Here is a 144,179-nt window from a genome sequence, read left to right as displayed (position 1 = left end):
TTACTATTTATTTATTGATCAGAAATCGATAAAAGCCTTCAATACATAAGTTATAAGTAAACAAGAGTTTCTAAATTCTAAATTAAGATTTTTTTTTTTTTGAAAAAAAAATCAAAATGTTGACACTACAAAGAAATGATTTTAAGGAACGCATATAATTGCTTCTTTTTTTTTCTTTTCTTTTTTTTTTATGTGTCTGTGAGGAAATCCAATATCACTAAATTCGAAAGTCAAAAACTTTCAACAACTTAGGATGAAACATAGAAGCCAAAGAATACATGACATATCCTATATATTTATAAGGGACAAAAATTTGAAGTATTCCATAAAAAGTCGTTAAATATTGGATATGGACCATATGGTATTGATTGGAAATAAATTTAGTCTAATAATGACTTTGCGAACTAAATCTTGCACATACAGGATACAGCATCTATAAGCATCTAACAGCGACATATTTTATCTATTATTGCCACATCAGAATAGAGAATATTGCCCAAGTGGCACATCAAAATCAAAAAATCAAACAAAATACAATATTAGGGAGCACCCTCTTTACACATATAAAATCTATATAAAAAAAGTGACAAAATTTGGTTACAAACTTAATTATAGCCAGTGACTACAAACTTAATTATTAGACATAAATTTAATAAAATTACAATTGAATTACATTTTCTTCTTATATCCTTTATGATTCAAAATTTTCCAAAAGATCAAAGATCAATCAAATATTAAAATTTCAAGTTTTTATAGTCTAAAATTATGCGTAAAAAAAAAAGTTTATAAATTGAATAGTAAATATAATATTCGATTAGCATGAAATTTGACTTGTGTATTAAAAATATAAAAAACATACAATTTAACAGTTAGATTTTCAAAATTAACATAATTATGTTAATTTTTTTAGTAGAAATTGCAACCAAATTTTGTCCTGGGAAATTTTTTTTGAATAAATGGTGTAACAATTAACTTTCTCATTGTTCTTATTGCATGTACAAGTAGAAATCAATTTTAGATTGGTTACTTAAAAAATATAAAACACTCTGATACCAAGCCACCGATAGATGATCCCTCAAATCCTTACTACCTCCAATTACCGATACAACTTTTTGGAAAATGTGCAAATTAACAAGAAGAATGAGAAAACCTTAAATGACTAAGTTGTACATAAGTTATCAAGCCTAAGTTATCTTTGTGATCATTGATTCAAGAGAAATCATATAATTAAGTGATTTTTGCGTAAATGGATCATATTTTAGTATATTAATTTGAATTAAGCCTAACTGAGCTAAATTGGTTCAAAATGCATCATCTATCTCGATTCTCGAAGCAAACCATATCAAAGCAATTCAAAGAGAGTGAACTTAGTAGAAGTGTCGAAATTGGTATTAAGCCAAAATTCAGCCAAATTAATGCAACCGCTAAGTGTATTTTAATTTGGAGTTTGACACAAGTAAAAACTCTTAAATATTGATCCAAACTGCGATTGGCAACTTCAATTTGTTCATTAGTTTGAGGGTGATCATAGGCTGTAGACATAGCTAACTCAATGTCTTGCAAGTGTTGCAACTTAAACAGCTCTTAACAAAATGCTATTCAAAGACCAAAGTATACAAGAAAGATCTTTGACAAATTTCAGTAACAAGCCAATATAGTGTATGATTTTATTAATAAGGCTGGGCCTTACCCAAAAAAACAAAAGAAATAAAATAAAATAGGCCTAAATACGTGATGGTGCATGGCACCGCCCAGTGCACCCCAAACATATATATATACATAATAGTAACATGTAATAACACCAAATTGCATAATGGCGGCTCTTATGACAAAGACCATTGGGAGAGCCTGTATGGATTTTATGTTTATTGATTATATTATATTTTCAGATTAGGGTTTTATTTATCTCTTTCTTTCTTGTTTGTTTTCATCATATAAATACTTCTAGTCTAAGTATAAATAAAAATTTTGTTTTTTTTTTCTTCTTCCCCTGACCTTAAACCTAATTCTGATTTTCATGCTGTTTTGTAGTGCGTCTTTTTGTTATGGGTTATGGTGCTGTGTATACAGTGCAATTAGCGGAATCAACCTATAGGGATTACCAGGAGAAATGGCAAGTGCTAGTGCGTTTTTCACTTTTTAAATTTTTTTGTTTTTACTGATTTTTTTAGGGAAAATTATTAGGTACTCCTAGAGTATGGATAAATTATGCTCCCTCCTCTCACCCACTATAAATTTAATAAATGGACCTCGCTATGAATGTGAGAGGAGGGAGGATCATTCTCTATGTTCCTGAAGTAACTAAGAATCACTCCTTTTTTAGATGTTAATTGATTAATTAAAAAAAAAAAAAAAAAAAAAAAAGCATTGAAGATTCATTAGCAACAAGCACATTAGATTAAAACAATGTAATTCAATTGGTTGATGAATCCTCATATTTTTAGGGTTCAAATATTCCCTCTTCATTGTAACTAGCTAGCATTTTTTTTTAAATCAATTTTTCTATATATATAGATAACTGAAACATTCCCCCTCCCAATATGTTTGTTATGCATGTACTGACTTAAAATTATTTATTAATGTAAAAAAAAAAAAAAAAAAATTGGAATGATTTATTATTAGGTCATCAAATCATGGACACTTATTTTAATTGGACTGCCAATTTAAGGTCAAGGTAGTAAAAGTTAGTACATAATATTGGCCACCTTCTCTCTTCCCTCTATCTCTTTGCATCCAAACATAGGGTAAGCCCAACTTTTTCTTCTTCTTCTTCTTCCTTTTTTTTTTTTTTGAAGTAGCAACATGAAGGTGATTATCCCCAATTAAACATGTATTTGAATTTGACATGTGGAATTGCATGTTTCATAATTATCAATATGATATGATATAATGCTAATTAATATTGTTGCATCTTGTTTATTCAGGTATTTTCCATTAATGAATGCTCCTCCAGAAGATAAGTATGTCTTGTTCTTCAGTTAAACTAGTTGCACCTGTCTCTGTCTTGATTTCTCATTCCTCTTCTTTTTTTTAATCAGTTTGATTTTTTCATATATAAAAAATTGGTTTGAAATTCCTTAAGCGGCACAACACATTGAAATAGAATGTTGCATGATATTATTAATATGAATTACGATGCTAAATTCCTAATGTTCCCTTTGGCATTATTACTATAGAAAGTGTTTATAATTTATAAATCTATTGTAGTAGGGGTTTTGCGATATAGAGCTTTAAAATGAAAAGCTATTTTTAGTTTCTTAAAAGTGCAAAGCCCAACAGGGCTAATATTGTTCAATAATGGCTATTCAAGTCTTCTGAAAGAACTTTCTCAAAAAAAAAAAAGTCTTCTGAAAGAAGGGATACTCCTCTAGAAATCAAGTATGTCTGCCAACATTAGAACAACATTACCAAACGAACCCGAAATATTTTGGTTTTTGAAAGCATGAAATAAGCCAGCATTTCGCCATTAGAACAATAAATTCAAGCACTTAATGAGCAAAAACTCTTTTGAAATACAAATGAAAATCACAATATATTTAGAGAGAAGTTAACTTAACAATCAATTCTTAAGCTTAAGATGTTTTTATTTTATTCTTTGTTTGATTGGACTATAGCTCTGCCAACATTTTCTTTTTCTCTTTTAGATATGTTTATCATTTTAACTTGAGAGGTTGATTATTGTATACCCCTGGTATACTGTTTAGTTTTTTTTTTTTTTTTTTTTTTTTTTTTTGCATATCAATAAATTTAATTACTTATAAAAGAAAAAAAAAAGTTTTCAGCTTATAGAGAGATCTACTAACTTCATTATAAATTACAAAGTATCTTTGAATCCACATTTTTTTTTTCAAATTAAGCTCTATTTTAGAGGCCTTCCACCCCTTCTAATCACATCATGCTCAATTTGAGATATCCTTGTTATGAAATATTCTTTTATATAATGTGGTGTATGAATTGCATTCAGCTTTTCCCTTGAGGATACATATAACCTCTGCAAGCAGATTAATTATGTTATGATTATAATTTTTTTAATAAACAAAAGGCTCACCCTTTTATGCTCACTACTTTTATTTGCATTCTAAGATCTATTTGGTTGCAAGAATAGAAATGGTAATTTGTATAAATTTACTCTTATATACTTATTACATAAGAAATAATTTTTTATTAGTATATAAAAATCAATTGTTCTGGACTTTGTTTCTAACAATCCTGGATGAAGGAAATATTGACTACAATTTAGAAGATTGAGGATTAAATTAATCTAGTAAAATGCTAATGAGCTCTAGTTAAAATGGTAAATGTTCCTCTTGTAAAAGCAACGTAAAAAGTGAAGTCATAGATTCAAGACATATTAGGTGTGTGTATATATATAATTTTTTTTTTTTTTTTTAATAATGGATGTGTATGTAACTTACAAATGAAAAAATATAATAGATAAAATATATACCAAGACTAAATTAAAACGGCACATGCAAATTTCGGGTGAATTATTTGTATGTATATATATATATATTTTTCAAAATGTGGCTGTTTTATTTGTACATGCCTATGCTATATGCATGTTGAAATTCTCAAGTTCTATAGTTAGGTTCATGTTAATCATTTAAATGCTAATCAATACAATCATGCCCAAGTATGTTATTCTAACAATAGTTGCACACTTTGTTGAGTTCACGTTGGAAAGATATGTGATCATGGAATTTGCATTTGTTCATGCCTTTTGGGTTATTGATATTCTAGCATCCTGCTATTTATTTGTAATCAATTTGAGCAAAAATAGTTGTTTCTATTATTCTCATTATAATTGAAACAATTTTGGAATAGGTTAGCTAGAATCCACGAAATCGTTCGCATGAAAGGAAAGGCAATGGCATCTATGACTTTGGGGGAGTTGGCTCAAGACCTTAAGTAAGTCTTATAACTATCCATTTCTCAATATATGCATAGTGCAGGACACCATAGTAACACTAGGATCTGCTCACAAGAATCTCCAAATTATAGAAAAAAAATTTTCCTTAAATAAAGGGTAAAATCAAAACCCTTTTAATTAGGTGTGATGGTTCGTGAAATTTAATCATGTTTTTTTAGATGTGCTACGGTCGAAGCTTTTATTTATTTGTTTGTTTTCATAGCTGATGATTGTTGAACAACAAAGGCTTAAAAACACAATTGTGACTCATGTTTAGTTCGTTATGGGTTTCACAAATTGGTGACGACATGGTCAAAATTTTTGGGCTAGAAGGTGGAAATTTGTATCCATTTTTTTCTCTCGTGTAAACAAATTCTTAATGAGTTGTCAATTTTCTTCTGGCCTAGGGCTTTGGGAGGTGTATGGAGAACATTGGCTGAAGCTTGAAAGAAGCAATGGTGTGAAAAGAAGTTGATGTGGAATTAGGATAGTCATTTTTCTGATTATCAACTTTTTGCCTATGATAGCTATCTCAAGACAAAACCCAATCTTACATTACAATGTTGTTACCCATCTCTTCTAGATTTTGTAAATAAAGTAACATCTGCACACTGGTGCATCGTTAGTATGGGGTTTTTCTTGACAATGTCATGATAGGTTTGGGACATGAGAGATATTGTTCTTCAACTTTGATGCTGTAGATGGCTTGTTTGTTAGTTACGATTGACATTTTGCCTTTCCCTTGGTGCATTTTTAATGTTTATGATCACAGACTTCTATTATCAAAGGTTTGACGAATCAATAAAGCTACGGACATAATATTTTCATAATAAAACTTAAGTGATAAGTTATTAATCATAGTTAAATAAGTAATGCTAGTAGTGGAGCCAAATGAAAAGGTTGTATTCTTTTTCTTTTTTTTTTGAGAAATAATGAAAAGGTTGTATTCAGCATAACTGGGAAGTCAATTAGCGTGTATCAGTACGAGTGATGAAGGTTGTATTCAGCCTATGCATAACTATCATGTGTTTTCTACTTTTTTTTTTTTTTTCTATTGAAAAAAATAATAATAAAAACACCTTCTAAAATTTGAGTAAACACTAAAAAATCAAACTGACCTCTGTACTTTTAATCTTAATGGAGAAAATAGTTTATAATTAGAAAAGAATTATCTATAAAATCTGGCAAATTTGACATTTCTGGGAGAAAAAACAATGACATTATTACATCATTTGATTGAATAAAAAAATTAATAGCCATTTGATTGGATAAAAAAATTTGCACCACAAACACTCGTTTTTAAGATGAAAGAAAACCATTGTTTATATTTCTTTAAAAGCTAAAAAATTAACAGCCAGACACCAATACATAAAGTCTCAAATAAGCAAATCTAAAGCAGAGCAGTTGGTTGAAGTTTTATGAACCAATTAGTAACTTTTTTGGAGGAGGACTAAGATTAATTTTGTTTGGGCTCAAACGTTAAAATAATTTATATATGTATATACTAATATTATATTTTATATTCCAGGGGCCATGGCCCCCCTTAGCCAAAGAGTAGTTCTCTATCCCTGGGGTTGGAGATGGGGTGAGATTTCTTTCCTGCCTGCCCCGCATATATTTATAAAATATCCCTCATATCATTAATATTTTACAAAAATTTTATAGGGTTTCATTTCTAATTTATTTCCTATTTTCATTTCAGTTTTTGGATTATGTTGATATGGTACGAGACTAGTGTTAAAAAATTGGTTTGTATTACTAAATATTTTTTCTAAATAAATGATTAGAAATTGTATTAGTAAGTTTTTAAATACTTGCATATTAAAGCTGAGTTTGGATTGCACTGAAAACAACCCACATCTGCGTTTGGTGTTTTTTCTCTGGGTCCCATGCACTGTTCACAGGACCCGCAAGTACAGAAAAACATAAATTTTGCTTTAAAATTGGGTTCCACTACACTATTTACACTGTAGGGTCACGATTTGTGGCCCAAACCCAAAGTATATGGAATCTCGGCCCAATGAGCCCAATATAATAAATTTGTAGAGAGTGGATCAAAGAACTAAGTTCTAATGATTTGAACAATGGCTAATATAGAATTAAAAGACAATCAAGCACAAACAAGATGTATTGATATCAATAGACTTTCAGTCCGAGGAGACCGTAATTATGTATATTGATCACAATTGAATACAGAAACAATTACTACAGTGTTCTCTTTCTCTTTTTCCTGATCCCCCTTCCATGAAGAGTCTTTCACCTTATATATCCTCCTTTGGATCATCTTCACCCTCCACCTGTTGATCATCCGAACCCTTACTTAAGTACCTGTCCCATCAGACACCCTTTCTGGTTTTCTATGAGTTGTGGTAGTTAAGGTAGCACTGTTTAAAGATCTTCTCCACATAAATGTGGCCAGAAAAGTAATTGCAGTGCATTTAATGCGGTGGTGGCAGCTTTCCTTTAGATATTTTTAGGTTTCCTTCCTTCTCGTATGTTCATGAAGTATGTCTCTTTTATTGGAGTTTTTTGGAGGATTAGGCTGACAGATAGAGTACATATTATGAACTATGTTCATCATATCCGAGGAGGATTTCTCCTCGGATAACCTCTCACTTGTTCCCCATCTTTGAGACTTTAATTGGGAACGTTTAACAACTACTTGCTCCTCCTCGAACTTATCAATGTCCTCAAATAAGGCCCAAGGCCCAATACACTATTTTGGACCTTAGTCCCTACACATACATTTAAAAATTATTTTTTTATAGTGTTTTCAATAATAAGTTTTCAGTTTTCAGCAATAAGCGGTATCCAAACAGACCTTAAGAATTTTAGTTTTTGTTCTGATATTATCTTGTTAAACACATTGGATTATATTATTCAATCTTTGGTAAAATTAGCTTGATTTGAAGTGATCAATTCAATTATAATTTCAACTGTGATTTATATTCTTCTAAAAAAATTATGATTTATATTATTGTGATAAGTTTTTTTTTTAAATGTAACAAGTGTGGGGTAAGGCGAGGTAGGGTGGGTTCCCGTGGGGTGGGGAGGGGGTAAGGTAGTTTGCCCCGACATGCAGGGCGGGGTGAAGCACTCATCCTTGAGCCCCATCCCGCTCATTGCCCTTCCTAACAAAATGTATAATTTGGGTATTAATCAAAGTTTAAGGATTTATAATTTCAAATTAAAAGTACCAGGGTCAATTTGATTTTGATCTAAAATGCAAAAGGATGTTATTGTTTTTTTCTTTTTTCTTCTACCCCTTTCTCTATCCTACCCTTTTGTGGGATACCATGTCTAATCTACAAATACGTATCATTTTGACTAAATGTTTTAAAAAAATAACTTTTAAAAATAAAAATAAAATCAATTGATTCTCTCTCTACTTTTTTTTTTTTTTCCATTTTAAGTGGAGTGGGAATTCGTACTTCTCTCTTAAAAACAATTAGGAATGTTATTTGGCCTAAATGTCAATTAGTTCTTTGTATCAAAAGTTATTTGAATTTCTGCTTAAAAAAACAAAAAAAGTTATTTGAATTTCAATTCTTAACTAGCCACAAATAATGAACGGCAAGGAGGTTGGATGAATCTCCCATTTGTGTGCTGTAGCCCAAAAATAATCATTTTCCTCTCTCTATGATCACCTTCCTTTTCTTTTGGTAACATATATGCCTATCTTTCCCTTTTTGTAGTCTAAAAAGATTGTCATATCTCTTTAGTATCACTCATGAGTCATGTTAAGAAGATTATACTGACCGCGCTGAGGAGTTGGGATCTTGAGGTGACTACCCAGAGGATGTAGAAAGAATCAAAGATCTTATTTAGTGCTTACCTATATTCCATACATATAAAAGCAGCGGGCAAGGCTTAAAGTGGGAGCTGCCCGATCTTGAAGCTTTATATGGGTGTCAAAGCTTACTAACTCTCTCTCTCTCTCTCACATAGACCTAGGTACCTTAAAGGCATATATTAGTTTTGAGTTAAAGGAAAATGTGATTCTTAACCTCAATGAGTCCACAAAGCCACATCATTATAATCTGGAAAGTGTAATGAGCAACTTGGGTCATGACCTTTCTCCACCCTCAAAGGATTACTGGAATAACTTTATGATGCAAGCTTCCAATCCCATTCACACCTCTTTTGGAGTACTATAGGATGCTTTAGACAAATTTTATGCAAAGTGAACAATTCAAAAAGTAAAATTAGAGACCATTTTCACATATAAAATTTCATAAACAAATGTAACTTAAGTGAAAAAGAAAGAGATAAAGGTTAAGAGCGTGCTAAGGTTTGGAATTGGAAGGATTCCTGATGGCCCAAGAATGGCTTTTCAGTGTCACTTTCTTCCTACCCATTTGTTTTGGCAGTGTGAACTTGTCTTTGCATGCTGAGAAGAAAGAATAGGAATATTGATTAGATTGATTTTTTTTTTCTCTCCTTGCTGGTAGTGATAGCCAAATTCCTTGTCTTTTCTAAGTTTTTTTCTCTTGGGGGGCCATAGGATAAGGGGCAAATTCCTTATCTCAAGCCTCGGGGGGATAAGATAACCTGTAAAGCTGTAATAAATCTCTATGTGCCAGCGAGTGGGCTCAGCGGCACCCCATTGTTTTGCTATTCCCACCTCTCATCTAAGCCTGCAGATAAGAAAGTTATAGAACCTCCAAAAGTGATGGGCGATCCTAGATGCTTGCATTATTATTATTTTGTTTCTCTACCTCTTACTTAGATTCACTTCTGTTGCCCAAGTCTTTAGTATGTCAGTGATCCAGTATGCCCTCCTGATATTGTCAGCAAAGACGCAATAAATAAGGGCAAAAATGATGTTATCCATACATTGTGTCGCTTAGGACGATTGTATTTTTTATCATCAAATCAAAATATCAATCGATTTTTAGTGTAGGTGGAGATTAAACTCCAATTCTCTTATTCAACTATCACAAACTTTACCAATTTAGTTAATTAAAACCCACGAAGACCCTTCATTTTTATGAGTCCACCATTTATGCTATTTTTTTGTCTGCTATCAATAACTTATTATCTCAATAATTGTAAAATAGACCTTCTATGATAATTACTTTTTATTAATGGGTTTCTTTCTAGCACAGATGAAGGCTATGAAGGCTAAATTTAAGTTACTTATTTCACAACAAATGACTTTAACTGACTGGTTTCACTGAATATTGATACATGGGATTATATAGGTTAAAAGATAAGATATTCCTTGATTTTACTTTTTAGGAATCAAATTACTCTTCCCTTTCTCGATTAGAACTTAGAAGGGACCCCTAAGTCAAAAAGATTAGTAATATATGACTACTGGCCCTGGTTCCATGTGAATGTCACTTGCAAGGGCATAATTTATTGCATACTTTTCGTTGATTGGTTGGATTAATGCTATATTAGAAAGTACAAGAAGCAAGTTGATTCAAAAAAATATATAAAAAATAAAGAAAAAGGTTGAAGAAGCAAATGATCTAATCAATTTGGCTCGTCCTCGATCAATTATTGGTGCGCAAAAAATATAGATCTTTCATTTCATTGGGTAGCAAATTACGTATCACTATCCCAAGCCAAATTTGATATGAAATGTAAAGAAAGCATTTACGTATGATCACCAATAATCGATCGAGAATGCAGCACATGTATTTGGAATTTGATAGCAATTGAGCAACCCGTTGAATTTTGGATGAAATTTTTAGAGGCATCTGCTTGACGCAAAGGGAATTCCATTTTGCATGATCTGTCTAGAATCTCAAGTGGGGGTAAAATCCGTCCTTTCAGGAAAATTTTGTTCCAATATACAATCATACATCTGCCTTCACGTGGAGAAATTATACAGTACTCACGATGGATCAATCTACCATTCCATTCAGTTTATAATTAAAAAAATTAACAAAAATTAGAGAAATTATACCGTCCTCATGGTAGACATCATCACTTGTCCACCATTCCACCAAAAGATTCTCACCTGTTTAAAATTACTGAGTAAGTTTAACAATTTTTTTATTATTATAAGCCGACTCGACAATTTTAAATAAATGGGAGTTTTTTAGTGGAATAGTAGACAAGTAATGTGATCCACTATGAGGACTGTATAATTTCTCCAAATACAGACTTTCTTGTTAAATTTTAAATATGTGAGGTGGGTTCCAGTTAGCTCAACTGGTAAAGTCTCTGATGGTTGTATAAGAGATCTGGGGTTCAATCCCCACCTACACCAAAAACTGATTGGTGTCTTGGTCTGATAATAAAGAGCTATTATCAGGAGCGGACGCCATAGGTTAAAACTCTCTAAAAAAAAATATGTGAGAATCTTTTAGTGAAATGATGAACAAAATATGTGAGAATCTTTTAGTGGAATGATGAACAAGTAACATGATCAACTATGAAGACCGTATAATTTCTTCTTGATATGGGCATTTGTCCAATTTACCAATCTTTTTCGCATACAATGTTGCAAAGCCATTAACATAAAATTCATTGAAGTAAAACCACTAAATCTTCCTCATCTTTAGGGCGTCGGTTAACTTTTCCGAATAATACAAGTCACTGTCACGGAAGAAAATGAAATGAAAATAATTTTTAGAGAAAATAAAATGGGCAGGAATGTTCATTCCATTTTACTTTATTCACTTCATTAATTGAGGAAAGATTATATTTTTTATTCTCATCTCTTTATAACACAATAGCAAAAGTAAAATATAATGCACATATTAGTCCAAGCAAGGACACCCAAAGCTAGACCGGGGGTGGTTTTTTTTTTAAATATTATATATACAGTTATACACATAAAATTTTAAAAGTTACGATCAAAATAATCATTCGTACTCCCCTCAAAAATTAAAAATTGATCCAAAAAGAACCTAATAAAAAAGGTTAAGGCATCACATTCCTATGACTGTGCATTGTAAGACCAAGTGGTGCCTATATGGTGGGTGAGTGAGTGTGTTTTTTTTTTTTTTTTGACTTTTTGTGAACTTCAAAACATGTTTGTTGAATTTTTTTTTTCTTTTTTCATTCAAATGACTTGTGTTGTTAAGTTAATTGATTTTGGTTATTTGTTGTTTTAAACCCAAAGTTAAAAGTTTTTTGACATATAATTAGATAATAAATATGATTTTATTTGATTTCTAAATTATGGGAAACCTAGCTACAATTCAAAAGAAGATGAAATTAATTCAAGAGAAGTTATTTTGTGTCTCTTCTTAGATTGATTGGTCAAAGGATTTTATTGTCACGGCTACTATAAATTTCACTGTATAAGACTCATATATCTATGTATCAATTTTAAAACACAACAAAAAAATAATTTAAAATATATATTTATTATGTTAATATGGCACTAATCACATTCATTATTACATCAATTTATAACATTTTATAATAAAATTAGTAGTAGTTATGATATGTTTTATTTATTTATTATGTTATTGATGCGACACTAATAATGTAAATTGTCATGTCAATTTGTATTCCATCGTCGAAAAAAAAATTATTGTATTACTTGTCCTTTAGAGATTATGAATTAAAGCTTATTTAGAGACAATATCTTATAGAATTTTGTGACTTTGGCCCAAGAGGCTTTGTATATTGGCAAGAAGAAGATTCCTGAAGTTGGGTGTAACATCAAGAGATAGAGAAAAAATGGATTTTTGCAGAGGAGGTAGCTATCACAAATTCACAATAAGAGAGACAACGAGATTTGTAAGGATTTTTTTTTTTTTTTTTGAGAAACAACTCCTTTGAGTTAATAGAACGAAGTGAGTAAAGAGAAAATTTTGCATAGGTGTCAGTGAGGGTAAAGAAAAACATTGGTTTTTTTTTTTTTTTTTCAGCCAAGAGACTCACACAAAGAGGAAAAAAATGAAATATTTTAAGTGCTGAACTTTCCATCGTGCATTACCAATTCTATCAAAGTCTTCTCTTCCAAACCTCTCATGCCCAAGAGGGTAGCCACTAGCCAATTATTCTTCCATAATGATAACTATATAGAGTTGATAGATCATCCTTCAAATCTCTGATTAGATAGGATGTTCAATGCTTATTCTTCCTGAAAGAATGATGATAGCACTATAGCAGTTGATGTTGGATATTTTATATATCTAAGTTGTAGTATAAGTTTGACTCCACTTTAAAAGTGAAATAGTGTTGCTATCTCTTTAGAAGGGATAGAGTGAAAGAAACAATAGAATAAATAAATAAGTGAAAAATGCATTTATTGTGTTTTTGTTAGACATTCGATTGATCAAGGGTCTCGTGGAAGTTTTTGTCTGATAGTTTAGTGTTCTTCTTGGACTCTTGGTAGGTTGGGACAAAATGGGCTTTTGCCTTTTTCGGGCAAATTAATTAGTCTTTTGCCCTTCTTCCTAAACTAATTAGAGAAATGGCCCTCTTTTGAAACTCAACTTTCTCAAAATCGAGTTAAAAAAAAAAAAAATTCTAGAGCCCTATTGCCTATAACTCGATTTCATGGATATCAAGTTACAAAACGCCACTATAGGTCCTTAAAAACGTCACTATAGGGCTTAACTCGATTTTGAAAAAGTCGAGTTTCAAAAGAGGAGCATTTCCCTATTTAGTTTAAGAAGAAGGGCAAAAGGCTAATTAATTTGCCCAAAAAAAACAGAAACCCATTTTGTCCTGGTAGGTTGAGATTATGTAGAATTACACTTTCTGTGAAATTTATTGGCAAAAGTTGCACAACTTGATATTTAAATGTTTATTAACATTAGGAGGTTGTTTCTAACGGATTTCATGATCTATATATATTGTTAAAACTCTTATTATTAATATTACGTTGACTTCTCTTACAAATACTAGAAATTCTGAGGGTCTTTCCAAAATTTCTATTGGTGAAACCTAATAGACTTGGTTATATCTTGAGGACAAATTTGCAATAAGACAAATATTGTCTACATAGCAATTTTATCGTGCCTCGGAGCCATTAAAGTTTCTTTATTTTTTTTTAATTTTTTTAATAAACCAAGTTTCTTTATTTATTGATTATACTTTCAACTGTTTCTCTCGTTATTTACCCATTTGCAATCCAAAAATTGGTACATAATCCTTCAAAGTCTCTAGTCAGAATGGGTAGTGAACATTGCTACTATGCTGTTGCTTTTTTGGTGAAAATTTAAGAAGAAAAAAAAAAGAGAATCAACACAAGCTACTTGTTTTGGTAGTAAGCGACAAAAATCTTAACTACGAAAATCTAAAGGCTCTGCTTCGTTCCACTTATTGTACTCTACTTCACTCGCTCCATTAGGCTCCAAACTAGAGTTAGTGTTACTTCTGAAATAAAATATAAGAGCCTGTTTGGCCAACAAAATTTGGTCACTCAATTTCCGTCACTCAATTTCCATCACTCATCACTCATCACTCATAACTCATCACTCATCACTCATCACTCAATTTTTCACATTCGTTTGCCTTCATCACTCAATTTTCATCACTCACTATTTTTCACACTATTTGGAGGGCCCACGCCTGTCATGGTGCAGCTTTTTTTTTTTTTTTTCCACTAGCAGCTTCTTCTTTTTTTTTCCTCCTAGGTTGGCTGTTCGGTCTGGTTTTTTTTTTTTTTTTTTCACTAAGTTTGGTGAGTCTAGGTACTAAAAAAAAAAAAACAAAAAAACAAGAACAGCCAATGCCAACCCAGGAAAAAAAAAAAAAAAAAAAAGTTAAAAGGTGGTCAAAAGTTGCGACTGTAGATCCCTCATGTGTGTTTATTTACGGAAATGCCATTGAGTTATGAGTTATGGAAACTGAAAACAACCTTTGTTGTTTTCAGTTTCCATAACTCATAACTCAGAAATCAGAAAATTGAGTGATGGAAACAGAGTTATCGTTTGGCCAAACAACCTTTTTGCTATGGGTCCCACCATTTTTGAGTTATGAGTTATGGAAACTGAGAATTGAGTTACGGAAATAGTTAAACCAAACAGGCTCTCAGTCACCGTCTCCACCACATGCCTAGATAGATCTAATACACCCGATAGTAAACTCAACACGTCGGTAACTTGAAACTAAACTCAACACATATCAGTAACACACGGTGGTGACAGGAAGGGAACAACACTGTGCGCACAAGTGTTATTCTTTGGATTAGGCTTTTTTATATATTTAAATCGGCTCTCTGAAAATACACACACACATATATATATATATATATATATATAAATTCTAGATAAATTCTAGCTCTGTCACTTGTAATACACTTATATAATTTGTTACAACTATCCAAGCCACAAGGGTTTTTAAAATGACTCTTAATACCATTTATCACATTCTTAAAAATAAATAAATAAATAAAATTTTTAAAAAAAAAAAAAAAAAAACTAATAACATTTGCGCTATATTCCAAAAAGTTAATCAAGTTATACTTTCGATTCTTGTAATCTCATATATTACTCAAATCGTCCTAATATTCTAGTCAAAGTTCTTATACAACCTAAATCGACCTTATATTCCGTATAAATCCAAGTTCACAACACCCTCTCATCTATATAGAATAGAATACTACATTTACCCCACTTAAAAATAAAATCCATTGATGACAGTCCACATAGTGTTGAAGATGAGGTGCAATGTTGTCCAGACAAATTGAGATCACAAACAAATTAAAAATAATAATAACAGTTCATATGCTCGCCATAGTTTACACAAAATACAGAAAGTAGAACTTATATTATATTTTCAAAGACAGTTACACTCGAGTGCAAATTACAACAAAGACAAACTTCAAATTCTCCATGGCCATGCAAGGAATAAAAGTACCAGCAGGACCAAGATGGGGAAACCTTGAACACTACTAAAAAGTAACAACCATAAACATCTGACGGACCCTTTACTTTACTGACTGACTCCTAATTAAGCTGAGCAACACCTCTGCAACTTTTCAAAAATTTATTGCAGAAGCTGCTGAAGACCTCAAAATAAACCTAGACATTACAAAGAGCAACAGATACCCAGCCAAAAACTAAAAGGTACAAAGATTACACAGTGACTAATGCTTATTAGATGGCTGCCCAATCAATCTCCACTGAAGGAAACTTGTCCAACCCAAAATTCTCAATCTCATCCCACTTTGTGAGCTCCAAGAATGAAATATCGGATTCTGGTGAACAAGAGCCTGCCAATGATGATGAATCATCGGACGATGATGACGAAGAATTCTCCACCTTACAATCCTCCACTCCAAGAAACCCGATTTCCTTTTTCAATTCTGGTTTTGGTAAACCATCAAAAGCCGAATTTGCATTCAAAGGAGCTGGAGGAATTGGAATTGTTGGCTTTGTATCAGAAACAAAACAGGGGTCCTCTGTTTTCCCCTGTTTCTGTGAATTAGCCAAGTTCTGGCAAATTGCTTGGAGCTTGGCGTCTACAGAGGAATGGAGGGGCTTGTAGTCACCGAATTCACCTGATATGTGAGCTCCTTGGTGCTTGAGATGAGGGAAATTGAGCCTAGCAAACTCACCCCTGAGCTTAAAAGCAGCCTTATCGTAAGCCAAAGCTGCTTCTTCAGCCGTATCAAAGGTACCAAGCCAGAGGCGTGTTCTATTCTTTGGGAGTCTAATCTCAGCGACCCATTTGCCCCAATGTCTCTGTCTCACTCCCCGGTATAGTTTTGTGGGCTTTGGAGGAATGCCAACATGTTTCATAGGGACGGCTTTTGGGCCAAGGTGGAAGTTAAGGTTGTTTGCTTTTTGGTGCTGCCATTGGTTTAGCCTTTGGTTTTGAAGTGAAGCTGAAGCCAAAGCAGCAATTTGTTGTTGCTGTTGTTGTTGGAATTGGACTTGGGCTTGAATTTGAAGGATTTGATATGGGGTAAGGTGGTTGAGCCCTATTGTGCCTGTTTGTTGCTCAAGACCCATTTGGTTATTATGGCTCGAGAACCCTTGGCAAAACATTTGGGTACTCGATGGGGAGCAAAAGTCAGGGTACAAGTGGGGCTGAGGGGGAGAGTTTGTAGAGTAAGAACAAGAAGGGTAAGATGTGAAAGAAGAAGAAGAAGTAGAGGGAGAAGTTGGAGGTGAAGAAGAAGAGTAAGAAGACAGGGTTAAAGAAGAGGTTGGTGAAGCACCTTTCATAAAAGGTTGTAGTGCTATCATTAGCTCTTCTCCGGGATCTGAGAAATTTGATGTTGAGCTGCTATTGTAAATACCTATAGCTGTTGCCATCTTCTTAACAAAGTTACAAGCAAAGACTGCAAAAGACTAAAATTTTAACAAGGAAACCAAAAAAATACCAAGAAAGGGTTCCTTTGAAATCAACCTGTTTCTTACCAAAACTAAAGAACAGGAGTTAATTTTGTAGAAAACAAGAAAACCCCAGAAAAAAAAAAAAAAACAAAGAGACCTGTATAAACAACCTAGTATTTGGACCTTGAAAATTGAAAAAAACCAACCTGAGGGATAGAAAAACAACCCTCTTAGTTGTCAAGTGAAAATTTTAAAACTTTACCAAAAGAAAAAAAAAAAATTCCTGAGATCTCTATTCTGAATCACCTGGCTTTCAAATACACCCTTCTGGGTTTTGCTTTTTTTTTTTTCTTCTTCTTAAATTCAACACAAACTTCTCAGTTTGAACCCAAGAAAACAAACCCAAAAAAACAAAAGCTTGAAAGACAGACGATGACAGAAAGGGATTCAGAGAAGCGGGGAATAAAGGGGGGGTGGGGGAGTGAAGTTGAAAACAGAGAAAATGATCAAAGTTACAATTGCAAAGGAAGCTAGTTGAGAGAAAATTTGAGTTCTTGCTCTCTTTTTTTTTTTCTTAGTGACCTTACTCGCACTCTTGCATTTTAAAGCTCAACCTCCATCTTCACTTATATAACCTCTAGCCCACGGTTTTGTCCTCCTAAAACCTCTAAGTTTCACTGCTCTAACCACGTTTTTTCCTGATTAATTTAATCACAACTCTCTCTCACACACACACTCTCTTCCTCGTCAACTTCAAAGGATGCCTTTATTCGATAATGGCTGGCCAATGCGGTTCTGACACGTACGCGTACATTTGTACTAATGTGACTCGCAGGTGCCGGTAGCCAAAACGGTTGCTTACACGTGTTGATGTTTGATTTGTTGTGTGTTTGGTTGACTGCTACTACAGTATTGCGCTCTCGTTATCTACTTTTGGAATTTAATGCGTTTTTGTTTTTTTTCTCCATTGTAAACGACACGCCCCTTGCCTTTGCCACTCCAATTTGATCAAAAAATCTTTCTGGCTTCTGATGAAGATGTAACTCCCTGGACCGCTTGATGTTAGATGAAGGGCAATGTTACCTTAGATAAGACTTCACTGGAGAGTTGTGGTACGTATTCGGATATTCCGCTATTTTATGTGACATCAGTATTACGCCTTATATAAATCAAAAATATATATATATTTTTGACAATATTTTTTATTGAGTTGCTCTTACTCATTTTCATCCTAGCTAGAACTATAATAAAATACACAATTTTATCACAACTGGCAAATTTTGAGTCGTAAAGAAAAAGTGATAAGTTTATGTGAAGAAGTTGTAATAAAAGTTGTATATTTCGTTATTTCACTAACATTTTTCATTCTCGTCCAGATTTATTATTGAAATTACTTTTTTAGTTACTATTGATAACTTCCCTTAACAATGGTCAAAATTTTTGTATATATAAACTTTCTCTTAGATGATAAAAAAAATTAATAAATTTGAGAACCTTATTACGACACTCAATGGAAAACCTAATTGAATTGGTACACCTTCATCTTCAAGACTACAATCATCGTAATCATCTCCCTCAAGTACCAAAAAAGGTAGTTAAAGTTTCTTGTTTTAAACTTAGATTCTATTTTAAATTAAAACATGTATATTTAAGAAAGAGTAATATTATCTTCACAATATTTTTACTATGATTTCACAACAAATCTTATATAACAACTATGTTTGGTGGTTTAAAAAGTGATGTTAAATGTCCAAATTAAAATAAGTAATAGCATGCCATATAAAATATATTGTAAAAATGTTATAAACATAGCATTACTCTTTAAGAAATTATGATCAATTTTTGTGTTTATATTGAAAATCATAACCAAAAAAAAAAGGGGGGGGGTCAAAATGGTATTGGACGAAGGGCAACTAAACATATATCGATGGTTTTTATTTTTTTTTAAATTTAAATTATTTTTTATATACATTTCTTTATAGATAAAATGGAACCCTCTTTTAATACAATTGTAAGTGGAGGTAGAAAAAATTTGATCCCTCGTCAAATTTATTAGAAGTACCAAGCAATGTCTTTGACTTTGAGATATAAGGCTCTTGGCATTATAATTTTGTTGTTATTAAACCGCATAAAATAAGTTGTACCAAACCAAGCTATAATCTGAGTGCAAAATGTTGATTAATATAAATTATTTTCCTAAAAAAATCATAATTATTATATAATGTAGTATCATAAATGTCTTAAATGGATTTCAACTATTTATTGTAATGTTTTAAACAAAACATAGATAATAATAATCATTTATAGAGAATTTGATATCTTATTAACAAACTAATTATCTCGGCATGAGTTAAGATTTGGTCCAATACTCCAATACACTGAACTCATTGTAATACAAACATGTGGTATGTTTTAGACATATATTCATAATGTATTGGGTTAAATGCACTGGAGGAAATTCCTCCCAAGCCCTCTTCATCTCACATTTTCTAAGCACAATTATATATTTGAGATATGAAATAGTCAATTGAAAATTATAGATTTTTGCTTAGAATAAAAAATTATAGATATAATACTCATATCATGATGAAATTGATGACACGTTCCAATCATTTTATTGAACATACGGTGTTTACTTTATTTAAATTTATATATATAATCATAAATAGGAGGAAGAATCAATATTGATCATGGAAACCATTTCGTGTCTTCTATAAATTCTATAATAATATGAGAATTGTTCAAAAGCAAAAACAAAACAATAATTGAATGAAACCGTCTCATATTTATCATTAAAAAAATAAATATAAAATAAAAAAAGAAGATCATTTCGTGTCAGTGTCAAATTTATATGCCATTGATTTCAAAACCAATTAAGATAATTTCTATGATTAAAAAAATGTGTTTGGCTTTTAGTACTTTTTTAACTGAACGTATTTTTTTATTTTAAATATACAATGATAAGTGATAGTGAGTTTTAATTCCTACTTTTTATTTAGTCAGTGGGTATAAAATAAAAGAAAATTCATTTTTTAAAAAGCATTGGAAGTAAGTTAAATTCTAAATATATATATATATATATATATATATAAAGAAATTAGAGACGCAGAAGCACAAATTCAGTGTCGTGCACACCAACTCTACGACTCTAATTATGAATACATTAATGTGTTTAATTTGGTCATTAATATTAAATCTACAATTGTTGCCGTTGGTGGTGATGCTGAGCTGAGTGTGATTATTAATTGCTTCTGGTCCAAAAAATAAATAAATAAGGGATGAGGAGAAAATGAATTGTCTGGTTTTGGGAATTGTGAGGACTAAGGCGTAGTGTTTATTTGACATAATTAATTTTGTCAATTTATTTTTTTTACTATTTATAAATCTCATTACACTTTTTGATATTATTCTTGGATCCTACTATATTATTTTAACTAATTTTAAATTTTAGTTTCAACAAAATATACGGATTCTAAACCGGCCGTAGTTTTTTTTTTTTTTTTTTTTTTTTATAGAGAGAGTTTCAACCTATGGTGTCCGCTCCTGATGATAGCTTTTTATCATCAAACTAAGACACCAATCAATTTTTGGTATAGGCGGGGATTGAACCCCAAATCTCTTATACAACTATCAAAGACGTTACCAATTGAACTAACTAAAACCCCCAAACAGGCCATAGGTTTTTTTTTTTTTTTTTTTTTTTTTTGAGAATTCAAACAGGCCATAGTTGAAGTTGAAAGTTTGGTGGTAAAAGGACGTAACCATGGTTAACATTTTAATTTAATTAATTAAGTTAAGTGGACCATTGTGTTATTATTGTTATAGTATTTATTATAAGTCTGAGTTTATGGTTCGCGTGTAGCCCCATGTGACCACTGACAGAGTTTGTGAGATGGACAAGTAATCGTCAATTGCGGCGCCCTGCTTCGCAGTAAAGGCCATTCTAGAGATAGAGAGAGAAAACGACCATTTTGGATTTTAGGGGCAAAGGGTAAACGACCTTTGGATTCTAGAGAGGTGAGCCAAAGGCCAATTTGGATTCATCACGCAAATCTATGAAAACTCAACCATAGTTTGCTTCTACCATAGTTAATAAACTATTTTAAAAAAAAAAATTACCCTACTTTTTTCAAAAAATATAAAAATTTATATTAAAAAAAAACTTAGTTACTTTTTTTTTATTATACTATAAAAAGTTTTTAAAAATATTTCTTAAACCCTTGCTAACTTTTTCCAAACATTTGTTAACTTTCTTTCAAGTAATTATTTTATATTGATGTGGTATTTATTTCTCTAAATAAAATAGTATGTCATACCATATTATTATGTCAAAAAATTATTATAGTGAGATTTTACTATTATACAAGGGGATACCAAATTGCTATTCCTAATAATTTTTCAAGGTTTTCATAATTATTGTTTAACTTATTATGAGTGATGTTATAATAAAAATGGTATTAGCAGTGAATTAATGTGAAAATGTATACTAATCAAATTAAAACTAATTACCCTGTTAGTTGTGAATATATTTATTTATTTATTTATTTATATAATTGTTGAGTTAGTTGAAAGTGTTTTCTTGGGGAGTGTTAACAAACAAACCCTTTCAATATAAATTGAATAAAACTTAAAACCAATTCAAAAATGATTTTTTCAGGAAAATTATATATACAATTTTTAGGTCTTAAGTTTTCTAATTAAATTCAACTATATGACTACATTGGTCAATATAGCACAAAATGCGTTATCTTCTCCCAAAGGCAATTAAATTTAATTGTATAACTCATTTGCCAAAGCAAGCATGTGATTGAATTTCATTGAAGAATTTAATGTACAACACTTTAATAATTATATCTAGGTTTTATCCTTTTATTTTACCATAAAGGTAGGGCACAACAACACTTTATAACATTCCTAACTTGGTCTACTACCTCACACATAGACCCACTACAATCTAATCATAAAATAATAAAATTATTATCAATTTTAATAACGTACAAAAATGATTATAAATTGACATGTCAATAAATACAATTGGCACCATTTCAACAATAATAATAAATTTCTAAATGAATTTTTAGAGATTGATGACACATTAATTTGTAAAACATGTGTAATAGTAAAATTTATTGTATTCTTAATATCACTCTAATGAAGAAAAAAAATCCAACTATATTAAACTAGGTCCCCTCACATTTAAATCCTCTAATTTCTTTTAATTTTCAGCTAAATTTATGTCGTGTGGCATTTATTTGATTTTGTGTAGTTTACATGAGATTTTTTAAGATCATTGGGTTTTTTTAAATGTCACCACATGTATCTCATTTGTCTAAAAAGTTGAAAATATCATTGCATACCCTTGGTGCGATGGTCACTCCACAAGTATAAGTGCTTATGGGGTGTGGGGGATAAGAGTCAGGGTTCAAGTCTCCAAGAGGAAGTTTCACACACATATATACATAGATTAGGTTAGAATAAAAATTTTATCTTGTATCAAAAAAAAAAAAAAGGTTGAAGATTGGAGGATTTAAATGGTAGGGGATCATTTCTAGTAAGATAATGTCTAGATATCATTTTTTTTTTGGTTGAAAGAAAAAATAGATCTCCAACGGGAATTATTGACCTCACGCCACAGCCTATGTGACGAAAAGAGTAATACGAATATTACCGGAGCCTTGATGGGACTTTTGTTGTAGGCATAATATATTTATTATAGTGTCATTACTCGAATCACTCATTTTTTACGAAGCATCATATAAAACGATGCGAAGAGTCCTATTTTATTTTTATTTTTTTGAGAAAAAAGTAAGTGAATATTAGCTTGGTTCTTTATGTGCTCACAAGACTTATCATAAAAGCGTGATTCGAATAAAATAAAGGGAGTTCCAAGATTTGACTAAAATTACCTTTCACTAGAATAAAATTTATGCTTAACTTCCTCAAGTGAATTATAAATAGGCCATGAATCTTATTAAAAAAATAAAATAAATTAAATTAAATAGGCCATGCATATCCATGTATAAATTTCGTCTTTCACTTTGCTCTCCATTTAGCTCGATTTATAAAGTAAAATAAATGAATATAGCATAAATAAACAAATTATATGATGTGTCATCTATTATCTAGGACGACAATTAAATTATCATCTTAAATTAAATTAAATACAATATAAAAACTTGAATTTTTCTTTTCATTTGTGCAGTAAATAGTGATGAGAGAGGTCATGGCCACTAAAAGAATCATGATCAATAAGAATCATGACCTCAAATCCATGGGGTCCGACTGAATTTTATCTTGTGTAAAAGACAGAAAGCTTAGTTAATCCAATCTAGATTAGGTATTTTTATCCAGGGGGTCCGACTGAATTTTATCTTGTATAAAAGAGAAAAAGAGGAAAATAAAAGAGAGAAAGCTTAGCTAATCCAATCCAGATTAGGTATATTTAATGCCTTTTTTGGGTGGTCATAATCTTGATTAGGTAGGAGAGCTAAAAAGTGTGAGGATGGATCTGTGGGTGGAGGGGAACGAGGGTGGGGTTAAGTAGTTAACCATGGTTAAGCTATTTTAAGTCAAAACGTTGAGAAATGAGTGACGACTGACGAATGAGAGAAAGAGAAAAGAATGTGTACACCAAAGTTTGCGTAAGAAGGAAGCGAAAGTAAAAGGATCGTTCAAAAATTCAATCAACTTGCATCGATGGTGGGGACCTACCCTCAAAAAAATATACATATTGAAGATGGGATGGCGGGGGCCCTACATTGAGGTGTTCACACGTCGTTTCCAACGTGGACGTCACTTACAAGCCAAGCAAAGGTCCCTACGCTACGGTCTTCTACACTAATCTCTATCTACCTATTGGTGTATTGGACCAATTGATAACTACTACACTACTAAATATATCTACTTTGCTTTGCAGGTACTATTCTACTATTTGTAACAAAAATTCTAACACCACTTAAAATATCATAACTTGTGTGGATATTGTCCACATAGCAGGTTGTGAATAACTGAAAAAAATATATATAAATAAATAAAATAAAATAGGTTTATAGAATAACGATAAATAACTAATTATAGTCTGACACGTAAGATAGATGCAATAATAATTATAACGTTTGATGTTATACTGCTTTATAATGGCGGTTATAATACAATATGACCTGTCCATGACAATATATATGTCTTTATGATTGGACTTGAGTTAGACTTCTCTTCCCAACTACATAACCTAACTTTTTTTTTTTTTTTGTGTGGAGAAAGTACATAACCTAACTTGGTGGTCCTAGATTCATTGAATTCTATAATCTCTATGGCCTTCTACAATAAATGCAGCCATGACCTAGCAAATTTTATATATATACTTTGAGGGTGATGTATAATAAAAGTAGTGTAAGTGTAAACTGTAAAGTGTTATGCTAAATAGAATTGGTCCAAACAAAATTATGGCGAACAAAATTGTAAAGTTTATTGTGTATATATAACATTGTTGTTTTTTTTTTTTTTTAATTGTTAAGAATTTATACATAAAATTACCACCGGGCCTTGTAGCCTAGTGGTACCTGATTCTCCTTGTAACCGTTAGCGTGGGGGTTTATAATGGCGGTTATAATACAATATGACCTGTCCATGACAATATATATGTCTTTATGACTAGACTCAGGTTAGACTTCTCTTCTCAACTACACAACCTAACTTTTTTTTTTTTTTGAGAAATTACATAACCTAACTTGGTGGTCCTAGATTCATTGAATTCTATAATCTCTATGGCCTTCTACAATAAATGCAGCCATGACCTAGCAAATTTTATATATATACTTTGAAGGGTGATGTATAGTAAAAGTAGTGTAAGTGTAAATTGTAAAGTGTTATGCTAAATAGAATTGGTCCAAACAAAATTATGACGAACAAAATTGTAAAGTTTATTGTGTATATATAACATTGTTGTTTTTTTTAATTGTTAAGAATTTATACATAAAATTTCACTAATGATTTATATATTTTTTAAAAATATATTATATTTATATATGTGAATAGTACATTATTTTATTTCTCTTATTATTTTTAATACATTTTAAGTGGTGAGTGAAATATCCATTGAAAATGATAAAAAATGTCATTTGACATCAAGGTTATTGACTTGTGATTTTTATATCATGAATAGCTTATTACATTAAATATATATTATATATCACTTTTTGCCTTTTATTACTCTTATGCTGAGAAGTAATTATTTATATATATAAAAAGAATGAAAGATATGTGCGTTGTGTCCCTTCTGAAACATTCTGGTGGTAAGCTTAATGGACTTGAAGGATGTACCCTATTTATTATCCATAAGATTTCCAGATTGTCCTATGAGCATGTATGTATTATTTAGTTTATTTATAATTGATTAATTTTTTTTTTTATAATTTTTAAACTAGTGGTATATTTTATAGTGTAATCTCTAAATTATTATTTAGAAAAAAATATTGATCTAAAAGAATGATTAATATGATGAATATTACATGGTAAGTAAATTAAGTTAATTAAAACTTGCTTATGTAGTAAAAGATGAAAACAAAGTTAAAAAAAAAAAATAATAATAATAATAATCACGAGCATTGTTTCATGCAGCAGCACTGCATGACAAGAATAACCTCGAAGAGATGGAATGGAACATGCCAAAACTCCCAAATGTGAACACATTACATTACAATACTGCACAGGTTATAGTCTTGATAGACGTGAAATTCAATCATGATATAAAAAAAGAAAAAAAAAGGTAATACCTAGTGACGGGACTTTGCGGTTGATTCTTTCTTCTGCATCAAAGTTATTCATCCCATCCAAATACAATGTAGGTCTTTGAACTTCGATCCCTCTCTCTCTCTCTCTCTCTCTTTCTCTTTATTATTTTGTCTTTTGTCTTTTTTTCCAAATTCTTTATTAACCGTTGTTTTTTTAGTTTAGAATTAATGCAGAGACCTGCTTGCTGGTGCGGAATCTATCTGGGGCATACAGTAAACTTAATGCAAGTTTTGGAACAGAAGTACCTATTCATCTCATGCCCGAAATGTTATGGAGGGGACACTTCACGTGGGCTTTCCTCATGTGATTTGCTAGGTGTTCACCACCCTCACATGCCTCTGGTTTCCAACCTGTTTTCCTCTTCTTTCTTTCTTTTTTTAATGATTGAGTGAGTTTAAGAAATTTAGGCACTGTTTGGTAGATTAGTTAAATAACATATTTTCAATTTTTAAACAATATTACACACATTTTTACACATTTTTTCACCCATACGTATGTCAAAAAATTACAAACAACATTACTCAAACTCCTCTACCAAACGTGCCCTTATAATTTTGTTTCCGTCAACGTAATTAGTGAAGTCTGTTATTACGGAGCAAGCATCATAAGTTAAAATACTATCACATTTACAAAATAAATAAATAATTTTTGAGGTAAATTATACTTTTTTATTATAAACTTTCACCTCGATTATAATATCACTCAAACTTTCATAACACTCAATTGATCCCCTAATGTTAGAATGTTAGTTTTAATTGTGCATTTTGAAAGTTGGTCGGAAAGACATTGTAATCAATGTGATAGATTAGGGAGGAAAAGTTTAATTTATCCCAAATTTAATTATATTAATTTTACAGATTGGTGAATCAATTTTTAAATGCAAAATAAAATAACATAATAATTCATTTATTATGTTGTTGATGCGATATAGATATTAATTAAATTTACTATCACGGCGATTTATAACAATTTTATTTTGTAAGTTTATTTTAGTGCCTAGAGGTATACATTTAACTCACTAACTTGTTGAACCTGATCCAAAACAACTCATTCTCCATTTGGAATTGCCTTTTCACCATCATTTCAAAACCCTAACATTGTGTATAAGATTTCACAAGGGAATCAAACTTTTTTGTTATTGTTGTTATTTAATGAAAAATCAAATGTGAATAAAATGTATATCTAATTCTTCTCTTATCCTTTTTTTGACGTTAATTCTTCTCTTTATACTAATATCTTTACTTCTAAAGTTTTTTCTTTTTAATAAAATTGCAATTTATTTTCTTTGCTGGTAAGTGGGGGATAAAATCCTCCAATTCAAGCCCAAGGAAAACTAATATGTCACTAAACTACAAGGAACTTTGGTTAAAGAATGCAATTATAACAATATTATCATCATACCTTTTTGTAGAAAGGAATTAAAGAGAATGGTGGATGTCTATTATCCTTTTCCATTCTTTTTCTTTTGTACCCATTCCAAATGAGTTGTAATTGAGAAGATGCTCATGAAACCCATAACATAGGAGAGAATCAAGTAAAACAAATGAAGCTTTAAAAGAAATATAGACCAAAAGACTCTTAGTGAGCAATATTAATTGAGTGTTTCCCATAAAAGTATAGAGATAAGGTTGGAACTTGTGGCCACCAAGCTTAATCAAGAACACTTTGGGATTAAGCTAGCTTAATCCCAAAGTGTTCTTGATTAATTTTTCATTTTTTTTTAAAGATATTTTTAAAAATTAGGTCAGAAGAAAAAGGAAATGTATAGTTCAGTTACTCCCTTTGCCAGCTTTGGTCGAATTAGTCAAAAACATTATTAATGATACACTGAAGTAGACTTCTTTTTGCTCCAATATATCTCAACCATTTCTGACCACAAACTAAATTTAAAAAAAAATAAAAAAATAAAAAATAAAAACTTTACTTAAAAGTATGAACTACCTATGTAGTTGACCTTCACATTTGTCAACTCTAAGCACCAACTATATAATGGCTAAAGTCGCTGAATAAGCAACACCTCACAAGTCACAATGAACTTTCTCTCAATTTATTGGCTGAGAATTGAACGTCATCACATGCAACAGCAAATTAATCATTAAGCTAATTGTCCTTCTAACTACGCAGCTTCGCGGAAGCATCATATATAGGACTTAAGGCCTGTTTAAAAGCATCATATAAAGGACTTAGGGCCGGTTTAGTAATGTTATTCTAATAACGTTGTTTGTATTTTTTAGAAATACATATTGATGAAAAAGTGTGTAAAAATACGTATAATATTGTTTACATACTGAAAATTATTGTTTAAAATACACTACCAAACAGCCCTTACTCTTTTAAGTTTCCAACTTTTTAATATCAAATTTGTGCAATCAGCCATTCGATAATTTTCTTAAATACTACACATGCTATGTGTCGTGTGCAAATGCACATGCCGGTATGAGTGTGATTTGAATACGATAACATATTTTAAAAATGGATAATCTTACGTTCTGCAATTCAGTCGTTTTCATGGAAAAACAAGTACTTGTTTAGAGAGTGCAATCATCAGAACTTATAGTGACATAACTCTGGTTGGCCATAATGTTTATGATGATAAGTAGATAACCAATAAACTATATATGTTTCTATTTGTTAATATATCAAATGAAAAAGACAAGAACAACTTAACAACTAACAAGGTTTACTCTAAAACCAACCCCACTAAGTGAATCTAGGAATAGTTTAAGAGAATTGATTAGTTAATTATGGGATTTTGCCTATGTTTTGCATCATGGAGTTTGCTGTTAATAAACCACAGCAACGACTAGCTAGCTCTCTAAGAATGCTTTCAATGGAAGTGAATGTACATCTTTTTACTCTTTGCAAGCATTACAATGCATCACAAAATTAACTAATACTGTTTGCATAGGTTTACTCTCATAGTCTCACATGATTTGTAGATGTTCATGTCTTAGAATAGAGCCCTAAAAAAAGCATCATGTAAGTCAAATCAACGCACCAACAAACTAATCCTGTAGGATCTTAGTGGGGTTTGACCTCAAAAGAAAAACAAAAAACAGAGTGGTGGCCTTTGAAGTTACTGATTAGCCATGGACTGTATTGAATGTTGGTGCTAGCTACCTGGATAAACAAATATCTAACCTATAAGGTAGGCGAAATAAGACAAAATGAAATAAGTAGAGTAGATTAAGAACCAAAGTGGAAAATCAATTGAGTTTCAAGGACATATGGGTAGAAATGATTACATGTTATAAAATTATTATTTCTGTTCTCAGTTAAGACTTGAATTAGAACTTAGAAATGCAATAGTAGTCTGTTTGATTATTTTTTCTAAGAATGATTTTTTTTAAGATTGTAGAGAATAAAGAAATTCACAAACAAAATGTTTTCAGTTATAACTTCTATTTTCCCTTAAACTGAAAGCACATTATTGAATAGACCGAAGTCAGAATGGACCGAAATGACCGAATTGGATTGAATAAACCGATTAAGACCAAAGTGGACCTAGTAAGACTAATGTGAACCGAATAGAACCGAATAGGACCAACCTCGACAGAATGGATCAAATAGAATCAAATTGGACCGAATGAGACCAAAGTATATAGAGTGGACCGAATAAGACTGAAGTGGATTGAGTAGAACCAATAGGACCAAATTGGACCGAATAAGACCAAAGTGAACATAATGGACCGAATAAGACCTACATAAACAGAATAGGATCGAAGTGGATTGAATAGAACCGAATAAGACCAAAGTGGGCTGAATAAGAATAAAAGTGGACCGATTAGGACCAATGTGAATTGAATAGGACGAACCTGGACAAAATGGACTGCATAGACCGAATAGAACCAAAGTGAACCGAATAAGACAAAAGTGGAACAAATAGGACCGAGTAGACTGAACATGACCAAATTGGACCGAATAGACAGAGGTGGACTGAATTAGACCGGAATTTTTTTTAAAAAAAAAATCTATAAATATAAATGTTTAGACACTTTAAAGTATTTTTTTATATGTATTTCCTAAAAAATATAAAAATTATCATCAAAGGGTTTGAATTTTATGGCAATTTTTTTTTACACCTATGCTACTCTTTTTTTTCTTTTTCTTTTTATATATATGTTATGTGCATGATTACAGGGTAATATGTGAGATTTTTATTAATAAGTAAATTAAACCTGTAATAAAATATAAACATTTAATCTATAGTCTACGTATTCAATAATTTGAAACCAAATGGGTTGAAAAAGAACCACTCAACTTTGTCAATAGTCTTTTATATTAAATTTTAGTTTTATAATTTTTTTTTAGAAAAAAGAAGATTTCTATCAACATAATTTTATGAATTTCACGACTTACATATGACAAAATATTTTGTTAACACTTCTAAAATGCTGAAATCTGCAAAAGGTGCCCTTAAAAATTAGAGGAAAAGATCATATATTGGCTTTGAATGGACGATATATAGCATCCCTAGATACAATCAAGAGAACATAAGAAAATGACTCTTACACTGTACAAACTTCTGAGCAGATTCCCACTCTAAGATTCAACTCTCTGTTAACCCTTTCCCCTAATCCAAGAATACAGCCAAGTTCACCCATCCTGAGTCAATTATGTGGCCCTAGACCTGAAAGGGACAACCCATTGAAGGTTCTAAAACAAGAAGGTTTACTCTAAAACCAACCTCACTATACGAATTTTAGAATAGTTTAAGAGAAGTGATTAGTTAATTATGGAATTTTATCTATGTTTTGCACCATTGAGTTTGCTATCAATAAACCACAGCAACGACTAGCTCTCTAAGAATGCTTTCAATGGAAGTGAATGTACATCTTTTACTTCTTGCAAGAATTACAATGCATCAAAAAATGAACTAATACTGTTTGCAAAAGCCAAACAAGAAATGACCAACTAGGATGTGTAGTCTATAATAACAAAGGTATACTCTCAGTCTCACATGATTTGTTGGAAGTTCATGTCTTGAAATAGAACCCTTAAATGCATAATGTAAGTCAACTCAACGCACCGACTAACTAATGCTGTAGGATCTTAGTGGGGCTTTGACCTCAAAAGAAGAAAAAAATTAAAAACAGAGAAGTCTTTTGAAGTTACTGATTAGCTGGACTGCATTGAATCTTGGTGCTACTTTGATTAAAAGAAAAAATCTAACCGATAAGGTAGGTGAAATAAGACATAACGAAATAAGTAGAGTAGATTCAGAACCAAAGTGGAGAATCAGTTGAATTTCAAGGACATATGGATAGGAATGATTAGTTGATTACATGTTATAAAATTATTATTTCTGTTCTCAGTTAAGACTTATGAGTTAGAACTTAGAAATGCAATAGTAGTCTGTTGGGTTATGTTTTCTATGAATGATTTTTTTAAAGATTGTAGAAAATAAAGAAATTCACAAACAAAATTTTTTCAGTTATAACTTCTTATTTGGAGAAAAGTTTAAAGTTTTGCTTCCCTTTAACTGAAAACACATTATTGAATAGACCGAAGTCAGGGTGGACCAAATTAGATTGAATAGACTGAATAAGACCAATGTGGACCGAATAGAACCGAATAGGACCAACCTGGACTGAATGGACCAAATAGAACCAAACTGGACCGGATAAAACCAAAGTGGACCAAATAGAACTGAATGAACCGAATAGGATCGAAGTGGATTGAATAGGACCGAATAAGACCAAAGTGGGCCGAATATATATAGTTAAAGTTCAGAGAAAATTGAATTATATTTTAATTGAATTCTCAATTTTGCGTCATGCGTCCCATTTGATTTTTAATTTTGTGCCAAATGAATTAGAGTTTAAATTCGTAGCGTAAAAGATTTCTTTTATGCCAACCAATAAAAATATGCCACGTCATTATTTGACTTATTGTTGTGTTTCATCTCTCTCCTCTGAAATAGCCGAAACACAACGCAATGGGCCGAAATTTGTTTAGGAATTTGTTCTAATGGGTTTTGTTTGTCAGAATGGGTTTTGTTTGGTTATTGCTATGAATGTGTCAAAGGAGCTACTCTACATTCTAATTCTTTGCTTGTTTGTTTGTTTGGGTTCACAGTCTTAGAAATTAGAATAGAGTATGCCTGTTTGGTAGTTTCAGAGTACCAATGTGAGTGACTATGATACTCTGAATGTTTCTTTTTTTGGCTTTTATTTATTTATTAATTTATTTATAATATTACTGATTGTGTTTTTGATGGATGATTTTTAGCTCTTCATGTTAAGTTTAGAACTGATCTTGAATGAATTCAAATGGCTCTGAATTTATAAATGAGATATTTCATGATTAATTTTTGTGGGTTTTGTTTGGTGCTAAATCTAGGTTTTTTGGGAGCTTAAATATTAAAAGCTTTTACTTTTTGAGGTTGATATGCTTGTTTTCTAGCTCTCTTTTTACTTTCAGATTTAATGCCCACTACCACTGTGTTGATGCATGGATCAGTGTGGGGAAGAGCAATAGATTTGATGCTATGGAAAAAAAAAAAAAAAAAACACGAGAAGAGAGAGTTACAAAGGGAACGAAGAGAGAAAGAAAATCCAAAGAAGAAGATAAGAATTGTGAAATAAGCCAAATAACGTGGCATGTTTTAATTGGCTGGTGTAAAAGCATTGTTTTACACCAGCTTCGAATCGAATTTAAACTCAATGAATTATTAAGTATAAAAATCAAAGAGTCCAAATCCAATTAGATTCCAAATTGAATTTCAATTAGAGTCCAATTTCCCGCCACGCATTTATTTCTTTTAATTTTTATGACAAGAGAATTATTGGGTGAAAAAAATAGAAGAGTTTAAATCCAATTAAATTTTAAATCATACCCATCAAAAAAAAATTCTAAATCATATATATATATATATATAATGAGAAACCATTACATATTTTAGAAATGTATAATTTTAAAAAAGCATAAGCTAATACTATGTATAATTTGAATCTCTTCTAAAAAAATGTATAATTATGATTGTTTTTTATTGTACTTGTGCATATGCACAAAACTACACACTAGTAAGAATAAAAGTGAACCGAGTAAGACCAATGTGAACCGAATAGGACCAATGTGGACCGATTAGGACCAACCTGGACAGAATGGACCGAATAGAACAAAAGTGGACCGAATATGACCAAAGTGGACCGAATACACCAAGGTGGACTGAATAATACCGGCTTTTTTTTTTTTTTTTTTTTTTTTTTTAAATATTAATCTTTAGACACTTTAAAGTATTCTCTTTTTTTTCCCCTCAGACAAATTAAAAGTATAATCAAGTGGTTTGAATTTTGTTGCATTTTTTTTTACTTATGCTACTTTTTTTTTTCTTTTTTTACACATATATGTTATGTGCATGACTCCAGGGAAATATGTGAGATTTTTATTAATATGTAAATTAGACCATATAGTAAAATGTAAAAGTTTAATCTATAGTCTATTTATTCAATATTTTGAAATCAAATGGGTTGAAAAAGAACCACTCAACTTTCTCAACAGTTTTCTATATTAAATTTTAGTTTTATAATATAATTTTTACAAATAAAATTTTTCTATCAACGTAATTTTATGAATTTCACAACTTTCATATGACAAAATATTTTGACGACACTTCTAAAATGCTTAAATATGCAAAAGGTGCCCTAACAAATTAGAGAGGAAAAGTTCATATATTGGCTTTGAATGGACGATACAGCTTCCCCAGATACAATCAAATCTATCAAGAGAACTTAAGAAAATAACTCTTACACTGTACAAACTTCTGAGCAGATTCCCCCCACCCCCCCCCCCCCAAAAGATTCAACTCTGTTAACATTTTACCCTAATCCAAGAATACAGCCAAGTTCACCCATCCTGAGACAATTATGTGGCCCTAGACCTGCAAGGGACAAGCCCATTGAAGGTTCTAAAATAACAGTTGCAACATAACGCTAGTATTTTTAATCATATATAGACAATATTGCCTGTTCTTGCATTTAATGTAAAGAGATATCACCAAAAAAAAAAGTTGTAATAAAGGGGTGGAGGGTAAGGTCGTGGATTGAAAAAAAAAAAATATATATATATATATATATATATGTGTGTGTGTGTGTGTGTGTGTGTGTGTGTGTGTGTGTGTGTGTGAGAGAGAGAGAGAGAGATGTTTGTTCAATTAATAATTGTTATTTATCGAGAGAGAGAGAGAGTAGCCTGACTAACCACAAGCCTGTCATTGCACATCTAACTATTTAAGACTCACAAATTGTGAGTCTCAACTTATTGACAGAGAAAGTGCATGGTATAAATAATGTAATGTGCGCACCTTAAACGAGATTAATAGACCTGTCTCGCTCTTGGGCTCACAATATATTTATAATGTGGGTTTTGGATTCCTACTTTGGGTGATTCTAACTTAGAGACCCAGCAATATTTCTTCAACCTCTGAACTCCTTTCCTGTCACTTTTTGTAACTTACTAATACTCTCCTCTCAAACTTTCAACCACCCCTTTCCTTTCCTTTCCTTCGCCTCATCTATTTATAGTCCAAAATTAGTGGGAAAATGATGATTACTCTCAAGGCTAGTGGGAATAGGGGTCCAATACTGTTATCGCTAAGTGGATGTTTCGTTGGGAGTATGGTGTGAGTGGCATTGGAACTGGTTCCTACTTCAAGGAAAGGGTGATGTTCGACGGCAGAATTTGCCGAGGAGTCGCCGAGCATTCAGGATAGGGCCTTCCTAAGCACTCATGCGCATGGGAAATGGGACGCGCTGGGCAACTTCTCGGCCACGAACTGACAAGCACATATTTCAACGATCGGCCCAACAGGTTTTGGGCCAAACATGATACTGCAGGATTTGCTCCCATGGCCCTAGTGGGCCTTAAGCCCAGTTTCTAACTTGAGTGTCAGGAACCGCAGGACATACCATACAATTTGGGTCTAAGGCCCAAATGGCTCTGGAGGCCTGGTGCCATACATGTAACATTTGGCAGCCAAACTGTTGAAACACAGAAACAAATCTCTGAATTACTACAATATCTCTCTCCCTTATAAATGTCATTATTTTTGTAGGAATATTTTTAAAAATAAAAAATAACGGTGAAACCTCATGTTCACAATAAGCTTTTATTTTTATTTTTTAAAGTAAGATCATATGCACACAAGAAGTTTTAGAAGCATGAATCTGATTATAATAATTGTATATAATATATAATATATTAAACCCATTGTCTAAATTCATCCATGAGATATTAGAGAAAAATCAAAACTAAAAACATGTTGACCTGTTGAAAAAAAAAAGGGGAACTCCTGATTCTGATTTACAGAGCTCCATAAAATCTACCATAAAAAGAGCTTGGGTGGAAATGGGGGAAAATGATCTAGAATTACTGGTGGAATTTTTTTTATCTTTTATTAATAGGTAAGAAAGTAATATTATTAATATAAAAGAATAAAAGATAATTATCAGTGGAAATTTCATTTTAAATTGTAAAAGAAGAGGCTAAATTTTACACTAGGGCCTGGATCCATCTGATAGAAGATGCTAAGTGTGGACATTAATTTAACTTTCCCTACTGAGAAGAAGGCAATCTAAGTAAACCTGATCAAATTTACCAAACTGATCAAATTTAGGTTGCTGAAAGAACTAAGCAAACCTTACCTAACTGATCAAATTTAGTTAAAATGGATCTTTCTTTCATTTTTTGGGGGTGAGTTAGTGAGTTACACATGCACCTAATGGATTTTGAACCTACAACTTCACCCTCCACCTAATAGTACTTGTAAGGGGAGGAGGTGCCAATTGAGCTAGAGCTCATTGGCTTAGTTCAATTGAATCAGTGCCTGTTATGGTTCTTTCAAACCCAAAGATCATTGATTTCCTACCCCACACGAAAATGTTATGCCTCACACCAACAAGTCACCTGACCATTATCAGGGAGAGGTGACGCTTTTTAACAATTCCAGTACAGAAAGTATATTTACTTCTTAATTGCACAACGGTTTCTCAATCAACAACCAAATGAAGTTTCATCTAAAATTTTGGTTATTTCTTTCTATTTGATATTAAAATGTCATACTTGATGATCCACCCGAGGCCACAACTAACCCAATAACGGGGTGCAAACAGTTTCATCTGATCTGTCAATCGGCAGCAGGTAAGAAATTTCCCCATCCGAAAGATTCAGGTGAGTGGGGATTTGACTTTCACCTTGAACCCAATCGACCAGTAATCACCCCTATCCAATGTAGTACATTCAAAAGCAGAATCTAACTAAAATTAATTACTGTTTTGGTTCTTAAAGCATAGGTTTTAGTGCTCTTAATGCACAGCCCCTAAAAGTACATGCCATTGGAACCACTCATTTATTAGCACAAGAACCTACCAAAAAAAATATACAAAAGGAACATGAATTACCAAGTACTGAACGAGTTATTGGCCATTGGAACAGTTATGGCAGGTTTGGTGAAAAAATCAATCCAAACCTGCGATAGCTCAAACAAATGAATTAGTAAGGAACATGAATTGAGGCAAATGAAAAGAACTTTCATTCTCTCATAGAGGAAATGTTCATGGTAGGTATTAAAGGAAACACTATTATATGTGTTAAATGGATATGTTCTCAATACAATAAGACTGGTAACAAGTTCAAGGAGTTCTCTGAGAAACAAACTAGGAACACACATGGGCAAATGCATCTACATGCAAGCCACAAGCACAAACTATCAAATAAGTGTAATGAAACATTCTTACAATCACCAAGGACGCTAATGTTTTTCTGAAGCCATTCCATTGATCATCTCCAGATCCATCTTGCAGTTCTCTCTCAAATCTTTAAGCGTAACATAGCTGGATTGCTGCCCAGAAAAACAGGCTAATTTAACACAATTGAGATTAGGAAAAAAATAAATTAAATTAAATTTCATGACATGACATGAATAAAGGGTGATCTTGAGAATTAGCCTGATCATAAGGAGCCATTGATGCTAGCAATGAAGCATTGATTAGAATAGTTAACCACAAAGTGCAGTCAGATGTTAGGTGGCTATCACCAATGCCCTATGGCCAGCAAGTTGATTCAGGACTTCTTTAAACAGCCTGAATTCTCTAGATCTTATCCAAAATGGCAAGTGGATTTTGAAAAATATGACTCCCACTTAACACAAAACACACCTAAGTGGCTAAGTCATAGGAAACAAAAGTTGCACTCACAAGCTGGTTGCTTTCATTGACAAAGATATTCTCCATGTGAAGAAAGAGTGATTTCCACTGACCCGTGAGGTCAGGATCTAATTTTGTTACTTTGTTGAAGTTCCCTTGGCCGTGAATGTCAACCTCCTTTCCCCTGCAACTATTTTGAACCAAAATGCTTGCTTCTTTCTGACTCTTCTTCAATACTAAATTAAAAAATGAAGCAATACCAATGAAGGAAAACAACATCACAATGAGAAAGAAAATTCCAAACCAGTAAACTATCAGATACCACCCACAAACTTACCAGCTATTCGACCCTTGATGTCCTGGTAATGGAGATCTGACCACATATGAGCAGCTGATTACCAAATTGTAAAACAAACATCCCCATGTTAGAACAATATGTAGCATACAAAATGTTAAATTCCATAATCACATGCAATCAAGCACATGACAAAACATATTTACGTGTTACGAATCTTATGATCACCTTTCAAGCAAAATGAACAAGAGCAACCTTTGAGAACATCGGTACTGGCATTTAGATTAGCACAACCATCACCCTTAGCGCTTGTGCATCTTTCCAATTCATGGAACTTAGAACCATGTGACTTGGGCAATCTTGACCACTCAACAGACCCATAATTGCTTGAGGCCAATCTACCACCTTGTTGATCCTTCTCATTATCCTTGCAAACATGTGCGACCAATCCTTCACATACTGCATTACTTCCAGTAACACTGGAACTGAGTCTCACTTCCTCATCTTGACAGTTCCCTCCGACCCCGCAACAATTTTTCTTGGACAGTCCAGAGCAAGCAGGCGCCGAAATACTAGACACACAACTATCTCTCAATACATCACCAGTCTCCACAGCAACACTATGTCGTATCCTGTCGCCTTGAAAGAAATCTGATGTCTCCTTACTCTTATCCAGTAAATTCACAACAGTAGATGCAATATTCTCTAGTGAAGTACCAACCTCACTACAAGTGGGGGACAAATCCTTCTCCTTTTCACTACCATCTACTCCAAACTTGGCCTCACATTCCTCTTGGACTAAATTCTCTACTCCTAAGCACCCTTGCTTTGCAAACTTTGGATCCCCATCTCCACAACCCACATTTTTACCATACCCATCTCCATAATTAAGCCCTACATCACCTGAAACCGAAGAAAACGCCCTTTTCCTATTGGTCACATCGGCTAAAGCCGGACGGGTTTTGCCAAACCCATCTGTGAAATTATCTCCACTCATCATGAAATTCAATTTCCGGCAACAGATCTTAAGCTCTATACATCAAAAAAAATCAACAAGATAAAGACAACCCACCTCCCCAATTGCCAAAAAATCAACGAATCCCAAAACCCTTTGGACAAAAATTCAAGAATCCTCGATTTACTACATAAACAAAAGCAGGAACAGAAACACAGCGGTCATGGTTAAATTTCATATCTAACTCTAGCAATGATATTAAACTTCACACACACACACACACATAGAGAGAGATATTGAGTAGCACAGCATGAAAAAGCAAATACTGGGTGTGAGAGATAGTGCTTACCGACCTTGAGTTGAACTTGAAGGAGATCTGGAGATGTATGAGATTTGGAGAGGAAATGAAATCAGAGTGTGTGTTCGTTTTGAGTCAAATAAAGAAATTGTACTAAAATTTGGTTGAGGCGGGGAACCACTTGGTACTAACATATGGTCCTCACTTCCGCGTTCCTAAGTTTGAAGTTTGAACTTTGTGAATGTCGTTTTTGGGAGGGAGAGCGGGGATTTGTAAATTTCATTCCTTTTAAATATATATATATATATATATCGTTTTTGGGAGGGAGAGCGGGGATTTGTAAATTTCATTCCTTTTAAATATATATATATATATATATATATATATTGAAAATACTAAATTGTTTCACAGTTTTGATTCTCAAAAAAAAAAAAAAAAAAAAATCCAATTAAATACTAAATTAAATTTTAATTGGGATCTAATTTTGTTTTATGTATCATTTTAATTTTTTTTTTAATTTTTACTAAAATATTTAATATTTATCAAAAGTTACAAAAATGTGGAGTCTAATTTTTCTTTTTAATAAATGCAATGGATTTGACATATTTATTGTTGTTTAAATTTTGTTAAGTGGATATTACAATTCTTACGATTTTAAAGCTTAAACATTTAAAATGTTTTATATTTTTAACTTTTAAACGTGTTTCTATGTTAATTAGCATAGAGGTAACTGCACTTTGAGACTCTCTGTTCCCTTTGAATTTTTGTTTTTTCTATTGTAATATATAGAAACTCTTAATCCCTCTCGAACTTTCTCTTTTTCTTCTATTGTAATATAGTTGGATACTCAATAAAAGTGATATCTCTTGTTGAAAAATTTAGATACAAGTTGTTACCAATAAATTAAATTAAACCAAGTTTGATTAATTAACCAAATATGCTTAAAAATTCAATTCATGGCTAATCATTCACACATCCATATCGCAAATAAAAAACAAATTTGTATATGAAATAATACAAGTGATATAATTACGAAAGAAACCCCTAAACAGAGAAAACTCTATAGGGGATTTACCATTAACCTTTGAGGAAATAAATTCACTACATAAAATTGAAGTGTTTACAATAGACTTAAACCTAAGCCTACTCCTACCTTATAAAGTACTTACTAACATGAGTACATACATGCAACTTCAAGACCATGCAATCTTCTACCATGGACCTCTTATTTTTTATTTTTTATAAACTTTTCTACCGTGGTCTTTGTTCAACATGACCACTCTGCTTGCAACTTCAAAAACCGTCTTGAATATTCTATACAAAAGCTTTGACTATGTTTTGGTTGCAACAACTTTACCTTGATCACCAAATCTTGAATATATACAAGATGCTAAATTTATTCATGATTTGCCAACCTAAAATTATGAACTCAACATCCCTTATAACCCGTAAGAAAAAGAAATGCTGCCACACAAATTATAACTTAACAAAGTTCTGAAAAATGTTTAACCGTAACATTGCTTAAATAAACCAAAAAAAAAAAAAAAAAAGCATTGGGATCGTGAGAAGTGAGAAGAAAAGCTTTCAGACTAGAGCAAACGCTGGAGTCATCAACCACTTCAATATCCACTAGACCTCCATGCATCCACCTCAAAATTGTCCCAATGATACTAACAAAAACAACATCAGCCACCGTGCATGTTGCCCTACCTCCATACTCAGCCATCATTGATCACCACACCAGGACCCACTACCAAATTCGTACCATGAAACAAACCCATTAATTCCGAGTCTTCCGACCATTGTGCGTGGTAGCCGAATGACTTTTGGCCTCCTAAAACCCCTCGTGATCGTCACCTTGGGAGAGAAGTGGTTCAAGGTTAACTAGTGAGACAGAGAGTTGCAGCAAATGAGAGAAAAAGTAGTCCATGGAGGTTGGGGTTTCTATTTAATTTGGTTCCTCCTCTTCTGCTATGTTGGTTTCTGTTCCAGTGTTTTGGTTGTCTTTAGTTTCCTAAAAAACTTAGAAATTTTTTTAATGAGTTTTGGATTGTGAGTGGTAGGGCTCATACTTTTATTGTCTAGTCAGAGGGTGTAACTGTGTAAGTATGGAAATTTTATACAACATTCTTCTCGAATTTAATCTATTTTTATTGAATTTAATCTTTTCTTAGCATGTGCAAATAACTTATAAAATACCACTGTGCACTCTTGGTGCAATGGTCACTCCACAAATATAAATGCTTGTGAGGGTAGGGGTAAATATTGAAGTTCAAGTCTCCTAAAGAGAGTTTCACACACATATACATCTAGATTAGATTAGAGTATAATTTCTATTTTGTATAAAAAAAATTATAAAATTAATGTATTTCTAAAAATACAAACTTCCCACATGCACGTACTAATCTTAAAATATAATCTCTTTCTATATGCATGTAACAATCAAATTTATTCTAATTTTCTTTCTCAAAAAAAAAAAAATTATTCTAATTTTTTACAATGAAATATATGAATGGTAATAATTATTACATTACAACATTTTCTATTGCCAAAAATCAAGATTACCATTCTCATCATAATCTTCATTCATTGTACCAACATGTTCATACTGTTTAAGTTGTTTTTTGACAATATAAAGGGGTTCCAACCCCCCCCCCCCCCCCGCCCCTAGCTCTGTCCTAGATTATGAAATTAATACATGATGTATATGCCTACACAATTTAAAAGAATGTTGAGTTTAATTTTGATAGATCATATATGATTGAATTGAAATTTATTAATAAATAAATATTTAGTATTTTTTATTTATATTTTATTCTAAAATAGATACTAATTTTAATTTTATTTATTAATTTAGTTATGAATTTTAATTTATTTATGGTCAAAATTTTTAAATTTATAATTATGATTAAGTAAGCAAGAAAAACATATAGATTAAATTATAAAACACAAATAGATTCAATATGCAAAAACACTAAATAAATTATGTATATAAGAATAAATTTGTACAGTAATTAAATAACTCACAAACTAGATACATGAAAAATGAATAATACATAATTAATCAAGTCTTGTGTTTGACAGAATTTCCTTAAAGCATATTTTGCTACTCACACACTCAAGGACATTTACCTCCCAAGATAACATGATCAACAACACAAAGAAGAATCATTGTAATCTTCGTACTCAGCATACTAAACTCTCTTTTTGTCTATGTAATTCTATGCAAATGTATGCAAGACAAATATTTTCTCTTGGAAAGTTTCTCACTAGAAGTAGTTTTATGAGTGAGAGATAATGAAGAATAGACACCCTGTTCAAGATAAACTTTTTTTTTTTTTTTAAGATAAACTTCAAGATGAACTATTGTGCATAGACTTACTAATTCAAAAAATAAAATAATAAAATATTATTGTTTGGAAAAGATGGCACAACCCACACATAAGCTCACCCTAATGTCTAGCTCATGACCATGTTAAACTCATATATTATCTATTCTCTTTCCTGCTTGAGACTATAGGATTTTCACAACTTTAATAACATGTTTAAATGGATACATTAGGGTTCAATTTATTTTCACTCTTTTACATTTTTCTAACAATAACTAATAAGAGTTTCTCAAAATAAAAAAATAATAAGAAAATACTGCTCCACAAATTATACTTACAAATTTGTGAAAACATCTATAAAAAAAATTATGAAAAATATTTATCCCTAACATAACATTGCTTAATAAAAAAACAGGCACTTAGCCGTGAGAATTGGAACTCATAACAAAACTATTAACTTGTTTAGATTGAGGAAAAGGGAGTGGGAAGAAAAGTAAACTTGACCATAAATTTAGCTCTATAATACCCTCACTCTCATTTCAAACAAGTCATAATATTAAAAATAAATAAATAAATAGATAAGAGGGAAAAATTCAAAGACTGTTGGCTCATCCATTTGTGGTCAAAAGGTCCAAAATATATCACTTTGACCATATTTGCCCAACTCTTAAATGCCAAATCTGGTTAAATTATTATTCAATATCTCATCTATCCTAATCCATTAAAAAAAAATCATGTTAATAAATGCCCTTAAGAGCATTAATCGATAATTTATTTTAAGAAAAGTTTAATATTATTTTTATAGAAAATAAAAAAAATTATCAAAATATTTTTTATTTTTTTTCATAAAAACTACTTTTAAATAAATTATTTTGTTTTTAATAAAAATGTCCTAGATTATTAATCAATGCCTTTTCTCATTCGCTAGCATTTCAAAAAAAAAAAAAAACTTTCGTATAACACACGCCCCCACGGCGTTGAAAGGCGCGCCAAAAAGAAACAACAGCCAAACATATCCATCAATACCAACCCTCCACGTCCATCTCTGACACACGCCACGTCACCCTCTCATCCATATAAATAAATTAAGGAAACCCAAATCCTCAAAAAACACAACCCAGATTACTCTTCCCCTCTGTCTCTGTCTCTTCCAATTTCCAATTTTCTCTCAAAAATGGAAACCCAATATCCAAATCCAAACCCAAACCCAAATCACACCGACGAAACCGAATCCGACGACCCCACAACTCGGCGAATCCGACGGCTCTCCTTGCACCTCTTCAACCACCCAGATCACGATGATCATGATCACCTTCAGCTTCAGACAGTAACGTGCGGGGCAACGACGACGAGGAAGAAGCTGGAAGTGGACAGGGCGAGGTTGTCGGAGTGCATGAGAGGGAAGCACAGAGAGATTCAGGAAAAGGTGTTCGAGTACTTCAACGCGAGGCCGGAGCTTCAGACCCCGTTGGAGATCTCGAGAGACGAGCACAGAGAGCTGTGCATGAGGCAGCTGATTGGGTTGGTGAGAGAAGCCAATATCAGGCCCTTCAGCTACGTCGTGGAAGAGCCCTCTCAGTACTTCGCCATTTTGGAAGCTGTGGGAGCTGTCGACATGTCGCTTGGGATCAAGATGGGTGTGCAGTACAGGTATGGTGCTGATCTTATCTTTATCTTAATTATTGCTCCAAAAGATTATTATTTTATTTTATTTTTTTCTATTTTGGGATTGGGAGCTATTAAGTTTTGGTTTAATTCTATTTTATGCTTTCAAATTTTGAGGAGTTTTTGGTCACTCATCATGGTCATGGGGATTTGTGCGTATGAAAGTTCTAATTATAGCTGTGATTAAAAAATGTTGGGTATTAATATTATTAAAAATAAATAAAATGTAAAGTACCAAATTACTAAAAATAATTGTAAATAATAAGTTTATTTTTTCATATCGGTTCGATATGACAAATTGTGAATGAATAAGAATAAAATCTATTGTGGGTCCATGTAAAATCAACTAACAATTTGCAACCTGTTGTGAAAAGAATTTGAAAAAAAAAAAAAAAATTTGTGCCTTGTAGTCTACCATTACTTGCTTACTTGGCATAATTTAGTTTTTTTTTGTAAATTCCAGATGCTAAAATACAACCTGATCCAAATTTAGGGACTGAATTGTATGGTATTTTCAAAAAATTTCCCTGTTATTTGGGTTGGAAATAGGATGTGTTTTGGATATGGGTTTGGTTTTGTTTGATTTTTAAGGTTTGGTAACTGTGCTAGTGATTTTCAATATCTAGTAAAGGTGGAGCTAAGAGGTTTTGATTTGAATGTTATTGTCTGAGTTGATACTGAATACAATATTGTGTTTATCTATCTATTAGGATTATCTTTTTTCACTTTTAGATTGTGGTTGCTTTGGGGTTGATCATTTTTTAGATTGCTGTTGTACTAATTCCATCTCTCTCTAATATTTAGTCACATTATCTTCATAATCTGTACATTATATCCTGCATTGACTATTTATTTTGCTCTTGCAGTCTTTGGGGAGGTTCTGTGATCAATTTAGGAACTAAGAAACACAAGGATAAGTACTATGATGGTATTGACAATATGGACTATACAGGTTGTTTTGCTATGACTGAACTGCATCATGGTAAGCTAGTCTGCTCGTCTTTTATTTGTTTGTTCCTTGCTTTTGTGTGTTAACTGCTGCTACTACAATGAAAAATCTATCACTGTTGTGTCCTTAACCTCTTCCTGCTGTCATTGTATGCTTGCCAGTCCCCCACCCCACCCCAAAAAAAAAGGCAATTTTTGCTAATTTCATGGAATCTTAAGTCATGAATCCAAATGTTAATTTCATTGTTTGTTCCTTGCTTTTGTGTGTTATCTGCTACTACAATGAAAAATCTATGTCTGTTGTGTCTCTAACATCTTCCTGCTGTCATTGTATGCTTGCCAGTGCCCCCCACCCCCCCCCCCCCCCCCCCAAAAAAAAGGCAATTTTTGCTAATTTCACGGAATCTTAAGTCGTGAATCCAAACGTTAATGTGAAATTGGATGTTGCCTAATTAGGTCTCTTATTAAATAGGTATTCTACAACATGCAAGGGGCATTTTGTCTTCCAAACAAAGCCTGATAACTTGTATAAAGATATAGGCTAAGGTCCTGAAAATATATAATTTTCCACTTATCTTGGCATGCATATCTAAACTAAACTGTTTATTTTTTGGTGCTTTAAAAGGCTCAAATGTTCAAGGCCTCCAAACAGTTGCGAAATTTGATCCAATCACAGATGAATTTGTAATTGACACACCCAATGACGGGGCCATCAAATGGTGGATTGGAAATGCTGCAGTTCACGGCAAGTTTGCCACTGTCTTTGCTAAGCTGATGTTGCCAACTCATGACACAAAAGGATTTTCTGACATGGGAGTCCATGCCTTCATCGTTCCAATAAGGGATTTTAACACCCACCAACCACTTCCAGGAGTTGAAATACATGATTGTGGCCACAAAATTGGCCTGAATGGAGTGGACAATGGAGCATTGAAATTCCATTCGGTCAGAATTCCTCGAGATAATCTCCTTAATCGATTTGGAGATGTCTCCCGTGATGGGAAATATACAACCAGCCTCCCATCCATAAATAAAAGATTTGCTGCCATGTTAGGTGAACTGGTAGGTGGGAGGGTTGGCCTTGCATATTCTTCAGTTAGTGTCCTCAAGGTAGCTGTTACAATTGCCACCCGATATTCTTTACTGCGCCAGCAGTTTGGGCCTCCCAAGCAACCCGAAGTCAGTATTCTTGATTACCAGTCCCAACAACACAAGCTCATGCCAATGCTGGCTTCAACTTATGCATTCCACTTTGCCACTCAGCATTTGGTGGAGATATATTCAGAGATGAAGAAGACTCATGATGAAGAATTAGTTGGAGATGTCCATGCACTTTCAGCAGGTCTCAAGGCATACGTGACATCTTATACAGCAAAGTCATTGAGCATCTGCAGGGAAGCCTGTGGAGGTCATGGGTATGCTGCAGTGAACCGGTTTGGCAGCTTGAGGAATGATCATGACATCTTTCAGACATTTGAAGGGGACAACACAGTGCTTCTACAACAGGTTGCAAACAAATCCAATTCTATTACACACTTTGCTTAAGAATTTGATATATCCTAGTTTGTTTCATCGATAAAGTACAAGAGCATCTGAATTGATGGTGCTGTTTTCAATAGGTAGAGAAGAGGTAGGAAATAGGAATTGCTACAGGATGGGTTTGCAACTAGAATAGCAACTTCCTCCCTAAAGACCCACCCTGACTTGCATCACTCCAAAGTGTAGTCAGCTGGTTAGCTGTGAACTAACAGAGAAATGCAAAAAAAAAAAAAAAAAAAGAGTCATTATTATGCTACTGAAGAGAATGATTATATTGTTTTATCTCTCACAATAAAGTTGAGAGGCTACCTGACCCTAAATTAGTTTTGAAAAGCTAGTGTTAAAATGTTAACATGTTTATTTTTCAACAAAATTGTTCTTGTAGGGTCAATTCAGGTGAATAGCCTGATAGTTGCACTCCTGTGCCTTTCCTAGGCAGTAAAGTCTCTGTGCTTTTAATAGATGAAATTATGCTCTTTGGTTACCAACTTACCATAGAGGATTCTAGCTTTCCTATGTGGACTTGGATTTTGGGCAATTTGAGATAAATGGATTTATGGTGGTCATCCAATGTTAAAATGAAAGGCAATGATAGTTGTTAGATAACAACCGTGCCCACATCTTCAGATTAAATTTTGGTTGCTAGTGTCATTTCGGGTTATCACTCCGCTGGTTGCTAACATACATTATAATTTGTATGGGGCTGTATATGTATGGTCTGCATTATTAATAAATCTTGATTACTCTTTTGGATGGAAACTAGACTCTTGAACCTTTCAATTGTGATGCCAGGTAGCAGCTGATCTCTTGAAGCGATACAAGGAGAAGTTCCAAGGTGGGACACTTGCAGTTACATGGAACTACTTAAGAGAATCAATGAACAGTTACCTGTCTCAGCCAAATCCCGTTACTGCTAGGTGGGAAAGTGCTGATCATTTACGAGATCCCAAGTTCCAGTTGGATGCCTTCAGAGTGAGTTTTATCTTAGTTAAGGTTATTTACAGATTTTAATTGTTTCATACAATACAGTCTGTATATTTATGGTTTATGTGAATGATCTTGTTGCAGTACCGAACATCTCGATTGCTTCAAAGTGTTGCTGTGAGACTAAACAAGCACTCTAAAACTCTTGGAGGCTTTGGTGCTTGGAATCGATGCTTGAATCACCTTTTGACACTTGCTGAGTCCCATATTGAATCTGTCATCCTAGCAAAGTTTATTGAAGCTGTAAAGAGGTACCCTTTTAATCTTAGCCTCATATATTCTTTTATTTTTTCGCTTCTTGATTTTTGAGTATTTGATTTGGTTTGATTGGTAGATGTCCGGATGCGAGTACTCAAGAAGCTCTGAAACTTGTATGTGATCTTTATGCCTTGGAACGAATCTGGAAGGACATAGGAACCTACCGTAATGTTGACTATGTGGCACCCAACAAAGCTAAGGTATCAAACATAAAAAGACTGACAACTGAAGTTATTGAGATATACTGTATAAAGTGCCGTTCATGTGTGAGAAGATTTTGACATGCTTTCTTAATTTAGCACAGGGGCATTTGTGAACATTTGTCTCAGGGAAGTACCTGAGTAGAGGATGGACAGAACAAATGTGAAGTTCTGTTTTATAGTTAGTGTTTTATTAACTGACCTATGCATATCCTGTTGCAGGCAATCCACAAGCTTGCAGATTACTTGAGTTTTCAAGTGAGGAATATTGCAGGGGAACTTGTTGACGCATTTGATCTTCCAGATCATGTTACACGGGCCCCTATTGCGATGCAGTCAGAAGCCTACTCACAGTACTTGCAGTATGCAGGATTTTAATACCTAAATAGAGCAAAAAGCCTCACAAGATGCATATAAAAGAATTTCTGATGCTGATACATATGAAAAAGCCTCACACAGTATGTGGGTTGTCAGGATTTTTTTTTTTTTTTTTTTTTTTTTTTTTTTTTTTTTTTTTTTTTGTGGCCTAATGTCATTAGTGTTTTTATTTTCTTTTATTTCTTTCCTGATAAGAAAGCAAGATGAATTGGTCAAAGGAGATGGTGGCTTTCAAACTGAGGTTGGCGTTTCACTGTGTTTGGGAAGAATAATTAGCTGTGGTAGAAGTTGAAACAATACTTTTTACACGATTGCTTGTAAACTGTATCAATCATCAATTAGTATTCAAAATGCAAATTTTACTTGGTCCATATTTTCTTACATATGTACTTTCTAACTTGTGATTATGTTAATATCCTTGGGTGATTCGATCCAAGAAAATTGAATAAGGGAAAGAAAATTCACACTAGTGGCTGATCCTGGAAATTTTCAAGAACGAAAAGAAAATTCACATTGGTGGCACTAAAAATAAAAAACTTTTTCTTTTCTTTCCCCACTTCCTAAGGGATAAAAAATCACTGGCATGATTTAGATTCGCAGACGGGAGGAAAATACCACATTCATTGATATAAAGAGTAAGGGTTTTCAATGCACCAGTAAGACTTACTCAAAACATGAAAACTTTAGCAATTGAATTCTATCACATTTCAATACATGGGAAGTAATGAAGCAAAAATCAAGTAATATATTAGCAACAAAGAGGAGAGGAAAAACAAATAAATAAAGAAGAGGAATCTGTCAAATTCGCTCATAAGAAAAGGTAGTAGATTGGTAAGTATAAGAAGACATGAATTCCATAAATCTGGAATTTTCACCTTGAGCTTTCTAAAATTAAGCCAATGCCCACACTCCTCCCAAATAATTGTACTTTTCAATAGTTCTTTGCAACACTATGACATTTACAAATATCTATTCCCAACCACAAATTCCAGTGCTTATATTAGATGACGTAAAACTCTATGTTCTAGGCTTATGATTCAAATATGCATTTCGGGCTGCTTCACCTTTGTGTCTAATATCTTCGTACATTTTCAATGAAGCCTCGGAAAATTTGTTCAGTTGCTCAAGAACCTTTGTCAAACTTGTATGATTGCCGCACAAATTTGAGGAACTATCGTCATCCTTTTCAGCATCTTTGCTCTCTGGTTCTTCATTTTCTGCCTCAGCAGATTTCTGTTTCTTCTGCAATAGTGCTTGTTGGTCCATCAACTGGCAAACATCCAATAAAAATGTTTTGATTGCATTACTTAGTTCATCAGATGGCAAAGCTTGAAGTCCCGCTGACCAATCACGGCACAAAACAAATACAGGAGGTGCCACAACTCGACGAGGGGAGAATGACCTCCTACCCCTGGAACGTTCTTGCGGTAGCAGGATGCAGTTTTGCAGCCAACCATTCAGAGCTTCCACATATGATGTGAGACTATTGATCCAATTAGCAAAACCGAAGCCAAAGCATTCAATTTCATCCTGGAGTTGAGATGTTATCTGCCTGCGGGTATCTCCTTGGGGAGTTCCTGACAAACTCTTTGAATGGTATGCCAATGATATGGTGATGTACTGTGCGTGATGACATTCAAGCATGGCTTTCCACATCCTGGTCAATCTGCATGGGCACAAAGGTATTGCATAACTAATCCAGATTCAAATCTCAAGGGTTCAAAAAATAAAAAATGCCAAGCGGGCATGAGATCCAAAGTCTTGGACATAAATGAAATAAATGAACAAAAAAGGTACTTACCCCTGGATTAATTCTACAAGCTGTGGTTGCAACTCTTCATCCCTAATTTTCTCAATCCGCTTAGATATTGAATCAACAGAATGAATTGCCACCTTTATTTGTGAGTGAAGATCCTTCACAACTGCTCGGGTTTTGTCAATCACTTGACTGCTACAATCCTTTGCAAATTGGTGCCTAAGCTGGTCACACTTCCGGTCATATTCCTTCCTGACAGATTCACTGGCCTACCGAGAACAAAAAAAGTGAACAAGTTAGGAGGAGCAAGGACTTGCATCATTTTATATGGGCTAACTTTGAAGACAAGCATTTGCAATACTGGTAAAGAAGAATCCAATTAGCAAAATAGATATATTAGCTACTGAGATAGATAGAGATGTTTTTTAAGATCCTAGAAATCCTGATTATGAGTCTCCTGCGAAAAGATACTCTTCCAGATTTGTAAATACTCAAATGGGGAAGTAAGTCCTTGTCAATTTAGTTCTAGCAGTACTTGAGGGGGGAAAATGCCATGACATCCCTTGAACTTTGGGGTAGTTGCACTTACACCCCCTGAAATTTTATTTTGGTCAATTTAGTACACAAACTTTAATACTGCAACAAAGAGACCTCCTTAACTTTATCTTTTGTCAATTTAGTACATAAACTATGATATTGTAGCAGTAAGGCCCCCTTTTTTTTGGCCCCCAATTCAATCTCTCTTTCACCAAATCTTTTTTTTTTTTTTTTTAAAGAAAGAAAATGAAGGGATTTACTACAACAACATAAAAGTTTAGGGGGTCTATTGGTTACAATACCAAAGCATACATACTAAATTGGCTAAATTAAAAGTTCCAAGGGGATGTATGTGCAACTACACCAAAGTTGACGTGGTGTTGAGGCGTTTTACAATCAACAGGAAGGAGCATTAGTGAATGGTTTCACCAGCCACAAAAGTGTCCAAAAAAGATGAACATACTAGCAGGGGAAAAAAGGACAAACACAGAATCTAGCAAACTTATGATCTGTATATGTGGGTAATCTTATTAATTATCAACACCCCTTCACTTGTCCATAGATTGTTGAAGGATTGGACAAATATATTGAAGTGTTAAGCTCCAAAATAATGAAAAATGATATTCAAATCTTATTCACACTGACCTCTATGCCATGTGAAATCTTCTTCAAAAACAAGTAAATTTAACTCTTTTGTTCTATAAAATAAATAAATAAACAAAACAAAACAAAACAAAAAAGAAAAAAAAGGCAGCTTTTTGAATCATGAAAGAACAATCGTCTGATTGAAAAACTATTCCATGAAGGATCTTTTAAAATTAACATATTTTCACACGTATTTACAACACAATATTTTATTTATTGTAAAAAAGAGATACTACACTAGAAACCCTGTTTCACAAAAGTAAATAACAGGTGTGTTCCAAATTTTAGATATACATTGTAGTCAAAATCCAAATAACAACAACCAAACCTTGGTCCCAATTTTTGAGGGTTATCTATGGGTCTTCAACAAATTGGACAAGGTTGGCCACATGTATTCTTTTTCATCATTCTATTCTATCCAAGGCGTAGTCAATCAAATCAACACAAAATCAGAAACATTTGAGAGGGCTAGGAAGATAATACTATTGATAGAGTGCCCTGAACATGATTTATATTAACAGTATACTTTTAAATTTAACATATTTTCACACTAGTATTTACAACACAATATTTCTTTAGCTATTGTAAATAAGAAATAGTCCACTAGAATCATTCAGATATGTTTCACAAAAGTATATAAGAGATATATTCCAAAATTTAGATACTAAGTTGTAGTCAAAATCCAAAATCAACACAAAATAATAAACATTTGAGAGGATTAGGAAGATGATACTTATGCCCCAAATCATGAAACTATGACAAGTTTATTGTAAAGGACTGCCCCAGAGCATGCAGCACCAGATCCCATATTATCAGGAGGATTTTATACAAATAAAATGGCTTCAACGAAGTACCTTTACTTCATCATAAAGTTTTCTCTCCCATGCATACAGTCTGTCCAGAGTGGAGGAATGACTTCCTGCAATCATGCCAAACTCCTCAACAAAATCACTTCCGCTGTCATCATTATATTCTTTTGAAGCTGCGGTGAGAGGATTCCTAGATGAAGATGACCTTGAAGATGTTGTCCGGTTCCATGTAATAATCTTTGTTACATTCTGTGAAGGTTCTACACAAACATGGAAACCCAAAACTAAGTAAAGCAAAGGCAAGTAATGCTGCAGTAAATCAGCCCATGACAAAAGTTGTACTTCATTAGGCCTGAAGGTTGGAACTTGGAACAGACCTTCTCTCAATTGACTGTATATTATGCAAATAGTAATCTTATTAATTGAAATTAATTAATCCCAATCCAAATCAAAACAATCTATTGAAATATATGATTAACTTAAACAATCTCACAATATTTTTTAACATACAACTTCTTGCCATTTCCCTTAAACTGTTGAGGATGACGAAAAGTTGGTTACCAAATAAATGGATCTTACCTTACTTAGCTGCTTTAAGGATTATGACTGGAAACTGTTAAGGATATAAATTTCGAAAACCAAACCCCAAGAGTACCGTTGATTGTTAACCAATTTGGAGCCAGGTAACAAGCTAGAACTTACCATAAGTAACAAGTGCAGTCTTCCCATGGCAACAAACAAGCTTGAAAGCCACCAAAAGAGCCAAGGCAGATGACTTCCCTATAAGAAAATTGAGTATATATAAAAATTTAAGCCAGCAAAAGTATAAAAGGAATTTGCATTACAGCATATGTAAATAATTAGAACCCATTCAGCACTTTTGATTGGTAATAAATAATTCTTCCATTAAAAAAAAAAAATTACCTTTGGCCTCAGAATATTCAACTCTGATTTTGTTTGCCTCTAGCATCCTGGCGACCTCCTTACCAGATTCAGAAGCACGGAAGAAACGATGCTCTATATCCTTAATGCTCGAAAGAAAATCTTTAGCTCTGTGGGTAATGAACTCTGAAGGATCCTCTCTTTCTGCACTTACATCTTTCTCCACCATGCTTTTCTCCCTCTTTGAACTGGACTGTTCGAGAGCAACTTTACCTGCAGAGGTCTCAGCTAATCCATTACCATTATTTTCCAACTCTAGCTGCGTAACTTTACCATCAACCGTTTGTTGAGAACCTTCAACTCCTCTAGAGTTAATTGAATGAACATTACGCTCTTTTGATCGACTGTTACTATTATTTCGAGTCACTATATTACCAGGGATGTCACCAGCCTTTTGCTCTGATTGGGACCAACCTTCATGAAATTCATTAGTTCCACCTAAATCAAACTCTCTCTTAAATTGTCTCCATCCACTCATATCATCAAAATTCATATCCAACCCACCACGCTCCACAAACCTAAAGCTCACATTATCATCAATGGGATCAAAGAAATCCCAAGAACCTGACTCAAGATGAGGGGGAGGTGGTGGTGGCACTGGAAATGCCATTGATTCCTCATCCACATAACTATTAACACCACTCGGATTGACCATAACAGTAACAGCAGCGCTACCACCTGACCTCATATAGCTAATAGCCGCCACAGGCGGGGAAAGGGGGCTCTCATTGTGCAAAGGTGAGTCCGAAACATCGGCAAGAAGTGACGGAGACGGTGACGGGTATGATGAATGTGATGGGGTCTTATCCGACAGGGATGACTCTATCAAGACCTCGGCCTCAGCATACCGCCGAAGAGCAATGCCGATGTTTTTAAGGGATTGTGTGTAAGAGACATGAGCAGCTGCTAGAGCATACCTTGAATCAATGGCCTGCTTGATGAATCTCTTCCGTACTTTACAGAGACGTAGAGCTTCATTTTTATCAGTTTTGGAGTTACCACAACCCATTTTCTCAAAATCCAAAAAACACAACCCCCACCACAACTGAACAAAAATCACTACATCAATAAGACCACCAAAAGCCTTGGCAATCTAGTCCTTGAAACAAGCCCCATTATCAAAAACCCACTTGAACAAAAGCTAGTGAAACTGAAAATATGGACAATGAATATATTAAATCCGAAATTTCACCGCAATAGAACCACCAAGAGGCTTAAAAAACCCAACTTTCCACCCACTTCATGAAACAAAAAACCCCATTTTCTCAGCCTCCAAAGTGAATTTCTCTAGAACATTGAGGACCCACTTCAGAAAAACCTTAAAAACTAAGAAAACAAAGGAAGTAGAACAAAATGTGCAAAGGCAAAGAACCCTTATTGTCCACAAAAACCCTAACCTTGTGATCTTGAACAGAGTAAAACAGAGCAACCTTTTTTCCAAGCCCCCAAAAAAGCAGATGGGTTCTTCTGGCCACGAAACGTAAAAAAACCCACTTGGAGAAAAAGGTTGGTTCAGAGGAAAGGGACAAGACCCAGATGGTGTAATCGACAATGAAGAGGAAAAATCGTTGGACTTTTTCTATCACACTCTGCTCAGAGCCAAAAACAGAGGAATAGTTGTTTTCAAGAGAGAGAAGTAGTTGGGAGAGACGGTCATAAAACCGAATGCATTAACGAAAACCTGAAATAGTCTGAAAGCAATGAATTGGAGAAACTATTTAAGCAGCTGAGAGTATCAGTCTCCTTCTGGTGTGGGTCTACAGAAACCAAGATTTTCCAGAGATGGGTAAAAATGATTAAAAATATGTATTAATAAAGAAAAAGCAAAATGTGAAAAGCAGAGAGAGAGAGAAGAATACTGCAGAGCAAAAGCCTCGAGATGTGTGCCTAACATATGAGCTTTCTTTCACTCATTGCACTCATTTTTTGACAGAAATTAATGATATTGGACAAAATAAAAGGAAAAACAGAGGAATTTACTATTTTTTCCTCCAAAAACAGCTCTTTTATTTTTATTTTCTGTGTCTAAAAAGTAAAAAACTTTTCTTTCTTTTTTTTGAAAGTAAAATCTAGATCATGGAGGTGAATTAGATTACTATTTACTAGAGGGAAAACTGGAGGGAAAGGAGTGAACATTGAAGAAAATGAAAATCACAATGAAAAAAAAAAACTTTCCTTTCCTTGATACAGGGCAAAACAGAGTGTGAGTGTCAGAAAGAATACCTGTTTTTATTGGAAAAGGTGTGTTTGGATGACAGAATTGCCCTTAGGTTTTCCCGAGGGACACTCTAACGGCTCCTTAAAATCCGGTTCTTGGGGGCATTAGGTTTCACTTTTTCTCTGCATTCAAAAAAAGAAAAAAACTGCAAAATATTATTATTAGTCTTAATCAAATATGCCTTTAATTTTCTGAGTTTAAGCAAAATATTAGGGCATGTTTGGAGCGTCATCTTAAATATATGTTTTTAATTTTTAAATAATATTACATATATTTTTATATATTTTTTTTCACTCATATATATTAAAAAAAATTAAAAATTATTATTTAAACACACTTATCAAATGAACTCTTAGCTTTTTTTTTTTTTTTGGGTGGAGAATCAAGCAAAATATTAGTTGTACGTACCTATTTTCCAGCTTTTATACTATATACCAATTTGTAGTAGTAATGGGACGGTGGGATGCCACCACTAGTGAGGCCACAATCTGATATTTCATTTCAAGATAAGACTCAGTAGACTCAGTGACTCACGAACCCCACTGACTGATTGAATATTCTTTTCTTGGTTTTCAATTTTTTTAATGAGCCACTGATTGAATATTTGAGTATATACAAATGCATATTAATCTAATGTAGAATGGGAAGGAAGCTATAAAATAATGAAAAGGTGGGTATTTGTGGCTATAGATTTTTAATGGGCAGGGAACAGGAAAGCAGTCTGTTGACAAGGGATATTGTAGAAGGGAGATATTTCTGAATACTTTTATACTTTTAGCATACAAAAAATGTAAAAAAGAAGAAGCAATTGTTTAGTAAATGAAAAAGCTGGTGGCCAATAAACAAGATTCATGCTTTTATGGGGTTTATAGGAGGAAAATTTGAGTTGATGGTTGTATTGCCAGTTGGTATTTGTCCTTATGGTCTGTGTCAAAGTTAGGGTGTGCATTTGGGAATTGTTGAAAAAAGTTCAGATTTTTAATTTTTTTTTCTATTTTTTTATTAAATAATTTAGTTTTTAGTTTTATTTTTCAAATAAATTTGCTTTTAATTTTTTATAACACATTTAACATAAAAATTTTCAAAATCTATTTCTTTTGATAAATATTATGCAAATAAGCTACTGGAAATAAAAATTTTCTCAAATTTCTGCCCAATTTCATTTAAGAGGGAGGATTTGCAAAAAAAAAAAAAAAAGAGTACAATTTAAGTAAATTTATGTTATTTTGATTAATATGGACTCATAAAATGTTGAAATTGTAATAATTAAAACCATACTATGAACATTTTCAGTCCTCTAACTTGTGACAGAAATCTACAATTTTTAATTCTTACAAGAACCAAACAGTGGCAGAAAAAATGCAATTGCAGTGCTGCCATTTGTGGTTCCAAAATGTTTGCCTCCATGCTGCCCAATCAGAGGACTAGCAATCCAAAATAATAATAAAAACTAGTAAGGAAAAGCCTGTCTTTTGTTAAAACTTAAAACAACTATTGCCCAAGGGGGGTTTTAATAACTAGTCAGTATTTGTTTAAGTTTCTTTTGGGCTGGCGGGGGACAATTGTCCCCCCTCAACTCCCCTAAGCTTTCGCCCTTGCTTATGGCTTCATAGGAATAGAGGGATGTTCTCTGCAAAAATGGCATGCATGTTGTTTGTGTGATTAAAAATGGAGGAATTTTCTATGATCTGGATTGAAACAAACTATTATGTGTTGTCTATGATTAGGTGAAATATTGGAGAAATCAATAGAAGGTTGGTTGAAATTATATTAGTAATGATAGGAATATAATTTTTTTTTTTTAAGGTAACAAACTGTTATTTGAGTACCATTATTGTCATACGAGCCCACTACATTTCCTAAAATAGTTAAACATGAAAGGAATTATCGGTTAAGTTACTAATATAAATGAAGGGAAATGTTAACGAGTGCCGTACGGCATTAGTTAAGAATCTAATTAAAGAAAGTTTTTATGGAAAAAAAAAAAAAATTAATGTTTTGACAGTTTTTTTCATTTCCCATAAAAGTGATGTCAAAATTTTTCTAAAATGAATTCTTAACCAATGCCGTATGACACTCGTTAACATGACCCATAAATGAATACCAGGGCCAAAATAAAAATGAGATCAAACATGAATGACCAAAATGAAAATTTTAAAACATAAATTACCAAAGTGAAAACAATCCAAAGTTTTAATGACCAAAAGCGTACTTTAGTATAAAATTAAACACAAATAAGGGCATCTTGAACTAAACTAGGTATTACTGGTGGATCCTATCAAAAAAAAAAAAAAAAAAAGTATTACTGGTGGATGTGGCCTATTAATGGGTTTAATGGATTGGTTGTTAAAGTGTTTTATTGGGATCATCAGGAGTGTAGTTCTAACAAATGACAAAGTCACATGCTTGAATAAGATGATAATATATAAAACAAACTTGATTAAAAAAAATGAGTGATTTTTAAAAATATAAATTCATACTTTTTAAATTTTTAATTAAAAATTTAATTTATTAAGCTATTGCATGACTTAAGGAATATTTATTACAGGCCTTTTAGTAAGAAATTTTTATTACTCATTTAAAATTTAAAGAATAACCATTCCTTCTAAAGAATATGTAACAAAATAATTGAACAATGTTTACAAAGAAATAGTAATTTCATTTATGAATCAATTTCTGAGTACCAAACCTGCCCTTCTAATTTGTTCCTCTGTCCATGAGTGCACTATCCTCTTTCCTCTGCCCTTCTAATTTGGTTTGGTAATATTTTATATATGTTCATTGATTTTTTTAATCAAAAAATAAAAATAAATTAGACAAAAATGGAGTTATATTCTCCTTAGAATGAAAATGAAATAAATTAAATCCCCAGCTTGTTTTATATTATTCAACTGTTGACCCAAAAATAGATAAGAGGTCAAGCAAGGCACGTTATGCCTATGCACAAGGAGTCAAGAACGTACATTGATAGCTATTGTAGAGAGTTAATTTTCTAACGTGCATGGCTAGAACTATATTTATATGATACCCCATAGCTCTTCAAGTGTGTGGGACAATACATTAAATGTGTTCCAAATTAGTTAAAAAACTTATAGAATTTTGACTCCAATTTTTTTTTTCTTTTTCATTTTAAGGAAAATGAAACATATAAGAAGAATATCTTTCAAGTTTGTTTTGGATTAGTTTATGTATCAAATTACAAAAGAGCATCAAATACACATAGGACTCTAAAAATGTCTGCATATTGTACACTGACAATGAAAGTAAGATGAAATTTGAAGATAAAAATAAACAAACTTCAAGAAAATAAGGGCTAGCTATGTTAATGAATTTTCTAAAAAAAAAAAAGAAAAAAGAAGAAGCTATGTTAGTGAAAAATGTTAAAATTGCTACAAATTTTGTTATAAAAAACTTATAAAATATAAAGTAACATGACAACAAATATAATTGGTGTCTTTATAAAGAGAATCAAAATTCAAATCTTCTATCCTCCACTTATAATAATTTATCAAAATAAAAAATGATTGGTGCCACTTTAATAATATATGAATAAAAGTAAATGCCTAAAGATTTCTTTTCCCAAATTACATGTATATAAATATTTATTCTATGAATTTAAATAAATAATAAAACCAAAAAACAAACTTGGTGATGCTATTGAGATTGCCTTTGTCCATCTTTTAGATCCTTAATTTGACCCTGGCCCCATTGTCATATTTTTCCAGCTCCGTGTGGATCATCTAGGAGCTGCCTTGACAAACATTTTTGCTTGTCAATGTCATATTATATGTCTTTACCCAAAGGTAAAGAGAAAAAGCACACTAAAATCAGGATTTTCCTGTTTTAACTTTTAACTTTAATCATATCCTTCAAATGCTAAGGAATAAGGATGCCAAAGTAGGCTTTCTCCTATCTTTTTAGGCTACCAATCTGTATGAATTGATTGAGCTTATTTTCATCTTTACTCCTAATCCCTTAGAAAGAATGTACTTTTTATTTTATTTTATACTAATAAAAAACCATTTGTTATAATAAACAAGATATATCAAATAAACTGATAAAGATAAGGCCATTACGTTGCTAACCTTTTACTCTCATCCCTCCATTTTTACCTGGCTTTTAAGACATCGTGTGCTAGTTTTCTTTTGCTTTTTTTCTTTATACTTTAATGGATGTGGCATTTAGTTTTGATAGATTTAGATTGAAATGATATTGTGCTTTTGTTCTATGTTCAGTCTACGATTTAATAAACAGACAATATGAATATGGATATTGTAGGGATAAAGGGCCCAAATATAGGTATTGGGTCGTGGGCCATGTCTGAGAACATCAAGTAGTCCGAGGACAGGTAATAGTGACGGAAACCTACAGGATAGTAGTCTGTGGAAAGAGTTGGGTCAAGAGGAACTTGAAGTGTTGTCTGAGGAGAAGTACCTCCTCGGCTAAATAGGGTAGAGGTCATAAGTCCGACCTTTCATCAAGAACAAAGTAACAGACGATCATGCTGGCAAGGATAAACATCAAGTGGGGATAAGACAAAAGGGAGCTAGGAATATCTGAGAAGAAAGTTGCTACCACTGCATTGAATGCTTTATGCTTTACAGCTAACCCCCTGATCACATTAATATGGAGGTGATACCTGAATAGTAATATTCAGCTTTACAGCTACCCATAAAGACTTTAGGACAGTGCTAATGGGACAAGTATCAAAGCCAGCAATCTGATTTACACGTGGAGGGCTGAGTTGAAGTAAAATATGGAGATATAAAGAAGAAAAATCCCATTACAAGGGGATCATCAGAGAATCAGTAGAAAAATCATTGTACACACAAGAACTGTGATTGTGTTTAAATCTAAAAGAAATATATAAGAACAATCTTCCTCGGACATTGCTAAGGAGGATTTTCCTTACCCAAACTATTTGTTTATGCTTTTAAGTAACAATTAGCCTATTGTGATCACGGTACAACTCATTGAAGTTTAGTTTCTAGGCCCACTCTTTACAAATTCATTGTTTTGTGCTCTTTGGGCCTTAATCTTTTTCCTTTTGGGCTTTGGGAACTAATCGTGTCCTTACAGGTATCATGATAGTATCCATATTATAAAGCTTCAAAAAGTTAGATGATTTAAAATGGGAAAACTAATTAAAGGGTGACAATCATGCTAATTATGGGATGAATAATTATATAATTGAGAATAAAAGAGAAATTATTACAACTCAGTGCTCGCTAGAGAAATTGAGTTGTGTACACGATGACATAATGACATAGAATAGAAGGATTTTTTTTTCTTCTAATTATTAAAAAAGAAAGGTCATCATACTGGATAATTTGGATTTCCATAAAGAGGTCATCATACTGGATAATTTGGATTTCCACTTCCACACCTAACATTGCCAAGCTGCTTGTTTGTGCTATAAGGCTCATTGCCTCACCCTCAAGTTTCAACTAAAGAAATCACTGAAAGTGAGAGAATTTAAGGGTCCCAATTCCCAAAGAATCTGAAAAAATAGTTTTTCATCGGAAGCCCATATGTTACAAACCTGAAGCCTGAGTTCATGCACCCATAGGCCTAGAAACTTTGACTTCCATAGCCCAATCTACTTTAAGCCCTAGGACATACTCCATAAAACACCATTTGCAGCCGCAAGCTATGGAGAACCATCCAAGGCCTAAGGGACCCTTCCTTTGACTTTTCCCAAATCTAGAGAGAGGGTGATTTGAATGATGAACCTAAAATTTTCTGCAAATATTGAATAACATTTTTGTTCTTGAAAACTCTTTGTAAGAAAAACTTTTTTTTTATTTCTCCCCTTTTTTAAGAAACAAATGAAAGCAACTTTTTATTCCTTGCTTAACAAATCAACATTGTATATATCATGAATATTGGTAGAATAGATTTCATCCAAACAAAAAAGAGGATTAGAAGATCTAGCTTGTATAATGAGCCTGTGAATTACAAAATTACATAGTTTACGATTACGAACATGACAAAACTGAACTTTCTAGAAAGAAGAAGCCATGAAATTTGTGGGGTCATGGGCCCAGATCATACAATTGGGCTTTGGGCCTAGGGTCCTAGCCGAGGATAAGGGGCCGTCCGAGGATGGATAAGTATAGTCAAGGAACCCCATGCTAATGGATAAGGAAGACAATATTGAATATAATGGCCTAGGAGTTTGTGCCGAGGATGAATTTGTCCTCGGCTAGTCAAGGCCGAGGTCCGTAAAGGATGCCTGCCATCTAGAGGTGCGATCCATGAAGTTCTAGAAATATGGATAAGCCTTGTAGGAACAGAAGACAAAGAAGAATCCAAAAATATCTTGGGAAAAGCTGCTGTCACCGCATTGAATGCACCCCATCTAGCTCCCTGGCCACATTAATGAGGAAGTGACCACTACACAGTATTATTGCAGTCTTACAACCACCCCAGAAGACTTCTAGAGGGGGCTGATGGGACAAGTATCGGGATAAACCATCATCTATCCATGTGTAGGGTAGAGATGAAGGAAGATAGGTAGTATAAATAAGAGTTGAGACCCCAGAGATCAGGGGGAGGAGAAGAAAAAGCACTGTAGCAATCTCAAGAACTCCTGGAACCATTCTCATTCAATATTTATTAGAACAAAACTCCTCGGATTGGGCCAAAAACAAACTTTCTTTGATAAACTCAGTTCATCTTTGTTTGATTGTCATGAACACCATATTAACTGTTATCCATGCACTAAAGCCTAGTTCTTTGACCCACTCTCTACAAATTTATTGTACTGGGCTGCAAAACGTGTCCCTACAAAATTAATATCATGGATTATATACCCGCAATTAGAAGAACTTAATCATAAAAATTGATCCCAACACAGAGCTAGAAACTTATATTAACTTTTTTTGAAGCTTGATGAAATTAAATGTCAAAAACCCTTAAACGGAATCAAACATAAAGGATAAAATGAAAACTTTCATACGAAAATTGCCAAAATAAAAACAACCTTGAATTTTAAGGGGCAAATTGTACTTAATTAATTCAGCCTTTATTTTTTTCAGGTGCATTTCCTTCATTGATTACCTTCTATTTTTTCTTTTTTGTAAGCAAAATTTTCTCTGTAATCCTAGCTAGTCCAAAGATTTGAAATTCTTATCCTGACGGGGGGTCTGACTTCTCTGATGGTATCTCGCGATCAATTTCTGTATTTTAATTTCGATAGTTTCAGTGATTGATTAAGGTTTAAATGCCTCCTCTTCTTTGAAACATTGCTGTTGGAAAGCCACATCGCTTTTCTATTTTCTGCTAAGGTATGCTCGAACTGGTCAAGCTGCCTAGAGAATCATGTAAATCTTCTCTTTATCATGATAATCGAAGAGACTACTAGAGGTTAATTAAGAGGGTGCTATTTCTTATTCTCTAGAATCATGCAAATATCCTTTAAGCCTATACACACATAACTACGTAACTACTTAAATATTCATGTTTAATAAATGATAAAAACTGCATCTACTACAGAAAGTTAAAATGATGTGTCACTGTGCTTTCAAAAAAAAAAAAAAAAAATGATGTGTAACTGTCCCCTTCAATCATAATAAAATAATCCCTTCAATATTTGGTGAGGGATACTAGTCACGACTAGGATAATAATTAACCCTAGATATCAGTTTAAATCAATTAACGATAGCTTGTTGTAACAATGCAGACCAGTTTAAAGCTTGCCATCCAATTCTTGGGGAGGCTTGTTAATCACCAATTTTGTGGGATGAAGGCTTTGGGCCCAATTTGTAGGACCGTGGGTTCCAAGCCCAATGGATTCAAACACAGTATGTCCACAATCAAGCCAAACCCTCTACTAGGGCTTCTAAATCCTCAATTCAGTCTTCATCCACCACCTCAATTTTAGGGCATGATCTATGCCGATCGACATGATGTTCACACAGGAGGATTGTACCCCTTAATTGGCCATGGAAATTGGCTAAGCAAGCCTCCTTTATCGTATGGAGATAACAAGCGGTTCATGAAATGTTTGAGAAATTCAAGTTGACATGAGGTTTTGTACACTTTAAATGCATTTAGGGAAAATTACACTTTACCTTTCTAAAATATACTCATTTTTACACTTATCCCCCTAAATTATTGTCTAACACTTGCCCTTCTAAATTATAAGAGTACACACTTACCCCTATAAACTATTATATGTGTAACACTTTGCACTCCATCCCATGGGTAATAGTTTAGGAAAATAAGTGTGCATTATCATAGTTTTGGGGATTATAAGTGTAAAATTGGTATAGCTTAAAGGGGTAAAATGTGCATTCTCATAGATTAGAGGATATGTGTAAAATGAAGTATAATTTAGGGGATAAATGTGCATTCTCATACTTTAGATGAGTAAATGTAATATGGTGTATAGTAGAGGAATAAAGTATAATTTTCCTTGCATTTATTGCTTCCACCACCATTAATCCCATTTATTTTTTTGATAATGCATGATTAGCCTTGCAATTTGAAAAGGTAGGGAGAGGATATCCTTCACCCACTCTTCCTCGAACTTCCATAGGAGTGTAGGGTGATTGGTTTGATCTTCGAATTCAAGGGAGAGTAGAATCTCAAATTTACCTTGAATTCAATTTTCATCCACCACCTTGACTAGCATGGGAAGATCGAGTCTCAATGACCACCTTTGGCCATAGAGATTAGCTAAGCAAGCCTCCTTTATTATATGAAGATAGCAAGCAATTTGTGGAATGTTTGAAAAGTGCAAGTTAACATTTTTCGTGCAAAGTATGAAAATTTATTTGATACTTTGGGAGTATACTCCCTCCCTTTCATATAAGAGTGAGCCCCATGGTGGGTAGGACCCACCTCTTTATGAGAGGAATGGAGTACACTCTTGGAGTACCCAATAATAGCTTGCAAAGTACAATCCCCACATTCACATTTATTGCTTCCAAACAGCGCTAATAATCACATTTATTGTTGTTTGAAAAATTAAATTATTGGTGGTGTAGTCCGAAAAGGCAAGAATAGGATGTTGTCATTCACACACTCCTCCTCTGACTTTCCTTAGGAGTGCTAGGTGATTGACTTGATCCCGGATTCAAGGGAGAGTAGAATCTCAATTTCACCCTCATAGAGAAGACCTTGTAAATATCAGAGACATATCTCCATGCAAAGCTATGAAAAAAAAAAAAAAAAAAAACCAAAACACCCATTGCTTAACCTGAAGAGCACTTCTAGTTAACCCCATTGCTTGGTCTCAGGTGTAGTATATAGGTGTTCTCTTTTGTTGCAAGACCCATTTTGATGATCGAGAGTCCGTGAAGGATTGACCTCAACTGAGATCTCGTTAATGACTTCCCCACAATTATGATAATAACCCTAGCAATTTAATTAAATTATAACAAGAAGGTTCGATCATTAAATAGAAAGAGCCTCCATAAGGTCTTATATTCTTCAAAATCATTATTTTCTTTAAAAAGATGATTAAGATCCAATTTTTATAATAATAAAAGTTAATGCTTCAGTTGTTTCTATAAAATAACTTGTTTGTTTATGACAATAATAACTAGCTATCCTCACAGCTAAAAAAAAGAGAGAGCAAGAAATCATATGTGAAGGCTTAAACCTAGCTAGGTTGAGTCTGTTTTGATAAGAACTGACACTTAAATATGTGTGTACTTTATTTAATGTGAATATTATGTAAATAATACCAATTTATAAATTTGTAAAACAAACATCTCTCGACATACTCAATGCTATAATAATGTTGAAAGGGAAATTTTTAATTTTCCTCTCATACTCATTTACATCCACTATTTTACATTAATATTCATAATTGATATGAAAATGTCCACATTTTTTAAATATCTATATTCTAACACATAAAAAAGGCATAGGTGTTAGGGAATAATACTTGGTTGGGTGGATAGTGGAGGAAGATGAAGAAGAGTTGTAGGCTATGAAGATTGAATGACTCTGATACCAAATTGAAACCCACAATAGGATTGAACGAATTGTTACACTCATGCATAAAAGTGTTTACATGTATTATATTTATATTTTTGAGATTATAAGATGAGAGTTGGAACAAACACTGACTAAAAAACTAAATACAAAAGATAATGTTAGGTTAACGATATATTAGCTAGAAAAGCTAAACTAATTACACCCCATTAATTGCTTATTCAAATTCAACACTTAACAATATTATATATATACATGAGTGACTGGCTAAATGTTCATGTTGATGGCGGTGAACTTCATCCTTTTCACCCCTTCTACATTTGTTCTTACATTATCATTCATCTATCACCAGGAGCCTTAGTCAAGAATCAGGATCAGCTCATTTACTTAAAGATAATATTAAAACATATACTTTTTAGTTTTTAATTAGAAAAAAACGTGATATATATAGTAAGTGAACAAGTATATATGATATGGCCGCATATCTTGAATAGTATTCTTTATATATTAAATTTGTTACGAACAAGCATGCAAGATAGGCATATGCAACATATACATATGTGTCCCTCATGCAAAGCAAGAGGAATTAAGAGCTGTCTTCTGCTCATGGCCTCTATTGCATCACTCACTTACATGCCAAAAAGTACCATTTCCTCAAATTCCTCTATCCCCCACATGATCTCCTTACCCTCTCAAGAAACTTTAGAGGTCACCAATCACCTCGTTAATGGTAATTTGTCCTTATTAAGCCTTAATATTTATGTTCCCAATTTTATTCCTGCTCAAAAAACGCCATTGAGGTCTTCAATACCCTTGTATATATAGAGAGAGCGGGCTATATTACATGCATGCATGACTATATATTTGATTATACACATTTTTATAGCTAAATATGAGTGCAACCATGGTTGAATTCCAGGGAGAAATAGACCCCATAAGTAAAAGTGAAGATGAAGCAGAAGATATCAACTACGATGAGCTCAAGAAGCGCATGTGGAAGGATCGGATGCACTTGCAAAAGCTCAAGGATAAGCTTAATGGGGAGCCAGAGTCATTGGCAAAACAAGAAGATGCATCTCATCGGAAAAAGATGTCAAGGGCATAAGATGCTATCCTCAAGTACATGGTGAAGATCATGGAAGTTTGTAAAGCACAAGGTTTCGTCTATGGTATAGTCACAGAGAAAGGAAAGCCTGTCACTGGCTCATCTGATAGTTTACGCCATTGGTGGAAAGAAAAAGTCAGATTCGATCAAGATGCTCCTCTTGCCACTGCTGATTTCTTGCCAGTTTTGGACCAAGAAAGTCATGAATTAGACCCAAGTTCTTATATGCATATGCTTCATGACTTGCAAGATATTACTTTGGGGTCTCTTCTATCTGCTCTAATGCAACATTGGATCCCTCCCCAAAGAAAGTTTCCATTAGAGAGGGGTCTACCACCTCCTTGGTGGCCCACAGGGGAAGAGCTTTGGTGGGGTCAAGAAGGAATCTCTCAGGAACATGGTCCACCTCCTTATAGGCCCCATGACCTTAAAAAGGCTTGGAAAGTTAATGTTTTGGCTGCAGTGATCAAGCACATGTCTCCTAATTTGGATAAGAATGAGAAGGCTTGTTAAACAGTCTAAGAGTTTGCAAGATAAGATGACATCTAAAGAGACTTCAACTTGGTCTAAGGTGGGGAACCAAGAAGAAGCCCTTCTACAACATACTGAGAAATGCCTCAAGATTGAAGATGATCAAAATGTAAAAGTGAAGGAAGGAGGATCTAGTACTAGTAGTACTGTATGTAGCAGTGAGAAAAGGAAGTGTGTGTTTGATGAACAGGCCTCCATGGACACATTGTATGCTTGCCAAAACTTAAGTGTCCACAGAGTGACATAAGTTTGGGCTTTGTGGACAAGAACTTGAGGATGGACCATGAATATCAATGTGTTTATGCCACAAAGGAAGTCAATTATGACCAAGGAAACATCCCCTCCTATGATCCTCTTCCTCTCTCCTTTGAAACACATTGACCAATTTTACCTGACTGGATGACTATGGAGCTAGCAAAGGCTAATCAGAACAATGATGCAACTATAGAGGGAGTTGGTGATCAGGCCTTAGGAAGTTCAATGGTAGATTATGCAAGCAACTGGGGAGCGGGATTGAAGATGTGGATCTAAATGGAGCATTTGAGATCCTAAGAGAAAACATGAACTTGAATCTAAATTCATTACAGGAGAGCTCAGATGATCCAGAAGCAACTTCTATTTGGGATTTGGAATTTGAGTGAAGCAAAGCTTAAACAGAAAGTTGGCTGCACATGTTGCTATACTTCATAGCTTATATATTTATATCAACTTTTGTAGCTTTAGAAATGAAATCTTATACAGTATTATGTTTCCTTCCCTTGTTCCCATTTCTTGTAATGCATATGTTACCATGTCTATAAATATCGATCAAATATCAAAGCCTTATTACAACGATATAGATGTAAATTAAATGTAATTTTGTAGTTAGTGTCCTACTTATATACTTCATATAATCTCTTCGTTTTGTTATACTTCTACAAAGAAAAAGTTAAAAGATATAGCTGAAAAAAAAAAAAAAATCAAAAGAGTCTCATACCCTCTTCTTCCATAAGACCCTAATGAAATATACAAGAATTGCACATTTGATTATAACTCATACAAACTGTGCCTTTGAGGAATGCAATCTTCAAAATCAAATCTTTGACCAGCGCATGTATAGCCCATTCTGAACCTATTATTGTTCTTGTTCTCTATTTCCACTTCCACTGTAAAGACAGCACACACAGGTCTGTGATCCGAGAATCTTGATTCTCCACGAATATAAGATAGCTGCTCAATGCCATTGCCACGCCATAATATCCTATCACACCTGAAACTCAATCAAGCTTAAACTGTTAAATTCCATTGTCAATATATACAATGCAAAGATTTTAGGTAGTTAATTCACTCTTATTAAGGTTGAAAAAGAGAGAGTACCATGCAGGGGTGCGGCGTTTCTTCTTGGATTTGACTGTTTCTCCAGCATAAGAATCTGAATTGTGTGTATACTTATAAGTGGGGGCAAAATATATCCTTCCCTCAGCAAAACCAGGAAATACTCTACCTGCTTCTCTCTCTAAATTCAACTGGACCCAATGTTTAAAAGTAGGTTAGCCAAGCAACACGTAAGAATAAATCAAAGTAGGGTAATTCTAACGTAAAACAACTAAGTAATGTTAAGGATAATATAAAGTTACTATATGTGTTTTACAATTGACATGACACCAATCATTTTTTTTTATAAGTAATAAGGATGTATATTTAAGAAAACTACCTTATGCAAAAAAAACATAAGGCAAAGAAAGATTATAGAGAAAGAAAAGGAAAAAGAACAAAGAAAAAAGAAAAAAAGAAAAGCTACTAATTACAAAAGAGAGAGCTAAGGAACATTGGGAGAAAATCACTAGTGGTGAGTCCCCAATCCCTAGACCAGTCAAAAAGTGAGCCACTAAAAGAAGCCAATAGTTGGTAATCAGAACTTTCTATGTCCTCAAACATCCTCCAATTTCGTTCCTTCCACAGACACCACATTATACACAATGGAGCTAAATTCCAAATGTTGGATGAATGCTTTCCAAGCCAATTCCACCAACCAAAGAGAGTATTCGCAACCGATCTTGACAAGACCCAAGAAATCCCAAAAGATCTAAAAACCAAACTCCACAACCAGTAAGTCTTACCACAATGAAGTAGCAAATGATCTACCGTCTCTCCATTACAACGACACATAATGCACCAATCAACAAAATCCATCCCCCTACCCCTCAAATTGTCACCTGTAAAGATCTTATTCCATACAGCAATCCATACAAAGAAAGAAACTCGCCGAGGAGTTTTAACCTTCCAAACACGTTTCCAAGGAAAGATTATGGGTAAGGGGTTTCTTAACTTATTATAAAAAGATTAGATGTCAAAATCTCCATTCTTCATTAACTTCCATCGCATACAATCTCCATTCTCAGGATTAGGTAAATTAGAGCCCAAAGTAGGGAGTAATTCATCCACACCACCCATTTTCCAATCATTTGGTCTCCAAATGAAACGAACATCACAACTTCTTCGTTCCTCTGTCCCTAATCGTTCAAGAGAGGAAGCCACTAACACCTCTTTATTGGAAGCAATCTTATACACATCCAGAAAGGTTAACTGAAGTGGAGACTCCCCACACCAATGATCTGTCCAAAGCTTCACTCTATCCCCCACCCCTACCTCAAATCGAATATTTTTGCTAAAAACCTCCCAACCCATTCGGATACTTCTCCATAAACCACACCCATCCCCTCTATCTAGCTTGAAGGTCCATCCCCCCCATTCTTCCCCAAATTTTAGAGCTACAACCCTTCTCCAAAGCCTTGTCTCCTCAACCCCAAACTGCCACAACCATTTCCCTAGTAAGACTTTATTAAGAGTAGTTAATTTCCTTACTCCTAACCCACAATTTTCCAAAGGTGCATACGTCCTGTCCCATCCCACCAAATGAGTCTTGGAATATCTCCACAAGAAATCCCTTTGCAACCTCTCAATTTTATTGGCCACATGCGTGAGAATAGTAAAAAGAGATAAAAAGTAAGTAGGAAGACTAGATAATGTACTCTTCAGCAACATTAATCTTCCACCTTTTGACAAATACATCTTCTTCCACCCAGCCAACTTCTGCTTAATTTTCTCCAAGATAGGATTCCAAATAGTGGGGGACTTGTGGGATGCCCCCAATGGCATACCAAGATAAGTCATAGGCAAAGATTCAATCCGACAATCCAAAATCTCTGCCAAGACAAGGACATTAGGAACCTCCCTAATGGGAATTATCTCGCTCTTCAAAGTATTAACGTTCAAACTTGTCACGGCCTAGAAACAAAGAAGAAGCATCCGAACATGTAGAATCTGCTCCTCATTTACATCACAAAATAGAATCATATCATCCGCAAACAATAGATGCGAGACACATATACCTCCACCCCATTTGCCATCAGCCTTAAAACCTCGAAGTAAACTAGCCCCTTCAACTCTTTTCATCATCTTACTGAAAACCTCCATCATAACCAGGAACAACAAAGGAGATAACGGTCCCCTTAACTCAACCCCTTCAAACTCCCAAAAAAATCAATTGGAGACCCATTAAACAAGATAGAGAATTGGACTGTAGATATACATGTACAAATCCATCTACACCATCTCACCCAAAATCTCATTCTCTTCAACAAATCTAAAAGAGCCTCCCAATTCACATTATCATAGACTTTCTCAATGTCTAGCTTACAAATAACCCCCAGAATCTTACTTTTCACCCTATTATCAACACACTCATTAGCTATAAGAACTGACGCCAATCATATAAGCAAAATTCATAGAAGTGAAATTCATACTGTTATTTATGATATTGTTGAAATGACATCGACATATTCATTGTGATGTTATTTCTTAAGTTTTTTAAAAAAAATAAAATAAAATTAGTAGTAAATTTAGTATTTTCCAAAATACTAAGGAAGTGTTTCCACATAGTGCTTATGACATCCATTTAGTTGTATTTTCAAACAACACATAACATTCATGCACCATTACTGCATTTAAATAATGTGTTTGTTATTCGTATTCAAAACCTGCATGAATGCAATTTTAACAAAGATTGAATTCATGGCCACAAAATAATTTCCAGGCTCTTCAATCTTCATATGGAATCCCCCACCTCCTCTCCTTCTCTCGCTTAAAAATTATTTTGCCTAGAAAAGCTTAATTTGGATATTTCTATCATTTACCTCAAAGGGAAAATAATAATAATAATAATAATAATAATAATAATAATAATAATATCCTTTCGAATGCTTGTGAATCATAACTTCAAATGGATATATACTTTTCAATCACCAATATTACTTCTCAAAGGTAGATTATACTTATACCTCATGATTTATAAATAATTTATTCAAAGAAAATGCTAGAGATATAATTTTTTTTATATATATTTTTTCACAAATTGCTGATATGGTGAATAATTATTAATAAATGAAAAAAAAATTATGTTTGTTGTGAGCTTAGATAAGAACTAGTAAAAATTAGTCATAACAATAGTTTGTAAAAATCTTATAAAATAATTTGGAGCTGTAACACTACTCTTTATTCAATAATTGCTTATAATACATTGAAAAATGTCTACAAGCTTGTGCAAGAGTTTTTAATTGAAGTTCTTCCTTGAGGTTGCTTCCAAAAAAAATGTCATAAAAGTAATATTCCAATTAATGACAAAGACTATATTGAAAGGCTTGTGGTGGGCATACTAAAGTACAAACCTGATCCTTCTCCAGGAGAGTGTCCCAATCATTATCCTCCAACAGAACCCTTGTTTCCTCATAGGTCAAAGCTACCCGATAATTCAAATCTCCAAGCCAAATTACTCGACTGAAATTTGATAATAATAACAACAAAAATCATACATTAAACATACAGAGAACTATATATGAATGGGAAAAGAGGAAAAAGATGAAAAAGATCAATTATTTCAATTCACATACTCGTGATCATTAATTCTTTCTGGGGCTCGGCTATTTGGATTCTTGCAGATCTTAGGGAATTGTGTACACTTCAGGATTTCACACACATCAGCATTCCTCTTTAGTTCATCACCCTCCTTCTCCCCAGAGGCCAAGTGACTGCATACAAAGCAAAAGCTTGTTTGGTGCAATGACATGCTCATTGATATACATCCCTGTAAAGAAAATCTCGTATTAATGCAATTTTTGCGTGTGTAAGAAGGTGTGTAATAAACACTAATTTTTTAATAAACTACAAAATTAGCTCTAGGTTGACCACCATCAAAACTGTAGAGTGGTTCAATAATTTCTAACAATAAATCTAGTGAGCGGAATTTTTCACAACTTTTTTCAACATTTCACAATAAGTGGTGTGACTTTTTCAGATTTTCTTAATAGTTGATGTGACTTATTGTGATTGAAGCATAATAAAAATAATGACAATAGTTCAACCATATAAAAATGACACTGCTCAAAACAAAATTGGTTTTATTATGACAATAGTTCAACCATATAAAAATGATACTGCTCAAAACAAAATTGGTCGCCTTAACACATAAAAAAATTAAAAAAAAAAATTTGTGAAAAATTTTGTATCTCTAAAATTGATCAATTTCTAATTTAGGTTCAGCACTCCCAGCTTCGAGGCTATCCAATTCAGTAGTGCATTTTTTGTTGTCATATTAGATATTTAGAGTATGTTTGAGATTTGTTTATTTTGCTGAAATTTAAAATTTTTTGCTAAAAGTACTGTAAATAAAGGTAAAAGTTAGTTAAAATAGTATAGTAAAACCCATAAATAATACTAAAAAGTGTAATGAAACCTATAAATAGTAGCAAAAATAAACTAAATAGTAAAATAAGTTGGCAAAAATAATTTTGCCAAACGGACACTTTAGAGCCTGTTTGAATACCGCTTATTTTGTTGAAAACTGAAAATTTATTACTGAAAACACTGTATTTTTAAACTATAAATAGTGTTGTGGGACTTAAAATTTACTGTTTATTGTTGTGTTTTTCAGTATTTGGCTGGTTTATAAACAATGTCGTGGAACCTAATAGAAAAACACAAAATGCAAAATCATTGCTCGGCAAACGCACACTTAGACTAAGGAGGGCCAAGATGAGAGGAATTGCACCAACTAACTTTCAACTTACCTTGTTTCCAAAGCAACCCATTATTCCTCTTCCTACCGAGGAGACTCTGAGATGGCCAATATGTGGCACTAACTCCTTCCTAGCCCACACAGACAGGAAAATCCCCACCATTTGCTTGCTTGCTACAAGAGAGTAACTCATCTGGCTGTGTGAAGTGGGTGAGGGTGAGGAGGGTGAGGAAGGTGAGGTTGGTGAGAAAGGTATTTCTGCAATGGAAAGGTATTCCTCCACACTACTATGGCGACCGATCTGATGAGATCCTGCTGAGTATAATTTACCTGAGGGTTCACTAAGTTTTCGTACCCTCCACCTCTCTCTGGAAGGTGAGTCCTGACAATTACAGCTCTTAAGAAGAGTACTATTTGCCCTGAAACTCCTTCTAATTGCTCTGAGAGAAGGCCTCTGGAAGAAGTTAAGACTGCTTGTGCACTTTGATGAGTCCCTCGTGATGTTGTTGTTTGAGACTTTGGAACCAGGCCCTATATCAGAAGAAGAGTAGATGGATTCATACTGTGGTTTATTCAATGCTTGGCTTATGAGGGCCAGCCATTTTACTGCAGGTTCATTGTCTTCTATCACCAAAACGTTTCCAGCACTTAGAGGAACAATTTCTTGAAACCTGAATATATATGAAGAAAAAAAATGTTAGACAGCAGTTGATTTTGATTGAAATTGATGGTAGCAAACACTAGATGGGAGAGTCATAGTGAAACAGCCAATTTTCAAAAAGCTGAAAAAAGTTGTACCAAATAGATACGACTTCTAATTGAAGTTCATATGCAATACCATATCATGAAACATTAAGTCTACTTCTAGGTTCTAATAATCTGGTCAATCTTCCATTTACATCTATCCTTTCTCAAAAACTATTTTTTGATAAGATGTTGCTTTACAAAGATTGTGAGACAAAAGCTTTGTACTGTGATTGGTCTGTCATTTGATGAAGTTGACATATATAGAAGATCAAAACAATGTAAATTTTTGTGACTTTTATCATACCCCAGTACATATATGTCTGCAGAGTCCTCAGTCTGCAAAAAGTCTTCAAGGTTGAGGCCATTGTTGGGTGTCTTTCCTCCCACATTCCATGTTGCTACGAATAATCTGCAACCCAATCACAGCGTTCTCACGTTAAGAAAATATTGTGACGAGTTTATTTCATTGCACTCAGTGTACTAAACCCTCCTCTCTTATAGGAGTCGGATCAAAAGCAACTAAAGATCACTCAAACAAGAAATAAGAACATTAATTCATACCTAATATCTTGTAGTTCAGTTGCTGGCATCATAGACTCTTCAAATGTGGACAGGTTTAGGCCTTCAATCTCTGGACTGGTCTGTCTTTCTGAGAGTAGATAAGAGATTAACATAATGTTCTACATTTTTCAGAACTCCTAAAGTCTAAGATTAACCATTTTCAGATGATAAGCCCTAAGGGTCATTATCAGACATCAAAATTTTCACTGTGCCTGTTTGATTTTTTTCTTCACCCTTATAATTAAATATATGGCAAACAATAAGAAAATATTGTTCTTAGGTAAACTACCAAAATTATATATATATATATAGAGAGAGAGAGAGAGAGAGAGAGAGAGAGAGAGAGAGAGAGAGAGAGAGAGAGAGAGACTAGTCTAGGGTTAATGGGTACGTGGCCTGTGCTTATTACACTAGATTCAATCCTGAACGGACCCACAAATTTATTATGATAACAACATCAACATCAAGAAGATTTTCAATGCCATGTCATATGAATATTTTTCACAATATAATATTCTGCATTTAACAATGTGTTGAAAAAATTTAGGGCTTATATGCACCTATGACGTAACACATACCTGCTGTGAAACCCTTTCTTAATACATGAGTCTCCAATAAAGTTTTTCTCCTTGTTGCAAAACTCTTCTCCAAATCTATAACAATGAAAAACAAAATAATAGTAATATATTACTACCAAAATAATACAAAACCATTTATTTAAATAATATTAAAGAAAAAAAAACCTAAAATTGTAGTGCATGTCCTACCCTAATAGAAAGAGAGGGAGAGAGAAAGATACCAAGATCAATTCCACCATCATCTGATTTGAATATATCTTCATCTGAGCCTCCTCTCTCATCTCGCTTTGAACTGAAAATCTTTGGAATAATAGACTTTTTTTATTTTTTTACCCCAAAAGATGAAAAAGGAAAAAACCAATAAGTACAGATTCTATTTCCCAAAAATTAAAAAAAAAAAAAATTACTCCCACATTGGAAAAAAAAAATCAAAAACCTAATAAATAACTACATATTCTTCTAAACAAATAAGTATGCATGAATAAAAAAACATCAAATTTATAATAATAAAAAATGAATGAAAATATATTTTTTTAGAAAATAACAATTACACCCACAAAAAAAAAAAAAAAAAAAAAAAAAAATGAGTACCCTCTTTTTCTTTCCGTTCTTGATAGAGTTGGTAGGAGAGTCTATACTACTAGGGCTGTTGATCGCGGAGGCGGCAGCAACTGCGGTGATTCTATCTGTTTTGATGATCATATCAACATTGCCATGTGACTTTGAAAACCTATCTGACGAAGACATTCATTCATTAATTAATACTATATCTTACTGGTTGTTTCAGCAAGATTTGATTTGAATTTGAATTTGAATTTTTTTTTTTTTTTTTTTTTGTGGTACAATTTGAGAAAGAGAGAAAAATAAATTCCCTGTTTTTATTGTCCACAAATTTTGTTTGAAATTTATTTTTAATTTTTGCTGATTTTGTTCATAACCATTTTTTATTTTATTTTTCCATATGTGGCTCTGTTCTAGAGGATGAGATTCTGGCGCCAACTCTTTCGGATGACTTTTTGGGAGTTGGAATGGCAAAGAGTCAAAACCGTTGAAGGTCCCAGCCCAACAATTAACTAAAAAAACACATAAGTACATCCACATCACATCATTAATACATCTCCTCTCTGCCAAAAAAATAAAGGATCCGACTTCTATCTAGTGGTTAGTGATATATTGGATTGCGGATATGTGTTCAAGATTAGACATATGTCCGTATTCTAATGGATCCCATAGTCAAAGAAGGTTGTCTTAGTCTAAAACACATCACCATCAATCATTATCTGCGCATCATTGAAGGGCTCTTGACTTTAAAAAATAGAAATTCAAAAAAATATGAAATTATAAACTTAAAAAAGTTTAAAACTAAGACTTTAAAGTCTTAGTTTAGGGTCTTAGTTTAAGCTTATAATTTGTTTTGAATTTGACTTTGAATATCAAGCCAAATATATAAGATAAGATAAGATAAGATTTGTGAGTTTCAGATAGGTCAACTGATAAAATTTTTTATGATTGAATAAGAAATTTGAGATTCAATCTTCGTCTACATTAAAAATCGATTAGAGTGTTAGTCTAATGATAAAGAGTTGCCATCAAAAGCGAACGTCATAGGTTAAAAGATAAGATAAGATTCTACGTAATGGATATATATATATATATATATATATATTTTATTTAAGTAAGACCACAATGGTTTCAGTTGGATTTACTTCTTTGTTAATCGACTTGTATCAAATTCATAGGCACAAGAATGTCATGAATTTACACATTCCATGCACATATGTTAGTACTTTTTTTAAGTCATTCTAGGAACATAGCAAAAATTCACAACAATTTTATAATATTTTCAAATTAGTATTAAATAAATTTTAAATTGCACATTGTGGTTGACCAATATGTGAGGTGGTTATAAGAATGTTGTGAACTTTTGTTGTATCCCTAGCTTTATACCCCAATTGCACAAATGTTACTATATTAATTAGGTGACTAACCATGTGATTGTCTCCAATCTTAAAAAAATCAAGTGATTAATTGTCTAATAATTCGGGGGGGGAAAATGTAAGTCTATATATATATATTTTTTTTTGAGAAGAAAATGTATGTCTATTTGATATAGCATTTGTTTTAATATTTTATTTGGGAAAGTTGATTTTAATTATTTTATTGAATTAAAAAAAAAACTAAACAAAAATATAACTGTATCTAAAAATAAAGTTTTAACAAGTCGCAAGTTTAATAAACTAAATAAAGTTTCAACAAGTCATAAATAAGTTTAATAAACTAAAAATAAGTTGTTAATTTCTGTTTGGCTAAAATAAACTTTTTTTTCCTAACAAAACCTTTTTTGTTTTTGTTTTTATAAAAAGTTAGTTTTTAGATTTTTATCGCACATTTTTAACATAAAAATTTTCAAAAACTATATATTTTTTTAATAATACTATGCAAATATGTTATCAAAAATTACAAAGTTCTCAAACACACACTTAACTCAAGAACCGAAAAATGCTTTATCCTCCTTTTATTTGGGGTGGGGGGGAATTTGTCTTGCTTATTATTTAAAATCCATGCCTAATCACACCATTTAGGGATGGTAGAGAAAGATTAGTAACATATGGTACATTAGTACGTCAATTTTTATTTTTTTTTAGTTACGTAGTGGCCAATAAACAGTACTCTGAATTTTACAGTCGCCAGTGTCAAACTGTCAATAAACAGTAGGTCATTGCCGTTGAAATTGTTCAAATTATTTCTAGAAATTCCCTATTCTTCTTCTTCAGTGAGAACAGATAAAACTTCAAGCAGTAGACATTGGTAAGTTAGGGCCTTGCTATTTCCTAATACTGACAAAACCAGAAATAAACTAGTATCATATATATAGCACAAATAGAGCTTTTTTTTTTTTTTTAAAAAAAAAAAAAAAAAAATCCATGCACTGAGTAGGTCTTGACCCATTTTACTATTACAAGAAGCATTTTTATTATGTGCAATGGTGTAGACTAACTGCTCATGCTTTAAAATCCTGATTCATTGGATGGATGCCAGTGCCACCAGTAATTCTCATAAAATCCTGAGCATAATAAGTTCACACATAACTGCAAAAATGCACCTGTACTAGCTTAATTTTATTAAATATCACCAAATTCCAACACAACATTTGCAACCTTGTACGTACAATGTGTGTGTGTGAGTGTGTTTCCTTTCCCAGTTATTGTGACAGTCTCCATGTGTTACAGTATAATACTCCATGCCTATTGCATTGTCCTAATTGATTCCTTTAAAGAATGGGAGGGCTGTAGCCTGTAGTGATTCCTAATTGATTCCTACGTTGCAACGAGCTTGCTTTTTTCACCAGTGCTTCAAAAGTTTTATATCCTCTGAAAAGTCCCCATCAAGAACAAAAGAAAAATTACCCTGCAAAAATATGAACCATGGATGAGCAGAGCAAGGGTCTAATTAACCTGGAATAGCTGCGGTCTGGATATAATATAATTAGTCTTCTGAGGAGTCTCATTGATATCATGCATAAATATAGTACAACCGGATCTTATTAAGGCAATGATTTTGTTAACATAGAATCTAAGACAGGTCCAAATGTTAGAAGTATATGATTTAAAATGTCGCTTACCACTTTTTCTGAAAAAGTTAGTGCAGCATTTCATCCAATTCTTGCCTGTAGAGAGCTAAAGTCTGCATATGAAAAATGTAGGAAGAGCTAAGATGTTATTTGTGAATCAGCAACAAAAAAAGGCCTAGAGTCTACAGAAAATAAAAGCAAACACTGAAAATATATTTAGCAAGACGAGGAGCTTGGCTTCCCTAATCTACTCTCTAAAGGATGGAGCTCGAGACTTGATTACATTATATGATTTTAAATAAGCACTCTTCCAGATAAGATGAGGATAAGGGGAAAAATTCACTATTTGTTTCATCTCTGTTTAAAGATTAACTCACTTTCTAGATCTCACCAACTTTGGGTTGAATGTTTTGGTAGAGTTGGGTGAAAATTCAAGATATTCTCCTTTTTTTCTTTTCTTTCTTCTTCCCATTAGTTTTACTTCAAAAACAATTACATATCAAATTGCTGGTTGACAGCAATTCTGAAGGACAGAGATGAAATGGCTCATTAATAAAATCATTTTCATGGGTAATGGCTAGATTTTAGTATATTAGCATGTAGATGGTCTTCAAATGTTCTAGCACCACACAGATGAGGACACCACAGCCAGGCGACAACTTCACTGACTGGTAAAATTATCATTAACAAGATAACACAGACATAAATTCAATATAATCCAATGTATAGGGATGATAATAACGGAATGGTAGAGCGGAATTTATAAACACCCATGGTGTAAAACTAAAATATTTTCTATCCCCCCAACATTTCCATCCTCCCAATCAAATAGAGCCTAAGGGTATTTAGGTCATTTAGTTAAGCCTAGAACCTTTTAGGAGATCCCAAGTATCTTAGGTTTTATTTTCTGAGTCCAAGCTAGTCTTTTATTAGGTTTTTATTTTCTTGATTTAAATGGAGGGATTAGGAGCTAGAATTTGCAGTTCCATAGAGCTTTTCATGATTGGGAGTTGGAGGAGTTGCATTCTTTGTTTGAGTTTTATTTATTCCAAGCTGCCTAGGGGGAAGAGGGATAGGAGAATCTAGAGATTGACTAAGAGTGGTACTTTTGATGTCCTCTCCTATTATAATTATATTTGTCATACCCTTACTATTTCTTTCCCTTGGAAGAGCATTTGGCGTGTTAAGGCCCCTAAAAGGGTTTCTTTCTTTTTGTGGACAGCAGCATGGGGTTGGATTCCTACAATTGATAATCTTGTTAAGAGGGGTTTTTCCCTAGCTAATCGGTGTTGTATGTGTCGATGTTGAGGGAATCAATGAATCATCCTTTGCTTCAATGTGATTTTGCCCATGTGCTGTGGAGTGAAGTATTTCAAATGTTTGGGATTCAATGGGTGATGCCAGAGAGGGTTGTCTCTCTTCGTTTGGTTCGCAGAACTGGTTGGGGAAACATTCTTTTGATGTTTGGAATTTGGTGCTAGCATGCTTGATGTGGTTAGTGTGGAAGGAACAAAAAAAAACACACTTTTTAGGATGTTGAGAGACCTTTTGATTATTTGAAGTCCTTGCTAATCTAGAATTTGTTTGATTGGTCTCGGGTTTGGGGTAAGGTTTTATGCATTATACTTCCATTTCTTATTTCCTGCACTCTATTAGTTTCTCTAGTTGATTTGATTGTAATTGTTTTAGATACTTTGTGGTCACCACTCACCATCGTGAACATAGAGTACTTGTTTCTTTCTAAATAATTCTTATTACTTATTGAGGCATGTTAGCCTTTGTAAGCTCTTTTCTCCCTTTCTCTTCTCTCTTTTCCTTCTCCCTTACAACCATAAATCAAGTAATTTGTTTTACCTATCAAAACCCTAAAACCACACATACTTTCTTCTATTGAATAAACATATAAAAAAAACCTAGTCAATTTTGAGTCTTAACTCTTTCTTCTACAACTCTAAACTGTAGATCTACAAAGCCTTTTACGTTAGCCCGCCACAAGCAAATATTGACAAATTCTCCGATTTGTCCTGTCAGGTAATTAACAGGAATAGGTTCTAGCTTCTTTGACAAAAGGGTTGAAAAATATACATTGCAATTTGTATGAAAACTTTCCAGAAGTTGAAACTAAGCTTCCTTGGGTCCTTGGTAAATGAAATTCCACCAAAAAGAACTATGCGATTCATATAAAAAACTTTTCAATTCTATGTAACACTTCAAGCATGATGTTTCTTGTATGCCTAGGTAAAATTTCAGTTATTTCACTTATCAAACTGCAATAAATGAATGGAACTAAACCAAAGTCCGATATAAATAGTTCCCTTGGTTTTGGAATTATGAGGAGTCCCCAACTCATCCAATCAACGACCATCCAGCAGGTGAAATAGATAAATATATCTGAGTCTACTCATCCTCAAGCCAATACAATTGACCTTACAGTAACAGACAAGGCTCTAAGCTTTAAAAAGGTCAATTAGTGTACTCAAGCATACATGCCAAACAAAATTATCAAGTTTTTCCTTTTTCTGTTTCCATTAACTGATAATATTCCCCTCAAAAGAACATGGTAAGAAAACACCAAATAAAAAGTTTGCAAAAAACTAACTGAAAATCTAAGAAAATTAACAAATTAGAAGATCAGACACAACAAAGGACAGAAAGTTCATACCCTATTATATGCATAAACACCAGCCTCTGTAGCTCCCACAGGACTTCCTCTCCTCATAAATTTTCCCTCTGTATATATGTATAACAACGGTATCCCAGTTGATAATTCTAAGCTAATGACCTGTTTGCCAGACAAAATCATTGATTGTCCATAATCAACTAACAGAAAGTATTATGGCACAGAAGTGAGCAATCTCAAGAAATATAATTTCTTACCTCCTGAGAAGTTAATTTTTCAAGGTACATGATGATAGACCTCAGTGAATTCCCGTGTGCAGCAACCATCACATGCTTTCCAGATTGAAGATGGGGTTCAATCTGCAATGTATTCCTTCTCAATATTCAGGTTTCTAACATATATATATATATATATATTAAGGAACTTTAAACACTTTTAAAAAATTCTACATGAATCTCAAATGTCAGCAAGAAGAAGCTAGATGTGCTTACATGTTCTCTAAAGTAAGCAACAGCTCTCTGTGAACACATTTCCAAACTCTCACCATTAGGGGGAGGAATATCAAAACTTCGACGCCACTCATGCACTTTTTCCTTTCCATATCTTTCAGCTGTCTCCTGCTTATTAAGACCCTGTAATTCCCCATACCTATACAGAAAAACAGAGAGAGAGGGAGAGAGAAAACAGCTGGTAATTCAATCTGGCTCAATGTTTTTAAAGTAAGATGGAGTGGAAATGGAAGATGTAGTCAAGCATAAAAAATTACATACATTCTTTCATTCAATTGCCAGGCTGTTATAACTGGAATTGATTGCTTCTTGGTCTCTTCACTGTAAATCTGATTCCATGCTTTTGCTTCTTTACTCTCATTATGCATGACTATAGGCACCTGCAAACCATTCTCGGATCAACACATGTAACTTCTCTTTCTGTTCTGTTTCAAATTCACAATACAATTATATTCTTATTTTTGTAAATTTAAGCAATCTAAAAGTAATCAGAAGTATTTTATTAGAATCTTCAGATATTATATGTTAAGATATAACTATAAGTGATACCTTCTTGCGGCGGTGCTGAGTCATGGCAAGCATGGCAGTCATTTGTGCACGAATCAGTGTAGATGTGAAAATCATGTCTACAGGTATATTACTGATTCTTTTACCAGCTTCAACTGCTTCCTCTACACCCCTCTTGGTTAAAGGCACATCAACACAACCAGTGAACAAATTCTTTTCATTCCACAAAGACTCACCATGCCGAATTAGTATCAATGCAGTTTCAACTAAAACAAGAGTATGGAACCAACAATTAATAATAAAAAAGACAAAAAGGAACCTGCTCAGCCAAAAAAAAAAAAGAGAAAAGGGAACCTCAATTTTTTTCAATAAAACCTAAAAAGAAAGAAGGAAGCATTAATAAACACATATTGCAAAATTGGAGATGTTAGATTCTAAACTATCCCAAAATATTGACATTTCAAAACTCAAGAATGATATAATCTAGGAGAAACATAATGTACTGATTGTTTAGAGTTCAATACACAAAAAATTAAGAGTTGGTTAGATTTATATCATCAACTCACTTGAAGTGTTTTGAGAACTGTCAATGGCATTGTGGGAGGTAGATGAAATAGGATCCATCACTGAAGCATCGGAAGTACATGCACGTATTACATGCAATTTACACCGATGAGAGCTACAAGTTCCTTTCCTTAACAATCCACAATCAATAACAAAACCCCTTGAGGTAAACCTTAATGAGGAATTCCCAGATTTCTCAGTGCCACAACTGTGAACCTGAATGGCCCCAATACATTGGTGGAACACCGCAGCAGCCATTCTGATACTCCGGTAAACACGTCAAAACCAAATTAACCAGTGTCAGATCTTATATTGGGAGATTAAAATCAATAAACTTTAACAACAAAACAACACAGAGAATATCCAATAGCTTATCTGATAAAGTAAGTAATGTATCTTTCCAATTCTCAAAAAGGGCAGAACGTAAAGACATAAACAGACCCATACCTCACAGTGGAAGAATTATTTCTTGTACAGGAAATGGAAACAAATCCCTTAATAAGTTCATATTCATGTACCCTACTATTTATGAGTTCTATAATTTTCACGAATTTCACTACTATATTATTGCATAGAAGCTTATTGGAAAAACACAAACTTGACATCTTCTTTATTTTTAACTTTACATGGAAATCAAAATCCAATATTATATTCAACAACTCTGTCAGCTTAACTAAAACGCACACACAAAAACCCCACAATCAAAAACCTAAAAACATAAAATCCCACCATTCAAACTAGCTGAAATAAACATTTCCAATTTCCAACAATCAAAATCTCATCTGGGAAACCTCTAACCAAATAACCAAACACCTAAACATATATATATATATATATATATATTAAAAAAAAACAAAAAATACATACAGAAGAAAAAGAATGGATCATCCATGAAACACCCATTAGCCAAAAAATTCATTACAAAAAGAAAAGACACAGTACAGAGAACAAAGCATAGGAGAAAATGATGAAACTCACATCCAGAGAAGCGAAAACTGCGAGACTACGCAAGAGACTAAGAGTGGTTATAGTGAAATTGGGAGGATCAAAGAATGGAATTTGATCCAAGAATGAGAATTGAGCCAAAGAGGAGCTGCGACTCGCGAACAGGGAAGAGAGAATGCAAGAAGAAAGGTGGCGGAGCCTTTTTGGCTGAGTCGGACCTTCTTTGTCACTACAACTAAACGACGTGTCGTCTTCATTTATTTGTTATAGTCAACCACTCATGACTCAACCACTTCAATAAAATATGATTTTATCTATAAAAAAAAACTTATTTTATTTCTTTTTCTTTATTTTATATGTAAATATGAAATTTAATAATTGTGATAGTCATTAATATAAATTTATTTTGATTATATTTGCATGTGAACTATTAAATATTAAATATGAAATTTGATAATTATGGTATTTATTAATTTTTTATGGAAAAGATAGAATAGGTATTTTATTTATTATGATTGTACTTTTATATGAAATTGTGAAATATAATTTTGATAATAATTAATAAATATTTATTATGGTTGTATTTGTATATTAATTTATCTATTTCATTATTTATTTGAGTGTTTAAATATAGAATAAAATTTAAGTTCAATTAAGAATATATGTATTAAAATATTGACACGTAAAATTGTGAGGATACAAAATATTATAAGTTCAATGGTCATATAAATGTATAATGTCTTTGATTATATATATATATATATATATATTACTAGTTGCAAATTCATGCTACACACGTGAGCCTATCTATTTCTATGGTAGACTAAAATAATTTTAATAAGATCTCAAATTAATTAAGAAACTATATCATTGTATGACTTGTCCTATTTAACTTGAGTTTGTGTTACAATTTAATGAAGAAGTCATTATTTAAGCATTAGGATGCACCAAAATCTCAATAGAGTAGTAAAAAACTAGTCTATGCTCTTTTATATATCTATTTTGCTTCTAAAGATTAATGGTTTATACTCATCATAATTCGAAATTGTTACATTTTTTAATAATAAAAAACCTAGGATGTGATGATAATTTTGTGTTTGTAGGTGAAATAATTTCTTTTGCAGGGAATATACTTATTATCACACCCTAGGTATTTTAATAATAAAAAAAATATATCAATTCCAAATTAGGATAAATGCAAATCATTAATGAAAAAAAAAAAAAAAAAAACCCTCTTATTTATTTGTTAATTTATAAAAAAACGTTAATTAAAAAAACAAAAGTCAGAAAATTAAAAAAAAAAAAAAAAAAAAAAAAACCCTATCTTTACGCTGTTCTCTCTCGTCAACCCTGAAATAAAAAAAACCCACCCCAAATTCCCTACCCTACCCGAAAACTGAGAGAGAGAGAAGCTGCTCCAGAAAACTCAAAAAACAATTCGGTCTTAGCGGCTCCAGGGAGGTATTTCCAGGCGGCTCCGGCCAAAACTCGGTTGGGTAAGTTCACAATATTTTTTTTTTTTGTTTTAATTATTCCAATTTTTTTTTTTTTTTAATTTGATTGAAATAGTAAGTTTATAATTTAATCTCCATTATGAATTTCAAATTTAATTTTTTCCTGTATCTGTTTAATAGTGAAAGTGTCAAAGTTTATAACTTTAGTCCAAATTTTGTAATTTGTTATTTTGTGATTTTTTCATGTTTAGATTATGTGGAAATTATAATAATGATGACTGTGAAAGGGCTCATTCTAAGAATATATTCTGCTCTCAATCCTATTGGGATTTGGGATTCGGTCTTCTTTATATATAGCTGTTGGGTTTGATTTTTCTTTAAAAAGATTCTATTGATCGTGCTGATGGAATGCAGCGGGCTAAAGTGAGGGCTTTTTGAATTAGAATCTCGAATGAATGAATTTGTTGGTTATCTTGGTGCTAAGAAAACAGCATACACTGCTAATTTTATTTTTTTCAGTCGGTTACGGTTACAATTAGTTTCATTATATATAGGCGTTAATGTTGGCTGGCACATTGACAAAACAATTGACCATAGAGCAATGGACTATGCAGATGGATGAAATTTGCTATATATAATACTTGATCAGATACGCCACAAAGTGTTCCTACAAGAAATGTGCAAACGAATAAACACCTACTCTTAAAATTTATATGTATTATTATTGTGATCTATTGCATCTACAAAACTGTATATTTATCGCTTTAGTTTAAATTGTGACAAATTATACTGTTTATTAGTACTATTGCAAGTATTGTAGTTAAAAATGTTTTGGATTCTTATTGTCAAATGGAGAGATTAAAATTTATAATAGATGAGAAATGAGTCGTAGTACCTTCAAGAAAAATGAATACTTTTAATACTTTCAATTGAAACATACAGAAATTTAGCATGCTATTTTGGATAATGGCAGTTAGAACTTCTTGATAAAATCATGCATGCATGCATGCACTGATTTCATTTAGATTTTCTTCATTGACAGTGTTTGCAACAATATTTTAAAACAAACACTTGGAGTAACTGGTACTGTTCAGCCTCTTTATGAGAGAAAAGTTATTCTTAGGGAAAAATGTCAATAAAACTTACTTATCTCAATATTTTTTTTTAAAGTGCAAATTGGTCTCTACTATTGTTGCTGTAGTTGGCTGCATACACTTGAATTCATAAGAGACTATTATTTAGTTTAAAATTATTTTTGCCTTTTCTTTTATTACTTGGGAATTTTATATTTGGTTTGGTTATGAACGTGTTTCCTTGGTTGTGATGATATACTTTCTTATCACCACGTTGCAACAATTGACAAAAGCACTACAATGACTAACCATCTTTAATCTTACTGTTTGCAGCATCTCAATGTTAGTATTTCATAAAGGTTATTATAATGATTGATTAGCAAGTGTCTTCTCATTAGACACACATAAGAAATGCGAAAAATCTGCAATTGCTAGGTTTTCCTTTGTTGCCAATGCTGTTGAGCATTTGGAGTAGGTAGTTACAGATAAAGAGATTGAACTTGACCCAGTTACTCCAAGTGAGTGCCTAATTTTTCCTTCTATATTCCTAAAGGGATTTAAGTTCTATAAATTTGAGGGTTTTGATGGCATGAGTTTTTTTCAATTTAAATTCCACGCTAAAAGGATTCCAATTTTGTTGGCAAAGTTCTGCCTCATTTGTCTTTTTTACTAAAATCTTTTTGTTGAGAAAAATATACTCAATTCTATGTAGCTCACCTCACAGAATCTTAAATGTTGTAGGTGGTTTCTCTTACCCAGGTTTGTGTCGTGAATTCTTATTATTGCCCACAATCTATTTGGATAAAAGAGCAAAACGGGTTGCCGTGAAGAAGGTGAAAGAAACTACTAGTCTAAAACGGATTGCCATCTAGAAATATTTTAAAAGTAAAAGCTTGTAAAGTGACAGGGCTAATGAAGAATAAGAACATAGCATAGCAGTATGCAAGTATCCTTGTTTGATTTGATAAATAAATGATAATGGAAGAGGGGAGAGAGAGAGAAGGAGGGAAGGTGTTGAGTCTGATAGAGAAGGCGACCAACTCCACAGCTGCTGAGGTGGACCCACGTCTCCTTAAGGCTATCAAATCTGTTGTCCGCTATTCGGATACAGAGCTCCGACTCGCTGCCAATACCCTTTTGGATCTCATGAAGCGCGACCACTCTCAGGTATGTATTTGTTTTGTTCTTTCTTTCTTTTTTCGCACTAATTTCTATTAATTTTTATTTGATTATTTTAATGAATATATATTATATGCTCTCAAGTAGCTTGTAGGTGGCTTTAATCTAATTAAGATAGATTTAATATATTTTTCTGAATTATGATATTTACTTATATTGAGGTGAGGGTATCATCCCTGATTAGGCTGGCTATGCTATTATATAATCTGTTAAGGAAAAGAATTGATTAGATATATAATCTGTTAATGAAAATAATACATGTGGCCAATTCTTACCAATCTGTTGATAATCCATAGTTGACCCATAGAATTTGGGACTAAAGCTTTTGTGGTTGTTATTGTTGTCGGTTTTTTTCACTTTTGTTTTTATGATTATTATTAGGGGTGGCGGTGATTTGTTGGTTTATTAGTGGGTTTCAGTTTAACATTTTGGTAATTAATTGAATTTCAATATTTGATCGGTACAGGTAAGGTACCTGACACTCCTGATAATTGACCAACTGTTCATGCGTTCGAAGCTTTTCAGAAGCATCCTTGTTGACAACTTGGATCAGTTGCTGAGTTTGAGTGTTGGGTTCAGACGAACTCTGCCTCTCCCGGCTCCTCCTGCTGTTGCTTCTATTTTGCGCTCTAAGGCAATCGAATTCTTGGAGAAGTGGAACTCTTCCTTTGGGATTCATTACAGGCAGCTCAGATTAGGGTTTGATTACCTTAAAAACACCCTCAAGTTGCAGTTTCCTAATCTACAGGCCAATGCAGCTCGGATTCAGCAGGAGAGAGCAGAACGTGAAAGGCGGTCAAGAGAGATTTTGCTAAATAAATTTGAAATGTTCAAGGACAATTTCTCATCTATTAAGGAAGAGATCATGTCTACCGTTGATGAGATTGGGGAATGCTTAGACATAGTCCGTACAAATGAGGAATTTATGCCTCTGCCTCCTGCAGATGATGAATATTTCGAAGAGTTTCGTTCTTCTGAACTGCTGCAAATCCGTCTCAATACTTTAAAAGAAGGGGAAAAGGTTCACGAGAACACTGACAATAAAGTGGTTTTTGATGCATTAAGGGAGCTGTACAAGCTTCTAGAGACAAAGCATTTTGTTTCAGTTCAAGAATGGATTTCTGTTCTTCTAAGGGTTGAAGTGGCAGACAACAGGTTCAGAGATTCTGCTTTAAAGGAGTTAATTGACATACAAAATCGTCTCAAATCAGTGAAGAAGAAGTGTGAAGAATCAGGTTGTGCTCTTCCAAACACTGCAAATCGTGATGAAGAAGAAGATGATTTCTGGGAGGAGGGTAAGATTGGATCACTTGAGAATGAGAGATCTACTGCTCCCAATAATCATGATGAATATTTTTCCATGAAATTAACTTCTAATAAGTTAAAAAATAAAACTCCTGAAAGCAGTAAAAAAGATTGTAACGACAATGAGATTCTCAATCCTAAAGGTGGTGAAACCAATTTGGACCCTTTAAGAAGTAAGCTTCTGGCTGAAGCTCCTGTGATGAAGTGGGGCTCTTTCTTGGATAACTGGGGTTCACACAGGAAGGTTTTGGCTAACCAGCGGGGATTGGAGCTTGAAAGTCACTGGGGTAGGGTGGACTATGACGCGGTTATTCCAGCTGAGAAAATGCCTGAACTGAATGTACATGCAACTCTTTATGAAGAGCAGCAAACTGACATTCAACCCTGCAGGGCTCCTTTGAGCAAAGGGGGACTTTGTCAGAGAAGAGACCTGAGAGTTTGTCCATTTCATGGACCTATTATACCTCGAGATGATGAGGGAAAGCCACTCAATCAGAACTCTTTAAAAGAAGAGATATCTCTTGATTTGGGGATCGATTCCATTGAGCAGTTAGCAAAACAGGCTGTGAAGAATGTTCGTGAGAGAGATAAAGAAGTAGCAAATAAGAGAGAAATTGATAAAAAGTCACTGAAGCGTGCAAAGCTTGCGAAAATTCGGGAGCACAATGAAATAGTTCTAAGGGATGCTGCCTTGACATCAACTTCAAGATCTGCATCTATTGGAGAAGATATGGGGGTGACTGATGGTGAGAAACTGTCAGCCAGAAACAAGAAGGAAACACTCTCATCCATGCTGCACAAGAAAGTGACACCAAAAGATAGGATAGCTCAGAGGCTTTTGAATACACGGGCAAAGGATTCAACAACAAGACAGCTCACATTGGGTGAAGATGCAAATTACCGAGAAGCCTTCCCAAATCAATGGTAATGAAAATTTCCGATTTTAGTCTTTTGAGTACTTTAGAGGATTCAGAATTTCACAGATGCACATGTTGGTAACATGGCACCAGATTCAGATATGTTAGTGGAGACTTTTGGCATTTGCCTCACAACTGAATGCACCCAGGGATAGTGAATGATTGAGAGGATCTCTCCTTATCAATTTTGTATTCTATCATTTTATGTAGATATCTTGTCTATTTTTTCATTGTTGAAATATTTGTATATATTTGAGGTGAATAATGAGTTGGATTGAAAATTATTAATTTTCTACGAAATTTCTATGAATTCCAAATCTGTTTTATTTTTATTTTAATCTCTAGCCATTACAGTTGTCTCAAATTTTTTAGTTCAAATCAAATGGTTCTTGTAAGTTTAGCAGGCAGGGAATTTCAGAATGTTAGATGATAATCCAAAATAATATATTGAAACCCTATATTTATTGACACTGTTTTGTACTGAGAATCTTTGTTTCCCCTGTTCTTTTTGCTGTGAAATTATTTAGTTTGATCTGCTTGTTGAATCATTGATCTTGTACTCCCGAGCAATAAAAGGATGCCAAATCAATAGAATTTACTAATATAGTTCTTCTCTGCCATGGAACTGAAAGTCTGAAACCATATAATTGTTAACACCATCTAAAACCAGTTTTCTCTGTTTGAAATTTTATGGCGGACAAGCCAAAATTTTGAGGATATTCAAATGTCAACATTTAAAATTTTGGGGATAAAATAAACTTTTCCTTTTTCTATTTTGCCAAGCTTACTTGAGCTTGTAACTACGACTATCCATGGGTCGGTCCGGAATAGGTTTAGACTCCACTTGGACTTGACCTGATTCCAGCGAGTGGTAGAACGGAGGACCTATTGTCGACCATGAGCACCATTGGATCTGATCGAGTTGGTTCTTCATCGAATCTAATCAGTTTCGAGCGAAACCAAGAGAGGCCGTTATAAATGAGATCTTGCTAAAAAGCACAAGATCATATCCACAAAGACCTAAAATCTTCTTTCAATGGTTAAGTGCCATGCAGAAAATGAGTGGTTGCTGACAAATTGATGCCTTTTGTGAGGTATTTTTTTTACAAAGAACAAGCTACCCCTGTCAAAGCATTTTTACAAGCAATTTTACAAACACTTTCACCCCTTTTCAAGGGTTACCATTGCTTCTCTTGACAAGTTACTCAACTTAGTCCCCAAGGGTAGTATATTCAATCTAAGCAACGAAACTTTCAATACAATTGTTGTGTGCTAGCTAGATAGCAACACAAAATGAAGGAAGTTGGAAGAATATTGTTGTGTGCTAGATAGCAATGAAGCTTTCAATACAAATTTTGTAGCCCATAATAATGCTAGATGGTTTTTTTTTAACTAATATCTCAAGATTGGTCCCCATCTCATCTATTCTCGACTTTTGTTTTTTGTCCCTAGGATAGAGATAGTGGTAAATCCCTCTTGTTAGTCCTTTTTCTTTTTCTTTTCTCTTTTCTTTGAATCAAAGCATTGCTTAGCCAAAAAAAAGACCATGATAATAGAAACATTGTGATTGTGCAATAATATTAGGTTTATACATCATCTTTCTCCTAATGTGTCTACTCCACAACTATGTGAAACCCACATGACTTGAAAGGAATGATGCAAATTAATGCATGATATACATTTTTATGTCTGTGGCTTGAGATGTAGTTTCATTTTCATGTAATTGAAAGTGATCCTTTCAACACATGGATGGATATCAAATTACCATAATAATTTCATTTTACTTGCAACAAGCTAAGCTTAAGACGCATCTAAAAGACAAACCATATTCATGTTTTCTTTCTTGTACACACTACTTGGGAAGCAAAATTATGTACCCTTGCCCCTACTAAGCAAATCCCACTTTAGGTTTTTTTTTTCCTTTGATGTATCAAGCTAGTTAGAATATTCTAAATCATTATTTATTATAGTATATTTTATTCCTATTATTAGCTATAAACTAGTTGAAAGCCTTATCATTTAGTGGCATTACTTGAGTCATAAGTAGGCAGAATTAGGATTCAATTCTCTCTCTAATTATTTTATAAATATATCAAGTATTGAGGGTTGATTTTCTAACTTGGACCATTGATTCTTTTGTAGCTTTGAGAAGCAAAAGAATATTTCAGAAGAATCAGTTCCGTAAGGTAGTAATCATATCAAATTTCTGATAAACAACAGACATATTTAGGGATAAATATATGTAGTGCATCAAATCAATCGGGGGAAATTAAGAAAATTGGTATATATGTCATTAATTTTATATAAACTCTGGTTTGTTACGCAAACAAGAAGCTACAATTTGAAAGCCACAATTAAGTGACCAAAGATACATTGATGTAGAAAACATGACGTTCAGAACTTTTAAGTCCAACAAACTAAAGAGACACATATGACATACAACTATCATTCAGAACAATGACAAGTAAACATAGAGCATAAAAATTATTTAAACCAACAACACCTAGCTAACATACTGAAATTGGTCCTTCAATTATGTATCAGGTGCGTACTGCTGGAGCAGTTCGGTGCACCCAGCCAATGGCTGATCTTTGAGGAACCCCATAGCATTAGCGGAAAGATTTTCATTAATGACACCATTGTAACGTGTGAGTACAAGAGTGGCGCGGCTACGACCTGGGTCGGCTGATTTGCAGTCAGCCACTGGGCTGCTAACAAGAACGGACTCACATATTTCGTCTTGATGGTCATTTTCAACGGAGATGTTGTATGTTCCAGTTGAGTCAGTCACTCCTTCGTTGCTGTACACAACCTGTAGACTTTTCCTATCTCTGCACTCAATTCTAACCTTTGCACCTAATTAACAAGCATGATATCCAAACTATTACAAACTGATATTATAGTATCTTCACAATAGACAGTTCAATACAAGACAACTAAATCACCATTTGGAAAGAAATAAGAAAGAATGATAATGTATGGTATGAGACCAAGAATTGCAGGATTTACTTCTTACTTGACTAGAAGATGAACTGAAATGTATTTACTATAGACACATACATATATCAGTATGTCATACAAAATGACTAGTGTTTTGGAATGCCAAGTTTGTTTTTTCAAAAGTTAAACCACCTTCCCAAGAAATGAAAAACATATCAGATTAAAGTGACAATGAAACTTTCTTTTTAAGTGACAAAATTGCCAACCATGCATAACTATAACTCTGACTAGTAAAGGACTGTATTCAAAATGAGATTTATATATGTTGGTACCTTCAATATAATTGGTAGCAGGGGTCTCAAACCCACATCGGCAAGTGTCGCAGTAGACACGTCCTATGATATTGAAGGGGCTCCCCGAGCTCTGTGCGCTAATAAAAGCTTGGAGGAGGACACAAAGTGCCAGCAACATAAGGGGTCTAGCACTAGTACTCGCCATGGCTGTCAAGGAAATAAGTAGTGACTCGCAAAATGAGAGAGATACACACTAATGATCAATGAAAATGAGAAATGAAGTCGAAGAAATAGGCAAGTTATTATAGTGATGGGGTGAGAGGGTCAATGGGAATTGTATAAGTGTTGTTTACATGTGCAACCATTGAAACAAAAGCGAGTCTTTCGGGCTTGTGCTGGTTTTGTTTCTCTGAAAATTTTTCTCATTAATTGTTGTCGGTGGTACAGACTGTAGTATTTTCTATTTGTATAGTTTTATGAATATGTTGTCATTTCTTGGTTAATTTGGACTTTGGGATTATAATCAACATTGGAATTTGTCACACTCATGGTGAGGAATGAGGATGTGATATTCTAATTTCTTTGTAACGGTGCTTTGATACTGTATGTTTTTCTAAGTGAATTATTGGATTTTTTAGGCAGAATACTTGCAGGCTACATCTTCAAAAGAATCAATACCTTGAGCACATGCAAGAGAAAAAAAACTAACGTACAATGCATGATAACATCATGAATACATAATCTAAAAAAGAATATTTCTAGATTATAAAAAAAAAAAAAAAAAAAAAAAAAAATTCTAAGTTCATTATAAGATAATAAGAGAATTTATCAAAGTTTTTTTTTTGTTTGTTTGTATTTTTTTTTTTTTAAATAATTCAATAGTTACAAATGAGTTGAGATGTTAATTACTAGTTCAACTACAAGGCTTTGAATGAGAATTTATTAGTCCAGTTGTCCGAACCATTGAGCAAGTATAGTCAATTTAAATAATCCTGAAAACCTATTCCATATCAACCTCCACTATGACTTCTTTTTTTTTTTTTTTTTTTTTTTTTTATTAATTAAAACCTTCTAGAATTCTTAAAATAACTCCATTGTGGGGATTTTAAAATTCTTTCCATTTATTATAAAATGAGTTAATTGTATTTTACCATGTCATCAATGTCTAACAAACACCAATATATAGCACTATTTTGATATCTATTTAAATGATTATTGACGTGATAAAATTTTGGTGAATTGTATTATAAGAATTTCTCAATAGAGTGACTTTAAATGTTGGAATATTCACTGCATAACTATTGCTGCTAGTTAAGTGGTGAAATCCCATATTTGGATAACAATGGCAAAGTTGATGGGTATTAACGAAAGTAAGTAGTGTAAAAGAAATCAAATTTAGTGTGAAAATATTATTTATTATTTCTTTTTCTTGTCCCTGGAATAGATAAAGGTCAATTGAGTACCATATAGATTAGAGCAATTTGCATTTCTTTCCAAATATTGAAGATCGGTGACTACAATTTTATAAGCACAATGCATGAGAGAGCTTCCCAGGATAAGAACATTGATTAAGTTAAGAAATCTCCATTCACCATATAATATTTGCCGGCCATTTTATTTGGTGAAGGTACGTAGTGCCAATAAACTTCTGCTTGCATTGCATGTGTAAAACCTAGCTTGATGGATGAGCAAGTTTGAGAAAGATTTAGGCTTTGCCTAAGCGGATCCAAGGACAATTACAAAGGTAGGAGTTGACTAAAACTTAAGATTGCCAAAAAATTGAGAGACATTAAATGCATGTTCTAGATCTCGATGACAAAACCATCGTATCCAGCACAACTATTATGCAGTAATCATCTAGAAAGACTTCACAAAGTGCAGATTATGAGATTAATAGGGAAGGAAAGCACGTGATTATTCATTTATTTGTGCAAATTATTCTAAGGTCAAAGTCAGAATAATTATTTGTTTCATGTCACAATATTCGCACTTTTAGAGCAATGGCATTCTAAAATAAACACTTTTTGCATTCTCAAAACTTACTTTATTTATTTTACCATTCCATTTTACAACTTATCTAATATCTCAATTTTTATTTTTATATACAATTCATTAATATAATATAAACTATACCCAAGGGCGGCTTGATGCATTTAGGGGTCTAAAGGAAAGATTGATTATCTTGTTTTAGATGCAAAATTACTACCAATTAACATGAACTAGGTAGAATTCTTTCATTTTTTAGAAATTTTATAGACATAAAAAATTTGACAAAACTTTTCACATTTGTTGATATGACAAATTGATAGTGGTAAATAAAAAAATAGTGCTAATGGTAGTACTAGATGAAAACTAGTAAAAGTTTGTTAACTCAACTCTTATTATTATTTTATTTTTTAAAAGTACAACATTCACAATATTTTTCACAACAAATCCTAAGTTTTAAGTTTCTTCTTGTTTTCTATTTTGAAAACACCACTATAATTATTTTTTGTCATCAATAACAGGCTGTAACAATTTGCTATTTAGCATTTGTTGTAAAAGTGTTGTGAAAAATATTGTGGACTAAGCATTTTTCTCACTTTTTTGTTTGTTTTTCATTTAATAAAAAAATATTATTTTATCTATTGATTATTTATAACCCTATTGGTTAAAATTTGGGGGCATTTTTTTTTACTTGGGGCCTTAAACGACCGCATTTATTGCTCTACCATTCAGCCAGCCCTGACTATACCAACAAATAATATAAAAAATTCTCTCTCTCTCTCTCTCTCTCTCTCTCTCTCTCTCTCTCTCTCTCTCTCTCTCTCTCTCTCTCTCTCTCTCTCTCTCTCTCTCTCTCTCTCTCTCTCTCTCTCTCTCTCTCTCTCTCTCTCTCTCTCTCTCACCCACCCACACACCACTTACAATAATAAAATTTAAGTTTACCACCGAGTTACAGGAGAACTAGCACTAGGGGTGTAAAAACCCCCCAGTTGCTATTTTAGCAACTAACAAGAGAAAAAACAGCCTCATCTGGGGGTTGGGATTTTTTTTTTTTTTTTTTTACATCTTGTGAACAGTTGGTTCTCATAAATGAGAAAAAAAAATATTTTTATTGGGTGAAGAGAAAAAAAGAATAGAAGGAAAGAGAAAAAGAAGTATTTTTTATTATTTTATTTAGTAGTTTATATTATTTTATTGAGTTGTATGTAAAAATAAAAACTGGGGTGTAAAGTGAATTCTAAAATGGGTTGGTAAAATAGATAAATGGTATTTGAAGATGCAAAATAGTTTTTTTTTTTTTTTTTTTTTTTTTTGGCATCCCCGGATGCTAGTGAATAAGTTGAAAATATGCCAACTTATTGTAGCAAGGTGGCAAATTTTTTACAACTACATACTTGGATGTAGTGAGTTTTTAGTGAATTTGGTTGTAAAATAGCAACTTGGGGGGTTTTACACCCCCCAATGCTAGTGTTCTTAGCACTCAGCACCTAGAAGTGTAGACATTAATTAGGTGCTCACATTTTTTAAGTGTCATCCACACTTTGTTAGTAATTATGTAAAGAGTATGAGTATCAAAGTGTGAAACAATCATGGTTCTTTTATTGTTCCACTATAAGGTATTTCATAAATGAGATATATACTGAATCTTTTTCACAACGTGTGAGTCTCACACAGGTAGAAATGAGATGTATATATTTTATGCATAAAATAATTAGAGCATCCACAGTAGTGGAGCTAAAAATTTAGCTTTTTAGCTCCACCAAAAGTTACTTTATCTATTATATCTACACACATGCTGCAGCAGTGGATTTATTTTAACCAGGGGCGTAGCCAAGAATTTTTACATGGGGGGACCGATTTGAACCATGAAGGTTGAAATCGACGACGATAAGTATCATCGTTGTATGGATAGTCTATATTTTTAGGTTGATATGGACCTTCTTTGAGATAACCTTGTCGGATTTCATCATGTTTGTTGATAGGGAATTCACATATTTGTTTACGTGATCATGGATCACGATCTATCTCTTTAGATTGAATTCTTGAACATTTGGAGGGGTCAGGGTGTTCCAGGCATTGAAGTATCAACATTTGTTTCTACAGCCGTAGGTGTCCTAATTTCTGAATTGCTAACATCTTTTTTCTTAAAGAATGCATCAATTGTTTTTTGTTTGCTCATAATTCTTTTAGCTTTAAGAATATGACTCAAAAATAAACCTGAAAAGAAGTTTAAAAAATAAAATTTTAATTAGAAATTTTTACTTAGTTATATGGATGTAATCATTCTCAAGAAAAAACAAAATTTCCACTATAATTTAAACATACAACCCATTTTTAATACGACTTTAATTAATAATAACCCCTCAAACAAAAACAAAAAGTAAACACACGAGTATTGGTACACAACATAAACCAAACAATTTAACAACACTCACAGCCACATCCACAGCGACATGATATCTAACTAATCAAAAATAGGTAATAAATCAAAAAAAATTTACCTTAGAAACTTTGTCTTCATAAAGTGCAAAGATGGGTCACCCATGTGGCAATGCTTACTGCCTCTGCCTGACTGCCTCCAACTTTAGATCTTCCCTTCAAGACTCATCACAAATAATCTCCCCATGCCTTCAATCATGTATTTCTCTAAAAATCTATGAAAATATAAAGAGCATGTGAATATTTAGGTGTAGATAGTTGAGAAAAAAAAAAAAAAAAAAAAAAGACATTAAAAAGAGATGAATGTCTAATGCTTAAGAAAGAGCAGAAAACTCACCAGTCACAAAGTAGTCACCAAGTTCCAAAACTAAAGCTGATGAAGAAAGAAAAAATTGGTCAGGATTTTTTTTTTTTTTTTTTTTGGGACTGTGAGTACAGAGGACTGGAGTTTTGGGGGTTGGGAGGTAGGCAACGGTACCAATGCAAATGGAAGTGTATCAAAGAAGACAAAACAAAAGAATAAAAAGTAAAGAAAAGGATTCCGTGGGTTAGTGGGTGGATTTTTTGAGATGAAGAGAGTGAAGTTTTGTTTTTAGTGTTTGGACTTGAGCAGGCCAGCTTGTTTTATTTAGAGTACATAAGGTGATAAAGGCCTAAAACTAAAGTTGGGCTTGGGAGTATATTTGAGCTAGGCTTGGGAGAATAGTTGAGAATTGAGCATTGGGGGGGGGGGGGGGGGGTGGGCTGTCCAGTACTGGGGGGGCCCAATTTTTTTTTCTACCTACTCGAATGGAATTTTTTTTTTTTTGCAGGGACCGGGGCCCCCCCAAGCCACTACGTGGCTCCGCCCCTGATTTTAGCTATCAACGCAATAAAATAATATAAATATCACAATAAAATAATATATCCCACTACCAAAAAAACAACCCAGCACCATCCACAACCACCTCTACCATCAGCCACAACCACCACTACCACCACCACCAGACAACCAAATCCACAAACAAAATAAAAAATCAAACCACCATCATAGTCACCAATCCACCACCACAGCCACCAAAACCACAGGAAAAAAAAAATCAAACACCGTACCACCAAACCATAGCCACAACAACCACCATTGCCACCACCATAGCCATCAAACCCACAGAAGAAAAAAAAAATCAAACATCATTCCACCACCACAACCAAAATCCACAAATCCACTGTCAAAATCATCCACCACCACTACCATAGCCAAAATCAACCACCACCACCAGAGCCACCAAACCCATATGAAAATGCATTAAAAAAAAAAAACAAAAACAAAAACAAAAACAAACAAACAAACTCAATCACAGCAAAGAGAATAGAGAGATGGCGTGGGTCTGATTGGAGGACTGGGCGGAGGCGTGGGTCGGAGGCGTGGATCGGCAGCTTGGGGCTTGGGCTGATAACGTTGAGGTCGGCGGAGGGGCACGGACTAGGCGATGGGGCTTGGGGAGATCGGCGATGGGGCTTGGCCTGGGTCGGCGAGCTGGGTCGGCGGAACAGGTCGACGGTGAGGGAGTTGGCCGGCGAGCTGAGGGATGAGGGAGATGAGGGAGATCGGCGAGTTAGAGAGAAAAAAAAATTGAGGAAGAAAGAAGAAAGAAGAGAAGCCGGAGAGAGAGAGAGAGAGAGAAAAGGAAAGGAATATTTTAATGAGAGAGGAGAGAGAAGTGTAATAATTTTTTTTTTTTTTTTTTATATTTTTTTTTTAGCTTTGAGCTACAGTGCACATCTAAAGATAGATGTGCACTGCAGCTGAGGAGCTAAATCTTTTTAGATTTAGCTCCACTGCTGCGTAATGGGTTTTTGGTGTTTGAGAGTTAAAAAATAACATTATATCTATATAGCACCACTGCTGTGAGTGCTCTAATTATAGACATTGTTGTTTGGACTCTAGGGACAAAGCTTTCCTTTTCAGTTTTCACTCGTATGAGAGGCGGTGCTATAATGCTATTGACCAACTGGCTCATTGATCCTTGAGAAACCATGAATTTGTGCATCACATGAGGTCAACATTCGGAAATGTTACTATTGGGCTTGAACTTTCAATACGAAGGTATGAAATATATCAAATTATACACCAAAGCCCACCAAAAGTCTTAACTCCATGGGCCCAAAACTAAATTTAGCCTAGATGGCTCACTTGCATGATCAAAGTAAAAAGAACAGAAAAGTACACAAAATCTCCAGCTAGGTTTCCCCTCAAGACACAAAAACCTTTGTTGAAGTTTTTAGTATAATATTTAAGAATTATGTAAACAGGATGCCCTTAGAGTAATTATTAATAAATTATATTAAAAAAAATTTTAATACCATTTTTATAGAAAATATATAAAGTAATCAGAAAAATTAATTGTTTTATTATTTTCTTATAAAATGTTTCTAAAAATAGTTTATAAACCAATACTTGCATTCGTTAACATTTTCCTAATACTAAACCCAATGTTACCAAAAAAAAAAAAAAAAAAACTCAAGCGGCAATGTTTTGTGTTAACCGTAAACTGTAATGAAAAGTATGTTGCTAATGTAATGAGGTATATTAATATTTAAAGTTGAATTTCACTTAAAACAATACCTCAGGGAGTAAGGGTCAAGTGTTACACAATTATTATTTTACACATAAAACAATATCACAAAGGGTTAAATGTTAAATTAAAAACATCAACAGTTTAAAAGTTACCATGATTTTTAAGTGAAGTTGTGATATGCTTTTGTATTAGAACCACTTTTCTTCTTTCTTATGTGTGTTTGTTTCTAAAAAAAAAGAAAAAAAGAAGAAGAAATCAACAGGATTTTATGTTTTGACCCTATTCCAATTGATAGGTGGTCTATAACTCTATGTATATTTATGTGAATTAAAACCCAACTCCATTAGGGCTGAGTTTGGATAGCGGCAGATTGCGCGTCAGCATTTTTTTGGTTGGGTCTCATGCACTGTTCACCGAATCTGTAAGTACGGAAAAACGCAAATCTAACTTTAAAATTAGATCCCATGACATTATTTATACATTTAAAAATTATTTCGCTGTAGTGTTTTTAGTTTTTAATGATAAGTAGTATCCAAACAGACCATGGATTACAATAATTAAGACTATCAAAACAGAATGATTGAGCCAAGGGAATGAGCCTACCACCCTACTTTTCAGATGAGTCCATAAGCTTATTAAAATCACCTATTAAGTATGGGAAATGCTAACGAGTGCCCTTAGGGCACTGGTTAAGAATCCAGTTAAAGAAAGTTTTTATGGGAAAAAAAAAAACAATTAATGTTTTAATAGTTTTTTTCATTTCTCATAAAAGTGGTGTCAAAACTTTCCTAAAATGGATTCTTAACCAGTGCCATTAGAGTACTCGTTAGCATGACCCATTAAGTATTAACAACCAGAAAAAACTATGTTGTCCTGAAATTAGATGAATCTATGCTAATGATTAATAATTAAATTACAGTTGAAACTATATTATTTGAGATAATTAGATGACATGAATTTTGTTAATGAACCTTGTATTGTTAAAATACAAAATAATTTTTATTTATGAAATGGAGAACTTATACTATCAATAAATTACTATATATATATAATATCTTATTTACAAACTAATGCAATTCAATCTAAAATCTATATGAGTATGTTTTTACATATGTATTAATATAAACATATAATATTATATTTTACTTAAATTGAGTCTTATACTCACAAGGTGTGTTTACCAAAACTATTATTATTATATTTGAACTTAACTTGTTTAATAATTTAAAAAAATGGGCTTGAGTTTAAATCTTTTTTTTTTTGTTGAAATAAATGAATATAATTTTTTTTTCCAGTCCAACCTCCGTTTAGTTATCAAGAATAATTATGGTTCATTAGCCTAATTAGTACATATTTTCGGCCCATGCTTCAAATAACTGATATCGTAATAGAGTGTGATGTATGTAGTATAACTTGTTTTATCTCCCTTTAAAAATTATCATAACTTTTGTGTAGAGTTGTGACGTACCTTTGTATTAAAATCTTTTTCCCCCTCCTCTCTTCTGTGTTTGTTTGTTTCTCCAAAAAAAAAAAAAAAAAAACCGATACCGTACGTTGGACCTCAAAGGGCGACAGGTTACCTTATGTAAGACAAAGTAATTAACACGATTACACGAGGCTAGGCTTAAAAGTTGGTCCAGAGTTTTGTAAAATTTATTTATGGGCCTTCAGTACTCTTCGTCCTTCCCATCACTGTTAGTAAAAACCAAACAAAAAAACAATTGTTAGTGGTCCAGAAGAATCCAGAGTCCAGACAAGTTTTCAACCCTTTAATACGTAACAAATAGTAGTGTAGGGCATCACGTACATCTTAATACAGGATGGGATAGCTACAACAATAGGGTGAAGCCAGTGAAGTATAAGTGGACTGGCGCTCAATGCCACTTTGTCTGAGATCACCAACACAAGACTGCAAGAGTTTTTTTTTTTTTTTTTTTTCTTTTACACCCCCCACCCCCCCCCCCCCCCCCCCCCCAAAAAACACAAGTGTTATCTCATGAAGCACCTTCTTTTTTCTTCTTCTTCTCTTTTTTTTTTTTTTTTTTTTTTATTATTATTATTATTATTATTATTTTTAAAAGAAGTTATGAAGTATTTGGGACTTGGGAGGGTTTAACTTAAGTTACCAAATTTTTTTTTTTTTTGGTCTTATGTCTATTGTTTTAACTTTTAACTCTACTTCTTTCTCTCACAACGATGACAACATCTATATATCAAGAAAAAAAAATACATAAATAATATTAAAGTAGTTGTGGTTGTGGGGGGTGAGAGAGCACAATTAATAATATATCCTTTTACACACACAGAGATATATATATATGCTAATATAAAAAATTATGATTAGAGTAATTCACTTTTACATGTGGATTTGGATTAATTATAACACTAGTTTGTTTAGTACCAATTATACCATGTTATTTCAATAATTATTTCTAAAATATTTTGTATCTATTTATATCAAATTAGTATTATTCATCACCCTTCTATGTTCCAACTTTCAAAAATCCCATATATTCTAGTGGGAAAAATGGGGTTAGCTTTTGAAACAATGGTGCTTTACATCGCTATAAGAGAGTATCGTTATAAATGAACCATATTGTTTATAAACAATTCAAAGTTGATTCAAGAAATTTTTTTGTATGTGTTCATTCATTTAGCAAATGAGCTAAATTCAAATATAATAATGTTTTCTTAAGCAAATTACAAGTATGGGACTCAATTAAAATATATATTGTAGGGATAAGGGGGCCAAGAATATATGTTGGGCATTGAGCCTTGTCTGAGGATGTTTAGTGGTCCGAGAACAAATAAACAGTAGTGAAGGTGAAAGACTCAAAATTTCATGAGCAAGCTGCAAATGAGAGGGTTGGGGAAGGTAGGCCAAGTAGGAGTACTTCCTCGGCTAAACAAAGCAGAGGTTAGAAGGTGCGTTCTGTCATCCAGAGTGACATTCTAGGAGGTTCTATTGATAAGGATATGCATTGTGAAAGTACAGGACAAATGGGAGCTGGGAAATATCTAAGGGAAAGTTGCTACCACCTTGATGAGGAAGTGATACCTAAACAGTAGTTTTCAGCCTTATAGCTACTTCCCAAAGATTTTAGAAAAGTGTTGATGTGACAAGGATCAACACCAACAATCTAATTTACACGTGGAGGGCAGAGATGAAAGAAAAAGATAGTATAAAATAGAAGGGAGACCCTGAGAGATGGGGATCGAAAATTTGAGAGAAGAATACTGTAGCACTAAGAACTGTACTTGTAATCAAATTCAAGAAATATATACAAGAATTGATTTCCTCAAATTGAGATAAGGTTTTTCTTTAGATAAAATTAGTTTATCTTTACTTTCTTGTCATCTGGATCTATTATATTCATTACCCAACTTGTTAGAGTATAGTTTTTCAATCCACTCTCTACAAATTTATTGTATTGGGCTCTTTGGACCTAGATCCTTTTATCTTTTGGGCTTAGGACTCAAACCGTGACCTTACATATATAATATTATATATTTATTTATATAAATGTTTAAAATTTATTTATACAAACTTCAAATTGGATTGCACAACTTTGTAAATAAATTAATAATATATCAAACTATTATTTATAATTAATTGATAATATAAATATTCCATTTTGAAGTAAAATTATATATAAATTTCACAATACAATGTTGATGAACCTAATTTTTATAATTTTATAAACAAAATTCATTTTATCTAATTAACTCAAATAATATATTTTCAACCATAATTAAATTTTTAATTATTAGTATATATTTGTAAAGGGGTAAAAATTTTTAGTTAAAAACAATAATATTCCAAGCAACGACTACCTTGACTTATGATGTAAATTGAGGTTTAAGAAGACATATAATTCATGGGTTTATATATGTATATATGTGTGTTTTTCTATGTTATATAAGAAAAATAAGATAATTTCTATAGGGGCCTTCTAAAACAAACTAAAAAAAAAAAAAAAAAATCTCTCTTTGTCATCAAGAGAGATATAGGCCTATAAGTGAGCTTCCAAGCCCACTACAAATAATTTAGACATTTATAACCCATTCAATGTCTTATTCCTATTTCATATATTAGACGCTAAGGCCCTACAATGATATAATTAGGTTTTCTTACAATAATATGGTAGAATTCAATTCATGACGACTATTCCATGATGATCGCTCTTTATTATTAGGTCAAGACATTAATTGTTTTTTACTTGTGACAAAAGACTTTAACAATTTTCGTACAATGATAATAGAACAATTTACTTTGTATGTGAACAGTTATGACCTAATTGTTTTGTCTCATAAACCACATGAAATTAGATTGGCCTTTATAAATGTAACAACATATAGGGATCCAATGTATATCACAAATGCTAACATAGTTAATTTATTTTGATTGTTACAAAATAAATATCATATCATAGTATATATGGATGAAAGTGATATTACTCCAATTACATGCATATGCACATATGCACACACACAAAAGAAGCCTTGGATTATCTATATGTGCACAATGCTAAAGGGTAATAAGAAGCTAAATGTCAACAATTATAAAAATTATCTTATGCATCTAGTATATGTATCATCTCTCTCATAATATGTAGGTCTCATAATTCTATTAAACTCACATACTAGGAAAGAGAGAATGTATATATCAAATGTATGAGATACATTTTTCAAAAAATGACCTACATACATAGAACTAATGAGCCATATAAATGCACATGCATTTGATTTATCTCAAGAAATAATTAGAAAAGGAAAAACTATATGGAGAAACTAGGGAATTATAGATGATGTGTTGAGAAGACAATTGTTTGAAAGAGCTAATAACACTCACTCAAGTTATCCAATAAATCTAGTGTCACAAGTTTTTTACACCTTTTTTCATAATAGCTTGTGTCACTTGATGTAATTGTTGCACAACAAATTAAGTGGTTTTAGTTGTGTATACATTTAAAAGTGGTGTTGTCACCTGAGAAGTTATAAAATTTTATCTCTAATATAATAGCGATGCTTTATGTCAACAAGTAACTATCCCTTAAGATGTAGGGATTACATGACACACAATCAATAAAGATGAAAAAAAAAGCAACTACCATATAAGATGACCAAAAATAATTACTTTTGGTTAAGGATGTTTAGACAAGTGACCCATTCTAATAACAATCACTTGCAAAAGGGAAGCATATATAGGAAACTTAGGAGAAAAATATATAATCTAGCATCTTGTTTGGTTTAACTTATTTTCATTATAAAAGGGAGGTTGCAATTTTCTTAGATATCACATTTTTTAGATTACAACCACATTTTTAAATAATAAGAAAAATAAATTGAACAAAAATAAGCTTATCCAAACTCATAAAGTAATTTTTGTAACTTAGAATTCCTTAAACTTCGTACTAAGCTGGAAATCTTTTGTAATCTCTCAATTGTCTTATTGGCTTGTTTTTGTTCACTCTAGCTATATCTAATTTTATTAGAGACTTATTAATTGAGACCTTAACAAATTATGCACTCAAGATCAGCCACTCTATTTTTTTCAATCATGCCCAAATCCATGAACTTCTCAACAAAATCACAAGCTAAACTAGAGATTCGATGCTCAAGATGAGCAACTGTGCTCACATTAACAATGCCAAATCAAAAAAAAAAAAACAATGCCAAACAACATGGTTGCACGTGATTCACCATCGTGGTAAATGATATTACAGTCCAACAATGAAAGATTATCAACGTCCCATTAAATATTAATAAAAGCTAGCACTCAAAGACAGAGAGTATGGCCGGGCATATGATTTCTGCAACCAAATCAAAGGACACAGAGAATCGGACCAATCCTTTCACTTTCAACAACCCCTAAGATTTTACTACTTTTTTATCAACTTTTCAAAGCACCCACAGTTCTCGTAATTATACAACTTAGCCCAAAGTAAACCCTGAAATTATTACAAATCCAACGGCTTTACTGAATGGGACAGAGATACGTCATTTCTTGGTTGGTTTCGATGAAGCAGAAGATTTCTTACGAGGGATACATTTACTTTTCACTGATGCCTTTTCTCTTTTCTCTTCCTCCACCGCTTCCACCAACTCTGCCTTGTTGCTCCTAACATGATAAATACCACGATAAGACAAAATTTGAATGTTTTCTTTTTGAGTGATAATAAGGCATTAATCATTAGTCAACGTACACAAAATTTTGACAAGTCAAAGAGAGAAAGAATAAAAGAAATAAAAATTCTTATTAATTTTAGATGAATCCGGTTAATGTGTTTATCCTTAGGATATAAATTAAACTTTTTATTTTTAGAAATATTTTTTCAAAAATTGAAAAAATTATTATTACTTTTTTAATTTTCAAAAAAATTCTTTTTAAAAATGAAAATTAAGGATACATGTCAGTAAAATCCATTTTGAATTTTTAAAGTCAAATATGCTTTATAGAAAAATTACAAGTTTAAGCATTTTTATGTTAAAAAGAAAAAAAAAATGTTCAATGACACTTTTTGTCATAAATTTGGGAAGTAATGATTAAATTACTTTACCTATGTATAGGTGATATAATCCACACTTGGGCAAATTATTGCACAATGTGCAATAAAGGGTGTCCCTAGAAGAATTGACAAAAAAAACTAGCTAGACTCATAAAACCACCCTATCATTCTTTCCTAAAAAATTAAAAAAAAAAAAAAAAAAACCATCCTATCATTTCTACTATAAAAAAAGGGTTATATATTTATTGGTCTGTTTGGATACAGTTTATTTTGTTAAAAATTGAAAACTTATTGTTTAAAATACAGTAACAAAATAATTTTTAAAGCTGAAAATACTCTATAATTAACTTGCTGTGTTTTTCCTGGTCCGACTGGTCCATGAACAATGCGTGGCACGCTGGTCCAAAACGCCAAAGGCAACTACAAACAACCAATCCAAACGAACGCATAGTAACAAATATCTTTTTCTTTATGAGTTTTGCTGCCTAAACCTTAGCCCTAATTAATAGGCATATTACACATTTTGGGTGGATTCACACAAATATGTAACAAATTTTCCCATTATATCATATAGAAAGCCAAGAAATCCAAATTCCCTAACAGATTATAATATATGGTTTTAATGTGAATATTCATGCCACTAGGTCACATTACTCACGTATGGACTATGAAACAAATTAAAACCAATAGACATTTATTTGCGTAGCAGTGTTTATTATACACACTTAGAGATTTCAAACTTTAATCACTATTTTAATGTGTTTAAAACTATGAAAAACAGTTCATAGGCGACAAGTTTAAATGAAAAACTCACTGACCTTTCTTCGTTAAAAGAACTGGATTTCTTGAGCACCGGTTCAACCCCAATAGGCCGGTCCTCAGTCATCGACTCAACAATGCTGCCACTGAAGTACTCTTTCTCCTCTGACTGAAAATTCCCGAACCTTGGGTTCTCAGACATGTACCTTATCAAATAATCTTCCTCTCCTACCTTCACTGCACTCTTGCATACAACACCTTTGTGAAGGCTCACACTCTTTTTCACTGAAACATGATGCTTCACATTCGGTCCACCCTTTGATTTATTAGAGCCACCACACGCAATGAGTTGGAGCAGGACCGAGTTCCGAGTCTGTGCTGACTCGTTCCCAACTGGGTCCCCATCTTCGAATCGTTTCGAGTTGTTGTTGCTGCTGCTGCTGCTTTGGTTGACAACTCTGTCACCACCTTCGAATCGTTTGCTTTGGTTGCCGCCAACTGGGTTGTCCTGAAATCGTTTGGAGGAGTTGTTGTTGTTGTTGCTGATTTGGTTGGCTTTGTCAGAGATATACGACGAGTCGATTAGAGTGTACTGATGATCAGTAGGGTTTTTCTTTGGTGGTGGGGGTGGTGGTGGTGGTTGGGTTTCATGGTCTTCGAGTTCGTCAGTGGAGACGCCTCTGGAGCAGCGAGAGTGTGGTGTGGTGGAGCTGGTATAGCTTGCCTTCTCTCCATCTTCGTATTCTTCTTCTTCTTCTTCGAATTCTTCGTATTCCTGGTCTTCTTGTTCTCTTTGTGGGCTTGGACTTGGGGCTAGCTGTTTGCGCTTTGGGTGGTAATTTGGTTCTTGAATAATCTGTTGCCCGTTGGTTATATGAAGCTGTTGAAATCTTTCTGCAAGGAAAAGTAAAGAAGCAATGCCATTGTGTTCAAATGGTAAAGAATTTGATAAATACCAACACAAAAATCAAAATGCATGGTTTTGGGTTTTGAAAAGTGACAAACCAGAGCAACCTTCAACTAGTTCAGACCCTTTAAGCACATACTCAGCTCCTTCAGATGGGTAAATTATGTCATTCTCAGCCAAGTCGTTCCACACATACCCACTCTTATAGCTCCTAATTAAAAATAAGCAATCAAACCCTTTAGTTCTTTAAGAGGCTCAGTTCAATCTCACTGCAGAGAGTAAAGAGATCAATAATGTATGTACCTTTTACAAGACCAGGAATATAGAGAGGGCATGCCTTTGCCTCTAAGTACAGTAAGCCTTTCCGTTACATCTATTAATTTGACAATGACAAAACAGGAAAAAAATAAGTAACATTGCTAATAACATTGTACACCAAATTTACAGAAGCAGGAAATAAATGATTTTTGGAATAATACCTCTTAAACGAAGAGGTTGATTGACTAAATGGGTGACTTCCATGTAATGTGGGTGTTCAAGATGGCCATTTCTTGAGAGATAGTAAACAACTTGGACTTTTTTGATGGGTTTGACCACCCTTGGATGCATGTTGTAGACTTTGACCCTATCTGGGCTGCTCTCTCTTTCTCTGCCTCTTCTGCTGGACCGAACCTCCATATTCTTCTTCTTTTTACTTCTTCCTCTCTTCTAGCCTAGGTGGTTGCAAAAAGTAAAATATATACAAACACAAAGCTCTGCTTTTGAATTTACTACTACTGCAACTACTACTACTGCACAAGAAACAATAGTGACAAAGAGAGGTATATATAGGAAGAGAGAGAGAGAGAGAGGTAGCTCTCCTCAAAAGGCGTAGATGCTTAAACAACCAACTACCAGGTTGATACCGATAGATCAACTTTGGATGCTTTTGAAAATGGGATTATAGAGAGAGAGAGAGGATTTTTGACTTTGGTTAGCTCTGATCCCGAATTGATGCCAAAAATAGCGATAATCAGAGCGCTTTGCAGTGCCAGCTTTGCTTTCTAAAAAGTTTTTAACGTCTTTCTTATTCAATGGCCTTCTTTTTTTGGGTTAATATTAATTATTTCCTTGCCCTCAGCTTCATCCCTCATAAATTCACAATTTTTTTTTAAAAAAAAATATATATATATATATATATAAAAGATCCGGTTAATATGTACTCTTGGAACACACATTAACAAATCTATTTTTGAAAAATTTTTATTGGAAAAACTTTTTCAATTCCGATGACACACATTATTAAAATCCATATATATATATATATATATATTTTTTTTTTTTTTGTGAAACCGTTCTAGCCATGAGCTATTGGTAATCTTTGCAACAACTTAGCTCATCTAATGATCAACCTAAACAGTATTCTTCTCAAAAGAAAGAGGGGGAAAAAACCCAAACAGTAGAAAGGTTTTTTTTTTTTAGTGTGTTTTTGTCATTTTGTACATGAATTGTAATTTTTTGTGTGCATAACATCATAAGTTGTGGTAATTCTTCAGCCCAAAAAAAAAAAAAAAAAAAAACAAAAAGTTGTGGTAATTCAAGCGAGAAATAAACTAGAAGGTAAACCACGGGCATTTTTGTATATATTAAGTTGGATGTATATATATATATATATATATTTTTTTTTTTTTTTGAGGAAAATTGGATAAATATTTATATAATTCTTAATAATTGATTTATGTTTCAAAATTGTTCTTATATTTTAAAATGATTTACTTTAGTCCTTATACTTTTAAATATTACATCAATTGATGGGTTGAAATGTTGATATATGTATGTAAAAAAAAAAAAAAATGACATGCAAACCGAATTCGTGTCATATAAACTCCATGTCATTAAAGTGGCCTCACTATATCATGAATTTTATTTGATGCATCAGCATTTTTCATTTTTTAGATAACTGATAATGACATTTTCAAAACATTTTGTAAGTACAAGGGCAATTTTGAGAAAAACAACATTGTTGTAGTCCAAATATTCAATTTAACATTTTGTTAGGTGTTTTGAATTCCATTGATTTTATATAGTAGCTGACTTAGACATCGATGAACTATTACAGTTAGAGTGGACGTGATTCCATAGTGAAGAGGATGTAAAACTCGAATAATATAAAGTAAATTACTAATATGTCCTTATTATTAAAGTAACTCATGATCAAGCAATTGCATCTAATCAAGATATAAGCAATTTTACAAACAGTAAACTAGACCCCTTTTCATGTTTATCAACTTAACTGTAACTATATAACTTCATTAATTAGAATTTTCACCTGCGTTCTTTCCAAAAATGCATTTATGCACAATTATCATCATGCCTCACACCCGCTTTTAAAATTATGTCCTCTCAAGCATAAAAATATATGGTTTATGGCCATTCAATTCATTAGTCAAGAAATGATGACAATACTTTTTTTTGATTGGTAAGTTATATATGCACATGATTACAATGTTTTTTTCACACCAAATAATTTGTTGCAGTGTTTATCAAAATTTTCATGTAAAAAAATACAGGTACATGTTTTCAAAAAAAAAAAAAAATTAAATGTAAAAAAATACAAGTCAACCTAAATCCAATTAACTCGGCCCATTTAAAATAACTCATTTTTTTACCTGAAATTGAAATTAACCTGACTCAAACCTGACCTGTTTTCCATGTCTACTAGTAGGTGATGTGCCCTTCTCTATGCTTATATCCATATCAAGTTGAAAATTATGATTTGAGTGATGTTTGAGATATAAAACAAAATCCTATCTTCTTTCGTGAAAAAAAAAAAAAATCATAATTTTTAATGATTTATTAAGGTGACAAGTGACAAGTTATTATTGATGAAATTATAGTTTTATGTGACATCGTTGTTGTGCTATATATATATATATATATATATATTCTTTTGTGTCATCGACTTATTGATTTTTATCTTTCATATACCAAAGGACCAAATGGTGATGGCAAACATAATGGATTTATGTTCCTACCCCATTCTTGAAGATTATTTTAGAATAACAACTTAACTAAAATTTCTAAGAAATTAACGGGATTAGTAAAAACTTTATATAGTATTTAAAAGAAAACGAAAATGAAAAAAAAATACAGAGAACAGAAATTAAACAAAATGAATATGAAAGATTGTACTTTAATATGTTGGAACTCTAGTCTAGTGGTCTTTGCCGTCATGTGACTCTTTGTCATGTCGTGATACGCAGAAAGATCGGGACCTGCCGGATCCTTTTGCCTGCTTCGCCCTCTGCATATGCAATAAGCCAATACCATTTTTTTTTTTTTTTTTTAATTTGTTGAGATTACATTTAGTAATTGAAAAACAAAAAAAACATGAAGTGAAAAGTAAAAAGTGACAATCTTATACCCAAGGTTTTAAAAACTAGACCAGACTAGCCAATCCAACTGGTTCAATCGGGAACTGGCCACTGATTCGGTTCGGTAAAACCGACCAAAACGGTCAAAAATCAATAAAAACTGGAAACTAGGTGCCAAACCGGTTCATTGACTAGTTTGGTTTTAAAAACCATGCTTATACATATAGAATATAAATTGATATACAAACCATTTTCAGTCTCTCTCTTTTTATATTCTTAACAAATAGAATGATGTGAGAAGTGATCATAACTAAATTTATCTAACTATTGTGGGTGTGGGTTGATGGTAGGATTTCTCGAATTGCTTCACTTGGTGAGCAATTTGAGCAATAATTCCAGTAAAGTTCTAATGGTATACGTGGTATTACTTATTAACATCATATGGTGTGGGATTGATGAGTTCACACCAGAGACCCCATTTTTTTTTTATTCAACAAAAAAAAGGCAAAACTATCTAAAATTAATGTTGCATGAGAATAAGCACCTCAATGTTTTATAGAGAGAGATTTGAAATGTGTTGGCCGGGTTTTTGCTTTAGTTGGAGTGTTAGTTATACTACATGAGTCACATGCAAGAAATCTCTTGCTATATCTTAATCTAGAGTCCCCACACCTCTCGAACGGACTTCCAAATTTGAATCCATGCATGGACAAAAAGTTATACATATTATACACACAGGGGCAGAGTTAGGATTTTTTGTTTAGAGGGGCAAATTTTATTACTAATATATTAGTCTCGAGTTAAGATAAACCATCACACACATGCGTAAACACACATACACATACACAAATATAAATATTTATTTTTTGATACTAGAGTAGGTAATAATTTATAAATATATTGTATATAAAATTAACAATTTTCACATTTGAATATTCGCAAGATAATTTTTTAGGGGAACATATCATCTTTTAAGCTCCAATACTATACAAAAGTAGTCTAATTTGATATTAAACATGTACAAAAAACGAATTAGAGAAAACAAAAACTACCTTATCTCTACAACTACTAGACCAATTGACAAATTCTATTGGTTTTTAAGACTATCATTGGACTAACTCAAACATTTGAGAGGTTAGCTTCTATTTTTGTAGCTAAAAATTTAAAGTTTTTAATACTTATACACAATATAAAATAATTTTTTAAAATTTGGGGGAGGGGGGCCATGGCCCCCAAGCAGGGACGTAGCCAGACTTAGGAGGGGCAAACATACATTAAAAAAATTCTTGACTTGTAACTAAATGAGACTATCTTATATAAATTAATGTTTTCATTAGTTCTTTTTTGTTATTTATTTAATTAATTTTCAAATCTTTCATCAATTTTAAACCTTACAACTCTACTAATTGAGAATTAAAAAGAAATATGTAAACAAAGAGAAGATAAGAAAAGCTCATATATTCATATATATATATATATATATATTCTTAGTCTACTAAAAATACTTATAAGCTCATGTGTTAAAGCATGTGATTAGGTCCACTTCAACACATAATAAACAAATGTTAATTACTTTTTTGTAAACGATGATACATAAATTTATCATATTTATCTACTAAAATTTGTAGCTCACTGTAAATATATATATTGAAGACAAAACTTAGATATAGTATTTTTCACCAATTTAAAATTTTTCAATAAAGTGATGGGCTTTTTTTTTTTTTTTTTTTGGTTGGGTTCTAAGGGCCAATTTGTAAATGTTTGGGGAGAGGGGGACCAAGAGTAATTATCTTGGACCAAAATGTTAAAAGAATTCAAAAAATATATATACATATTATAATTAAAAAAAAAAATAAATAAATTGGGGGGGCCTCTGCCCCCCTAGTCAATGAACAGCTCCGTCCCAGGCCCCAAGCCTTACTGTAGCTCCGCCCCTATACACACATATCCTGCAAACACAAACACTCTATACATAGCTTATTCCCTACCATGTGGATGGAGCACTTTAGCCAAAAGAATTGACCCTGAGTCTTTGGTTAGTCGTACCGGTTAAGAACCGTAGGTCCGACCTCAATAGGGAATCTTGGAAGGTTGGATTAATTCGAAAGCCTGGTTTTTCGCCAGAACTTGGTAAAAGGCTTTAGGAGCAAAAGTGAAAAGCCTACTTTTACTACAATCAACCAAACACAACAACGTGAAGTTCAGTGAAATGTCTCACTCTTCTGATCTCCTTAATATTAAGTTGGTGTAAATGCAATTTTACTCTTTACCTTTTGCATTTTTTTTTTTTTCATTTTGATCCATATATTTTAATTTCACCATTTTTAATTCTTAAATCAATTAACGCGTTTTATTTTGGTCATTACCGTTATTCACTTAACAGAAATTGCTGATGTGGCAAATGGAGTCCACTGTTGACACATTAAATTCTAACGTGGCTAATAAAATAATATTAAAAAATACCACGTCAGCATAAAATAATAATTAAAAGAAAGACACATTACCATCCACATCACCCTTAAATTTTTAAAAATTAATTTATCAATTTTAACAAAATGAAAAATGAAAAAAAAAAAAACCAAAATTAGAACCCAAAATACACATGAATTCAGATCTAGTTTCATCTTAAACATGAACAAGAAAGAAAACAAACCCATAAAATTCAATCACAATAACAAAAACCCAAAAAAAAAAAAAAAATTATCGACAAGAACATGATACTAACATAAACTTTTCTTGCATTTTCTTATACTTAGAACCAAACACAAATTACCAACAAAAACATCCCCAATAACTCTATTGAAAAAAGGGAAAAAAAAAATTCGGTCCTTAAGATTTCCCCTCTCACGTCTCTCTACCTCTCCATAGAAAAACACTTAAATTTCCAGCCAAAAATACTTATGAAAAATCTATAGAAAAGCCACAAAAAAATCCATTGAAAAAACCAGAAAAAAAATCCTATACGAATCTCCAAAAATATCTCTGTAAACTCATTAAATAACCCAAAAAATCAAACCCAAAACCTCAACAAAATATTCCCAAAATTTTGCTACAAATCCAGTAACAACAGAACAACAAGCACAACCTAAATGAACGAGGGGTTTCTCGCCATGGTCGATCTTCCACCACAAGGTCTGATTTGTCGCCGCCACCACAAGGTCCAAAGACATCGCTGGGAAGAGCGAAATGCCGGGTTCACCGTTGATGTGCTTCAAATCACCGCCGATCTTGGCCCCTCTCTCTTTAAACCCAAATCCAAACTACTGCAGACCTCAACCCTTCTCTCTCTACCCAAATCCAAACCACCACATCTTAGCCTCTCTTTCTCTAAACCCAGATCAAAGCCATATCCCAAAAATTACAACTTGAACTTAAAGAGAAAAAGAAATGAGAGAAAGCAAAGAGTGGGAAAGCAAAGTTTGAGTGTTTGACCCGAGAGAGAGAGAGAGAGGAAAATGAAAATGAGTTTGAGTTTTGTGTTTATTGATGATGTTGTGTTTGGTTGACAAGAAAATTTAAGAAAAATTGAGATAGTTACTACAAGTTTTTTTTTTCTTAATCTTTAAAACTAAAAAAGAAAAAAAGGTTCTTCGTTGTTTTTTTTTTTTAATAATTTAAATTAGAATTGCAAAATTAAAATTTATTTGTTTTTAAAATTTTAAATCAAAATGCTGAAGTGACATATTTTAAATACTAAATAATTTTTTAATATTATTTTATTGGCCACGTCAGCATTTAATGTGCCAACAGTGGACTTCGTTTGTCACATCAGCAATTTTTGTTAAGTGAGTAACAGTAAGGACCAAAATAGAACGTGTTAATTGATTTAGGGACTAAAAGTGGTGAAATAAAAATATAGGGACCAAAATAGAAAATATACAAAATGTAGGGATTAAAAGTGTATTTATGCTTATTAAGTTATTAACAATATTTATAAACACAACATATGACAAAAACTTTCGACTGATGTAACAAATTATTATGATGGGTAAAAAAATGAGTAATTTTTGGATATTTTTAAGACACGGAAAATGTTGTTCTTTCTTTTCCCATTTATGAGGGATTCACTCATTAAATTCACGATGAGATTCACTATGAATGTGAGGAAAATGAGTACAGTTTCTTCGTAATTCAGAAGTACCTAAGAATTTTTTGGAAAAAATAGATGTTAGCGATAGATCAAGATAAAAACTAATTAAAATTTATCAATTCATCTATTGTTAAAATTTTAATGAGTGTGTGTTTGTATTAAATTATAGTTTCTTCCAAAAGGCTAACTATTGATAAATAATAATTTAATCATTTGATCACATAATTTTATCACTGACTACATAATTTTAACACTCTCTCTTATGTATGAGTTCAAACTCCATTTTAATAGGTGAGATTCAATAAATGAGATTTGTTTAATGATTCTTGTTTCATCCACTCTACTATCCAGATTTGTTTAACGATATAATTCATCCACTTTATCTTCTATTTAAAATTTTACGTATTGAATAATCTCACCTATTAAAAATGAGTTTGAGCCTACACGTGAAGGTAGAATTATATCATTAAATAATTAAATTTTACACAACATCTTATTAAATTATCATTTTCCAATAATTTTAAGCTATTAAAAAAATTGATAAATTTAATAACATTATTTATTATTTATTTATTTTTGAGAATGTTTTGGTACATCATTCTAACCATGTTGTCCTCAACTATTTTCCATCATTATAACAAGACTCCAAATTTTTGTAATTTTTCACTTTTTTACCCCATATTCCACGCGCGCTCTGGCACAATGTAACTTTGTGTTTTGTTTTGATTTGTTTTTTTTTTTTTTTTTTTTTTGATGCAGACTGTGTGTATTGTTTGTATTATATTTGTAGGTACAAGAAGCACAGCATTATTGGAGATCTAAACATTCGATTCTCTTTATGTGTGAAGAACATGGACCCCACTCACGCGAAAAGATGGTTTTGACAACAGCCTGAAACAAAAAGTGCAGCACGATGGCAGTTGGTTATTAAAGTCAACTCATGTTATTTTTATTTATTTATTTTTTTTGTGCCTTTTAGTTTTTACCACGGCTAGTTTTCATGTTTGTTTGGGTATAACTATTCAGTTTTGAATTTAAAAATGTTACCTCAAAGGTAAGGATACAGTTTACCCCCAAATCAATCCATTGGGAGGAAATTTCTTTCAATTTACTGTCTGATGATTCAAATAATGTTTTAGACATAAAATTGAATTATATAATTTGTGTAAATAATTAAATAGTTTATATTAATAAATTTTATAAATTACCATATAATAAATTAGAAAAAATGTCCTAGTTTGAAGGAAAAACTTATCCCAAATAAAAATAGTTTGATTTGGTTTTAAAGTTAGAGGTTGTATTTTCAATTGACCCAACTTGAATTGAACTTTGTATATATAAAAACATCTTAAATTCTTAATTATTATGTTTTTCATTTTTTTTTTTTGGAGAAAAGTTTACATATTATTTATGTTACAATCTCAATCTAAGCACGACCTCAGAAACCTTGGGTTGAAGCCTTGAAGGCATATTAGTTATGACTATACCGTACACTTGCCTGTGCAAAACACAAATTTCATAGTTTTGGCGTTTGGTACTAAAAATGTACAAATAACTTAACAACATTTTATGTACTGTTCAATAGAAAGAAACCCAATAGAGTCAAAAATGTTTTCTGCTTTTTAAAATTGGAAAACGTTTAATGGAACATTACATAATCAACAGCCAATAAAAAAAAATAAATAAATAAAATGGAGTCATTCTAGTACCACAACTAATCCCATAACTTTGCCACATGATGACTTGGGAATGGTGGAATCATGGACCCACAATTTTATTTCCACTATTTATTACTTGCCACATAGATAACTTATGGCAAAAGTTGTGAAAATTATTGTAGCACTAGATTTACTAAAAAAAAAAAAAATTCACAACATAAAAACCTCTTCTAATAATGGAAAGTTCTTTCTCTTCGTCCCCCACTCTCTTTCTCTCTGCAAATTGATTGTTGATCATATGTTGACCAACATTGACCACCATTAACTGTTTTTTCAAATTATATTTTCCTTAATTTTCGTTTGGATTTTGAATTTAGGATCTATTTTCTGATTTTAGGCTCCCAAATGATCCAAAAATAGAATCTTTTACCTATTTGGATCTATTTTCATGAATCAGGGACAACACCCTATATATGTTTTTCCATGGAACGCAGAACTTTGCTAATTGCAGGACACATGATATTTCCTCTTATATTAAGCACCATGCTATTATGGTGCTATCCATTACCTTACTATACCATATTATGACTTATTCTGTATGATCTAAACAATTCAGGAGATATTCCATTACTTTTTTTTTTTTGAAGAGATATTCCATTACTTTGAATCTTGGTGGTGATATTGTTTAATACAGCTTATAGGTTTTTATACATTTCTAAATCGGTTGTAATCTTCCCGGTGATCCAACATTCAATATTACAGATGATAATATATGTGTTTAAAGTTAATTGGCTTCCATTAGAAAAATGATTTTGTAGTTGACCCTTTGTTTTGATGACCCTCTTCTCCGATTGGATTGAATCTCTATCTGTTATATGTTTTTCCTAGAAGCATTGCTCGAACATTTCATGGTTAATTTTGAAATATCAGTAATGAGACTCATGTCTTTATTTCTGAGATCTCTTTTTGATTGGATGAAGGCCAGGTTAATTGGGCGGTTCTATTCTTTATCTTTCATCCTTGTAATTTAGATATTTACTGTTTCTTCCATATTTCTTTTTCTTAAGCATATATCGTGTATACTTCCTGTGTATTAGGGCTATGCCTTTTTAATTTGAAGGGATTTTTATTACTGAACAATAAGATGTTTTCCTTAGAAATGCATTCTGATTACATAATACTTCTATGCAGATTACATCTATTTCATGCAAGGAAAATGACCTATACATGGTTGATACTCCTGGATGGAAAGTATGATATATAGTCTGAAAGTCTACCTCAATGGGTAGAAATAGTTAGCCTTTCAAGCATAGCTCATGTGGAATGGTGTGGGACAGGTTAAAAGTCACATTTAAGTCTTTTTTCCCTTCTACTAGTAGCTAGCTTACAGTATGCTTCACTACAAATATTTGTCTGATTGTTTTGTACAAATATTGGACCACAAAATTTTTGTATCAAAATGTATAGTACCTATTGGATAATCTAATCTAATGCAGGTACATATCTATGATGACTATGAAGAGGTCATTGGCCCTGATGAAGAATTGGATTTGGCATTGATCGTAACCTAGTAAGCACCAACGCAGCTCCAACGTCGCCATATCGGAGTCCGACGCGGCCCAACGCGGCGTTCGGCGTCCAACTCACCGACTCTCTCTTTTTTTTTTTTTTTTTTTTTTGATTTGCGCCAATTCGCGCTAACTCGGCCAGATTCGCGTCGATTCGAGCCAAAACGAGCCAATTCGGGCCGATTTGGGCGAAATTGGGAACCAATACGGCCATCGAAACATGCCGATACAATTGATTCCGATCGAAATGGCCACCAAAATAGGCTGATACGGCCGATTCCGGTTGAAACAGCTGTCGAAACAGGCCGAAATGGGCAGTGGCTGCCATTCTTCTACTTCATGTGGCCTTGTGAGAGGGAAAAAAAAAGGAGAAGGAAGAAGAAGATGAGAAGACAAAAAAAATGGATGGAAGAAGAATAAAGGTATGTAACAAAAGAATATAAATTAAGTAGTTAGGAAAGTCAATTATTTAATGTGGGTGGGCTTGGGAATTGGAAAGTGAGTAAAGGAACCTTCTGGAAATGTGGTTTTTTGTTCACAATTATCAAAAGTATTGATTTTATTATAAACAAATCATAAATAATTGTTTTTTAATAATAAATTCTACCATTTATTTGAATTTTTTATATCAAAATATTAAATTCACTATATAAAAATATTTTTAATAATTTTTTAATCGTTGAGTCCCGCCGCACCCGCACCCACCTTTTTCAAAAATTGTCGAGTCTCGCACCCACACCCGAGTCTTGAAATGCACCCATGCTTCATAGATTGTAACTACTCCATTCCATGCTTAGAACCTCACAAAGACCAAAGTAGGAGGGTTATGGTGGTGAGTTACTTGAACTTGAGAGTATCCTTGGCATGGAATCAAGTCTTAAAATTATGCTAACCAAAACTAGAAGCTTGCATAATTTTAAGACTTGGCAATCCTTGAACCCCATGAGTTATGTGATCATTAGTATACGTGTTAATGGTCTAATGAGTATACATGTTAATCCTTGAAAAAAAAAATCTTCATTCTTTATTAAAAAAAAAAAAAAATCTAGTTTCTTTTTTTCTTCTTTTGGTCTCTGGGCAACCAAACACACACACACATATAGTCTTGATGAATTTGGAATTTGTAATATAATTTAGGTATATTATGTGAATTATAATAATTTATTAAAAAAATAATTCAATAGTTAATGAAGCTCCAATTTTCGTAAGGCATGAAACATGTAATCACAACTCACTAGCTTGATCCAACCTAAACCAACTCACATACTTTGAGTTGAATTGATTTTACACGAGTGATGAGCTAGGTTAGAGCACTTGCAACAGTGGAGCTAAAAAGCTATAATGCTATTTTAGCTCCACCAATATACCAAAAAAGCCTTGCAGCAGTGGAGGCAAAGTTATAATTTTTTGCTGATTTGCTACAGTGCACATCTATAGATAGATGTACACTGTAGCAGACATCTAAAAAAAAAAAAAAAAATTTTTTATTCAACCTCCGATTAAAATAATGCAACTTACTTTATTTTTTTTCATTTCTTTTATTCTATCTCACCGTGCTCTCTCATTATCACTCTCAAGCTCAGTTCTCTCATCAAGCTCTCATCAGTTGTCTCATCAAGCTCTCATTTCTCTCATCTATCAAGCTCTCATCTGTCAAGCTCTCATCTCTCTCATCTCTTAGCCCACGCCGTCGCCGTCCCAGCCCACGCCGTCCCAGCCGATCCACTTCAGGTCAGTGCTCTCTCTTCTTTTGTAGTGAATTTTTTCATCTGGGTGTTTGTTATTTTGGCTTAATTTTTCTGGGTTTAGTGTTATTTTGTGGTGAAAAATGGTGTTGTCGCTATGTTGTTTTGGGCAAATGGTGTTATTTTTTTGCTGTTTTTGCTGGGTATAACATCTGCGGCGGCGGCGGTAAAAGAGTTATCGTCAGTGGCGGTGGCGGTGGTGGCGGCGGTAACGGTGGCGGTTGAAGGTGGTTGTGATTGTTGTTTATTGTATAGGATATATTATTTTATTGTAGTGGATATATTATTTTATTGTAATGGATGTATTATGTTATTATGATGTTTATATTTTTGTGCATGACCCACCAAATACTAAGCCCAAGTTCTAATTGTAAACCACTTACATTTCAGGTATCAAAGCCTGACATCAAGGGCCAGTACTTTAGCCCATATCAGGATACTCCCTCCTTTTTTTTTGACAAAAATATTAGGATACTAGCCCATTAATTTGTTTATTTGATTCCTTAAGACTTTTATTTATTTATTTATTGGCAAATAGGCAATGTCTTAAAAAGATAGATACTATATACCAACTTTGATTTTAATTCTTTAGCGACTTGTACTCAAACCTTTTCATGTGTGTTTTTAGTAACTTTAATTGGTCAAGTATGTTATAGTTGAATAAGAGATTACTTGACTTTGAATCTCACATAAAAAAAAATATATATATATATATATATATCAATTGATGATGCGCAAAAAATCATCGGTGAGTTGATTGTCCACACGTGTCAATGGGTGAACCTGAAGAACAACAGAGAAGAACCAATCAAAGGGCACCAGTATGGTACCGGCCAAAGACCCTCCGAAGGTTAAGTTAGAAGAGAGCTCCAACAATACTAAAGAGTATGAGCTTTAGAGAAATTGTGCGTACCTTTGTGAGAGAGGGTTTTGGGGGTTATATAGTAGAGTAGATTTGACCTTAATTTTGTGAGGAGGAAGGAATTTCCTTATGGGGAGAACTCTCCATCACATTTTCAGATTTTTCGGGATGGTCTTCCTTCTAGATGACCCTTAATTATGGTTAGGCATAGGGTGCAAGGCTTTTCCATATTAGGATTCTTGATGAGCACTTCCAGCCACGTAGGAGCCACGTGAGTATCGTGCGTCCCCCTTTATTAGGTCCATTCGCTTGGGGTCCGGGTTCGTCCCCTTTGTTGGGTCCATCCACCTGAGGTCCGTCCATATTGAGATCCGTCTAACTGAGGTTTTGCTTCCTCTAGATCCGTCTGCCCACAGAAATGTGATCGTCAGTCTTGTTATGTCGTCAACTTTGTAGGTCTAAAAATACCCTTATCATCAATTTATATCTCGACATGATGATAAAAATCAATCGTTATGAAGTGCATAGTATAGATTCAAGTTTATTTTATCTATCCAAAAAGACAAAAAGGAAGAAAAAAAAAACCTTTTCTAAAATTTTAAGCAGCAGAGTTGAACCTTTTACCATTACAAAATCTCATATTTGTTTCAATAGTCTCTTAATTTGTTGGATTTGGTAAACAGGAACATCAATAGGACAGAAAGAGGCAAGAACTCTTCCTGGTGGTAATCTATTCGATTTGGACAAACATCAAGCTCGTGTACTTTGGCCATTGTACCTCGCATGCCTTTTTTTTTTTCCTCTTTAGTTGGCAAATGAAGAAACCTCATGTGCATAAAAAAAAAAAAAAAAAAAAAAAAAAAAAAAAAAGAAGAAACCTCACATTTTTGTCAAAATCTCATATTTGTTTAAGTGATCTTTGTATCATTTTCCCCCTCAAAGTTTCATAATTGGCAAAGAGACTCCAAACTACTAAACATCTTTAACTGATGAATTAATAATATCAAGCTTTGGATTCAACTAGACATCATAATTTGTCTTTTTGATTGTTCCTTAGTGTGACCAAACTCTTTAAAAATTAGGATTTTGAATGTGTGTAAGCTTCACATCTAAAAGTATTCCCATCACATTACTTTAGAGCATTTACACCAGCCGGTGTATAATACAAAAAGTGCATAAATTTACACATTGACTTAAGAAACTACTTGCATCAGACAAGCTATAATTGTGTATATATGTAAAATTGCTATAGTAATCGTGTATATTTACACGGTTATTGTAGCTTTGTATATTTTTTTATTCATTTTTTTGTTTCTTTCTCTCTCTCACATTTCGTTCCTCCCTATTCCAGAAAAATTATCTTTCTCTCTCTCTCTCTCTCAGTTGGTTCTTCCTCCCCAATCTAGAAATTTTCTCTCTTTGATTTGTCCCAAAACCCATAAATTAATCTCCCTCTCTCACTCTAGGATCTATTCCAACCCAAAAGCAAATCCAATCATGTCAAAAGGGGTTGAATTTGTTAATTGGATTTCCAATTGATGGGTTTTGAAATAGGCTCGAATTACTTCAAAATAGGTGAGCAGAAATTTGGATTTTGGTTTGAGCTTTGAATTGATGGGTTCCGAATTGATGGGTTTCGATGGAAATGGGTTCTAGGTTTCGGCTTCAGTTTGATTATAGATTTCAAGCTTTCAGCTTCAACTTTAGTTTAGGTATGGCGGATTTGTTTGAGATTTCCTTGGATTTGGGTTTTTAGATTTGTTGTTTGTGTTGGTGTAGGTGTGAGTTCTGATATGGGTTTTGCTTCAAATAGGTCAAATATGGTGGCTGATTCGTTAATAGGCTTGGTCCGTTGATGGTGAGTTGATGATGGTGGCTTATCTATTTGTAGGTTTAATGGTGGCTGGGTGGATTGAGGGTAGGTTTTGTTGCTTCGTTGATGGTGGTTGGTTGTTGGTGATTTTGGCTATGTGGGTCTCTATGAGAGAGAGGGAGAGGGAGGAAGTGAGAGGGTTTTAGAGAGAAGGAGAGTGTGGGATGGAAATAATAAGAAATGCAATAGAATGAATATTTTATTGAAATAAATAGTAAAGATGTGGGTGCTTTGTAAAAGTGATGGTGTAAAATAGAAAAAAGTAGATTCTTTTTGTAAAATAGATAGAATTTTTTAGAAGCACTAATGCAATTGCTCTTATTGAGCTATCTTTTAATTTTATTTTTAAAATATCTTAATACTATATGTTATTACAATAGAATGTAAAATAATTGATATCAGGTTATTGGAATGCTATCTCAATATCTTTCATTGCAATAGATTGTAAAATAATTTATATCAAGTTATTCGCTTATTGCTATGGTACGATAATATTTGTTATTGCAATAGATTTAAAAAAAAATTCATATCAAGTTATTGCAATGATATATTCGTTGCAATAAGCTATTATTCCAAAATTTTTGTTGCAATAGATTTCAAAAATAATTGGTATCAAGTTATTGTAATGATTTCTTCATTTTTAAGTTTTTGCAACAAATTTTTCTAGTGTAGTAATATATTAAAGTCTTTATTGCAACCGAAAATTATAAGTTATTGCAACTCATTATAAGTTACTGCTTGAATTATTAGTTACTGCTTGAATTATTAGCTTTCCTCTCTCTTTTGAACTAAAATGAGTATTGTTCAATATTCTATAGGTGTGTGATTTCATAGGCTTAGCTGAGTTGTACTATGCAGGAAGCCATGGCATGGACATTAAAAGACCAACAAAAGGCTCCAAACACAAGAAAGTGAGTGAGCTTAGAGCTGTGAGTAGTTGGAAGTGGGATGTAATTGTAAAAATAGAAGAAGTAGGTGTAATCTTATTATCATCAAGCGAAGATGAAAAAGATGAGGTGAAGAAGAAGAAGAAGAGAAAATATGAAGAAGAGTACAAAGTGGTGTCTGATCTGACTGGTTTTGGCAACCTCAGAACTATGATTGAAGCTGAAGTTGAGGCTTTCAATAGAAGGTCAAGGAAGAAGAAGAAGAAGGGAAGAAACTACAATAATCAACTTGAAACAAAGATGGTTGGAAAAGCAGAGAAAATAATAATGGTAAAGATGAGGCAAGAAATTGAGAAGCCTATAATCTTCATAACAAGCAATGAAGATGAAGATGCAAACAATGTGAAAAAGAAAAAAATATGAAGAGGATTATCATGTGCTTTCAGATATGACTAACTTTGACAACCTTAGAGCTATGATTGAGGCGGAGGCTTTCAGGAGAAGGAAGAAGAAGAGGAAGAGAAATAAAAAACACAAGTATATAAACATTATTAACACTTTGAGTGACATGCAGCAGTCAAGTGAGGTTCAAGCTTTAGAAACAACAGGAGAATTGGATGCTGAGGCAGTTGAGGAAACTTATATGGCAGAAAGAGCAGAGAAAGTAATATCGGTGATGGTGGACCCAGAAATAGAAAAACCTGTAATGTTGAAAGCCAGCAGTAAAGACGAAGATGCAAACAATATGAAGAAGAAAAAAGAGTGGGCTTAGAGCTAAAGCCTGAAACTGTTTCTGTACTTTCACAGTTTCACATATATTTCTAAACAAAATTTTTGTCTTTTTATTGATTTCTAATTAATTTCTTTGTTTCCATTTTTTTTATATTCTTTAGGGTAGTAGTATTCTATTCCAACCAGCAAGTGAATATCTTCCTATGATAGATGAGGTTTGTTTCCTTAGCAATTTTCACATGATTTTATTCATTGGATAAATACATCTAGATTATTTAAAAGTAAGTTCTTGATTTTTAAAGTTAACATGAAATTTCAATTTCAGGTTTTCAAACAATTGGTGGAGAGAACCAAATCAACTTTTGGGGCAAAAGTAGAGAACAACAAGCTTTGTATCTCTGTTCATTTCCAACGTGTTGATGAAAAGGTATTACAATAATCATGATTACTACTACCATGGTTTATATTTTTATTTTTCCTTGGTTCACATACATCTTAAAAGTATATTCTATATTTATTGCAACGAAGTTATTATTGTAATAATTTGATATTAATTCTTTTACAATCTATTGCAATGACAAATACGAAATGCAACATATATATCATTGCAATAACTTGGTGTCAATTATTTAATAATCTATCGCAATAACAAAATGAAGTAATTATCTATTACAATGAAAAAATCATTGCAATAATTTAATCCGACTTATTTTGGTCAATTATTTGCAATCTATTGCAATAAGTTTTGTGAAATAGTAGCCTTTACCTACAAGATATTCGAAATAGTAAATTGTTTATTGCAACAATATATATATATATATATATTGTTGCAATCAAGTTGTCATTAAAATATTTGGAGTTTATTACAACAAAATTTTTAGTTGCACAAACCTATTACCTTAAATTTTATTGCAATATCTTGTATCAACTATTGTAATGACTCTAATGTTATTGCAGAAAATCATTGAAAAATAATAATAAAAATCACACTCTTTCATATTCAAGGAACGTGAGGACCTCTTATCAACAATTAGATATCACATTTTTGCTTTCAATTGTATCACATGTTGAGTTGAACAAATAAGTTTTGCGCACTAGATCCTTGTTGTTTAGAAAGATGAATGTACCGTCTGCTATATGGCCAACACATTTTGCAACATTTCCCTATTTGATATTCAAGCTCTCCTTTTATTAGAAAACAATTGACTGCATCTAACAGACACAATTTTCAATTCTTGCATTATGTATGGAGGGTATCAATGGAGATGGAGTCCATGTCATCGGGTTTCTTGAAAATAGTCTCTCTCTTATGCGTTGCATCTCTTATAAATGTTATCTTCGTCTGTAGTCGTCAGAAACATAATTTTTTGGTGCCTTCTCTCTCTCTCACAGTATGCTCTCTCACTACAAAAAAAAAGGTTATAGCCGCATTTGCAAAACGCAGCTATAGCCTATAAAAAACGCAGCTAAAGGCTATAGCTGCGTTTTTAAGCCGTGTTTCCAAACACAGCCTACGCAGCAAGGCTATAGCCCCCCTGTGGGGACCTAGAGCTGCGTTTTCAAAAACGCAGCCCAAACTGGGGTCTGTAGTTGCGTTTTACATAGCCTAGAGTTGCGTTTTCTCACAACCCCAGATGCGGGACCTATAGCCGTGTTTTAAATAGAAACGCAGCTATAGGTGACACATAGAGCTGCGTTTAAAACGCAGCCCAAACAGGGTCTATAGCTGCGTTTTCTACACCCTATAGCTGCGTTTTTACACCTCAGCTTGTGGCTGTAGAAAAACGCAGCTATTGGGTGTAAAAACGCGGCTATAGGTAATAATTTTTTTTTTCAATTTTTTGTCTTCCTAAACGCATTCCTGCCCAAAACAAGATCTGTAATTCCTACCAACACTCAACAGATGCAACCAATTGGAACCAACAAAACAAATTGCCAACACTCAACAGTTCCCAACCAATTGCCAAATAACAAAACAAGTTCATTGCCCAAATAATTACATAAACAAAACAAGTTCCCAACAAAAGATTTTTACATCACAAAATGCATATCCGTCAAGGATTTTTTACATCACAAAAAATTGTTAGCAAGCATCATGGTACTTGATCAATCAGTCCAATGCCCGTAGCTACATATATATATATATATATACCTGTGACAATGAGAACACCAGAAATTGGGTTGAATTGGGCTTGCAAAAATCCCTAAGCTTGGAACACTTGAAAGACTTAGTAACATGAGAGAAAGACTAGCTGTAGTTCAACTATTTGTTAATAATTTAACAAGAGTAGTATAGTAACATAATTAGTCCATTTATCAGAGTTAAAACTTAGAGAGCAGAAAAAAATCTAGTCAAAACTTCCAATTCAATCAAGTTCAGCAATACATTAATGAAATGAAACTGTATGTGCCCTACCTTTCAACTAGAGACTAGTGGTCTAGTATTCATTTTATTTATAATAAAAAGGTAGCAAAAACAGTTTAAATTTCAGGTTTGGACTATATTAATTGACAGTTTAAATTTCATGTTTGGACACAATGACGAGTTTTAACTTTTTAAAATTTTTACAATTAGAGGACATAGAGAATAAAAGAAGTGTTCATGTACTTACCGTTGCTTCTGTGGAAGGTACTTTTCCAAATCAACAACCAATTGATTGATATATACCAACAGAAGAACCCCAAAAACTACTGAACCTGATATGATCACCACGGTTTGTTGGTCCTTGTTCTTTGATTCTATAAGCATCCACAAACCAAAATTATAAAACAATAATAATAACAATAACAATAATAATAATAATAATAGCATGCGTTTAATTAATTAATATATTTTTATTGGGCTAGCATACTTGTCTAGATGTATAGTTAATTGACATCTAAATTTATAATAAAAAAAATCCCACTTAACTGTACTGTTTTATGCCTCAAAATATATTGAATTGAACTTGTCCCTGAGACTTGAGAGTTGAGACTTTGAAGTTTGAACACCAATTGCATGTTGCTCATTTCACATATAGATGAGAGAGATAGAGAGGGAAGAGGCAAAAAAAAACTAAATAAAAATGTTAAACAAAAAGGTGATCCAACATACCATCTCCTGCGTTTGATGGTTTGGTGGACTTAGTGTTTTGGTCTAATCGTGATATCTTCTTGTTGAAAACTTGTTAGAGAGACAATTATTATTAACAAGAATTTAAACTTTAAAGGTTCTCCACGACGCTCCCCACCCCACTTTTATTTTCTTAAAGAGAAAAGGTTCACATAAATCATATGTACTGTATGTGGGACCTACACAATGTGAGTGTGATAGTGAATGGTCTTACCAGAGTAGCAGTGTAGAACAAGGCAATTGATTCTTCAATTTTTCATTTTATTTAATTAAACGCATGCTTGACCAGGTTGAGATTTAATTGGTTTGGTCGAAGTAAACCTGCAATGGGAATATGGATTATGTTTTAGTACTAGGAGGCTACTGGCTAATAAGGGCTAAGGAATGGCATCATTAATATTGCTGTGATATCATACTGATAATTGCTATTTGATGAAACCTATATCACTAGGTTTTAATACTAATTAGTTGCTGACAAATACTATTAGATTTTCTTTTGAGTAATCTCATTAATTCATTAGATTTTCTTTTGCAACCTACCCCAATTAAATTTCACTAAACAATCAAAGACCCCAGAAGAAGATATCCCCAATTTGATGTCATCTTCAATTTGGAACACCCCTTACTAACTTATTAATTATTGCTGGGTGGGAAAAAAATAGTTAAGAAGGAAACCTCCAAAATGGAGAACTGATCTGCTCCAACCCCAAAATACTAGAATGCCAAAAAATTTGAACTTTTATGAATGAAGTGCAAGTCCGTCCACTAGAATGAAGGGCATTCTGCCAATTTCAATGGCAAAATGTACAATGGCCATGCTTATAGGGTACTGATATGTCAAACAGTTTCTAGGACTCAAAAACACAAATTCCAATGACCAAATTAGAAACTAACAAAAACAAAGGACTTACTTTCAATCACAGGATTTGAAAATAGCAAAAAATCTTCTTCTAGTCCAATCACAAATATCTTTTGTGTTCTACAGTAGTCAAGAATAAGATCCTTCCAAAGTTGTACCTGCTTCTCACGGGTGTCGCTTGGGCAAGGCATTTTTCATGTAAAGACTTTGAAGCAAATTGGAAATAAGATGTGAGACAAAATGGCCAAAAAAATATTTTTCCCAAGTTTGTAACAGCAAGCAATGGGAACATAACACAATGTACAAAGAAATTCCACTAAAACTGTGTATGCTTCCAGCCACAGGAAAAAAATTTGATGTTAAGCTGTAGACCATTAACCTATGGTAGAAAATAAGATCATAATAAAGAAAAAATGTTCTTTATAAAGGTTTTGAATAGGCTCAGATATTTACGCCTAGTCTTGTTTTGTGCTTCCAATTTTTTCTGCATCTAGGATCAAACCAAGTGAGAAATCATCATAATACAAGAAAAACAAAGAAGAAGAGGAAAGGAATTCACATTTGAATAACCCTCTTCCAGCTATTCAAAGTTTATTGAAGGAAATAGGGATATATGCATCTTTCATTTTAATTACTTTTTTCCTTTTGGGTCCTTCTTAATGTGTGAATCAAATATATGGAATGAAATTTTATTCAAAATACTCAATAACCTTTGATTATAGAGAGTGTAGCCAAGTACCTTTCGTACTCCACCATCCAAAATCCTAAAAGTATTCAGGCGGGGCATATTGCCACTCCATAGGTTCACCCACTATATATAAACTGTTGACAGAACACAAGTCATCGAAATAAATAATGTTAATAATAATAGAACTTTGAAACAATTCCAACAGTTTGGTTGCTTTGAAATCAATCAAATTGGCCAAGATTCTATAAATCTCAGAATTTTTTTTATTATTATTAGAAAACTTTAGAAAGCCAAAAGCTTTGCTAAAGTGAGCCCCATTCAATTATATACACTGGTTCCTATATTTTTGAAATCCAAAAGAAATAATTCATTCTTTTTTCAAAAAATTGTATTGAAATCAATAAATGATAGAGAATAGAATTCTAAAAAGTTCACGTTCTTTCATTTTCAACTGTTTTCTCAGCTAGCAAACAAAAATTCAATACAAAAAAAAAAGGTATATAGAATGCGTAGCCTCAGTGATATGTGCGATCTTGTCCCAATCCTGACTGGTTTCCTTTTCGCATCTTCTCTGTAACTCGGGACAACGCCTAATCTCCTGTATTTGTAAAGATGAGAGATCGCGCATCTCATCAGGCAGTGATTTCAGACCTATTTTTGTTTCTAACGAAGAAACAAACATCAAACGGTCGAAACCATTTAAAAAAAAAAAACAAAAAACAAAAACCCCAGAAAAATATAGAAAGAATCTTCAAACTCTAGAATAAGCAAAGAGAAAAACGATTCCTACAAGTAGAGAGAGAGAGAGAGAGAGAGAGAGAGAGAGAGAGAGAGCTTACCGATTGATGAGGGAGGCGTGAGGTTGAGAGCACGACGGCGAGATTAGGGATCAGGAGCTAGGTTGAGAGTGAGCTAGGTTGAAATGGGTTCAATTGTGTTTTTCAATTTAGAGTTTTTTCCAATTTATAGCAAGCCTAGAGCTGCGTTTGCTAAAACGCAGCTTGAACATATCTGGAGCTGCGTTTACCCAAACGCAACTCTAAAAATGTTAAGCTGCGTTTATTAAACACAGCTTCAGACATTTTGAAGCTGCATTTAATCAAACGCAGCTCCATATCAATTTAAGCTGCGTTTTTTAAACGCAGCTCAGGGACATATTGAAAAAAAAAAAAAAAAAAAAAAAATCTCAGGATGGCTCTAAAGCTGCGTTTTTGAAAACGCAGCTTCATTCCTACCCACCTAAACGCAGCTCCAACATCAAAAAACGCAGCTTCAGAGCTGGTTTATTGCCGGGTTTAATAAACGCAGCTACACGACCACTGATAGAGCTGCGTTTTAACAGCACCCTGAAGCTGCGTTGCGTTTTTAAAAAACCCAGCTCCAAAACGCAGCTCCAAAGCGCGTTTTTGGTAGTGTCTCACTTTTTCTCTCCTCACACCCTCACTGACACTAACTTAGGTCTCTCCTCTTCCCATAGATATCTCTCTCTCTCTCTCTCTCTCTCCATGTTTCTTTTCCCCTCTATAACACAATTCTTTGATTAGATTTTTTTCCCCCTCACTGATCAGCCAATAGCTAAGACTTGCAAAAGAAAATAGATTTGCAACAGTAATTATTTCATTTCTCTCTACCAAAATCTCACCAAAATCTCAATTCTTTGCTTTGAATTTCAAGCTTGACTTTCTTTTTTCTCTAAGAAATTTTGGGTTTGATGGATTTCAGGCAAAAGTCACTTTTTTTTTGCACATAAAAGTGCAAAAAATTTAAAAAAAAATCATAGTGCCTATTTGAGTGAGTGAATGAATGAAGTAAAAGACGAAAATTTTAAATATAGTGCCTATTTGGCTCTAAATTGCTTTTACATAGGACAATCTTTACGGTAAATTAATAATATTGTTATATAATGAATAATAATTGTTTAGGAGAATTGCATTTATTGGCAGATACATTATGCAGATACTATGTAGTGATGATATATTATGCAGATACATTATGTAAATACATAATTTAGAGTAATATTGAAAACTTTTGGTTGATCATAGCAGACATTTAGTGTACCAGTAAAAGAGTAGATAATTAAAAGTTATTGTTATGTGTACTTATTGAAGATGTATTCTTCTGTCAATTATGTATATATGTACGTTATTGTGTCCATATATATGAGCAAGATGAGTGGTAAAGATCATGAAAATTTGACAACTAATTTTGATTGTATCTATTTTCAAAATTTTAGTATGAAAACCAAATTCATTCTTTTTATTTTTTTATATTGATTACATTAGTTGGTTTATATAGTACACATGTTTTTAATTATACAAGAAATATAATTAAAAAAAAATTGCATACCAAACACCATAAAACATTCTCAAACTCATTTTTAAGGTTGTTACTAAACACCGGATAATGAGATAATTTTCTAAAAAATGCTTTTTGAAAAATGAACAATTTTTCAGAAAACATTAATGCTGAAACAAACAGAGTGTAAAAATATTTTAAACTATACGACATAACTCAACCCATGACATTGTATTAATTATTGACCCACACATCTACAATCATTTATACATGAATAATACACTAAATTTTTACTTAACCAATCAAATGTTTGAATAGTTACTAGCTTTACTATTTTTTTTTGAATCACTAATTTTATAAAAAAAAATTATTATAACATAATAAAAATATACACACATATAACACTCTTTCTATTTTGTAATTATTAAATTATATTTATATTGTATACACGCACACACATCCACATACATCTCAATCAAAAAAAAAAAATATATATATATATATATATAGAAATTTTAAGAATTCAATGTTTGCGTGAATGATACACAAATTCAAGGTGGGAGTCGTGTTTTGGGGAATGGAACCCATCACCTCATTAGATGTCACCAAACTTTTTCTTTGACAAGATGTCGGCTATATATCCTTGTAGATTTCTAACCTATTAATGAGGCTTTAGGAGCAGGTTCCATTTGATTTCAAGAGCTTTTGAGTTTATTCACATAACCCATATCTCATAATTCAATTTTCAGTTTTCGAAAATTCCTAAATATTATTTTTCAGTTTTCATGACTCTAACTCAATTTTTTGAGTAATGAGTCATGAGAATTGAGATAAAAAAACTGAACCAAACTAGCATCCTTAAGGTGGGGCCCATAAAATTTGGGAATTGGGTGATGAAAAGTGAAAATTGAGTGTTGAAAAGTCCTAAACCAAACATCCCCTAAGGTTCTCATTTCCCTTCTCTTATTGTTGTAATTATCAAATGATTTAAATAAAAAAAAAATTCATTGATTGTGGTCCAACATAACCAAACCAGGGGCGACGCTAGGTAGCGTTCAGGGGGTTCAAACGAACCCCCCCCCCCCCCCCAAAAAGCTACCCAAAAAAAAATTAATTTTTAAAAAAGTTTTCTTATTTGACCATTCTATAATAAAAATTTGAATACTTTGAACCTAAATTTTTTTAAAGCCCAGCTAAAAATAAGTATAAATATGATTTTCTTAACAATATTTTAGTCTTTTTAAACACAAGAAAAAGCCCAACTATACAAACCAATTTGATCTGAAATGTTAGGGGGGGTGGGGGGGGGGGGGTGGGGGGAGGGAGGTACGTAAGCCCAACAACAAAAGTAAAAATTTGTTCATACTAAACCTTGGGAAAAAGCTCATTTAGATCTTAACAAATTTGAAATAAACTACTCCTTATAGATAAAAGTTTATTGTATTTAGATTTCACTTGCAATTCAATTAATAACACTAATTAATATATTTATTGTATTTAGAAAACAAGAGATGATTTTCAAGATTTAATCTTAGCAACAATATATAAGTATGTTTATTGTATTAAAAAACAATATGCCAAATGGACTTAATCTTTTATGAGAAAAGTTATCTCTACAGTATTTTCACAACAAATCCTAGATGGTAGATTATTACTTGCTTTTACTGACAGGAAAAACGTAGCACTTTTTATTTTTTACTTTATTGCTAGTACGTACTATGAACAAATTTGTAAAAAGGAAACCACATAAATCATAAAATTCATTTTCTTATTGACCCCCCTAAAAAATCCTAGAACTACCATTGAACCAAACTAAACTTGACTTTAATCAAACCATAAAAGAATTTAAAAAAAAAAAAATAAATAAAACTAAATTTCATGGATCACGTCAAGTAATCAACCTTCTTAGGTGCACCTGTTCCCATTGCATGTAAGAAAAAAATTAAATTACATAGAAAGATAACTAAATTAAAAAAAAAAAAATTAAGTAAAGAAGAATAAGTAAATACTATATGAAGTGCACTTCCATCAACTTAATGTTAGTAGTAGATCTAACACAAGAAATTTACAAACTGGAGAATTGAGATTTGATAATGAGATTAAGAAGCAGAGACAAAGACAATCACATTCCAAACATTTAGATTTAGGTTAATTTTATTTTTTAAATAATGGTGTGGCATACTAAACTATTAGGCTAGTGTGTGAAAGAAATCAGACTCTGAGTATGATGTGAATACAGTGAATTTTCTCATTTGGCCATTTTGGTATAATTTTTTTTTAATAAAAAACAAGTCAACCCGTATGACTTGCAGGTTGATCCAACTTGGAAATTAAACGGGTTGGGTCGACTTATTTTTACCCTAGGTAAAAATCTCAGATCAAGTCAAGTATTTTCCTTTAGGCTTGAGTTCAGTTAACGTGTCCGGGGCCCAATTATGTTAGGTCCAGTTTTGTTCACGAGGATTTGGGAGTGAATCAACTTTAGCAATAACAGTTTCGGGTGATCAAACTGGGCCAAAATGGCCCATTAGCATTAATTTTTGAAATATTTAGCAACAGAGCACTGTTTCGGAAATAATTAGGGAAATACCACTTTTTCTGGTACTCGAGCTTGGTGAGCTCGAGTACCATGTTTTTTTAATCCACTGTCGCCCCATATTCAAGGAGCCCTATAGTGGCGTTTTTAAGCCCTATAGTGACGTTTTCGGCCCTATAGCGGCGTTTTCCTGCAAAATTTTTTTATAAGTCCCCATAACAGGTTCAAGGGGCCCTATAGTGGCGTTTTTAAGCCCTATAGTGACGTTTTTGGGCCCTATAGCGGCGTTTTCCTGCAAATTTTTTTTATAAGTCCCCATAACAGGTTCAAGGGGCCCTATAGTGGCGTTTTTAAGCCCTATAGTGACGTTTTCGGGCCCTATAGCGGCGTTTTTTTTTTTTTGAGAAGATGTTTGACCAATGAAAAGATGGTACTTGAGCTCACCATGCTCGAGTACCAGAAAAAGTGGTATTTCCCTAATTATTTCCGAAACAGTGCTCTGTTGCTAAATATTTCAAAAATTAATGCTAATGGGCCATTTTGGCCGATCAAACTGAATAGAAATGGGTTCAAGCCATTAGGTGCTTATATGTAATTTTTAATATAAAAAAAGTTGTCACTTTTTTTATTTTATTATACAAGATATAATTATACTTTAACTTAATCTAAGTGTATATGTGTGTGAAGCTCCCTCCTAGAGACTTGAACACTGATCCTTACTCCCCACACCCCACAAATACTTATACTTGTGGAGTGATCATTGCATCAAGGGTATGTGGTGGTAAAAAAAAAAAAAAGAAAAAAAAAAGAAAGAAAGTTGTCACTTCATTACTTAGTTAGACACATAAGTTAAAAAAATTTAATAAAAAAAAAAATAAAATTGGATGAAACTCATGTGCAAGTGTAATGGGCATTTTCGTTAGCTCACACTACTCAGTTTTTTCCTCCCAATTGTCTTCCCATTTTGGGAGAGAAAACATTTTGGTAGGTGACACTACTCAGCTTTCTTCCCCCAGTTTTCTCCCTATTTTGAGGAGAAAATATTTTGATAGACCCGAAGAGAAAACTATACATTACACTTCAGTACATAGTATTTACATATTTTTTATGTATCACATAGATATGCCACTAGTTTTTCCTTATTTATAAACAAATGAACACAAACACAAGTTTTTTTTGGTTTTTTTGTTTTCATTTTATCTAGTCAAGCCGCCCCTATGACCTGGAGTTTTGACAAATTAGATAGAAGAGGTATAAATTTGGACCATAACAGACCCCTAACCCTAACAAGTAAATAATGACTTGCTAGACTTCCTCCATATAACTTATACGAAGTCTTTTGATTTCTCAACGAGTGGAGCAGATGGCTCACCATTTTCACTTGACCATACATTTGGTTCTTTGTCTTTCATGTGTTGTAACTCTTTCCCTTGCTCAGAGCTCCAATTTGCCATTTAAAGCTGTGAATTTAGGATGTTGGCTTGTTACAGAGGGATGGATGAAGCCTTCTCTCTTTCAAGGAATACCCAACAAAGATCTTCTGGTATTCAGTCTATTAGAATTACAGCCACCTATGCATTACCTAATCCCATTCTGCCACTTTTTAATCTATCTTTGTTTTTACTCCAACTGTTGAAAAAGTCCATATATGTCATACTATTGTTTGTTTAGTTTTGGAAAAAAAAAAAAAAAAACATTAAATACTCATCTTCTTAATTCATCATTGATAATGAATAATGTTGCTCTATGTTTGGTTTTTGGTAGGATGGAACTCAAGTTCAGTTGATGTCTACAAAGCTGCAAAAGTATTTATCAGCAGAAAGTGGTGGTGGAACTATTGTTGTTGCTAACCGAACATCAGCCTCTGATTGGGAAACTTTCAGGGTAAGTACTTGAGTAAAATTACTTAGCATTTAAATTTAGCATAAATGATCACCTCTCTTAGCCCTGCAGAAGTGGAAGTTTTGTACACCAGGTATGACATATACAAATTAGCATCTTTCAGTACTTATTCCTTGACAACATTACTACTATGCTTTCCATAAATATGATGCAGTTGTGGAGGGTCGATGAGACAACTTTCAATTTTAGAGTGTTCAACAAGCAGTTTGCGGGGTTGGAAGGTTATCAAAATAGAATAGCAGCAGCTGCGACTGCACCTGGCAACTCAGAAACATTTCAAATCATAAGGAAAGAGGGTGATCCAAACCGACTTCACATCAAAGCTTCAAATGGAAAATTCCTTCAGGTACCCTCCCTCTTTAAAAAGTTGTTGGTTGAAATGCATTTCCACACTGAGTAAATTCACGCTTTCTTATTAAGTTTTTGGGATAAGTGGTAGTTTATTGTGGTATCAAAGCAAATCATTAAATTCATGCTTTTCTTTTTATTAGTTTAAGATTTCAAGATAAGTGGTAGTTTATCATTAACATCATTCTGATAGTCATTGCATCCAAGGATTCTGGGTGTTTTTTGATGGCTTGATAAACCTTAAACCAAATGAAAATAGTAGCAAACTAGTTCAATTCATTTGATAGGCCAAGCAAACAATTAATTGATTGGATTAAATCAATCCACTTGCTCAATTCAACTATCTCAGTTACAGGAACAAATGCTGAAAATGACTGACTGACATGATTATTGTACTTTCTATGTTCTAATTAGGCACAATCAGATACATTGATTACTGCTGATTATGAAGGCTCAGGTTGGGAAGATAGTAATCCATCTGTCTTCAAAATTAACATTGTCAATACCCCACAAGGTGAATACCAAATCACAAATGGCTATGGCCCAGATAAAGCTCCTCAAGTCATGCAGGTGAGGTTTTAGCTTGTGGCACCAATTGGATTAATATTAAGATATTCAAGTTAGCGAGTTCAGCTTAATAACATGGAGTTAATTTGTAAAATAAACATGATCAAAGTAAGCAATCAAATGAATAAATGTATCTTTTCATCCCAGGATCATTGGAACACTTACATAACTGATGAGGATTTCAGATTCATGTCATCAAATGGTCTGACTGCAGTGAGAATTCCAGTTGGGTGGTGGATTGCACTAGATCCAACACCACCAAAGCCTTTTGTTGGGGGCTCTTTGAAGGCCTTGGACAATGCTTTCACATGGGCACGGTAAGTCGTAGTGAATCATGCCAGAGCCATATATTATAATATGTTTATGGTACTAGACCTTATTAAGAACAAAGTTTGTAACAAATTACTATAAAATGATGTTTTCTCTGAAAATTTTAGGAAATATGGGATGAAAGTAATTGTTGACCTGCATGCAGTTCAAGGATCACAGAATGGAAATGATCACAGTGGGACAAGAGATGGATTTCAGGAATGGGGAGATTCCAATATAAAGGATACTGTGGCAGTCATAGACTTCCTAGCAAAAAGGTTCAATAAACTAAACTTTTATTCTTACTATAAATTACCATATGTTTGATTTACTGCTAATGTTTTTTGATAAAATGGTTTGAGAATGCTCTCTAAGAGTGACAGACCACATATGCAATATAGACCACTCCAATAAGAGCAGCTGATGAATTTTGAATGTTCCCTAAATTCTAAATTAGACCTTATTTTTGTGCAGGTATGCCAACAATCCAAGTCTTGCAGCAATTGAGTTAATGAACGAACCTCGTGCACCAGGAGTCACTCTAGACAACCTTAAAAACTATTACAAATCCGGTTATGATGCTGTGAGAAAGTACACACCAAGTGCTTATGTGATCCTCTCAAACCGGTTGGGGAATGCTGATCCAACGGAGCTACTCTCATTTGCTGGAAACTTCAATCATGTAGTCATTGACGTGCATTTCTACAATCTATATTTGGATGAGTTTAGCAACATGAATGTACAACAAAACATCGATTACATAAAAAATCAGCGAGCTTCAGCACTAAAAACCGTGACAACTTCCAATGGCCCCCTTAGTTTTGTTGGTAAGTCCAAAATACGTACCTTTTTAATGCTATCAACACTAGTCAACCTTAATCTGCCTAGAACCTTTATTTTAAATTCATCCTAAATTCGCTTAAAATTTGATCCTCATCTTAAAATCACATGATCAGCTTTGAGTCATATCCTGCTAATCGTGTTGGCAAATTTTGCAGGAGAATGGACTGCAGAATTTGCTAGAAATAATGGAGCATCAATGCAAGACTATCAGAATTTTGCAAAAGCTCAACTGGATGTCTACGGGCTTGCCACTTTCGGATGGGCATATTGGGCTTACAAGTGTCAATATGAACACTGGAGCCTCAAGTGGATGATTGAGAACAATTATATAAAGCTCTAGATCCCTACAATGCCTACTAGTTTTCACTGCTAAAAATTTAAATAATGCAAGACCTTAGTAAGGTCATATTGCTTTGTACGCCAAGGGATGTAGTAAGTTTAATGTCATTTTAATTACACAAAAGGAAAATTGATGCAACCTTTTGCATATGGGGTAACTTATAGTAATAGCAAAACTTCAATTATCATTGACAACTACGGTTCTTCAACCAGCCTGTCTCCAGTTGCGGAATTGAAGAGTGAAATCTATATCTACCTTATTTCAACCTTAATTATCATCAATTCATCATCAATGACTTGTCCAAAACCAATGCTTCACATCAATTCCATCAGAAGCGGGGACTGGCCACATGCAGTGGCGGTGCCGCACTGACTTGAGGGGGTTCAATGGGACAAATATATATATATATATATATAATAATTTTATAATTTTTAGGTTATGACCACCATAAAATAAAAATTTGAATCCCCAAAAGCAAGTCTTCGGCGACGAGTGCCATGACAATCGGTGGTTTTCCAACCCTCGTTCCCCATCGTGTGTGCCCCGTCACACGGAGCTTGCCAAGCCATGCAACCTTGCCACCACTCAAACATTATCACGTACACTAGACTGCGACACCACCAAACTAATTTGACACCAGCCTTTATCTTGACATTTAAAAAAAAAAAAAAAAAATCCAACTACAAACCAATTTAATTTAAAATTTGGGAATAAAACATAGCAAGTCCAAACAAAAATGAGTAATTTGATGATCTTAAATCTTAGAAAAAGATAATTAAGTGAACAGTAAAGTGTAATCACTAAAAGACAATTAAGTGTAAAGTAGTGGAAGTGAGGTGTGGGATAGTGGGGAGTGAAGACCATTTTTTTTTTTCAATGATTGAATTGTTGTGTTGAATTTTTAATAGAGTAATAGACACAACAAAAATTCTTCCTAATGAATTACAAAGTCGAATAAATTTTCAAAGTTGGGTGAATTGTTAAATAAATGAATTGAAAAGAGTAAATATAAAACTAATAAATAATAAACTAAAGTATTCTAACTTGTATTAAAAAAAAAAAATTATTATATTACTTTATAGTAAGGATTTCCAAGATTATTTAATCTTAGTAATAATAATTAATATTTTAATAAGGAAATCACATGTTTCACAAATATTCATCTCCTACCTAAGATTTATCTTCAAAGTGAACTTCGTGCTGACTTGAAAAATCTTCCCATGGATCATGGATTATGACTTATGAGAAAATATCTATCTTATTATCCTAATGATCAAATTTAAATAAGAAAATACTATTTACAAAAGGGTCATTGTTAACTTCTTCAACACAAATTCGAATGAACTCCCCAAAAAATATTTTTAGAGCAACCACTGGCCACATGATGTGTTTGAATCATCCTGTTATATGGACAAATTAATCTGAGCTAAGGACATGCTTAATGCAAACTTTAAAAAGAGGGTAAAGAAAAAAAATAATTCAGTATGGTAGTTGGGCCAAGGCTAAATTTGAAGAATTCAATATTAGAGTTCCTACTTCCTAGACTATAAAGTATAAACCACTTTAGTAGTTGTGGGCTTGTGGGAGCAGGGGCGCCGAGCTCCTAATTCTTCCTAAAATAAAAATTTATATATCAAATTTAATTGATGGCTCGCCTCAAATTTTTTATTTTTTTAAAATTGCATTGATATATAATATCACTAATGCATCACTTCCCCAAATCGTACACAATTTAGCTCATTCAATTAAAGTTTACTTAAGTATATTTCAATTTAATTAGATAAGTTCTAAAAAAAAAAATTAGACAAGTTTATATAAATTTAATTGATCATTTTTCTTATTATTACTCGTATACCATATGTAGCTTATTAAACCCAAGCATATTCAAGATATATGTTTCCTTGCAATAAATAAGTAAATATCCTTACCATTCTTTTAAGTCTCTTTACTGTCTTACACATTGGTTTCTTGACAAGTAGGAAGCTATAATCACGACCTAACTGAAAAGGACCGTAAAAGAAAAAAAGAAAAAAGAATTTGGCTTACTTCTAGTATTTTTTTAATTGGACATGTCCTTCTGTTTTAAACTAGCATTATACCCGTGCGATGCACGGTTTAATCAAAATTTATACGTAAATAATTTTTTTATTAATTTACTTAAAATAAATGAATATTTTACTTTTAAGTTACATAATGAATGCATGTTGTGTGAAACTAAGGTATCATAATATGCATATATATATATATATATATATTTATATATATATATATATGTATAATTGAATGGAAGATGGTAGAGGTACCTAATATATATATATAAAGGATTTTCAATAATACATTAAACTTTAAGGCTCAATTAATCACATATATTTAAATGGAAAACTCTTGAACTTAATAATTAAAAACTATCCGAAACAATAATTGAAATAATGTTTAAGTGAAACCTTAATTCAATAATCAAGAACAATCTAAATTATTAAACATTTAAAAATTCGAAGTGTAGAGCGACTCACATGAGAATTTAATTTTTGTCCTTGAAAGCATGGAAGAAGGCACTGAAACTCGAGTGAGTTTCACCCTACCAAGTTTAAGTTTAAACTTAAAGTTTAAGTCTTGTGCGTTGCATGCTACATGTGTGTGTATATGCATGAAAAATGATTTAAATTTAATATTTATTGTAGAAAAGAGGTGGTGCAGTCTTACTCCTGTCTAGTTAATTCTTATTATAATTCCTTTGTGTAGCGTGCGAATATGCATGAAAAATGATCTGAATTTAACGTATATTGTAGAAAAGAGATAGTGTAGTCCTACTTCTATCTAGCTAATTCTTATTATAATTTCTTCGTGTACCGTGTGAATATGCATGAAAAATGATCTGAATTTAACATATATTGTAAAAAAGAGGTGGTGTAGTCTTATCCCTGTCTAGAAAAATATATTTTTTATTAATGTACTTAAAATAAATAATAAAAATAAATGAATATTTTACTTTTAAGTTACATAATGAATGCATGTTGTGTGAAACTAAGGTATCATAATATGCATATATATATATATATAATTGAATGGAAGATGGTAGAGGTACCTAATATATATATAAAATGATTTTCAATGATACATTGAACTTTAAGGCTCAATTAATCACATATATTTAAATGGAAAACCCTTGAATTTAATAATTAAAAACTATTCGAAACAATAATTGAAATAATGTTTAAGTGAAACCTCAATTCAATAATTAAGAACAATCTAAATTATTAAACATTTAAAATTTTGAAGTAGAGAGAGACTCACATGAGAATTTAATTTTTGTCCTTGAAAGCATGGAAGAAGGCATTGAAACTTGAGTGAGTTTCACCCTACCAAGTTTAAGTTTAAATTTAAAGTTTAAGTCTTGTGCGTTGCATGCTACATGTGTGTGTATATGCATGAAAAATGATCTAAATTTAATATTTATTGTAGAAAAGAGGTGGTGTAGTCTTACTCCTGTCTAGTTAATTCTTATTGTAATTCCTTTGTGTAGCGTGTGAATACGCATAAAAAATTATCTGAATTTAACATATATTGTAGAAAAGAGGTGGTGTAGTCTTGCCTCTATTTAACTAATTCTTATTATAATTCCTTCGTGTAGCTTATGAATATGCATGAAAAATGAACTGAATTTAACATACATTGTAGAAAAGAGATGGTGTAGTTTTATCCTTGTCTAGAAAAATTATTTTTTTATTAATTTACTTAAAATAAATAATAAAAATAAATGAATATTTTACTTTTAAGTTATATAATGAATGCATGTTGTGTGAAACTAAGGTATCATAATATGCATATATATATATATATATGAATATGCATGAAAAATGAACTGAATTTAACATACATTGTATAAAAGAGATGGTGTAGTTTTATCCCTGTCTAGAAAAATTATATTTTTATTAATTTACTTAAAATAAATAATAAAAATAAATAAATATTTTACTTTTAAGTTATATAATGAATGCATGTTGTGTGAAACTAAGGTATCATAATATGCATTTATATATATATATATATATAAAATGATTTTCAATAATACATTGAACTTTAAGGCTCTGACAGTTTTTAGACCCCTTAAATAACAACTGGATTAACCTAGTTAATTAGCCAAGATGTTACTTAGTCCAAATTCAAAGTCTAGGTTATCACAATTAAACAATCATATCATGCATAGCAGCGGAAAATAAATAAGACAATTATATGATAACTCAGGAAAACCAAACTGGTAAAAAACCTGGGGAGGATTTAACCTAACTATCCTCAACGTAAAAAGCAAATCCACTAGAAAGAATCGAAGTTCATACAAAAGGACTTACAAGCACCCCCGCTTGACTTCCTAGTGCTACCAACCAGTAGAACTTACTGACACGACCACGTGCAAGCTCCGAATCCACGGACTCCTTCTTTCTTGGATTCCCACCAGCTACAAGCACCCCCGCTTGTGTATTCTTTAAGTTTTAATGGCAGCAACTGAATTGATCATCAAGGTGTAGAAAATATCTCCTCCTTGAAAACCCTAAGTTTGTGTAAAGGAAAGCTCCTTTAGATCTCACAAGAGATTTACACAAACCGCAATATGAACAACTTTTAGAGAGCCTTTGGGTACAAAACCCTAAAAATAAAAAGAGGCACAAGAGGCACTCTAATCTCTCTAAAAACCAACTTCAAAAAACGTTCTAGGGTTTCCCTTATATATAGGAGAGTTTTACTTGAACCCTAATACGTTTAAGTAGAGTTTGGGCTGAACTGGAACTCTGCAGAAAAATAAATCTGCACATGGTTCGATCGATCGAGTCTAATTTTCGATCGATCGAGCCTTGCAAATTTAGTCCAATAAATTCTGCAATCACTCGATTCCAATTTCACAAATAAACATACTTTGAGCAAGCCAGAACCTAGACTCTATGTTTTGATCATGGTTTGCCAACATAATACAAATTGAAGTTCTAATACATTAGTTCCTAATTTCTTAGAACCTAACAGGCTCAATTAATCACATATATTTAAATGGAAAACTCTTGAATTTAATAATTAAAAATTATTCGAAACAATAATTGAAATAATTTTTAAGTGAAACCTCAATTCAATAATTAAGAACAATCTAAATTATTAAACATTTAAAAATTTGAAGTAAAGAGAGACTCGCATGAGAATTTAATTTTGTCCTTGAAAGCATGGAAGAAGGCACTAAAACTCGAGTGAGTTTCACCATACCAAGTTTAAGTTTAAACTTAAAGTTTAAGTCTTGTGCGTTGCATGCTACATGTGTGTGTATATGCATGAAAAATGATCTAAATTTAATATTTATTATAGAAAAGAGGTGGTGTAGTCTTACCCCTGTCTAGTTAATTTTTATTATAATTCCTTTGTGTAGCATGTGAATATACATGAAAAATGATTTGAATTTAACATATATTGTAGAAAAGAGGTGATGTAGTCTTATCTCTATCTAGTTAATTCTTATTATAATTCCTTCATGTAGCGTGTGAGTATGCATGAAAAATGATTTGAATTTAACATATATTGTAGAAAAGATGTGGTGTAGTCTTATCCCTGTCTAGCTAATTCTTATTATAGTCCATTTGTTTTGCAAGGAGGTAGAAAACCCCTCTTTTATATATATATATAAGTTAGCGTTAATATATAATAGCTAAATTATTAATTTTTGGAAATGGTATCTCATACGGATTAGTATTTCAATTGTAGGTTTTGGTAATTAGAAGTTAGCACATAGTAGTTAATAATTAGAAAATTACTTTGCAATTTTTTTAAACCAACCCCTTAAAAAAGTTTTAGAAGAGTTTAAATCACGTTAATAAATTATCTCTCTATTCATTTTTTTTTAAATCATGTTAAAATAAAGTTACTAATAAAATTGTTATTAGTAAACATTTCTTAGCCTTATCTAATTAGCTCTGTTGCCAAATTTATATAAACTCTTTTATTTTATTTTATTTTATTCCTTTTTTTTTTAAGAATATAACACAACCAAAAACCTATAAATGATAATTTACATTCAATATAAAGAATATAATCAAAATTATTCATAATTTAAAATTAAGAAATTAACACAAGTTATAAATTAAGATATAAATTTAGAAAAACAATAAAGAATAAACCTGTTTGTTTTCTCTATCACTTTGAGAGCGTGTTTTTTTTTTTTTTTTTTTTTTTTTTTTTACACGTAGTAATATAATTTAAATAATAAAAAAAAGGATTA

At 32.8% G+C, this 144,179-nt stretch overlaps 10 protein-coding genes and 1 pseudogene across 20 annotated transcripts; 4 read left to right on the top strand and 7 right to left on the bottom strand.

Annotated features, from left to right (window-relative positions):
* Positions 1–15,568: 15,568 nt before the first annotated feature.
* On the bottom strand, positions 15,569–17,731 carry LOC126690630 (ethylene-responsive transcription factor RAP2-4-like). The gene has a single exon (XM_050385874.1). It carries the CDS (start codon positions 17,089–17,091, stop codon positions 15,928–15,930), a length of 1,164 nt encoding a protein of 387 aa, XP_050241831.1. The 5' UTR covers positions 17,092–17,731; the 3' UTR covers positions 15,569–15,927.
* An 18,679-nt stretch (positions 17,732–36,410) lies between these two features.
* Positions 36,411–38,849, bottom strand: LOC126690628 (uncharacterized). 7 transcript variants are annotated; one of them, XM_050385868.1, is made up of 5 exons: positions 38,650–38,849; positions 37,570–38,373; positions 37,384–37,437; positions 37,059–37,282; positions 36,411–36,742 (listed from the first exon to the last, which is right to left on the bottom strand). In XM_050385868.1, exons 1-4 carry the CDS (start codon positions 38,786–38,788, stop codon positions 37,059–37,061), a joined length of 1,221 nt encoding a protein of 406 aa, XP_050241825.1. In that variant the 5' UTR covers positions 38,789–38,849; the 3' UTR covers positions 36,411–36,742. The 7 variants fall into 7 exon arrangements, with proteins under 7 accessions (XP_050241825.1, XP_050241824.1, XP_050241823.1 ...); XM_050385867.1 differs by having other exon boundaries at positions 36,411–36,759; positions 37,098–37,282; XM_050385866.1 differs by having other exon boundaries at positions 37,098–37,282.
* A 4,171-nt stretch (positions 38,850–43,020) lies between these two features.
* Positions 43,021–48,266, top strand: LOC126690627 (acyl-coenzyme A oxidase 2, peroxisomal). 2 transcript variants are annotated; one of them, XR_007644679.1, is made up of 8 exons: positions 43,021–43,573; positions 44,455–44,570; positions 45,162–46,042; positions 46,868–47,047; positions 47,144–47,310; positions 47,394–47,517; positions 47,740–47,975; positions 48,091–48,266. XR_007644679.1 is itself a non-coding variant. In XM_050385865.1 (7 exons), the coding sequence occupies exons 1-7, from the start codon at positions 43,098–43,100 to the stop codon at positions 47,893–47,895; spliced, it is 2,100 nt and encodes a 699-aa protein (XP_050241822.1). In that variant the 5' UTR covers positions 43,021–43,097; the 3' UTR covers positions 47,896–48,266. The 2 variants fall into 2 exon arrangements, 1 of the variants encoding a protein (XP_050241822.1); XM_050385865.1 differs by having other exon boundaries at positions 47,740–48,266.
* A 410-nt stretch (positions 48,267–48,676) lies between these two features.
* LOC126690626 (protein ALTERED PHOSPHATE STARVATION RESPONSE 1) lies at positions 48,677–54,670 on the bottom strand. Its single transcript, XM_050385864.1, has 5 exons — positions 52,567–54,670; positions 52,345–52,422; positions 51,688–51,902; positions 49,697–49,920; positions 48,677–49,561 (listed from the first exon to the last, which is right to left on the bottom strand). The coding sequence occupies exons 1-5, from the start codon at positions 53,591–53,593 to the stop codon at positions 48,913–48,915; spliced, it is 2,193 nt and encodes a 730-aa protein (XP_050241821.1). The 5' UTR covers positions 53,594–54,670; the 3' UTR covers positions 48,677–48,912.
* Positions 54,671–65,379: 10,709 nt separating this feature from the next.
* LOC126690625 (putative ETHYLENE INSENSITIVE 3-like 4 protein) lies at positions 65,380–67,039 on the top strand (annotated as a pseudogene).
* A 185-nt stretch (positions 67,040–67,224) lies between these two features.
* Positions 67,225–74,020, bottom strand: LOC126690624 (type I inositol polyphosphate 5-phosphatase 5). Its single transcript, XM_050385863.1, has 7 exons — positions 73,747–74,020; positions 73,490–73,594; positions 72,491–73,109; positions 71,315–71,508; positions 71,093–71,201; positions 67,743–67,891; positions 67,225–67,635 (listed from the first exon to the last, which is right to left on the bottom strand). The coding sequence occupies exons 1-7, from the start codon at positions 73,857–73,859 to the stop codon at positions 67,413–67,415; spliced, it is 1,512 nt and encodes a 503-aa protein (XP_050241820.1). The 5' UTR covers positions 73,860–74,020; the 3' UTR covers positions 67,225–67,412.
* Positions 74,021–77,414: 3,394 nt separating this feature from the next.
* LOC126690623 (2,3-bisphosphoglycerate-dependent phosphoglycerate mutase 1-like) lies at positions 77,415–83,265 on the bottom strand. Its single transcript, XM_050385861.1, has 9 exons — positions 83,074–83,265; positions 82,098–82,354; positions 81,574–81,797; positions 81,286–81,404; positions 81,007–81,163; positions 80,773–80,874; positions 80,558–80,677; positions 77,947–78,008; positions 77,415–77,732 (listed from the first exon to the last, which is right to left on the bottom strand). Exons 2-8 carry the CDS (start codon positions 82,351–82,353, stop codon positions 77,964–77,966), a joined length of 1,023 nt encoding a protein of 340 aa, XP_050241818.1. The 5' UTR covers position 82,354; positions 83,074–83,265; the 3' UTR covers positions 77,415–77,732; positions 77,947–77,963.
* Positions 83,266–84,350: 1,085 nt separating this feature from the next.
* LOC126690622 (UV-stimulated scaffold protein A homolog) lies at positions 84,351–89,268 on the top strand. 3 transcript variants are annotated; one of them, XM_050385859.1, is made up of 4 exons: positions 84,351–84,536; positions 85,901–86,085; positions 86,309–86,734; positions 87,213–89,268. In XM_050385859.1, the coding sequence occupies exons 3-4, from the start codon at positions 86,540–86,542 to the stop codon at positions 88,977–88,979; spliced, it is 1,962 nt and encodes a 653-aa protein (XP_050241816.1). In that variant the 5' UTR covers positions 84,351–84,536; positions 85,901–86,085; positions 86,309–86,539; the 3' UTR covers positions 88,980–89,268. The 3 variants fall into 3 exon arrangements, with proteins under 3 accessions (XP_050241816.1, XP_050241817.1, XP_050241815.1); XM_050385860.1 differs by lacking the exon at positions 85,901–86,085 and having other exon boundaries at positions 86,327–86,734; XM_050385858.1 differs by lacking the exon at positions 85,901–86,085.
* Positions 89,269–91,237: 1,969 nt separating this feature from the next.
* LOC126690621 (protein DOWNSTREAM OF FLC-like) lies at positions 91,238–92,527 on the bottom strand. The gene is made up of 2 exons (XM_050385857.1): positions 92,241–92,527; positions 91,238–91,824 (listed from the first exon to the last, which is right to left on the bottom strand). The coding sequence occupies exons 1-2, from the start codon at positions 92,404–92,406 to the stop codon at positions 91,502–91,504; spliced, it is 489 nt and encodes a 162-aa protein (XP_050241814.1). The 5' UTR covers positions 92,407–92,527; the 3' UTR covers positions 91,238–91,501.
* A 12,352-nt stretch (positions 92,528–104,879) lies between these two features.
* On the bottom strand, positions 104,880–108,270 carry LOC126690620 (protein SOSEKI 2). Of its 2 annotated transcripts, none has more exons than XM_050385856.1 (5): positions 107,839–108,270; positions 107,663–107,732; positions 107,467–107,570; positions 106,512–107,346; positions 104,880–105,305 (listed from the first exon to the last, which is right to left on the bottom strand). In XM_050385856.1, the coding sequence occupies exons 1-5, from the start codon at positions 108,035–108,037 to the stop codon at positions 105,185–105,187; spliced, it is 1,329 nt and encodes a 442-aa protein (XP_050241813.1). In that variant the 5' UTR covers positions 108,038–108,270; the 3' UTR covers positions 104,880–105,184. The 2 variants fall into 2 exon arrangements, with proteins under 2 accessions (XP_050241813.1, XP_050241812.1); XM_050385855.1 differs by having other exon boundaries at positions 107,458–107,570; positions 107,839–108,265.
* Positions 108,271–134,896: 26,626 nt separating this feature from the next.
* LOC126690619 (probable glucan 1,3-beta-glucosidase A) lies at positions 134,897–138,120 on the top strand. The gene is made up of 8 exons (XM_050385854.1): positions 134,897–135,160; positions 135,382–135,501; positions 135,674–135,865; positions 136,282–136,437; positions 136,582–136,751; positions 136,872–137,021; positions 137,218–137,570; positions 137,742–138,120. The coding sequence occupies exons 1-8, from the start codon at positions 134,981–134,983 to the stop codon at positions 137,924–137,926; spliced, it is 1,506 nt and encodes a 501-aa protein (XP_050241811.1). The 5' UTR covers positions 134,897–134,980; the 3' UTR covers positions 137,927–138,120.
* Positions 138,121–144,179: the final 6,059 nt, after the last annotated feature.

This window comes from Quercus robur, chromosome 6 (genome assembly GCF_932294415.1).
Source record: "Quercus robur chromosome 6, dhQueRobu3.1, whole genome shotgun sequence".
Classification (NCBI taxonomy): domain Eukaryota; kingdom Viridiplantae; phylum Streptophyta; class Magnoliopsida; order Fagales; family Fagaceae; genus Quercus; species Quercus robur.
The sequence above is the reverse complement of the archived record's forward strand: the minus strand, read 5'-3'. Positions and strand labels throughout refer to the sequence as shown.

What these genes read in the sequence shown, in the direction of transcription:
- LOC126690630 (XM_050385874.1), bottom strand. Translation starts at nt 17,091, where the DNA reads ATGGCAACAGCTATAGGTATTTACAATAGCAGCTCAACATCAAATTTC.
- LOC126690624 (XM_050385863.1), bottom strand. Translation starts at nt 73,859, where the DNA reads ATGTTAATCTCTTATCTACTCTCAGAAAGACAGACCAGTCCAGAGATT. An exon ending in ACTGAACTACAAGATATTAG is followed by an intron (nt 73,595 to 73,746) that starts GTATGAATTAAT and finishes ATTGGGTTGCAG; the next exon opens with ATTATTCGTAGCAACATGGA. An exon ending in AAACGCCGCACCCCTGCATG is followed by an intron (nt 67,636 to 67,742) that starts GTACTCTCTCTT and finishes ATTGAGTTTCAG; the next exon opens with GTGTGATAGGATATTATGGC.
- LOC126690627 (XM_050385865.1), top strand. Translation starts at nt 43,098, where the DNA reads ATGGAAACCCAATATCCAAATCCAAACCCAAACCCAAATCACACCGAC. An exon ending in TATGACTGAACTGCATCATG is followed by an intron (nt 44,571 to 45,161) that starts GTAAGCTAGTCT and finishes GTGCTTTAAAAG; the next exon opens with GCTCAAATGTTCAAGGCCTC. An exon ending in ACACAGTGCTTCTACAACAG is followed by an intron (nt 46,043 to 46,867) that starts GTTGCAAACAAA and finishes TTGTGATGCCAG; the next exon opens with GTAGCAGCTGATCTCTTGAA.
- LOC126690628 (XM_050385866.1), bottom strand. Translation starts at nt 38,788, where the DNA reads ATGTTAGTACCAAGTGGTTCCCCGCCTCAACCAAATTTTAGTACAATT. An exon ending in TCCTTCAAGTTCAACTCAAG is followed by an intron (nt 38,374 to 38,649) that starts GTCGGTAAGCAC and finishes TTTGATGTATAG; the next exon opens with AGCTTAAGATCTGTTGCCGG. An exon ending in TTGTTCATTTTGCTTGAAAG is followed by an intron (nt 37,438 to 37,569) that starts GTGATCATAAGA and finishes TTTGGTAATCAG; the next exon opens with CTGCTCATATGTGGTCAGAT.
- LOC126690622 (XM_050385860.1), top strand. Translation starts at nt 86,540, where the DNA reads ATGATAATGGAAGAGGGGAGAGAGAGAGAAGGAGGGAAGGTGTTGAGT. An exon ending in TGAAGCGCGACCACTCTCAG is followed by an intron (nt 86,735 to 87,212) that starts GTATGTATTTGT and finishes TGATCGGTACAG; the next exon opens with GTAAGGTACCTGACACTCCT.
- LOC126690620 (XM_050385855.1), bottom strand. Translation starts at nt 108,037, where the DNA reads ATGGAGGTTCGGTCCAGCAGAAGAGGCAGAGAAAGAGAGAGCAGCCCA. An exon ending in TCAACCTCTTCGTTTAAGAG is followed by an intron (nt 107,733 to 107,838) that starts GTATTATTCCAA and finishes TCAAATTAATAG; the next exon opens with ATGTAACGGAAAGGCTTACT. An exon ending in ACTAGTTGAAGGTTGCTCTG is followed by an intron (nt 107,347 to 107,457) that starts GTTTGTCACTTT and finishes TTTTCCTTGCAG; the next exon opens with AAAGATTTCAACAGCTTCAT.
- LOC126690626 (XM_050385864.1), bottom strand. Translation starts at nt 53,593, where the DNA reads ATGGGTTGTGGTAACTCCAAAACTGATAAAAATGAAGCTCTACGTCTC. An exon ending in TGAATATTCTGAGGCCAAAG is followed by an intron (nt 52,423 to 52,566) that starts GTAATTTTTTTT and finishes ATTTTCTTATAG; the next exon opens with GGAAGTCATCTGCCTTGGCT. An exon ending in GACTGCACTTGTTACTTATG is followed by an intron (nt 51,903 to 52,344) that starts GTAAGTTCTAGC and finishes ATGTTTGTGTAG; the next exon opens with AACCTTCACAGAATGTAACA.
- LOC126690619 (XM_050385854.1), top strand. Translation starts at nt 134,981, where the DNA reads ATGGCTCACCATTTTCACTTGACCATACATTTGGTTCTTTGTCTTTCA. An exon ending in AATGCTTTCACATGGGCACG is followed by an intron (nt 136,752 to 136,871) that starts GTAAGTCGTAGT and finishes TGAAAATTTTAG; the next exon opens with GAAATATGGGATGAAAGTAA. An exon ending in ATAGACTTCCTAGCAAAAAG is followed by an intron (nt 137,022 to 137,217) that starts GTTCAATAAACT and finishes ATTTTTGTGCAG; the next exon opens with GTATGCCAACAATCCAAGTC.
- LOC126690621 (XM_050385857.1), bottom strand. Translation starts at nt 92,406, where the DNA reads ATGGCGAGTACTAGTGCTAGACCCCTTATGTTGCTGGCACTTTGTGTC. An exon ending in TGCTACCAATTATATTGAAG is followed by an intron (nt 91,825 to 92,240) that starts GTACCAACATAT and finishes CTTGTTAATTAG; the next exon opens with GTGCAAAGGTTAGAATTGAG.
- LOC126690623 (XM_050385861.1), bottom strand. Translation starts at nt 82,353, where the DNA reads ATGGCTGCTGCGGTGTTCCACCAATGTATTGGGGCCATTCAGGTTCAC. An exon ending in TGGCAATTGAATGAAAGAAT is followed by an intron (nt 81,164 to 81,285) that starts GTATGTAATTTT and finishes TTTTCTGTATAG; the next exon opens with GTATGGGGAATTACAGGGTC. An exon ending in TTGCTTACTTTAGAGAACAT is followed by an intron (nt 80,875 to 81,006) that starts GTAAGCACATCT and finishes AATACATTGCAG; the next exon opens with ATTGAACCCCATCTTCAATC.